The 123,817-nt window shown below is 40.8% G+C and overlaps 1 protein-coding gene across 2 annotated transcripts; it reads right to left on the bottom strand.

Moving 5' to 3' along the window:
- Nucleotides 1–17,558: 17,558 nt before the first annotated feature.
- Nucleotides 17,559–84,583, bottom strand: B4GALT6 (beta-1,4-galactosyltransferase 6). Of its 2 annotated transcripts, none has more exons than XM_082699602.1 (9): nt 83,908–84,583; nt 61,334–61,450; nt 55,221–55,334; nt 37,578–37,702; nt 32,165–32,281; nt 24,952–25,139; nt 21,928–22,050; nt 21,547–21,648; nt 17,559–21,057 (listed from the first exon to the last, which is right to left on the bottom strand). In XM_082699602.1, exons 1-9 carry the CDS (start codon nt 84,020–84,022, stop codon nt 20,910–20,912), a joined length of 1,149 nt encoding a protein of 382 aa, XP_082555728.1. In that variant the 5' UTR covers nt 84,023–84,583; the 3' UTR covers nt 17,559–20,909. The 2 variants fall into 2 exon arrangements, with proteins under 2 accessions (XP_082555728.1, XP_082555729.1); XM_082699603.1 differs by lacking the exon at nt 83,908–84,583 and adding an exon at nt 67,860–68,042.
- Nucleotides 84,584–123,817: the final 39,234 nt, after the last annotated feature.

The raw sequence follows: 123,817 nt of genomic DNA, 5'->3' as shown, positions 1-123,817 counted from the left end.
ATGTAGACTTCCTGTTATTTGAATCAATCATTTATCTCCATATACAAAAACATAAAATCAATAAAGCAAGCATGCGTGTATGTGTGTTTGACGGTAAATGTTTCACAACAGGCCCTTCAGAGGAAAAAAGCCCAGATTTGTAGTATTTGCTAATTTCTCTCATGTAAATAATCTGACCACGGCCAGTTTCAAGCCTCCAGCACGGTGTCCCTGAATGCAGAACTGGGAGGAGAAGCCCAAGGGTGTGGGATAGTATCTCGAGCATGCAGAAGCAGCGGACACAAGTAACATAAACAGCTCAGATAGAATGATTAGAAAGGAAGGAGACTGAAGTATTTATTACCTTTATCTTAATATAATTTAACACAGTGTTTGATAATCAGCTATAAAATTCCTAGAAGTTTAACAGAAGGCATTACATGCTGGTTCTGGGACACGAGTGAGGAAATCCTGAGTTACAACCCTTTCAAATGTGACCTGACTGTGAGCCTCAGTGCGTGTGAATGGCTGGAGGGTAAGTATGAACAGCAGTGTCATTTAAAGGCAAGGTATTCATTCTCATAAAATGGCCCCGCCCTTCCTAAAAATAAGAAGAAAAAAAAATACGGCTATGTTTGCCACTTAAAGCATATCCAAATGAACATAATTTGAGACATTTATATGCTACAATCTATTTCAAGATTACCTCTGTTTAAAGACGGACTTGACTTTACTTAGATTTGTGTTCTATCTTTAGGGATCCAGAGACCACCATTAAAATCAATGGGAAGTCCTGAGCCTTTGAAGCCAGACTTCACAGGTAAAAATCACATCGAGATTTTTACATAGAGATGAATTGATCACATAGAGATGAATTGATTAGTACATTTCCACACCCCATTTAATTTTTCTGATGTTTCAGGACATTACACTGCAGAAGCCAGGAGACTCATACCTGGGGTAAGACTCAGGGGTAAGACTCATCCCTGTGGTTAAGACTCTGAGGGCCATAGGAGAAAAGGAATGTTTTTCTCATGGTTCTGATATAAACAGAGAAAAGAAACAGAATATTCAGTGCACAGGGTTGGGGACTGATGCAGCCAGAGGGCGAGAAGGGAAGGATCAGAGAGGAGACAATGAATGAATGGAGTCATATCAATTCCCACAGTGGGGAGGCGAGAGCCATGGAGATGAGCCTAGTGAGGTCAGTGTCGCTGGAGAGCAAAGACCAAAGCAGGGAAGGGCAGCCTGATGGACAGAGGCTGGCTTCTGAGATTCCTTCTGTGCCTCCCCGACCACGTCATCTTTGGTGCAAACAAGCAGGGCGGACTTGTTTCCTCTCATCCCGATACAGGGTTTTAAGCAGAGAAGTGGCAGGATTAAATTAGAATGCCAGATTATTGTTTCCTTCTTTTTTTTTTTTTAAGATTTTATTTATTTATTTGACAGAGAGAGATCACAAGTAGGCAGAGAGGCAGGCAGAGAGAGAGAAGAGGAAACAGGCTCCCCGCTGAGCAGAGAGCCTGATGCGGGGCTCAATCCCAGGACCCTGAGATCATGACCTGAGCCGAAGGCAGAGGCTTTAACCCACTGAGCCACCCAGGCGCCCCCAGATTATTGTTTCTTATTTAAAAAAAAGTCTGTTCCATGGTGTGTGTGTGTGTGTGTGTGTGTTTTAATTCCAGTATCGTTAACAAAAGGGTTACATGAGTTTCAGGTGCACAGTGATTCAACACTTCCGTAGCTGAGCTCAGTCCTCCTCACAGTAAATGCACTTTCAATCCCTGTCGCCCATCTCATCCCTCCCCCACCCACCTCCCCTCTGGTAACCATCTGCTTGTTCTCTATAGTTAAGAGTCTGTTGGGGATTTTTTTTAAGATTTTATTTATTTATGAGAGAGAGAGAGCACAAGTGTGGGGGAGAGGGGCAGAGGGAGTGGGAGAAACAGCTTCCCTGCTGAGCAGGGAGCCTGATGCTGGGGCTCAATTCCAGGACCCCAGGATTGTGACCTGAACTGAAGGCAGACGCTTAACCAACTGAGCCACCCAGGTGCCCAAGAGTCTGCGTTTTTTGTTTTTGTTTTTTTTAATTTGTCTCTTTTTTTGTTTGATTTTGCTTCTTAAAATCCGTATATGATTAAAATTATATGGCATTTGTCTCTCACTCACTTATTTCACTTAACATTATAGTCTCTAGGTTCATCTACGTCGTTGCAAATGGCAAGACTTCATTCTTCTTTATGGCTGAGTACTATTCCACTTGTGGAGTGTGTGTGTGTGTGTGTGTGCACGTACCTCTACTTCTTTATCTATTCATCTATCAGTGGGCACTTGGGCTGCTTCCTTAATTTGACTACTGTAAATAATGTTGCAATAAACCTCAGTATGTATATATCTTTTTTTTTTAAAAGATTTTATTTATTTATTTGACAGAGAGAGATCACAAGTAGGCAGAGAGTTAGGCAGAGAGTCCGATGCGGGGCTCGATCCCAGGACACTGAGATCATGACCTGAGCCGAAGGCAGTGGCTTAATCCACTGAGCCACCCAGGCACCCCTGTATATATCTTTTCAAATTAGTGCTTTCGTATTCTTTGGGTAAATACCCAGTAAATGAATTACTGAATCATGTGGTAGTTCTATTTATAATTTTTTGAGGAACCTCCATATTGTTTTCTACAGTGGCTGCACCAATTTGCATTCCCATCTACAGTGAGGGTTCCTTTTTCTCTACATCCTTACAAACACTTGTTTCTTGTGCTTTTGATTTCAGCCAGTGTGACAAGTGTGTGGTGATATCTCATTGTGATTTTCATGAGGATGAGTGATGTTGAGCATCTTTTCATGGGTCTCTTGGCCATCTGGATGTCTTCTTTGGAGAATACCTGTTCATGTCTTCCGCCCATTTTTAAATTACATTATTTGTTTTTTGAGTTGTGTAAGTTCTCTATATATTTTAGATGATAACCCTTTATGGGATATGTCATTTGTAAATATCTTCTCCCATTCTGTGGGTTGTCTTTCAGTTTTGTTGATTGTTTCCTCTGCTGTGCAGAAGCTATTTATTTTGATGGAGTCCCAATAGCTTGTTTTCGCTTTTGTTCCCCTTGCCTCAGGAGACATACCTAGAAAAACATTGCTACATATGCCCTATTGTTTTAACTTCTCATTTTGAATTAGTTTTCGCCTCAGAGAAAGAAAAGTTGGAAAAATAGTACATAGAGCTCCTTACCCAAATTCTAATGCTAACGTCTTAGGAACATAGGACACTTATCAAAACTGGTTGGTTAGTGGCATCCAACCCATAACAGTTTCTTGGTCTTTCCTTGCTGTATTAGATTCCAGGGGCTGCTGTAAAAAATGTACCATAAACCAGGTGGCTTAAAACAACAGAAATGTACTGTCTCACAGTTCTGCGGGTAAGAAAGTCCAAAATCGAGACATTGACGGGGCCCCGTCCTTTCTGAAATCTGAGAGACAGGATCCTTCCTTGCCTCCCTCCCCTGGCTTCCGGTGACTTGCTGGTAACCTTTGGGGTCTTTGGCTTGCAGCTGTGTGTCCAGTCTCTGCCTCCTGTCCAAATCCACCAGGAGCACTATGATGTAGCTGAACCGCTTGGGTTTATTACTCTTGCCAGTCAGAGAGAACATGCACCATATACACGCGAACTATAGAGTGTTTCACTGAGTGTTGGAAAGGAACTATTATAGGATTTGGGCTTTAATTGGACGAGTTGAGAAAGAGTCTAAGGACGTGGGACTTCCTCAAGATTGGATGCTGTCTGAAAGTGGGGGCCATTCTATGAGTGTCGCAGAGGTTATCTGCAGGGAGGACAGACCAGAGAAGAGAGAACTGTAATTGGTAACAAAGCAGGGGATTTATTCCTTTCAGTAGAGGGGAGGTTTGGTGATTGGTGGGTTTCACGGTGATTTTGGTTTCTGTCTTTATCATGGTCTCAGAGCAAGCTTGGTGATGTTCATGCTCTGTGGTACTGTCATATCCAACGGACCAAACTAGCTTATGGTAACACTGAGGCCAGGTCCTCCACATGTGAGCTACTTGCCCACCCTCCCGCCTTGGCCTCCATGTCTATAGAGGGCTCTAGAATAGAAAATCAGCAGGTAGCCATGCTGGCTTCATTGTGGGGATGAGGAGAATTAGAGGAGGCCGTGAAGTCTCGGGCACCCATCATGGCTAGCAGACTGAGTGGGATGAGCCAGCAACTGAGCTCAGGAATAGGGGCAGCAGAGTAGATTCGTAGGCAGAGATGGTGAGTTCAATTTCGACTATGCTGAACTTGAAGTCATCAAGCCACTTTTTAATCTCATACCCTGGGAGTTGGCATCGCGGGCACCCAGATAGCCAGGAAACAAAAATCCCCAATATCACTGTAGCTCCTGAAAGACCTGGATAGCACCTGTCTGACAGGGACGTTTAGAGAATTTATGCCTTAAGCTACATTTTGTCCACAGAAAGAGTGTTTCCTAGGAATTCTGTACCTCATCCGACCCTCAGCTTTACAGTCATTCCTCCCTTCTACTGCCCAGTCCGCAGAACACACCCCTCCCTTAGCCCCATTCCTTCTTACTGCCTCTCAATATGGAAATAAGCTCCCAATCAATTCCATTTTCCAGCTCCTCATTCACTGTGGATTAGAACGGCCCCAGTTAATTTAAAGCCAACGCAGATGGCAATTCATCTTTGGCGGTCAATGCAAATCCTGAAGGTTGCTTCTACAACCGTGGCAGTGGCCGCTGCTAGCAGGGAGGGAGGGGCTCCACGGAGTCCACTTCCATAAACCCCAAGGGGTGGCGCTTCCCTCCAGGCAGGGCAGGCACCCACCTGCTCACCCTGCCACTAAGGTCACCTAGATGACCCACGCTGAACTGAATGAACACTGTTCCACCACCTTCCCCAGGAGAGTGTTTTTGGAAAAGACACCGGAGTGTCTCCAGCTCCTGAAAGGCAGAAAACAAAGCTTGGTGACATTTTGGCCCAGGTGAAATATTTAATATTTCTTGAATTTTCCCTGGAATTAACTAATAGTTTATTTTTTAAGCGGGTTTGATTCAAGGGGTTTTTAAAATCAATTTTTCTTTATTATAAAAATGGCTTTTTAAAAATTATATATACTTTTAAAAAACATTTTTAAAATAAACTTTGAATTTTAGAACAATTTTGGATTTACGGATTTATTTATTTTGCTACTGATGACCAAGAATGTCTCAAGAGGTGCCTGGGTGACTCAGTCTGTTAAGTGTTTGCTTTTGGCTCAGGTCATGATCTCAGGGTCCTGAGATTGAGCCCCATTTCTGCTCAGTGGGGAGTCTGCTTCTCCCTCTCCCTCTGTCCCTTCTCCCTTCCCCCATGTTCTCTCTCTCTCTCTTTCAAATATTTTTTTTTTTTTAAAAGAATGTTTCTCCCTCTCTGGTTTCATCTTGTTTCATCTCAGGAAACAAACTGAGGGTTGCTGGAGGGAAGGGGGGTGTGAGGGATGGGGTGGTGGGATTATGGACTGTGGGGGGTGTATGTGCTATAATGAGTGCTGTGAATTGTGTAAGACTGATGAATCACATACCTGTACTCCTGGAACAAATAATAAATTATATGTTAATTTTAAAAATTTAAAAAAAAAAAGAATGTCTCAAATGATACAGCTGTAGAAATACCCATTTGTCTTGGTAAGAGAAAAGCATATACCAAAAAAAAAAATCAGTTATGGTTCCAAATGGGCTTTCTTTTTGAAACACTCAATCCCATGATTTATTGAGAAAAAAGTTAGCAGAATGTTTTTAAGGATAATTATTTTATTATACTTTTCTTGAAAGGAATTTCATAATGTCCAAAAAATGAAAATTATAACAACACATAGTCATACCACAACAAAATATTCTTATTGATAGAATGCTATAAACATATTTATATAAAGTTACAATCATAATGCAAAATTATTTTCATGCTTTAATTATGTTATCATGGACAATTTCTCATATTGCTATATAATCTTTATAATTATAATATTTATTTTTTGAAAAATTTATACTGCTTTCACAATGTGATATACTTAGTCTCAATTTTGGGGACTTATAGTTAGTGCTACAATGAATATCTTCATGAAGCATACAGCTTTTTCCTTCCATTGAATTAAGTGAATGACCTAACATTTTCTAAAAGCATCTAATTCTTGTTAGATAACGTGGAGCCTTGGGCATCAAATTGCCTGGGAAGTAGTCCTGGCTTCTCCATTATAAGCTGTTTAATCGTAAACAGATTACATCAGCTTTCTACACCTTGGTTTTTTTCATTTGTAAAATGGGAATAATCATAGCACCACTTCCAAAGCGTTCTTTTAAAGACCAATTGTCACATAGTGATCCGAAGGGGCACGTGCACCCTAATGTTTAATAGCAGCAATGTCCACAATAACCAAACTATGGAAAGAACCTAGATGTCCACCAACAGATGAATGGATAAAGATGTGGTGTTTGTGTGCACACACACACACACACACACACACACACAATAGAATACTATGCTGCCATCAAAAGAAATGAAATCTTGCCATTTGCAACAAGATGGATGAAACTAGAAGGTATTATGCTTAGCGAAATAAGTCAATCAGAGAAAGATAACATCATATGATCTCCCTGATATGAGGAAGTGGAGATGCAACATGGGGGGCTTAGGGGGTAGGAAAAGAATAAATGAAACAAGATGGGATCAGGAGGGAGACAAACCATAAGTAACTCTTAATCTCACAAAACAAACTGAGTGTTGCTGGGGAGAGGTGGGACGGAAGAGGGAGGTTGGGTTATGGACATTGGGGAGGTATGTGCTATGGTGAGTGCTGTGAAGTGTGTAAACCTGGCGATTCACAGACCTGTACCCCTGGGGCTAATAATAGATTATATATTTATAAAAAAATTTAAAAAGTTTTTAAAAAGCTAAAAAAAATAAAAAAATAAAGACCAATTGCCATAAAACACGTAAAAAAGTTTAAAACAATCCACAACACATATTAAGTTCTCAAGAACTATGATATATTATTTGGAGTAATACTGGAGTATGAACATATTAATGTAAAAATTTCTGTAGCACTGAAGCTTTACCAGTTCTGTTTTTTAGAAATGTTTTACCACTTTAGCAGACATATCATTACATCTCATGATTGCTTGAATTTTTTACTCTTTGACTACAAAGGATGAACATTTCTCCTGTATTTATTTATTTTTAAAATATTTGGTTGTTTATTTTAAAGAGAGAGAGAGAGAACACAAGCACGAGGGGCAGAGGGAGAAGGAGACGGAATCTCAAACAGACACCACGCTGGGTGCCGAGCCCGACATAGGGCTTTATCTCATGACCCTGAGATCGTGACCTGAGCAGAAATCGAGAGTCAGATGCTTAACCGACTGCACCACCAAGGTGCCCTGTACTTATTTTATTTTTAATGTGTATTATCTATTCTCTCTAATAAGCCATTTTTTAAAAATATGTCTAATAGCCTGAACATTCTGACTCTTTGATTCATTTAGGCATGTGTATTAGTGTATTAATGTACTGTCACTGGAACAAATTACCACAAATTCAGTGGCTTAAAACAACCTACATTTATTCTCTTACACTTTCAGAAGCTAGAAGTCTAAAATCAAGGTGTTGGCAGGGCCGTGTTTTTTTCTGGATGCTTGGCCTCAAAGTGTGGTTCTCCTTATCTTTTTGAGCTTCTAGAGGCCACTTGCATTTTTGGCTCATGGCCCTGTCTTACAAGGACCCTTGTGATTATATTGGGTCACTCAAATAATCCAGGATAATCTCTCTGTCTCAAGATCCTTCATTTAATCACATCTGCAAAGTTCCTCGCACAGTTCTGGGAATTAGCATGTGGATATCTTTGGCGGTGGGGCGGGGGTTGTTGCTACACTATTCAGTCTATGACAGCACACAGGTATTAGTTCTTCCGCACACACGTGTTGAGCAGCTCTGCTGGGTGCTGGAGCCAGAGGGGTGATTAAGACACTAAGTCTGTTTTCAGGGAAAAAGAGAGGGTGGGAAGAAAGGAAGGGTTGAAAGGAGGGTAGGAGGAAGGAAAGAAGAGAGAGGGAAAGAAAGTCAGCAGGCCATAAAAGAGATTCAAATGCTACGGCAACGGAACAGGAAAACTTGCCCCCATTGCTGGGGCCTGGAGGTGTCCCAGAAGAAAGGACATCTGCGCTCATCCTTGGAAGTTAAGTAGGAGGCACCAGGCAAATAAGTAGGAGAAGCCATTCCTGGGGAGAAGACTGAACTGCGGAGGGACAGAGATGTGCAAGAACATTAAACATTTGGGGAAAAGCAAGCAACTTGGTTTAATTCGAGGCAGGCTATTTCGTATCGAATTGCAGAGGACAGAAGGCCTATGCTAAGAAGTTAAAAAAAAAAAACCTACGGGTAAAGGGGAAGCTGGAGTCAAGGTAAAAACAGGCAATGAACTGATCTGATCAGTGCTTTAAACCCCTCTCGTGGCTCGGATAGACCAAATGAGGGGAACATTACTGTTAGCCGCTGGAGGAGTGGCAAATTCCATTTATATTTCTTTTTGTTTTAATGGGGACTTAATACAATAAATAGAAAGGAACAGAAATGAACTGGATGATTTTAAAGTTCCGTCCTGACCTAAAGTTCTGTGGTTTCACGGTCCCTATTCAAGTTGTTCTCCCCGTGGCACTGGTTGTTACAGCACTTTAGCTACTAGGCCTAGAGTAAAAAACTATATTTACTCCCAGAAAATGACCTACAAAAGAAGCTTTTACATAACTAGCTACTAAAAAGTGTTATTAAAAAATTACTCAATTATTTCCCCTAATGTATACTCTGAAGCCTTTGGATAGATTTTTATTTCCTTACAAAAGCACACTATAAAAGCAATGCCATAGTCCTTACTGAAAGCAGCAAAACCCTTCACACTGCAGACTCAGAAAAACAATGTCTGTTTTTCTTTTTCTCCCCCCTTAATGTTCCCCCCTTAATTAAAAGTTGTTGGACTTTAAGGCTGAAGTCTAGAGTTACGAATTAATTTCTAGAAAGGCCTTCCTAACACCTGTAAATTTCTGGGGTTTATAAAATCCCTCATCCACTGCTTCTTATTCGACTTCCTTAGACCCATCAATATCCTTTAACCACTTCCACGTTCTGATTTATCTTGAAGGGGCGGCATTTAACTTTTGTTCTTTTCCCATTGAATTTCTTTCCTGTGGCTTCTCAACAGATCCCTACTTTTACTGCTTCAGGGTGGTTGTGAGGACCAGTAAAGAGGTAGGACCTGAAACAGGCTTAGAAAGTACCTGGCCCAGGGGCACCGGGGTGGCTCAGTCAGTCAAGCATTTGCCTTTGGCTCAGGTCATGATCCCAAAGTCCTGGGACTGAGCCCTGCACTGGGTTCCTTGCTCGTTGGGGAGCCTGCTTCTCCCTCTTCCCCTGCCTGCTGCTCCTCCTGCTTGTGATCTCTCTCTCTCTCTCTCTCTCTCTGTCAAATAAAAAAATAAAATCATAAAAAAAAAGAAAGTAAGTACCCGGCCCATCATAAACATGTGTGTGAACTATTATCTATGTGAACTTCGTGGAAACTGAGCATATTATCCTATGAAATAGTCAAAAACTTTTCAAGATAATGGTCTTATTAAATAGTCTGTCATAATGAGCAACTGAGTGGGTCAGCTGGCTGAGCATATGACTCTTGGTTTTGGCTCAGGTCAGGATCCCAGGGTCGTGGGGATGAGCCCTGCGCCGTCGGGCTCCACGCTCAGTGCGGTCTGCTCTGGATTCTCCCTCTCCCTCTCCTTTGCCCCTCCTCCCACCCTGGCGCACATACTTTTCCTCTCTCTCTCTCTCTCACTCTCTCTCTCTAAAATAAATAAATAAAAATCTTGAAAATAAATAGTCTGTCTTAAGTCTCCAGCATCTTTCTCTGGAAATAATAACTTACGACTCAAAAGGAGAGAGGGAGGGGCATAGACCAAGACAAACACCACAGGTTCGACCCGCACCTGTTTTAGCATCAAGCCGTGGTTCCCAGACTTCAGCGCCCATCAGCCTGGACCGAGGTCTCCACTGTGTGGAAGCGCCCATGAGTACCTCAACTGCAAGGCCACAGTAATGACTTAGGGTTTACTGCCCTGGGTTTCCATCCCAGCTGCATTTTTGAGTCACGTGGGAATATCTTGAAGAATTCCCATACCCAGGCCCCAAATGAGACCAGTGAAATCAATTCCCTGGAGGTGGTCCCCCCAAAAGTCCCCAATTGATTCTAATGTCAGTCAGCTTTGAGACCCACCAGCCAAGAGTGTCGTCCATGTAAACAGTCCCCAAACCACAGGAAACCCCTGCCTCAGCTTCTCAGGACTTCCAAGACAAGGACTGAGGCAGGCCAGAGACCTGGGAGATTGTTCCAGAATCTCTACAGCTCCTGAAATGCAACTCAAACTGAAGCGGTACTTGAGAGATTCTCATTCTGTTGTCTCGGGAAACATTGTTTGGGAAAAAACAAACCAACCGAATCCACGCTCTAAGGGCCATCACTGAACAAAGTGTCACTCAGCACATATTTACTGAACTCCTATTAGGAGTGCCAGGTAAAGATGAAAAAGGAATGGTTCTTGTCTTCAAAGACATCTCACTCCAGTGGGGCTATTTATATGTAGCTTTGAATACCCTTGATTATGAATAGCTTGTCACTCTGATCAAGGTAATCAAACTTGATTTTAATGAGGTCAAAATCCTTTCTAAAAGAGAAATGAAGTATCTCAACGAGGGGTTCGTTTAAGAAACCCAAAATCAGCCAGGCTGACTTGAATGATGAGGGATTTATTTAAGGATTCACATGTATCGCACAGAACGCAAACGGAATGGACACAGCTGGGCCTCCCCAGGGACTGGATCTGGAAAGCCATCAGGAACTAAGGTAACTACTACCTTTTTATATCTCTATTTCTGGGTTGCATGATTCCCAATATAAGTCTTCCTTCTCACTGCAGACCAGCCTCTCTGTTCACCTAATCACATGGAAGGAAATTTGGACTCAGTCCCCACCCCCAAATTAACTGCCTCACTCCCTCTGTCCCTTCAAATTTCTGAGAACCTGGTTGGTCTGGTTTGTGTATTGTTGTGCTTTTTCTGGGCAAGTCTCCACCTACCCTTCGGCCAGTGAGCAGTGACCAGGAAAGCTAGGGGGCTGTGCAACTCACCCCCAGGTGATTAAGATGGGTTTTCTGGGCAAGAACCAGGAGCGGGGCTGTTAAACCCACTGATATGGCCACAACAACTGTCGCATTAACAGTACAAAGTAAACTGTCTACAAGAAAAAAAAATGCACAGTAACGATGGAAAGAATAAAAGGCCTATAAAACATGCAGGCACAGTATTAGCGACACTTACCTAATGCAGCCATGATCAAACAAGAATTGTTTTCATTATACTTGCTGAGGTTAATCATTAGCTGATGAAGAACGACCTCACTAGACAACATTTGTTCTGCTTTGTCCCAACACATTTTTGAACTTGTTTCTGTTGAAAATCGATTTTAGAGTTTGCTGTAAGTTCAATTTTTTTTTTTTTTTTTTTGTAAAATGACACAGTGCTAGTTCCTAATTGTATAAAATTACATTGGCAGAATCCGTCTCACTGCCAACCCTGTGGCCCTCACCCCACCGCGCCCCTCCCCTACACAGACCGCCATTTTTATTATCCTCCCAGTGACTCCTTTGTAAAAGAGAACTAAGCACACACATGTAATTTTAGCTCCCCTTCTTTCATTCACAAAAGGCAGCATTTTATACAGTTTGTGAACCTTATTTTTTTTTTTCCTACAGGACACTATTGGTCTGGAAACCAGTACAATCAGAGCATAGAATTTAGGCCCCCTCTTTTATGGCTGCAAAGTGCTTCAGTGTGTGGGTGACCGTTCACCCAGTTCCCTCTGCTCAGCGTCCACCTTTGCTATTCTAAATAGCACCTCCATAAATCAAATTGTACACGTTATTTCTTATCTGTAGAGATGTATCTTTAGAATCGATGCCTAAAAAAAGCTTTCTGGGACAAAGGGTGAATGCTTTAGTGATTTTGTTGGATCTTGCCGAATTCCCCTCCACAGGAGTTGGGACATTTTGCATTCCATGTATGAGAGCACTTGGCTTGCCACAGCTTCGCCAATTGTGTTGGTGAAACTTCTGGATTTTTGCCAGTTGGAGAGGTCAGAATTGGTACTTCCATGCAATTTTCATTTGTGTCTCTCTTACTGTGAGTGGAGGCGATCATCTTTCCATATAGGGCACTTTACCTCTGTGGTAATAAAAAATTCTCAACTTTGAGGTCCTTGGAGACTCCCATGCAGTGGTAAGAAATGGTGCAGAGAAATCCCTATACCCTCTCCCTAGTCCTGCAAGCAGTTACAAGGCCAGGTCTCAACTACTGTACTGACCCACAGTCAAGATACAGAATAGTTCCTGATCTTTCTTTGTCGGGGGATTTCTGGGAATTGAACAAGATGGGGTAAACGCATTCCATTAGCTTCTTCCCACCAGAAGACTGAAAGGTGAAGTAAAGAAGGCAAACTCCCAGGGGACATGGGGACTTGATGAGAAACAACCCAGGCGTGAGTTCTGGGAGGTTTTATTCTTGTGACCTCGGTATCAGCTAGAGATGTCTGCAGCCCAGAAATGCTGATGGCAGACCCCAGCCCCCTCCCCCCAAACAAAGCAGATTCTCTGCAGCTCAAGAGCCTAGAAGAGCACAGGTCATCACCTTTCCAACATACCTGTCTACTCTCCAGAAGGCACTCCAGAAAAGCCAGGGCCCTCTCCACCCACGACTGGCAACCTTGTCCCCTCCTCTCCCCACCCCCACCTTCTGCATGGTAGAGGTGATGCGCTCCCTCACAGAGCCTGTGGATGCAACTCTGTGAACTCCTTGCTTCTATATGACCTGTCCAAGAATTTGTCCATTTTTCTATGGAGTTTCCAAGCACGTTATAAAATACTTAGAGACAAAGGGGTGGCCCCTGTGAGAAACTCTTCGCAAGCATTTCCCTTGCTTGGCTGTGGCCTACTTGAGGGAAGTAACTGCCTTATTCACTCTCAAGTCCTCAGCACAGCACAGTGCCTGACACAGCAGGTGCTTAATAAATGTGTGGATATAGTGGGGTTGGAGAGACCACAAACAAGGCTGCCAGAAGTTGTCAGACAGGTTAAAAGACTGGTTAATTACCCTATGCCAAATGACATTTATACAAGGTCAGGGATAAGAGAATAATAAAGGGGAAATTTGGTTATCATGGTGACCCTGTTCTGCCCAAACAAAAGCACTCACAAGATTTCATAAAGACTCCAGGAAAACAAATCGCCGCCATGATTTTCTCCTGATTCTAACAACAGTGGTGGTGGAAGAGAAAAAGGAAAAACAGGTGAAGGAAGGGAGGAGGGGGAGAGATAATCGTGTAAAATAAAGTCCTTGAAAATCAACTAAATACATTTTAAAAAGTGCCTCAGATGGAAATTATGTTCCACAGGTAAATTAACACCTTCTCTCTGGTATTAAGTCAAACCGGTGTTTCCAGCATCTGCTCTCATTTTTCTTCAACACAGTAATGACTTGTGACATTTATTTTACAGGAAGGATGACTTCCACTTTCCAGGTTTTTTTTTTTAATTTAATAAAAATTTTAGCAGTGAATTTTCACTATTCTATTTCTTTTTACAATAATACATAATAATTTATAAAAGTATTTATTGTCTACCTCTGAAACTAATAATATACTATGTTCATTAACAAGTAAAATTTGAAAAATAAATATTATTTGAGAGAGAAAGTGGGGGGAGGGGCAGAATCTCAAGCAGACTCCCCGCTGAGCATGGAGTCCAACAATGTGGGACTCAATCTTATGACCACGAGATCAGGACCTGAGCCAAAATCGAGTCGGACGCTTATCCAACTGAGCTACCCAAATGCCCCTATGTTAATTTTCTAAGCTTAGTAAATACTTTAAAATTCTAAAAATATGTTGAGTAAAAAGATGGGCCTGGCTCCCTATTCAGATAGATTTATAGGTGGGTTGAAACACATCCTGACAATGGCACTTGACAGTCCTAATTAAGGCACTGATCCTGCTGGACGTAGCTCTGAGTATGTATGACACATGGAGTCATAGCACAGTAATGTAGAATGCGATGGAGTGTTCTGCCCTAACAGATGGCAAATAGTGTTGCCCTGACAGGATGGTTCATTCACTGAGTGGTCTGCAGGAGCCTGGTATACAAAACCAAATGGCATCGACCACTGCCCTCAAAGAGCTAATAGTCTGTGAGAGAAGAAGAAAACATATAAACAAATTAAAAGCCTAAGACATCCTTTTAATGGTGTAGTACTGAAGGGACAAGAGCACAAGGGAGGGAGTGGCCAATTTTACTTGGGTTGGCCAGAGACGGCTTCCAGAAGAGCTTGAGTTTTTCTTCTCTCTCTCTCTCTCTTTTTTTAAAGCAGGCTCCAAATCTAGCGTGGAGCCCATCTTGGGGCTTGGACTCACAGCCCCGAGACCAAGATCAAGCCAAAATCATGAGTGGGACACCCAACCGAGCCACTCACCCAAGAGATTGAGTCTTAAGAGATAGGTTGGAGACCCTCTGGTGGATGAGGGTAGAAAAAGCAGAGGCAAGCGGAAGCCAGATCATTAAAGCCCTGGTCTGAAAAGCAGAAATATTTGGACCTTTCTTTGTGGGCAATGGAGAGCCACTGAAAGATTTAAAGCAAGGTAGTATTTCAAAAGACACAATTTTGTATGTCAATATGGAAGATAGATTCAAGGTACCTTTTTTTTTTTTTTTTAAGATTTTACTTATTTGACATGAGAGAGGGAACACAAGCAGGGGGAGTGGACAGCGAAGCAGGCTTCCCGTTGAACAGGGAGCCCAAAGTAGGGTTCAATCTCAGGACCCTGGGGTCATGACCTGAGCTAAAGGCAGATGCTTAAGGAGTGAGCCATCCAGGCGCCCCTGGAAGACAAATTCAAAACAAAAGGCATACCTTTGTATTAAGACAAGACTGGGAGGATCCAACAGTTGTTGAAGAAACAAAAGACCCTACAGATTGTAGAGGGACTTCAGAGGTGGAGCTAATTAATGCTGATTGTACGGGAGATAAAGGGAGATTGACTCACAGATTTGGCCTTGAGTTACTAAGTGGATGGTAAAACAAGAGGAAGACTACATTTTGAAGGTGAATATGATAAATTCAGCCTAGGACATGCTGAGTTTTAAGTTTCTATGAACAAGCAGGTTGACATGACCCATAACTTGATAACGTGGGTCAGGAGCTAAGAATTCTAAGCTGGACATTTGGCTTGAGAGCCTTTTGCCTGTATTTGGGGACACCATGAGGTTAAAGTTCTGCAAGTATAAGAGATCATCTGCTGTATGTGGCTATTTACATTTACCTAACATTTGACAAAATTAAAAATCTAATTCCTGGCTCACACCAGCCACATTGCAAGTGCTCAACAGCCACATATGGCTATAGCCTACCACACTGGACCGCACAGTCCCAGAACATTTCCAGCACAGGACAGTGTTAGCCAGTGGTCCCAGAAATTGAGCTACTGATCAGAGGAGAATGGAGAAAGAATGGCAAGCAGAGGAAGAAGGGTCTTCTGTGGAAACTGGGAAAAAAGCAGGTGAAAAAGCTAAGCCCAAAAGCCAAGGTAAAGAGTAAAAGCAGTAAAAGCCCCCATGGCATTTAATTTTCTTAGTCATAATACTGAGAGAAGCTATAAGTTACTGGACCCCTTCCATAAGCAAAGTATTGGAATAGGTGCTTGCTTCCCCACGCTGTCTACCTAAAATCACACAAGCCTCTGAGCAAACGGAGCCGGATTGCCACTTGCTGCATTTTTCCTCACGACTATTACTAAAAGTTAGTTTTGCATCTTTGCCAGTTTTACTAATTGTTTACATGCATTATCATGTATAGATAGGGTAATCACTAACTTCGTTTCCAAAAAGAATCAAAGAATGCAGTATAATTTTAAAAATATGATCTAAGATAATTTGCATGCAAGAAAAGCTTATCACCCTCAAGTCGAAAATTGACTTAATTATAAGCCAAGTTTTTGCTCAGCGTGTCAGGTGCTGCTGCGTTCATTTCTGTTAGGATCAGCTTATTTAAGTTCTTCAGCAATCCTTGGGTAGTTCCTATCATCCTCAAACATAAGATCAGGAAACTAAAACCACAGGGGTTTAAAATTTTGCTAAAATGTCACAGTGTGGCCTCTAAATTCAAACTCAGGTCAGTCTGATTCCGGAGTTGTTGCTTATAACCACTGCCTTCCACACAGTCCTATTCCACACTGTAAATCCTCAAGATTTATTGTAGACAATGACCTCCATCCTTCTGATGCATAGGGTTTAAAGAAACATTCTGTGAGAAACAAGTTTCTCCCACAAAGATACTCAAATGGCCTAATACTGTTTTAGTAAAATATAAAACCAACGTTTGCAGAGGACACAATTGAGCACTTCATTTCATAGTGTATAGGTTTTTACGTTGTTTCCATGTCTGTTTTATCCACAAAAGACAGTAAATTCCATGAGTGTAGGTAATGTCTGAGATCAAAGACCTCACTGATGGAGTTAGGAGAATGAAATTAGCAACAAAATTCAGATCCACCAAAATGTGTTATAGAAATGTGTTGAGAAAGATACAAGTTTTATTTTTACAACCTATATATTTTTCTTTTAATTATAGTATAATTTTCAGTGATATAGCACTATGTTCTCTGAAGTCATTTAAATTAAGAGCAATATAGTAATATGCTCCTCAAGAAGAATGTTCTCTAAATAAAACAATCTGGATCCAGAATATCTCCACAACCTTAAATCCATGTGTTTAATATAGGACAAAAAATACAGATATAAGATCATTCAACTGAGTTGGCATGTTTCATCAGAGGACACATTAGTACCATAGGTAGGAACCTGGTCCAGACTAAGCCAACTCAATTTTATGGCTCTGTATGATTTAAATGACTAAATGATTATGATTTTACCATTGGCTTTGTGACGTACAGTGTCAATATCTCTATAGCTCATACTATGCATAAAAATTAATAGTAATTCATTACATAAATAATTTAAGTTGACAAAAGTCATGATTTCACATTGCAGGCTCAGATACAAATCTAGTCCCTAGGTATTATCTGCCTTAAAGATCTTCAACACTACTTGATACCTGGAAAACAAGAAGGGCACTGAGGACAACAGACCAGCTTAGTTTACTGAAGTTGTGTAGGCAGAAGAAATGTTAAAAATGACTCCTTAAATATTCTTCTTGGTAAAGTAGTATACTAATTGTACTGATGAAAATATTTAAATTTTGAGATCATTAAATGTATTTAAACTGCTGCAAAGGCAAACACAATGGCCGCTTTATGCTTCTACTGCCATCTTGTGCAACCAAGGTATTCATGAGCAGTTCTCCTCAAAATTAGGAAAACAAACACAATAAAAAAACCAGGTAAGCCCCCAAAAGTTCCTGAGCGAAAATAATTAACAGTGTCACATGGAGTCTTTAGAACATTATATTTCATAAAAGACAATGATAAAAAAGTACAAACATTTCCATGAGAAGCAAAAAAATAAAAATAAAAATAAAAATGAGAGTACAAGAAATTACTAGCATTTATTTCAGTGCATTTATGTAGAAGCCTTTCAGATCTAATAAATAAAATTATTTTTAAGTATACTTTCTCCTTCTGATAAACAATACTATGGCCATTTTAGATCTCTCAGTTGGCATACTTGCAAATACAAGGCAACAAATCTAGAGTACTAATATTCATCTGAAAAGTACAAAGAGAAATATAGCAGATACAAGCAGAGGCCAAACAAAATGACACAAAACCTGCATTCACTTGTAGGAAGCCTCCAAAAGAAGGACGGTACTGTTGTATTGGTCGTTTTCCCATTTTGTTTTAAAATTGATATCAATAGTTTGGCTGGAAAAGAGGTCTAGGCAAGTTTTTAACACGTAATTATGTATTTGGATAATAATGTAAATAAGTTTTCTGGTTGAATACCTTTTCACAAAATACAAACAAATTTAAATGTAGATTTAAAAAAATACTCATGTCTACACTTTTCCCTCTCTTTTCTACAAACAGGCCATTAATCATTACTTCTCTCTCGAGCTGACAGGTACTACATAACTTTCCCAGTTAGTGCCATAGGGACCTCATGATAGCCCCATGTCCACATATATGTTTCTTGACTTTGAACCTAAGAAATACAACAGGTAAGTTATCAGAGGATGTCTTCATAATTTTAGAAAGGTTTCAACTTGCTTGATTTGATTTGTTCAGAAATACAATACTTTTTCTGTTGGCGTACCTCACACTGCACTTCATATAGAGTCGGCAATCAATACACATTCCCAAAGAAATCCACCAAACATGACAATAAAAGAAATTTCCATTTGCAATGCATTTGTTAAATTTTATGCAATAGATTTATTTTCATAAAATGAAGATAACTGAGCAAAACTCTCTATCACCCTTCCAGAAACATATAAAAGTCATTCTTTATAGGCAAAAATCAATTTTAGGTGTGCACGTGAAACCAAAACAAAACAAAGAGGGTAAAAGTGAAAAACAAACTAATGAGATGATTTTCACAGGATGACATACTGTATTCAAAACTGAAGAGAGCAAAATAACATAGCTCACGCATAAAACAAAAATGGCTGTTAGACTTAATCCAAGAAAATAAGGCAGATACTAGTAGAACTGAGTTCTCCTAAAACTGTAAAATGTGTATCAAAATGAGAATTCCAAAATGTGGGCCACTCCACATTAAAAAGCAAAAAATATGTTTTACAAGTAAGACTCAGAAACAGCCCTAATTTTCCCCACAGTTAAAATATGTAAGTATTAAAAAAATATTTAATTATTATTGGGTTAACTAGGCCCCTACTATCCTGTTAGTGATCACAAACGTTAACATTCCCAACCGACTTTCATTTCACAATTAAAAAAACTGCATTGGCTATGAGACCAAAATGAACAGATATGCAAATTCAGAACAAATTTTTTTTACTTTTCAGAGTTTGATTTTTTGTGATTTTGAGGACCACTAAAAAAGTGGGAGATAAATATTTTGGACATATTGCTAGAGAAATAAATACAGAAAATTCTGTTTGTATCTTAAGGGAGAGTGATCAGTTTTTTCAAAGTATAAGAATTTCAATTATGTTATGATTTGGTTTGTGGTCATTTGTATTATTACTACTGCCATAAAAGATGGTATTTCAAAATTAAACTCAAACCTGAGATAAATAACCATATTTCTGTTTTAGGTGAACAATCTACGAGGCAAATATTATCCCAACATCCCTCATAGATAGATTTCTATTGTTCTTCATTGTTTTTGAAGATTCACTTTATGGATACATAATTTTTTTGTTTTAAATTTGTGAAAATATCAAGATATTTTCTAGAATCTTTGGTTACCTATAGTTGATAATTTTCAAAATAAGGATGCTATTTGGTTTTGTCATGAAAACTTCATCCAAATTTAAGATCAAGTAATATACTGGATGTCAGGTAGTGTTCTCAGAGAAGTACCCTAGAACATCAATTCATTTAAATAACTGATTATATATTTTAATATAATTCTATTAAATCATTTCAGTGAGGCAATTTTAAGAATACCAGGAATGTAATTTCTTAAAAGTGAAAAAAATATATAGTTCTAATAAAACTGGTTGACATTAAAGGTTCCCTTCAAAAACTTGAAATTCTATGAGTCTGAGAACTAAACTTAAAATTTGTTTTTATCTACTAAGCATTTATCTTCATAAAAATAGAACATTTAATTTCTTATCTAATATTATAATTCATTTGTATAAGTACTACTGGGTTTTCCATAGCTCATTCTTTTAAAAAAATTGTTTTGATTTTTTTTAAATGAAAATTGTTTTTTGGCTCTTCTGAACTAGAAATAATAAAAGTGCTGTTCACTATGAAGTAAAAAAAAAATACAGTGTACAAACACACACTACCTCAGGAAGATTTTTTGAGGCACAAAATCCCTGACAATTACACCAAAGATACATGAAAGACAGTTAACATAAAGAGGTCCTTTATATCATGTTAACATCACAACGTTTAAGATTTTCTTGGTAATACTCATGCAATATGCATAAACAATATGGTTGTGATTTAGCAAAATCTGATGGGATTGCAAGCAAGGAAAAAAACAGGTAATTTTGGTAGGAAGAAAAGTGGTCTAAGTACTTTCTTCTTACCCTTTAAAACCCTAGGGAAGTTGTGACTTCTTCCACACAAAAGGCTGAAGGTCTAAAGCTCAAAACTAGTATAACAGTTTACTGTAGTAGTTGGCTGTCAATTATTGACAGTTCCTTCATTTCACACAAGGGTTAACCTTTGTTTAGTGACATAAATTTGCATTGTTTTCTTCCATGCAAATAAAAAATGTCTATAAAAGTCCGATAAAGGCATAACCAATTACATGCAAAACTGCAACACATCTTTTTTTTCAACAATTTGAACACGTAAATTTACATCACATATATACAAAACATGTTTAAACAGAAATAAAGCATTCTCTTGAATTAAATTATATATTTTAGTATAAAAATTTTCTCTTTGTAGGGAGCTCTCTTAACTTCCAGATTTCAGCAAGGGCCTTGGGTATCTGCAGTGCTCGCTGTGGGGGTGTGTCTCAGAGAAGAGGGTGGGTGATGGTCTCTAATCTCACGCTGTCAACACTGGGGGCTGCTGGCTCTCCTCATCACAGCAGGGCACCAGGACACACCCACTCACTGACCTCCAGTAAGAGCAGGCTCCTAGTTGATGATCCAGCATTGCAGTCTGTCTTGCCTTGAGAGCTGTTTCCTTTAGTAGTCCTCAATGGGAGCTAACTCTGGCATGAGGTTTACAGATATATTTGTATACAACCTGTCAACCAGTATTTTTGGCGTATATATTAAATTGTTCAATCCATCGATGTACTGACGCTCTTTTGAATATCTTAGCAATTTATACCTATGGTGTTAGAGAAAAAAATGAAAAAAGCAGGAACACGTTCAAAAAGAAAAACTGATGACAAATATGGTCAGGGTCATTCTACAATTAAAGCATTTAAGCTTTTTCAATTTTTACTTTTCATATATAATTAAAGATCTTTTAAACCATTATCTAAATTAGCATTTTTACTAGTTTTAAAAAGCCTCCTGAAAAAATTATTTTGCACACTTACAACTCAGACATCCTTAAGAAATAAAATGTTTTATGAAATAATACATCTTATGTTAAGGGAACACTTTTTATATAGTTAACTGGGCTCTTTAATATAAATATATACATATCTCTCCTCAAAATAAGCACAAAAATATTTTACTTCTATAAGAGAAAATAAGATCAACAGAAAATTCCCTGCCAAAGATTTTTTTGAGGCTGCAATGTTTTTTAACAAATTTTTCATACATCAAAATATTCTGAAACCTTTTTATCTGAAGGTGATATTAAACTTACCGTCCTAAAAATTGGACTTCACCTCGATGGTGATGAGGAATAGACTTGTATTTTCCCAAGTCTCCCTCTGGCCTTGTTACATTGTATCCAGCATAGTGAACTCTACAAAACATGGAAATAAAAATATAAAGGAATAAACTGTGACATAAAAATTGACTACCTGAATTTAACTTGAAATGCAGAAGAAGGCTCTCATTAGAGTGGTCAATAATTTCAGAAGGCACTCTTAATGAAGAAAGGTAGAAACACAAAGCAGGATTTAAAAATCTCAAAAATTTTCCATCCCCAAAAATCTTTTCTTGGAATAGCAAAGTGCAATGAAACTAACAGAAAGGAAATTTATACAAATTCTATTACTAAGCAGTTTGTACCTCAACATACCTATTCCAAAGGTCATCATCTTCTCCTCCCCATCCCCAGAAGGCATTAGGAAAACCATTGATCTTTCTAAATTGTTCCACTGTCAGTCCACTTACACCACCAAAAAACTCTTTATATGGAAGACTAAAAAGAAAGCAGAATACAGCATTCTAAAAATGAAATCAAAATAGTTTGCCAACTGAAATCAAGTTTTCAGTCTTATATGTGCCTTGCAAAATATATTCTTATTTTCCATATAAACAATTGTGCAGATTAAATCATATTCTGGGAAATATAAAGTACACCAAGAAAGAAAACATTTTCACAGTCTAGCAAAATATCTATGTTAGGTAAAACACTTGTGATAAATGAAATTTAATACTCAATATTGTTATTTTGTAAGACTCACAATGCAGTGTTCAAAAATTGATAAGACTTCCACACCAAAGCAAACTTGATTAAATACATCAATAGTTGTCAATGCAATGTTAGATGCTGTTAAGTTAATAAAGTATTCTAAATCAATTGAACTTAATTATAAATGCATCACTTATTATGTAGATAGACCAGGATAAAAATAAATTAGTAATTACAACTCTAGCATTTAATTTTGAAATGACTAGCTGCCTGTTCCAATAATAATCATACCTGTTTGGTATAATACCATAATATGCACAGATATTTACAAATATATTATCTTTAATGTACTAATATTTAGATAAATCACTTTTTGATTGAGATATAATAGACATATAACACTGTATTCATTTTAGGTATACAACATAATGATTTCACATACATATATACTATAAAATGATTACCACAATAAATCTAGCTAATATCCATCACCATACACAGTTACAGAATTCTTTGTTTTCTTGTGATGAGAGCTTTTAAGAACTATTCTCTTAGCAACTTTCAAATATATAGTAGAGTATCATTAACTCTAATCACCATGCTGGACATTACACCTCCAGGACAAATATAACTTACAACTGAACTTTGTACCTTTTAACCCCCTTCAGTCACCACCCCCTCCACCAGCCCACCACTTCTGGCAACCACCAATCTGTCCTCTGTATCTATGAGTTTGTCATTTGTTTTAGATTCTACATATAGGTGAGGTCATGCAGTATTTGTCTCTTGGAGAAATGACTACTACATTTTCAAGTTTGGATTTAGTTTCCTTACCTTTCCTTAACTCATACACCAAGGAATTTGGCAAATCAAGTTGTTTGTTTTGATATAGATTGGTTTTCTGATCTCAAGGGAGCACCCCCAGACTTAGTTCTGAGTAAATTCCTGTGGGCCCAACCGTACTAATGGGAAGTGGTACAGCAGGGCCCCTGCAGAAGTTAGGTCAATGTGGGGGGGCCAGCAGGGAAAATCTGACCATGCGCAGCATCTAGAAACCAAGCTGAGGGAAATCCGGCTGGGACTATAGCAAAGCTGCCTCAGAGAAGGGGGAGAGCAGATCTCATTGTTTTTGTGGGAGGACTGTCATCTCGTCTCATTCCCTGTGGGAAGAAGTGCTGGGTGCCCACGGAGATCCGGTGTGGGAGAAGCAGCTCCTGCATGGACTCAACGGGTGAGGAAGAAAGCAGTCTTGGCCCCAATGGCTAGAGGCGCCCAAGGACAACCACAGTGTCCCAGGAGACGGCGCGAGGTTTACATCTGGGAGGTAACGGTCCTGCTTATATCCCGAGCTGGGGGTCAGCAGCGCTGACAAGTACTCATGGCACTTGTCATGGCATGGGCTTCCCACGCCAGCTAGATTATTCTTCCGCAGGCTACTGGTTTGGGAGAAACCCCAGATCAATAGATAGGTAGATATGGATAAGGGCGTGTGTGTTTTCATTAACATGTATAAACTGGTAAGCACATTAATTCCATTTATTGTTCTGTTTAGGTGTAAACAATCGATTGTACTATATCCAAAATGAAGAAAAATTGGGTAAAAGGAAGACATAATAAATAAAGAAGAAAGAGAGAGGGAAAGAAAAGTATTCTTTTCCTGTTCTAGTGCTGATTCACCTGGTCATGTCCTTAGCATTTTTTGTCTCCCCCTACCCTGTAGGTCAGGCAGCAGGCACAGCTGTGAAGTAGGGAACATCGCTTTTGCTCCAGGCTTACAACTGAACCTTCTGTTCTGCTCTGTCTTCTCTCCACTTCCATCAACCAATGAAAACTGTGATGACTGCATGCTTCAATGTCAACTTAAGTTACTGTCACAGCTCTACTAACTGTTTACATTTCAAGGAATGTGCAGTCAGAGAGCAAGAAAGGTCTGCCTCTTATTAATAAAGGCAAGACAAGAACCTATAACTTAGAAAGAAGACACACTACAGAGAAAGGGCCTTCTCCGCACCATAATAAGTCACTGGAGAAGGGGAAGCAGAAAGGAGCCGCCACGGGGGTTGCGTGGGTGGCTCAGTTGGTTAAGCGTCTGCCTTTGGCTCAGGTCATGATCCCAGGGTCCTGGGATCAAGGTGCTCATTGCGCTCCTTGCTCGTTCGGGAGCCTGCTCCTCCATCTCTTCCCCACTCGTGTTCCCTGTTTGCGCTCTCTGTCACTATCTCTGTCTCTCCCAAAGGAATAAATAAAATCTGGAAAAAAAAAAAAAAAGAAAAAAGAAGGGAGCCACCGTGTGCTCCATGCACCTATTCAGGGCAGGCCCAGGGTGTGTGGTCTCCTACAGTCCTAAGGTCAGACTCTACGACTCCAACAATCAAGAAAGCCATCATGCAGGGATAGAAGGAACGAACAAAGTCCTATCACTGATACGTGAGGAACCCTAAGTTAAACCTACTTTTGCCTCACATAAAGCCCAGGTTCTCTTTCCCATCTACCCAAATGCACATCTCTTGAGGAAGCGCCTAGATGGCGGGTGAGTGACTATCCCCAGCTCCCTGTGAAGACCAAGTGAAGTGCAAGATCTCTCAGGCTTTTGAGCCCTCAGATCGAGGCACACTGAGAGAGCTACCCCTTCAATGACACGATTTTTAAGTATATGATCTGCTCTCAAGAGGAAGGCTTATTACTCACATATACATGTATTTATCCAGCTTCGCTGCAAAATGACGTGGCATTTCTCCACAGCCGTAATAGTTTCGGTCATTCTCGGGTAGATGATCCACATCATGGAAGATGACGCAGTCCCAGACACTGTCTTTCATGGCCTCTTTGAAGCCCACATTGAAGAGCATCGCACGGTTAAAAGGCTGTGTGCCAGTCTTCACAAAGGAAAACAGAAACGTAGTCAGGCTTTGTCATCTGACTTTGCTCTATGGTTTTCTAACTTGTTGAATCATGGTCAAATAATAAGAGTAAATACATCCAAATAAACTAGATAAAACAAGAAAACATGTCAGGCTCTCCAAATATGCTGTTTAGATTTAGTTACTACGTCCTTTTGTACTTTGGTCACATATAAGAAAACGCTGTCATGTAGTGCATTTACGGGATGTTTCCATTTTACTTCAAATACATCAGAATACAGATCACTTATGACAGGGAGAAAAAATTAAAACCATTAAAAATAATATAGGTTGTGGGGTGCCTGGGTGCCTCAGTCGTTAAGCATCTGCCTTCAGCTCAGGTCATGATCCCGGGGTCTTGGGATCGAGCCCCACATCAGGCTCCCTGCTCATCAGGGAACCTGCTTCTCCCTCTTCCACTCCCCCTGCTTCTGTTCCCTTTCTTGCTGAGTGTCTCTCTGTCAAATAAATAAATAAAATCTTTAAAAAAATAATAATAATATATGTTGTATTTTTCAGTGAAGCTTTCCATATGTGTCAAGGCTAAGAGAAGCATGAAGTTAACTGGGACAGGACAAACAGTAGGCCTCTGCTTACAGAACAAGGCCAGTGAGAGCTAATTCTGTACTGTTAATTCTTATAATAAAGACACCAACATTTTGAGAGACATAAAGAAGTGAAACTTACTACACAAAACCCAACTTCCTTTATTACAATCATTTACCTTTATTATTAAGAAAAGTCTATTAATGTGCATGGGCAACAAACACTTCCTCTTTTTCTTATTCTTGCTTATGATACAGACCAAGAACACTTTAAGGAACAAGAAGATGGGAACTTATTACACAGAACCCAACTTCCTACAGAATATTCACTTCCCTTTATTCATGAGGGAAATTATATAAAGGTGCACCGGCAATTAAATTGCTTCATTCTGTATCTGAAGGAAATTAAACAGCAATTATCCACGCCTTCGCAATATTTCTCAAAATCATTTCCAAACTAGAAAATAAAATAAGATGATGACAGAAGCAAATGAGATACACAGCACAGTCATCACCAGAGGGCTGCCGCCGGAGGGAGAAAGAATTTCCTGTCCCAAGTCCTGCATGAACTTTACTTTTACTTTTACTTTTCACTTTCCTTTTTACAGCTTCTTTCTTCACCATTGAAAAGGAGAATAAAAAGGAAAGGGAGGTAAGTTAAATTATAGTGTCACTACTGGCACATCAACGTCAGTGTGAACAAATTCCTTTCAGGTTTTCAAAAATTGGTTTTATTAAGTGTGGACATAATGCTTTATGGCTTATAATCAAAATAAGAAGTCTAACCCATCTAACCCATCTTCACCTTCCAAAAGTAGAGCATTTCACCTCCTGTAGTAGTTTATCCGGCACTTCTCTCCATATTGCAAGGTGATGAGAGTTCTGACTCTCATTAATGTTGAGATAATAATGGCTTCATTAATGTTAGACATTGTCTACTGACTTCCTACCCTGGCCACTGAGGATTCACACCACCATACTCACTGCCCCTCCATCCATTTTCCCAATACAGTTATAACATAATTTACATCATTAGGACTGCATAAATATTTCTTGAGTACAGGAGCACCTGAGTGGCTTGACTGGTTGGGTATCTGCCTTTGGCTCAGGTCATGATCTCAGGGTCCTGAGACTGAACCCCACATTGGGCTCTCCACTCAACGGGGAGTCTGCTTCTCCTCCCTCTGCCTTTGTGTTCTCGCTCTATCTCAAATAAATTTTACACACACACACACACACACACACACACACACACACACACATTCTTGAGTGCCAAGTGAATTATGATGCTGGTTTTTAAACTGGGATTAATAACCAGCTTCTGTTTTCTTAGTTTTCTATTATTACTTTGTACAAAAGCCCCAACAGATAAACATTTTACTTGTTAATAATTGATGTAATTCGAGCACATCAAGTCATCTATCAACTCCTTTTCCACCTCCTCAAGCCCAAAGGCATTTCCCACTGCCCTGGATTCTTGCTCCAATCTGGAGAGGTCTAACCATGGGCACCTCTCATCCCAGGCCTTCTTCATTCCCTGGCATCACCCCTGTCCCTGACTTGGCTTTCTCTATTTGTTAAGGCACATCCCTCAACAGCTTCCTAAGTAAGGGTCCATGAAAAAAAAAAAAAAAATCTAGCTAGCTAGCTAGCTATCATCAGTCTACCTTACAACTGATTGACATTTTGGCTGGGTAAAAATTTCTAGGTTAAAAATCACAATCTCTACAATTAGTTTTTTTTAAATTTTATTTATTTATTTGTCAGAGAGAGAGAGAGAGAGAGTGTGTGTGTGTGTGTGTGTGTGTGTGTGTGTACAAAGCCGGGGAACAGCAGGCAGAGGCAGAGAGAGAAGCAGGCTCCCTGCTGAGCAAGGACCCAGAGCCAGGACTCAACCCCAGGAACCCGGGATCGTAACCTGAGCTGAAGGCAGGCACTTAACCCAAACTGAGCCACCCAGGTGCTCCTCCGCTAGAATTATAAAGGCCTGGATCCACAATCTTCTAGCTGTCAGCATTACTGAGAAGTTTCCTATGATCCTGATATATAATCACTGGAAATCCTACAGAATTTCTTCTTGATACCTTTTCTTTTTAATTCGTATTCTAAAATTTCAAAATAACACGCTTCACAGTGGATCTAGATTTTATTCACATGTACCTGTGAGTTCCTTCAATCTGAAGACATGCCTTTCCTCCTGGGAAAGTTTGTTACATTATTTCTTTGGACTTTTTCCCCCTACTCCCCCCAGTTTCTGTGTGCTCTGCTTTTCCAGAACTTGGATTAGTGAATCTACGGCTAATTGTGAGCAGGGAACTGGGACAACAACCACACAGATGTCTTCTCTCTGCTCCATGACATCTCGGCCTGGCCTGGAAGATCCGCTTCCGGGGTGGGGGGCGAGGGGGTGGGAGCTCGCCCACACAGCCAGCAAGATGATGCTGCCAAGTTGGTTTCCCCTCCCCAGGGCTGCCCGAGTGTCCTCGTGACCTGGCAGCTGGCTTCCCTGACAGTGAGGGATCCAAGAGACCAAGGCAGAAGCAGCCATGTCTTTCTGACCCGCCCTCAGAAGTCACACACTGCCATTCCTGCAGTCTGGCTGCCCAGGCAAGTCAGCTCATATTCGCTGTGGGAAGAGACGACTCGAGGCCTGGCTGCACAGAGGCAAAAATCCTTGCGGGCCGTCTGGGAGGTGGTTACCCCGTGACATACTGGTACTGACTGATGGTCTTAATTTCTTACGTCTTGTTCTACTTTAGGAGTTATTTTCTTAAGTTTATATTCCAGCCATTGTACTCAGTTTTGTTTAGTTCGGACATTTTCGTTTACAGTAACATCCTTATTCTGACTACTCTTCCTTTATGATGCCCTATTTTTGCAGATTCATGATCTTTTCGCTCTGTGGATATTGATTATGAGCTTTTGTTGTTCTTTTAAGATTTTCTCTGTTTCCTTCATTGTCTCTATTCTCTACACTCCTTCTCTTGGATTGGTTTTATCCCCTCTTGTGCAAGCTTTCTTCAAGATCGGAGTAGCCTTGGCATTCGTGTTTGAGAGTGAGGCTCTAAAAAGCTGGGGAGAGTCTCCACGAAGCTATGAGAGCTCTGTGGCATCCCGCTTTTGACTCAAACACATACACCACACATGCACATACATCACACCGGTGCATAAGCAAATCCTTAAACCAAACTAAAATATAAAACCAAAAGCCCCATTCCCCCCCATGCCCTGCATGTTGACAGCCCGGAACATGGCAACACCCTTGTTCAAGACACACATGCCAGCACTGTGGATGGTTCTCCGTCACTCACAACACACATCTGATTCGTCAGCAGGAATGTTACTTTTCAAGCTGACGGAGTCAGCCAAACCCCACCGCAGCTTACCTCCCCGTCAGCGACCACGGCAGCGCAAGCCCATGTCTCCTCCTGCCGGACTTCTGCAAAGCGCCACAGCTGCCCTTGTCTCCGCTCCTGCCCCACTCTGCCTGCTCTCACCACAGTCATCTTTTCAAAGCCTCAGTTAGATTATGTCACTGATTTACTGAAAACCCTCCAGTGTCTTCCAGCCTCACTGGTGATAATCCATGTCCCCACCCTGGCTTGTCCGCCCTCCATTTTTGCTTCTCATGCCCTCTTGGACTTCTTCCCTAACACCATCCCCCACCCGGCGCTCCAGTACAGGACAGACACATTGGCCTGGAATCCACATCCCATCACATGACTCCAGGCTGTCCCAATGTCGTCTCCCCCAGGAGGCCTTCCCAGAGCAGTCTGTATAAAAGGGCACATCTCCCTACCTTTACTGCTCTCTGTGCCCTTTTACCCCTGAGCTCCTCCTGACATATCACAAGTTATGTACTGTCCATCTCTCCTCATCAGAACAAGGGCCTTGCCTTGCTGAGCTCCCTGCTGTAACCCCATTGTTGCTTGAAGGAAAGGGCTTCATGGAGCTTTGGAAATTTCCTTTGGAAATTTCTAAATATTAGATGAGGCATCTTTTCCCTGGGGCTAATCTGTTTCTCTAACAAAGATACTAGTCATGCCGTGCCTCAGTTGGAGGGGTTGGGGGGGATTCGTGCCTAACTGCTGGCTTCAAAAAACTAGACAGAGAAAAGGCCTGAGGGATCCCTAGAGCTGGCATGCAAACTTACTTAGCCCCTCTGTTCCAAAGCCCCCCAAGCTGAGCTGGGCTAGCAGACTCAGGACTTTCTGTGGTGTGGTTTCTCCAGAGGACAAACTTAAACTTTGATTTTTTACAAGACACAATGGAGTAATCCCTTGGCAGCATAAGCATAGATGGGGAAGTGGGAATTTGACTGTTTTGCAATCAAACTTTTAAACAACCCTGTTACTTTAGCCCTGTAATTCAGTCTACCTGTGACATCTTTCAACTGCCGGGATCCGCAGGACTTTGTCCAGCAAACTGACTCAACACTTGTCACCATCACCCTCCACAAGCATGTGGGTTTGAACATCCTCTGCTCTATTACAGGAGCTGTGAGTGCCCCATCTGCTTCCTGACGTCCAGAAATGAGTTGCAATCTCTCAACGACCGACTCTTTTGTCCTTCTGGTTTAAAACTTTTTTTTTTTTTTAAGTTTTTTTCTTTCACTCTCGTTTTAGGAATTTGAAAAAGAGAAGTGGTAAATGTATGTTCACTGTTCCCTATTTCACTGGGACTTCTAAACTGTTCTTCAATTGCTTGGCTCTTCTGGGCACCAGTCCAGCAGAAGAATCATTCTTTTTTTTCATATGTGGTAAAAATGTTACTACCTCAAAACCACCCACCATCAGATACATGGGCTGAATTAATACTGATCAAGGCTGAGATTTAGACTTAAGTGGTTGATAAAATATGGATCTTAGCTGGTTTGTAAAGGTTGCTTCATCACCTACACAAAATAATTCAGCGGTGCTGGACTCTCAGAAGAATATACCTTTAAAAGCACAAACACAGTGCCCTCTTCCATAGCTCAGCTGGTAGAGAGGAGGACTGCAAAAACACAGACACACACATCTCACCTCCCTACACATTAGGAGACTGAAGTTTCAAAAAAGGAAACTAGCAGTTGGTAAAACTGACCTAGAGGTTTTTTAACTATGGCTATCATAAAAGAAGTTAAAAGTTTTGATTTGTTATCAGATTAAAAAAAAATCCATTTTCATAGTATAGGTTTTCACATTAAAAAGTACACATACACTATATGCATCACTGCATGGGAACAAATCACCTTAAAAAGGTGATTTATATACAGAGAAGTGTAAGTTAGCATAAACACCAAGTATTTCTAGGGGGGGAAATACAGGCAAAAAGCTAAGAGGAGATCTAGAATAAGCCACAAAGGAGCTGGGAAAACATACTACATATAATAATCTTAGAAACATAATTTGAATATGTTTCACGAAAAAAAAAAAAAACACAACAAAGGAGCATTTAATAATATAAGCTAGGTCACTTTCTGTCTACTGATAAGTAAGGAAATCCGTTTTTAGTCAGGTTTAGCGTGAGGAAAAAGAAGGAATATCAGGATAAAATGAGGTTATCAAGGTCAAAACCAAAAGTACCCAAATTGCAATATATTTGAAACATAAATGGAGTGCACCTTCTAGAAATGCTACCTAGAAATCACTGATAAAATTCAGCAAGTGCCTCGTGCTTGGGAGGTGGGGATGGGGAAAGTGAGGGAAGAAATCGAAGACAATACTTTAAGTATAAAACTAGGTAATGACAGAGGTGGAAAAAACTAAAAGTATGGTAAATATCCTCAAAGGGTGCAAATAAGACTGAAAGAAATTCTAACGTATGGAATACTGAGATATGAAAAAGATTTATAGAAAAAAAAATTAGCTGATAATATGAAGACTAATTTAAAAAATGTTTCTGGTGAGTGTTGTGAAGTGTGTAAACCTGGAGAATCACAGACCTGTACCCCTGGGACTAAAAATACATTATATGTTTATAAAAAATTTTTTTTTAAATTTTTAAAAAGTCTCATTTTAATAGGTAAGACATGATTAAAAACAACAGGAGCACATCAACTGATAAATGGATTAATAAATGTGACATATGTAACATACTCAATCCCAAATAAGAATTTACCCAAATATGAAACTAAAGATTCACTCTAAGCTAAACATTTTTAAATCCCACCATATCTAAGAATTTATTAAGGTCCAGTACACTTAGGTACCATTTTGAAAAATATTCTCACCTGGGACACTGTGTGGCTCAGTCGGTTAAGTGTCCAGTTCTTGATTTCAGCTCAGGTCATGATCTCAGGGTTGTGAGATCAAGCCCCACATCGGGCTCTGCACTGAGCATGGAGCCCACTTCAGAGTCTTTCTCTCCCTCTCTCTCTCCCCCTCCCCTACCACTTACACACACGCTCTAAAAAAAATAATAAAATTTTTAAAATTTTTTTAAAAATTGAAAGATAAAGAGTAACATTCTCACCTGTTCAATGACATAAAAGGCAAATTCCAGCCTCTGCTTCTGGAGCATTGGAATCAGATGCAAGAAAAAAATCGGAAGATGTTCATGGCGATTACGGAAAGGAATGAGAACTGCCACCTTTAAAAACAAAATAGTCACATATATAAATAAATAGAACAGCAAGCCCTGGAGGTAAAGATAAAAACTGATCCTTAAAAAATTTCTGAAGGTTTTAAAGTCATACCTTTATGGATTTTCTCACCAGAGATCCAACAGTGAGAAAACACAGACATGGCCCTTGCCTTTGTGCCACTTAGGGTCTTGTGAACCTGGGGAGGTATAAGTGGGCTCTGAAGGCCACTTCTTAGATTGCGTCTTTATTCTAACAACACCATGGGAAATCTTGGAAAGATTCATTAAAAGTGATAAAATCCCATTTGGGGATGGCAAACACTCCCATGGAGAGTAGACTGGAAAAAGCCCAAAATAGATTCAGGTTGCTGGTGAGGACATTAACACAATTACAATACAAGTCAATACAAGAGGCAATGGTAGCCATAACTGAGGGGAGAGTGGAGGAGAGGAGAGGTACATGAATTTTGAACCATTTAAGAAGTAAATTAACAGGACTGGCTTATGGATGGGATAGAAGGAGTTGGGGAAGGAATTGTCAAGAGTAACTTCTAGATTTTAAAGTAGATCATAAATAATAAATTCATGGTTTTTAAACTGAAATTAAGAGATCCCAATTGAATATCTACTATCCTACAAGTTACCTACCTGGCCTACAGTTATTTTGAGAAATATAAAGGATATATCATAGAATTATCATAATTATATTAATATCTTTCATTTAATCAAAATGCACAACTGAATTTTTGATACATGTTGTATTTATTTCAGTGATAGGATAATACTGGGTTTAAAGTGAAGCTTAACAAAAAAAGTAATGTAAACAGCAGAAAAGAGAGAAATTTATCTTTTTTAAGCAGCCAAAAAAATGTGTTTCTTACATAATCTAAAGGACAAAAGAAAAAAATGTATATATGGAATTTAAATGGTTTCTCAGTAAATCAATGTATCTTCTAATAGAAAAAAAATGTATTGGGACTCTGAAAATCAAGACTAAAAAACAACATCTACATAAAATTTGTTCATATAAAATAAGAATAAATGAATATTATCAATCATCACTTATTCAAACCCCCTATTTCCTGGATCCAAACTTTGTCATATAAGCTAAGTTGCCCTACAATTTAGATTTTGCTCTTGAAAAACTCAAATGTTTTCTAAACATTAGTTTTCTTTTAAAAAGCCCAAAAAGACAGTTTAGCAAAACTAAGAACATCTAAACTAGAAACACCACCACTAATTTTCCCTTAATGCAGGAAGGCACGATGACTGCTACAATGCTGCTGTCTTCCTGTTCACACTGTCTTACATTCAGTATGTGGTAGGAGCTCAAGAGGCTCTCGTGCCTCTGCCAGGCCCAATTTGGATCCCATTCCCATTTGGCTTTCTCATAAGGCACCTCTTGAACTGAGGACCACAAGGCTGCTGGAGCAAACCTACCCCACATCCAAGAGTCCCTTCAATCCACCCCCCCGCCCCGTGACTGGGAACCTGCTGGTGGGAGTCACTGTCCATTGCTGGTGCAGCCACACTATTCCCAAATCAGTACAACTCCCAAACCTAGTAGGGACCCCTAGGTTCACTCTTAGGAGAGTGAACTGCTACGAAAAGTCAAAGGAGAGGAAGGAGTCAGATGGCAAGAAAGACTCCTACCACTAGCCTTATCTGAAGTGAACAGCGTGATAACTTCTGCAGAAATAAGCATCAAGCTTGCCCTTCCTCATCCTGAATTTGGCCACAAGTTAGCTGCCTAGGACATAATATAAATGGGCTATAAAAGCAGTTAAGGAGAATTATGAATATTTAAGGAAAGAAGCTATTAAATGGCTGCTGAGTCCATGTTAATTAAATGCAATTACACTGAGTGATGAGTTTAACATCTAAGAATAAACAAAGTCATAGGCCATAATACAGTCCTTTGTTCAATGAAGGATTTAAAATATCAAGAGCTGTTTTTCTTTCTTAATCTTATAAAGAAACTGAGAATATGGGAAATGAAATTACCAGTGTCTTGGCAAATTCAAAATAAGCTAAACTGTTCTCTTAATAGCAAATAAATGTCCATTTTTTAATGAGATAGCTATCAAATATTTTGAATATTTTGCCTAAAGTAAAGTTTTTATTAAAACAAAGCTAAATCATATCTTAGAAATTCATTTGGCATGTCCCTTCTTCTGGCTGTGGAATGACATTCTTAAAAAGTTTACAATTTATCGCCTAAAAATGAAGATCTCAGTGTTCTGCAATAATCTATTTCAAGATTTAATAACCTCTGTTTCAGGGCATTTTTGGCGGGTACCCTAAGTTGCTGTTTGAGCTACTCTCCTGTTGATGTATTTCCAGTGGAAACACACAACATCTGGTTATTATCTTCTGCAAAATAACACTTCACCTTCATGAATCTATCCGCACCACCTCTTATTCAAGCAAAATTATCCCATTCAGTTTGCGCTCACTTTAGACTCCTAATCTTACTGAATTTATGCACCTATTTTTCTCGTTTATTTTCTCTTATTCTGACCATGAGAAGATCAGCAAGAAAAGTGTTTACTACATGCTATTTCCCACCAAGTATGTGTCCTACTTTCAAACTTCGAGCACACCAGCAGCTACGGTGTCCCTGAGTGACCCGGCTCCACGCCTGCCCCCAGCGAGGGCTCCCTAGTCTCCCACTGCCTAGGATGGAGCACAGCGGAAGCCGCTGAGCTCTCATTCTCCACAGTGTTCCAGCTCCCTCTTTCTCAACCTTCCCACTTCTAGTGTTCACAGGAGCTTCTCAACAGGAGGCACTTGATAAAAAAGGTTCTTGTCCCTTCCCACCAAGAGCATCAGAATGTCTGAGCACTATGTTCAAGAATCATCATTTTTACCTGGGTGGTTCTTCTGCACAGGAGGTGTCTAAGACTCATCTCTGAGCCATCAGAGACGAGAAACAGAACCCTGTGCCTCTGAACAGACACATGCAACGAGCACTGCCTGGTCCTTTAGGTTTTAGACAGAAGTGGCTCAGATCTCCCACTGACCCCCAAATGGAAAGGCAAAGCCACAGGTGAAAACTTTACTTTGAATGTTCAGAAAAGCATTGCCATCTTTGCCTTCTACGCACCCCCTTCAAAATAAGCTTGCCTTCCTCCATAAGGCCTCCAACACGTGCTGAATTTTCCACTTGAACCTCCAGTGTTCAGCAACACCTGAGAACTGCTGAGATCATTAGATTTGGAAGATCTCAGTTCCAATTAATAGGCCATCAATGAACTTAGTTGTTTTTTTTTTTTTTTTAAGAAAAAAAAAAAAACCCTCAAATATTAAGAATCATGTTGGTAGCCCATGTGTAACATAAATCTAGTAATTCTTTTTCTCCCTCTCAGCTCTGTTCTAAGATTGGAATGGGACGTTAGGAAAGTGTAAACAAGTCGGGGGCAGAGAGCGAACAAGGATAGTCCTTACTAAATTAGTTAAATATGGCAAATTCAAGTCACCTCTGAATGACGTCCAAATTTCATCTCCTACCTTTAGCTGCATAGCTCAGAACTAGAAACTCTTCTGAGAAGGGTTTGTGTCAAGTTGAAATGAAATAAGAGCAGCCATTACCGTACAGTTCCTTAATAAAATAAGCTTATTTTTAGATCCTTGAGTTAGCTTACTCCTAGGAATTCCACTTCCAATATTGTTACCTGGTCACTCACATGGAGTTTACCATCTACTAAAATCTTTAAAACAGGAACTACTTCTGTGCGTGATATACCTTTCTCCCAGAAAATGAGAAGAAAACAAACCATAAAATTTAAAATCCAGTGTCTGATACAGACCAATGAAGAAAGAACAAGAATACTTAATTTTTCAATCCCAAATTATTTTACCGTATCATACCATGCACACCAGTGCAGCATGCTGTACCCCACACTGATACGTCTGAGGACCAACTCCACACTACCCCACAGCCGTTGTGATTAATTGTGCTTTTTTCTCTCATTTGCATTCAATATACACACTCATCACCCAAGTAAGAAAAATAATTTATTTGCCTGGGACATTTTTTAAAAGTAGAATTGTGTAAATTAGACCCTATTTTACCTACAAGTGTGAAAAAAGTCAGTCGTGAAATATGAAGATTCATTTATTAATGGAATCTGACCAGAAAACTGTAAAATAAATGATCTGCCAAAATTTGAGCTGGAATCCATGTAAGCAGCTTTACAACTTGTTTGAGGCAAAAAAACAAACAAACAAACAAACAAAAAAAACCAACAACCAAACCTGTATTTAATAATTTGTCTCAAGACATTTATTTATCTCATAACCTCAATTCAACAAAACCAGGTTTAGGGCTTACCTTAGACAAGACAACATACTCTGCGTTAAGGATGCAGGTATAAATAACACACTTCCCCAAACACAAAGAGTTCAAGGCCAAGTAAGTCAGAGGGCTTTTATCTAAATTCTCCTTCTCAGCAGTGATTTTGTGTACAAAAAGACATCTATTTTAGTAAAATACTAGTGCCGAAAAGAGGAATTGAAAACTCTTTCCAAATTAAGGCTATATCACAATCCTTGAGGATAGGACGTATGATTTAATCATATGTAGTTTTAACTTGAATTATGTGAATGCTACTTCCTACTCAAACATAATCACCTTACCAGAATATGCACCCAACTAGCCAATTTCACAGTACTGTGAGCAACTCTGATTTAAATCACGGTTTTCAATTTATTTTAAGCAGCAGAGGCAGACCTACTCCCTTACAGTTTTTCAAACAAAACATTAATTAAAACTCTGACATGTCAAAAAGATAAAAAAGCTTGTGCTCTGCCTTCTGAAATACCAAAGTTTTCCTTATTGCGTCCCACAGGGACCTCTGAGCCGCCCCGTCAAGGTTCCGGGACTCTAAGGAACCCTGACGTGAGACCCACCTGGAAATCCCGGTTCAGGACTTGGTGGGGCTATGCCTGCAGGTGACAGGAATCATTAGGGATAGCAGCAGGAGGCAGAGAAGGAAACAGGAAAATGGGGGAAAAAAGCGGTTTTCCAAGCCAATCTCAAGTGAGGCATTTATTAGCAGGATCTCCACGAGATGCACACGAGCACGTATTTTGTTAACACGCAGGTCTGGTCAGAGTCTTCACAAAGAACACTGCTAGATCGTACCTGAACTGTGAACACCTATACATTAAATGCAAAACTTCTGAGGTCTTAAATTTTCAAGAGACAAATGTATTTCACTATATATCCTGAATCAAATGCACTTTTCCTCACTCAGACGCATAGGAACAATGACATTACTTAGGAAAAAATTTACCTCACCTTCCATCTGGGTTTACAGTCTTTAGGCCTCCAGTGACCTCCTGGCTCAATATCTAAATCCTTGGAGAAGAGTTGATGAATTTCATCAAAACTGATTTCACTTACATTGACATTGAGGAATCCCCCTAGAAGGTCAAACACGTGAAGAACTGTTTTAATATGGAGCAAGACAGACAACAGTCAGTAGGGTGACGGCGTGACTTGGCTGCCAGGACAGTCCAGCACACTCCTGTTATCACCACGTAACTGTTAGTCCCACCCCCTTTCGGTTCTCATCCGGATGATACCTGATACGACCACTCCACCGTCTTTGGTAAATAAGCTGAAGATAAATCAAATTGTTCAATTTTTTTGCTCTGAGTACTACAGTGAATATTTTACTATTCTTTCGGAAATGTTTACATGTCATTACAAATTAGCTTATTATTGTAATGTTAAAATGTGTTCAAGTCTCTTAAAAGGACTTTTAGTTTCAACATAACCAACACAGGCAGCATGAGAGCACAGTGCATAAGGGGGTTAATAAAGAAGTTAGATTGGCAGGGAGCTGCCGAATCCTACCTTCTGTGCACTAGGGACACTATGGAACTTCTCTGTGCCTCGGCTGCCCTCTCTGTAAAAGTAGATGGTGACACCTGCCTCTTCATGTGGCAGCATCCACTAGACAAAATAGTGCACGTGAAGGATCAAGCGGCATGTCGGCCACAAAGCACGCACTCAATATACACCAGCTGCTGTCACTCTCCTCTACTTCACTCACACTTCTTGAGAGAATTTGCAAACACAACTCAATGAATTTATATTCTTAGTACCTACGCAGTATCCCCTTGATAGGCAAAGTGGAAAACTACAGGCTTTTACGATGTTCCTGGCCTATTAGGCATTCGCTCTCTGAATTAACAAACATATTCCCAGAGTTGTTTTTACTAGTAGCTTCTCCACTGTATACCACTGATATAGGAATGACTCTTGGATGGAAAGCCATTCCATCCATCCACCTGTGAACCCAATCAAAAAGACGAAGAACTTACAGACCTAGACTAAGACTAAGACCTTACAGAACTAAGTTCTGACTCACTCTTCATCTCATGAAATACATACCAACAAATGAGGTTTCCCACTTCAAGTCCTCTGAGCCTGCGTGGCCCTGATTCCACATATACAACCCTCAGCTCCTCCTGGAGCGAGCCCTGCCCTTCCCATCCCTCCCTCCTCCTAAGTAGGAAGGAAGACCAGCAGCTTCCACGGAGCACCGAGGCAGGCCAAAGGGACAAGTATTCTAAAATATAATGTCTACAGTTCAGAGGGTAAGCTGGGAAAAAAATGTACCATCTTCTCACGTCTGCCAGTTCTCCTGACAATGTCTGTGGTCTTTTACAACCAATCACCCAGCCTTTCATGTGACAAGAGTCACCTGAAGGAAAGAGCAACCTATGAACTTGCAGAGAAAGAGCAGGTCATGACGTGGGACTGATGAGCCCACGTACAGACTCCGCGGACAAACACGGGATCCACCACCATAACCGAATAAAACTCACACAGATAAATCAGATGCACTTAGTGGTGTGCGTGACGGCTAAAATGATAGTCATTAAGCTAAATTACAGACAGTTCACAGAAGTCCCCGAAGCTTGGGGGATTCTTGATGGGGGTGACACTGATTTCTTTGTCGGTGCTCCAGCTTGACAGGGCCTGACCCAGCGGCCATCATCAGCATGGTCAGCAGCTCTCTCCAGTCTCATTCCGTGTAGTTCTCATCTCAAACACGCATGTGCTGGCAAATTAGGAAGCGAGCTGTCTATCTCTCTTCTCCATGGGCAGGGCCTGCGGGGGCCGCTGTTTTCCTCTCTAATGCTCCAGGCACCCCGAGTTCACCTCCCCTCCAACTACCCCACCATGCACATTCCTCAGAGTCCCTCGGCAGCCTTCCCGTGTGCTTACTGCTCTCGGCTCTGAAATCCTGATCTCTTACTGGCTGATGGCCAAAGATGACCCAGTGGCACGACGCTGATGCCAGCGGTCACAGTGTTACTATTTGTGGGGGAGGGGGGTGGCGGGTAGAGGACAGGCCTCCAAGACAGGACTGCCACCACGGGGAACACTGAAAATGGGACCAGAGAGAGAGGGGGAAGAAGAAACGCACACTTAATGCGATGGGGTGACGTGTGATGAGACCAACAAACTCTGTTTTGCGGAGTTGCTGCTAAGGCATTTCAAGGTATGATAACCCTTCTCACACCCACCCAGAGGCCCAGCATTTAGATAAGGACAGGACTTTAGGATTCCTGCCATCAACTCCTCCTTTGCTTTTCCCACCGCACCTTTTTTAATAATCCTGTAGAATGAAGCCCACAAAGAAGTTAAGCGACCTCTGCCCCAAGCACCCTGAAAGTGACAGGTGCTGGCTCCCTGCCCCGTCTCCTGCTCACTCCACCTGACAGAGGCCTGTCCTTCTCCCAGCTCACTGCACTCCCTGGCGTTTGGAAGCTGTAAGCGATTAAATCTTGTGACTCTACTTCCTTTATGGGGTTATATGAAACTGTAAGTTCAGTCGAAAGGACCCCATGGGTTTGAGTTTCAATTCCCCCAAGTGGGAGCGTGATGCTGAGGGAGCTACCTGCCAATCCCAGGTGGCAGCAAGTCACCCTGGGTGTCCTTAATTCAGCACACCAGTCCTGTTTCTCAGTACAACTGGCAATGAGGAGACGACAGTGCGTGCGGCTTGCAGCCCCGCACAACGCCCCAGAGCTGCCAACAGCTTCCTAACGCCCTCTGGCAGGCTCAGTCTCCCAGGGAGGGAGCCCGGCCTGCTGGCAGTCTGCGGCATGGCCGGGCACCGCTGTCCACTGCGGCGGTCAGACATGGCCACAGATCCCCACCCCAAACTGTGGCTGCTGTCAAAGTCAGACTGCCTGCAAAGATGACTGCCAGCAGGCCCCAGCTGAGGTACGAGTGCCAGCGAGGAGCAGGTCTGGAGGAAGCTGGCAATACTCGCCTGCCGAAGTCCCAGCACCCGGCCAAGGTGAGCTGATAACCACGAACACCAGGGCTCGGCTTCCTTTCCCCAGGCAGGGAGAGGGGACGCGGGTGAGGTCCCAGGAGCAAGGAGAGTGCCCTTAGAGGGGGGCCCAGGGGGAGGCTGGCTGCTGTGCCTACCATGTTGCTGGTTGGGACTGGGGTGCCGAGCTTGGCAAGCTGGCCAGGACCCATGGCAGAGGTGGTTCTAGGGGGGCGGCATGGCGCTCTGGGTGGCCAAGACTGCCACATTCCTTGCTGTTGTCACAAATGATCCCCCAGCTACACGGGATATCAGGCGCCCCGGCCCTGGCCTGGTACAGCAAAATGAATTCTCACTGAAAGGAGGGGCCCTGAAAACATGGTAGCAGCAACTCCCATGTGCCCAGAGGAGGCTGAAAAACCAAGAGACGCTTGCAGGACCCCTGCTCACATGGCCCAAGCCAGAAGTGTGGCGTTATCGACATGCCTCCGTAAAGCTGCTACTACGCTCTTGAGGCCTGGGACACATCAGTTCTTGTTGTGCTGGTGGGGGTAAGCCTCGACCACCTAGGGGGTTGGCTGGGATAACCCAGAACGGGAGGTTGCAGCACATGGGTCAGGGAAGAGGCCGCCTCCATCCCAGGTGTTCCCCGTTACTGTCTGTCCGACCAGAACACCCAACCACCAGTGTGAAACGGAAGAGGCAAGTAACTAAACAAGACAGAAATGCTAAGGTTTTCTAGAAAAATCTGCCCATGGGGAGGGGGAGAAGGGTGCCAGTTGGCTCTCACAGGTCTTTTGAACCAGCTCCGAGCTGTTGCTTATAGCACTTAAGATGCCTGCCCTCGCCATTTGGCCAAAGACCCCAAAATTCACAATTTATACAAAAAACAGCAAACAAAAAAACCACCCAAGGTAGTGAAGCCCTTTTTTACTAGAGACATCCTAGGGGACACTGGACTTGTCAGCACAGCGACAGCACTCCCAAAGGAACTGAACTACCCACACAGGAGATGAAGACAAACAAGGGAAGAGACTCCCAGAAGAGACCACTGCCACTGGCCTCCGGGGTCCAACAGGGATAAGGGGAAAGCAGCTCCGCCTCTCCTCACTTGGGTCTCCTCGGCTTGGCTCCAGGTCCATCCACCCATCACAGCTACTACAGCTCAGGTTCACTGGGAGCGGACAAGCCCAGATGAAGCTCCCCTCCTCCTGGGGAAAACTGGGATGGATCACTGGGCATGAGGTGCTGACCATCCTGCTTCCATAGACAATCCCCCACCCCTCACCACTTCCAACCCAGAAGGTGCCCTCGGGGACAGAATCTAAGGAGTTCTTTTTTTTTTTTTTTTCTTTAAAGATCTATTTATTTCTTTTTGAGAGTCAGAGAGAATAGAAGCAGAGGGAGGGGCAGAGGGAGAGAAAGAAGGGAAGCCAACGCCCCACTGAGCAGGGAGCCCAACTCACTGGGTCCCAAGACCCTGAGATCACGATCTGAGCCAAATCCAAGAGTTGGAGGCTTAACCGACTGAGCCACCCAGGCGCCCCTAAGGAGTTCTTCTTAAAGCTCCCCCTACCCCCCCCCCCCGTTATAAGGCCATATTGTTACAACTCACTACAGTGTCAGATACAGCGTAACAGGCATTAAACCAGATCAGTGCTATAGCTAAACACGAACAAGATAATTTTCCTGAAGGCCAAATCTTGTTTGCCAGTGTGAGGAGAGCAAACAGCCCCTCTGCCCCTTCACCTAGGAACCCAACAGAGGCTCCTAGGAGACATAAGGGCTTCCAGGCCCCTTATCAGTCTCCCTTGACTCAGTTCCCTCCCACATACGATGGCCAACAGGCCCCTCTGTATGGGCAGCTCCGGAGATCAGGGCTCTCTACTCCGAGACAGCTAAAATACAAGTCAGAAGCCCTTGCTCAGACGCTGCAGGCTCTTTGAAAGACTGCCAACCCACTGTGAGAGCCAACGCCATCACCTCTTAGAATGCCCCAGCCCTGGCAGCAGGATCTGGGGTCCCGTACTTTGACCTCCAGGAGTGGAAGCTGCTAAGGCCACTGCCCTAGGGACCCAGCAGTTCCCCAGAGTCTCTCTCTCCCCCGGGGGACAATCACCCATAGAGTTCTCTAATTATCCACTAAGACACACATAACAGACAGTCCTCCCATTCAAGCCCTCCAATAATCAACTATTTTTATACAATAGGCAGAAATCAGAGCTCATATGGGGGCCACTGTAATTGCTAGGCATGTTACCAGGCTCAGGAAAGGCTGCTTCCCGAGTTGGGGGCCTACCAAGCTGATTTACTGACCCCGTCCCCACTGGACCGGCAGAAGGACCCCCATGCCTCCCTGGGGCTTGCCGGGCTTCTCTCTACACTGCTCAAATGCTCTCAGGTGGGACACTTTGCAGACACGATGTGATACTTGGCAGGAGTGCCCCAGTGCCCTGTATAATCTTCCACACCTGCCCAAGCACCAACAGCACATGGATGAGAATGATCTCTGCCTCATCCCCAGGAGAACAACCCCCAGGGCCCAGCCATCCAGCAGGAACCTCCAACTTATCTTGGCTTCCATGATGAAGCAGCTCGAGTCCACCGCAGGGGCAGTGCATCGGGGCCATCACACACACGTGGCTCTCCGTACGTGCACTTCTTCACTCGACCTCCAATGCATCTGCCTCTGTGCCAGCCCCCTAGAGTCCTTCTAGTCATGGCAGTGTACTTTCGTCTCCCTGGAGCTCCCCTTACAAATCACTGAACACAACACCCCGCATCCATCTCTCTGCCTCCTCACGTCAAAACCAGGCAGAATCTAGCCACATTATATGGAGCCGAGGTCTGCTGCTCTCCCTCGCTGGAACTGGGCTAGGGACCACCGCATGGGGCACACAACGATTTATGAAAACAAATAGCAACCTGTCAACCGCCCTGCCGAACACACGAGGCTGTGACACCAAAGATCAGCCCTCACACAACAACAGGATTCTCTAGCACAGACAGTTCTGGAAAACCATTCCGTTTTAGATGACCTACTGGCCAGGGAAGTGGCTGTGTGTGCTGGCAAGGCCCCCATCTGCTGCGTGTATATTAAATAATTCTGGAAAGCGTCAGACAAATTTACAAATGATGGCCCATAGGTACAAAGTATTCCATAATCTCACCCAAGTGTTTCATCAAATACTTATTTTAACCTTATCCAGGGGTGTGGGTTTATTTTCTTGGCTAGATCCCAACGAATGGGGAGGGCGGTTATGGACAGCATTTCAAATTATTTGTCTACTAGGACTGTTGACTGGCATTTTTGCTTTGCTCAAGTGTTTCATGAACTAAGTGACCAAAACCCTGACAGTGGTTAATCTCTACTGTCCAGATACTGCCTATGATTTTTCCTAAAGATTAATGCCTGGGCATCACCGGGTCAACTGTGATGAAAAAAAACAACTACTGTTCTTCTGAAAAGCAGCTCTGTTTTTCTGAATTGTTGCCTAGGCATTTCAAAGAATGATAACCCTAGTCATACCCAGAAATTGGACACTTAGATAAGGACTTGAGTTTAGGATTTCCACCAAAAATTTCTGCTTTGCTTTTGCCAGGGCACCTTTTAAAATTACTACTTAGAATGATGCCCACAAAAAATTTAAGTGACCTCTGCCCCAAGCACCCTGAAAGTGATGGGTGCTGGCTCCCTGCTCTGTCTCCTTCTCACTCTACCTGAAACAGAGGACTGCCCTTCCCCCAGCTCACTGCACCCCCTTGCTTCTGGGATCTGTAAGTAATTCAATCTTGTGACTCTGCTTCCTTTGTGGGGTTATACTGAAACTATAAGTTCAGTCAAAAGGACCCCATGGGATTGGATTTCACTCCCAAAGTGGGAGTGTGGATGCTGAGGGAGCTTCCTGCCAATCCCAGGTAGGTAGCTTGTGCCCCTCACTCAGCAGCTCATAATCTGTATATTTTTACACCAGCTCCAGCATCTCAATACATGATATTGAGGAAAAGACCCCAAAGCACAGAAAGTGAAGGGAAAGGGGCATATTATAGAGAATGGTCAGGAAGAGACACTGTGCAGACGAACTACTCGTGATGTGGTTTCCAAGCAAACCTCAGGAGAAAAAAAACTCTCAAAATGAGCCTGACTTGTGGTCCTCCCTGACCACTACACCCACTGAAGCTACTTTCATCTCCTTTACATATTGGATGTCCCCTTCAGGTGCCACTCAAAGAAGCACTTCAGTGCACTGATACCAGGAGAGGACACATCTCTCTTTACTTGTGAAGAATTAAGCAATCAGCCAGGCTAGCCCCCTTTATTTCATTTGTTGAGATTTCAAGGGCAACTGGAGAGGAAGGACCCACTGAGCTCCACAGAGAACCCCCAATCTTCATGCCGCACCTGTGCTAATCTGAGCTCTTCCAATGAGAATGTGTGCTCATTCCCCACTTAGAAATTAAAAGGTCGAAAAATAAATATATTTGCTGAAATCAATGTATCTAGTAGTTTCATCAGCACATAAATAACATAATTTATCAAATCTTATTTTCACCATTCTGAAGGTAGAACTGGGGTTAGAAAGGAAAGATCTGGGCCCCAGCTAGGATCAAGTGGAAGAATGAAATGGAGTGTAAGCTACCCATTTGTCCTGCCAACTAAACCTGCACACCAAATTATTTTATGTGTGAGAAAAACATGGTTGCATCATTGGTTATATATGTCATTTACTATAACTTCTTAATACTGAATTAGCAAGACATGCAATAATGCCACACAGTTTGGAAACCTAAATGGGTCTGGGGTCCATTAGGTATGTGCAGGCCCAAACCATAGGCTCATGGTAGTGTGCACCATATGGTATCTCATGACATGACTTAGGATACTACTTTTTCTATTAAAATGTAATTCTTGGATGCCTGGGTGGCTCAGTTGATTAAGTGACTGCCTTCGGCTCAGGTCAGGACCCTGGAGTCCCAGGATCAAGTCCTGCGTCGGGCTCCTTGCTCTGAGGGGAGTCTGCTTCTCCCTCTGAACCTCCCTGATCTCATGCTCTCTCTCCCTCTCAAAAAAATAAATAAATAAAAAATAAAATAAAATATAATTCTTAAAAGAATAATCAATACATACGAATTACCTACATTTACATTTCTTTTACATTTCAAGTAAAATTTAAGGCATATATTATCTCTAGCGAGGGAGTTGTTTTCCCTATAAATCAACATCTTTCAATGACTCCTTCACTCGGCTTAGGGCCTATTATCTATTTCTTGGTATCTAAAGCCTAATTCTGGATACTCTGGCTTTTTATCACCACTTCACCCTCAGGGCGTCAAATGCACATAGCCCAATGATCTGATGACAAGTGTTGAGAAAGACCTGAATTTTCTGAAGAAATATCCCATCGGGTGAATTCCACCCCAAAGTCAAAATATGATTTTTATGGTAAGAGAGCCCATTGTCTCCTCTACCCTCTGGACGGCTGCCTAAACACAGCTCAAGGCCATTTGAGTCATCTTGTCCCCAGTCACCCACTGTCCCCTTTGGAACCAACACCAGAAACTGCCAATTCCCAATGGGGAATTACTTAGGCTTCTCAACTTCTGGAATTTTTTAAAAAAGATTTTATTTATTTACTTGAGAGAGAAAGAGAGAACAAGCAATGGAGAGGGGTGGGGGGGGGCGGAGAGAGAGAAGCAGACTACCCACCAAGCAGGAAGGCCGATGTGGGGCTTGAACCCGGGACCCATAGATCATGACCTGAACTGAAGGCAGATGCTTAACTGACTGGGCCACCCAGGCGCCCAAAACTCTGGAATTTTATGTCTGTTTACACAAGTAATTTCTTACTCAACTACTCCTAAAGTAACCAAATTTAAGAATTCTTCTTTTTTTAAAAAAAGATTTTATTTATTTATTCATTTGGAAAGCATGCAAGCAGGGAGAGGTGCAGAGAGGGAGGGAGAGAGAGAATCTCAAGGAGACCCCTCACTGAACATGGAGTCCGATGCAGGGCTCGATCTCACACCCTGAGATCATGACCTGAAACCAAGTGTCGGACACTTAACACCACTCATGAACCCCCCAAATCTAAGTATTCTAAACACAGAGTGGTTTTTAGCCCCACATGACCAATGCCTGGACACTAGATGGATGAATGAGCAAACGAATGAATGAATGGGTAAGAAGGGTAAAGCTGGCCGTGTCCAAATCCTGTCTCACCTCTCTTTCTTCAGCTTCCTTTCAACCTGTGCTTCTACCCACTGGCTCCATCAAGTGCTAAAATATGCCTATAAGACATTCGTGCAAAAGGTGCCCCCCAAGTAGATGACTCCAAATAACAGCTCCAAGCCAGCCCAAGTTCTCACCCCCTGATCCTGCCCACAACACACAGTTCTTAACACCTGACTTCTTCCCTTGCTATAGTTTTCTCCTGCTTTACTCTGGATGACTAACTGAAACCTGATTTTTGTCCCCACCCAGGCCTTCTAACCACCCAATAGGCCCTTGTTTCAGTCCAGAAGTTCTCACAGCCTTTATCACATTCTTCCAAATGATTTTCCTAGTCCTTGACTGTTAAGAGATGTCAACCTCCTCTATTGTCAGAGTGTACAACTATTTATTTCCTCAACTCTGAAACACGCATTCATTTATGTTTTAGCATCCTGATATAAGGATATACCCCATAATGTGTGCATTTAATGCATTGCTTCTTCCTTGTTCCCAAAAAGCCATTATAAAATTAATGGTGTGCCTTGTCAGGAAAATATGAGATATCAAAAAAAAAAAAAAAAAAGAAAGAAAGAAAAAAAGAAAGAGAAGAAAAGGAAAGAAAATATAGTATGTTGCATATTCCTCCTATGATTTCCAATGTATTTTCTAGAACCATTTCACTGCCAAGAAATTTTCATGTGTAGCACCTCGCTGTTTTTTCTAGAATATCTCCCCACTCCTCATCTTAAATGAACAATTATTCTTCCTTTCAAACTGTGCTAAGTGCTCACTTCCCTAGGTCTACCATCCTGGAGTCAGGGATAAAAGAACGTATTCCACAGACTTATAGCTACAATTTAAAAAAAATGTTTACTTTGTTCTTTCATGTATTCACCTCCTTTCACGTTTATGACTGTTAATCATACCACCTTTTAAAATCCAGCCTTGTTTACAGAGTCTCCCCTCCCTGTCCATCAACCCAGATCTGTAACCCTAAGCATCACGGTCACCTAGAACGATGGGCACCATCAGAGCTGAAAGCCAGTCAGCTCTGGCTTCAAATTCTCTCTGCTACATCCTCATTTTCCCCATCTATCCGGCTTCTAATACGCTCACTAAATTTGGTGGTATGGCTAAGAATCACCAGGCATGGCTGTTTAAAATGAGGGTCACTGGCCCCGTTCTCAAAGCTCCTATGTCAGTAGACACCCCTGTGAACAAATTTCAAGTGTCTGAACGGCCCACCACTGAGTCCTGCCTTCCAGAGGAAGAAGCTAGAACCTACTTGCCCATCCTCTTTAGCAGAAAGGAGCAGTCATGTGACCAACCGCACCAGCAGGAGCATTTAAGCAGAAGACAACACCATGAGGACAGGGGCACTTTACAAAACTACCTTCTGGTAAAAGGAGTGACAGAAGCTTCCAGTTTTGGGTGGGGGGTACTCTGATCTCCAGACCTGAGCACCCTGGGGGAAACTGCGACCTCTGCCAAGTGAAAGCGAGAGATGCTTCAGCAAGAGTCTAGGTCTCATCACAGCTATTCAACCTCTAACCCTAACTCTATGCCACCCAGGTTTTCTGAGGACTGCCTGGGGTCTCTCCACAGATTCCCTTTCTCCTCAAACCAAGCTAGACTGTATTCTGGGATGTGCAGCCAAAAAACCTGACCTTCCCTGTGGATCAGGGGTTTGACTTAGAGGCTTACATTTCTAACCAGTATCCCAAGCTGATTCTAGTGCAGATGATCCCTGGACCACACTCAGAGAAACACAGCTCTATGAGCTCTACCCGATCACAGCCCTTTATAAGGAGCTAAATGTTTGTGCCTCTAAAATTCGTATGTCAAAATCCTAACCCTCAACATGATAGTACTAGGAAGGCGATTAGGTCATGAAGACAAAGCCTTCATAAACAGGGTCAGGAGTCTTATAAAAGAGATCCCAAAGACATCCCTCGCCCTTTCCACCACGTGGGGACACAGTAAGAAGATGGCCATCTGTGAACCAAGAATCAGGTCCTCACCAGACACTGAACCTGCTATAGCACTTTAATTTCAACACTTCTGGGATCCAAGGCTGTGAAATAAACACTTACTGTTCAAGCCATCCAGTCTATGGTATTTTTGTTTTAGCAGCCCAAATAGACTAAGCCACACCTATTCACTCACAAATACTCTTACTTGCCCCCCCTTCCTGACCTGACACACCTGATCAATAACTGTCCATGCTTGAATCCTCTACCCAATAAATACCACTAAAGAAAATCACATCAGCACACTAATCTCATCCTTAGTGATAGTACCTAATACACTGCCTTGAACATAGGAAGCTTTCAACAAAAATAAGTGTAACAATATTTGTGCATTTTGACCCCTCAGGGAAAGTGAGGGGCTCTTTTGGCTAACCCGTTAGTCACCTTTAACTTGTGGTTAGCTGGCTCCACTTCTCATTCCCTACAACTTTTTAAATATTTACTTCTCCCTTTCACACTGCTCAGTCCTAGATCAACCTCTTAGATATATGTGGCCTCCCACTTTATTAGGAACACAGAAGCAACTGGCACGAACCCCCTTAACTTTCTCCACCTCATCTCCAAATGACCTTTCCTCTTGCCTCAGGGGAGAAGTGGTCCTATTTTCCAAGGCTAATTCCTGGGCCTGAGCATATTTCTGTTTCCTATACATTTCTCCAGAATCTGGCTCTGTGGATACCTCCCTTCTGCTCCCTTCTACTTCCCATCTCCTGTCTTTCTGTAATGCCTAAAACTCGTTCATGTCCACATCTTCCCCAAGAGTTCTTCCCTTGCCACCATCCCCTCCTGATACCTTACCTTCTCTTTCCCTTTCCCACCAAACTTTTTTTTTTTTAAACTGACTGGTTTGTACACACCTCTGCATCACTTCTCCGGACCGTATATGTTGCCTCTTACCTGACCCAGAGGGGTCTGACTCTGCGCTGGCAGTGGTCCCCACTTTCTTCTTGCTCAATTCTACGGCTCCTCACAGGTCTTCCTCCCACCTGCTCTGAGGTGCGTCACAAGACAGAACACTCTCTCCTTGAAACTCTCTTCTCGTCAGCCTCTGGGACACTGCTCTGTGACCAACTGTTTCCCCTTCATCTGTAGATGCCCCCTTACCCCCACAAGTGCTGGTGTTCTCCAGAGACCCACTCTTAGCATCGGTCTCACTTCCTCTATTTCCAACCTGGATCTCTCTGATGAAATTCAGACCCCAGATCAACTCTTCCGAACTTTAAACAGAACGGGCCCAACACTAACTTCCTCATTAACTGCCTCAGAAACGTCAAATGTATTGTTTATCCTGTATTACCTGTTTCCGTGAACAGTCGCCAGGTCAGAAACAGCTCATGAACCCCGATCCCCTAGTTGGTCACTCCATCTGGCCAGTGGTGCCCTGGAGTTCTCTCTGGTGCCCCAACCTCTCTCCGATGCCACGGTTTCAGCACAGGCTCTTGTCATTCCTCTTGGCCCCCTCAGAAAGCTTTCAGATTCTAGTGTTTCCCCGTTCTCATCCATTTTTCAACTTCTCGTCAGAATAATCTTTCTGAATACCATCTTAGTCATATTATTCATCTGCTTAAAGCAATGGTTTTTGTTTGTTTGTGTTTTCTCCTTTTTTGCCCCAATCCTTTGAAAACTGTACACACTCACCCTCTGTACACAGAGGGCATTAACTCAAACCTTGGCATACAGGCTCAGGGGCTCTGCTCCATCGAGGCCTATCTCATGGATGCCCAGGGATTCATGGAACCCACACGGCCCTCAGGCCCCTCACCTCCTTGTCCAGCCTCACTTCCCACACACCCCACCACACACCTACCCTGGTCACAGCAGACCACCCTCTGTTTTTTAAAACACAGAACCCTTGGTGCTCTGACCCTGTTACCTCAGCTGCCTACTGCACAATCTTGCAAGACCCAATTACAACATCCCCTCTCACTGACGTCTCCCTCCTTCTAGAATGAACCACTGAATCCTTCCATCACACAATAAACCATTCATAGCAATGAGCACACTGCCTTTCTCTGAGCACATTACCTGCTCTAGCTGGTTGGACACGGGATCATATTCAGCTTTGTTTCTCCTCTGCCTGTCCCTGTGAACAGCCCAGGAACACAACATGTGTTTTACTCTAAAATGGCTCCCATCTCCCTTTTTAAAAAAACACATGCATGATGGTTTGTCACCCTAAGCAATCTTTTAGCTTCTTTTAGGTGTATTTGTTTACCTTGTCCTTCTTTGCTGATTTTCAATTGAATTATTTAAATTCATCTCAAAAATTATTACATCTCAAAACTATTGCAATCATCAGGTTTAAACCCTAAAGGGAACTATTCCACAAACAGTAAGGACAAAATACATGGAAGTTGCTACAAATGTATTCTATTTGAATTAAGGATTAAAAGACAGGAAAACTCCAGATAAGTCTACCTTAACACTGCAAAGTATACAAATGACATTTTCTAGCTCTCCTTTACTCAGAAAAATCAAAACATTCACATTAAGCACTTACTATTTTTAACCTCTAGATAAAGTGAAATTTCTACTTTACTTCGTTAGCATGGAAGTCTCACATAAATTTTAAAAAGCTAAGTGGATTAAGCCCTCTGAAGAATCTATAAATACTAACACTGACAAAGAAGTCATTCATATTATATAAATAACACACATTAAAATAGATTTTAGAGTGTAACTGATTGAAGGTAAAATATTGCTGAAATCTGTGAAATCAATTTTATCTGAATTCCAATTGGAAAAGTTCCAACTTTATCTTTATGGCAATCCAGTGCTCTAGTCCCATTGTTACACTAGAGAAAAATTAAAAAAAAAAAAAAAAAAAACTCTAGCCAGATAATCAAATACCAATTTTAAGCCCTCACTTCGCTTTTGGTGAATATAAGAGAATTAAGTATCTTTCATACATGGACAGGTTTCATCAAAGGAGATCTTCTTCCTACACAGACTTCCTTTAACTATTATTTAGGGAGGTATTGTATTCAATTATTTTGTACCACATTTTAATAAGATTTTACACTTAGTTATTTTAGTATACTGTTCTCTATTATGGATGGGAAATAATCCTGTTAATTAAAAGTAAATTAGGGATGCAGCTAAGTATAGAAGCCCTTAACTCTACCCATTTCTCCTAGGCTTCTCATTCCCTTGGTCATTACAAATTCTGGCTCCCTCAAAGCTGTGAGAAAGAAAGGGAATATCAAACTAATGTCAATCAAGCTTCAAGCACTGCACCTCTTTGTATCCTTGCAACACTGTGAAATTGATATTATAGTCCCATATTTTCCAGACAGGTAAAGCGAGGCTCCACTCTGCAGAGGTTACATGACTAAATGAAGGGATTCCACTGCATGGCCCATGCAAGGCCCTCGTGGAAAAAATCTCATTACATTGGCTGTACCCACAGCCCCTTTCTAAGTAGTTTCTGGTATGTGGCCTATTTTCTACTTGGACATGGGGTTGGTGCCGGACCCAAAGCCAGAAGCCCACGAAGCGGCCTTCTGTGAAAAGGTGGCTAGCTAAAAGAGCGTGATCCTCTTCTGTGACGAACACAAGACTGACGGAAGCAGTGAACAGTAGCACCAGCACATTTGGAGAACAGGCAGTGCCTAGCAGCCTTGACACAATCTCTCAAGCACCAGGACAGGAGCAATTACGAGTTATGGGCCTGGAGGAGGACAGGGCTAGTAGGAAGGCCTGGCAGGCAGATGCTTTTAAACAGAGTTTAATTAGTACCCATAAAGCAGTAATTAAGAAAATGGCAAGTACACCAAGAACAGAAAGATTTCCTAAAACTATAAATCCTTGAATATGCAAATTATGAAAATGAAATTATTGTAATCAATATTTCAACAGAACATTACTTAGTGGTTTCAGCACTGCACAGACAAAAACATTCATTTTTAGAAAACCAAGGCTACAATAACAAATGACAAATACACAGCCACAAAAATCACAGCTTCCTCTTCTACTATAAGACAGCAAAGAGAGAGCAAGATTAGAAACCACTGAGAATTTTTTTTTTTTTTTAAATACCCATGCTCCCTGTCAGGTTAATAAAATCACTTATGGGGTGGGACCAATAATGATAAAAGTTCCCTAGGCTCAGTAGAGCCAGGATCTAGTCTAGATTAGTGGGTCTAAGGTATGGCCGAAGGATGACTAGCATCTAGGAACTTGTTAAAAATGAAAATTCTCAGACCCTCCTTGAGATCTACAAAGTCTGAAATTCTGACAGTGGAACACAACAATCTATATTTTAAAAGACTATCCAGCTGATTCTGATGTACTCCAAAATTTGAGAACCATGGCCTTAGATATTGAAAGGTGACTCTTTTATTACAGATATATAACATCAACAATTTACCAACAATAAACTGAAAAAAATCCTACAACTATGACAGGCAAAGGTTAATTTCCTCAATAAAGAATACTCATGAGGGGGTGCCTGGGTGGTTCAGTGGGTTAAAGCCTCTGCCTTTGGCTCAGGTCATGGTCCTGGGGTCCTGGGATCAAACCCTGCATTGGGCTCTCTGCACCGCAGGGAGCCTGCTTCCCCCACCCCCAACTCTCTCTCTGCCTGCCTCTCTGCCTATTTGTGATCTCTGTCAAGTAAATAAATAAAATCTTAAAAGAAAAAAAAAAGAATACTCATATAAAGACATAAAAAACACATTCAGATACCACTTTAGAACCCAAGGGTAAACAAGCAATTCACAAAGATGTTCATTTAAATTTTAGTTATATAAAAATCAACATACAGGCTTATATATAAAGAGTATGCTTAAAATTGGGAGCACCTCGGTGGCTCAGTCAGTTAAGCAGCTGCCTTCTGTCCAGATCATGATCCCAGGGTCCTAGGATTGAGTCATGCATCGGACTCCCTGCTCAGCATGGAGTCTGCTTTTTCCTTTCCCTGTGCCCCCCACTTGTGCTTACTCTCTCTCTCTCTAGCTCTTTCTCTCTCAAATAAATAAAAAAATATTTAAAAGAAAGAAAGCTAAATGCAAAATGGTAAAACTGCTAGAAGGAAATAAGAGTATTTGTATGGCCTTCAAGTAATAAGGAAAGCTTTCTTAAGACCAAAAAGCAATAACTTTAAAAAAAATCACTGATACACTTAGAAACATTATAAATTTAAATTTCTATAAAAGTTCCCATAAACAAAATGGAAAGACAAGCCAGGGACTTTGAAAAGCTGTTACACCACATACAGCAGATAATAGGTCACTGTTGGAATATATGTAAAGAACTTACATCAATTAATATGAAAACCCAATTAGTCAATATGGAATTGATAAAGCACACGACTGAGTCACAGGAGAGAAAATGTAAAACCACTCATCAACACAACTAAAATTACTGAGGGCGCCTGGGTGGCTCACTCTGTTAAGTGTCTGACTCTTGATTTCAGCTCAGGTTATGATCTCAGGGTCATGACTCTGACCCCTGTGCACCCCGGCTCCGTGCCCAGTGGGGAATCTGCTGGAGATTCCTTCCCTCTGCCTTTGCCCCTCCCCCTGCTTGTGCTCTACTTACTCACTCTCCCTCTCTCTCAAATAAACAAATCTTCTTAAAAATGTTACTTGAACCTACTAATAATAAGAAACACTGTTTGAACATTCAAACAGGGAGATATCAGTTCTTGTCTACCATATGAGAAAAAATATTTTCCTCAGATTAGCAAAAATTTTCAAGTCCATCCATATCAACATGGTACACTCATGCTCTGCTGCTGGGGATATAAACTGGTCCAGCTGCTTTGGTACAAATAGAAGCCAGCCTATAGAGCAACTGCAGTTCTAGGTCTGAACCCCCAAACACATGCACACCACGTGCAGAGAACTCTGTACTATGCTGCACCCTATGCTACTACTTTGTGATAGCAAAAGAGCGGAAATAACCTAAATTTCCATCAGAGAAAAAGGTAACTGAAATGTGGTACATTTATTCAAAGATGTGCTATACAGTAGCTACGGAAAATAAATAGATCTATATGTATCAACATGGACAGTTCTTTAAAAAAGCAAGCAAATTACAGACTTTATATAACTTTAAGACCATTTATACAAATTTTTAAAACCTTTGCAACATTACAACTTTCTATCTAACCATCTATTTATGTAAAAAAAAAAATTTTTAAATAACCTGTAAGAATACAAATCAAACTCATGATAGAGGTTACTTGTGGGTAAAGGATGAGCTTTTTCCACAGTTTTTCAATCCCCCTCCCCTTCCAAAAAAAAACTTCATCAAAAAAAGAAAAATCACGTAATATGCTATGTAACATAAACATTAGCACCCACAGTGATGATCTGAGCATGGAGTGCTCAAACTACGTGGTTTTTATTATTTTATTATAACACAAGCAAACAGTTAAGTCAAAATTAGATGACACTTACGCATATAAGGCAGTTTTTCTGGGCAGGGTAGATATGGTGAATATGTGAAGTTTTCCGGAAGATATGTTGTTGTTTGAACAAGATAATCACTTGAATTATTGCCTTCAGGATAATCTTGGAGAGAGAGGAAAAAAGTTACAACCGAAAAACTGCCTTTTTCTTTCCTCCTAGCATGAAATCCGTCACTATCACTGCAAGAAGACTTGCAACATGCAACCTACGGAAGTACTTAAAAGCAGTTATCTATAAAGAACAAAGGAAAAGCAAACATGGCTGCCGTGGCTACTCTCCCATTCACCCTTCACTGCTACTAGAAAGGACCTCTCAGCATGATTTCCCAGCGGAGCTCGGGGACAAGGTTAGAGAGCAGCCTGGCCTCATCTGTACACACATACCGAGCAGGCTCATCTGTGGCCATATGAACACACCTGTTCCCATCCCTCCCGAGCTGAGCAAGATCAAAAGAGACTGGAAAAGTACACCAGGGGATCCCCACCAGCATGGATGGCCAAGGGTATCCTAGAGACCACAGAGCCACAGCACAATGCTTCTAGTAAGCACCAGGCTGAGGGTTGGGAGTCATGTTTTCTCACCACCCCACACTTAAGAAACTGAGACTGAGACTGACCCACTCAACTTACTTCTGTAACGCAGTCCATTTTAAATCTTTAAGTTCCCAACTCGTAGGCTGCCATGCCTGGGGAGCCCTGGGCTTTGCATTACATTAGGTCCATTATCGCTCGCTACTACAAGTTCGACAGCATGGAGGGCACTGGTTAGAACGCCACAGTCAAATGTGGAGTTCAAATCCTTGCTCCGACATGCACGAGCTTTGGGGTACAGGGCCAGACAATGTAGTTTCTCTTCTCTACCTACCGCATGTAGCCGTTTCCAGATTTCAATAAGAGAAATGCACAAACTGCTTACAACAATCCCTATCCAATGGCTGGAGCTCTAAGTGACTGGCTCAGAGCCGTGCATAGGACTTAACCCAGGACATTCAGAATCTTAGAAATTTTGAACTTGGAGCCAAAGAGATCGTATTTTGGCCCTTTCTGGAACAAGGTTCTGAGATGCAAGTTTGAGAACCATGAACTGACAGGTTCCTCTATGTCAGAGGAAGCCAGTCTAAGAGGACAAGACCAACAGGTGGTAAGAGACAAAACATGGAAACAGCTGATTCAACGAGTGTCTGTCTCCTGGATCATAAACCATGTACCCACAAGAAATGAAGCTCTAGCAGACACTTGAGGAAAATACAAAGAGGTCCTTTCAATCTCCAGGAATCTGCTCTGATGACAGAGTTATTCCTATCTGAACTGGTCTGCAGGCAGAGAGGTAAGAAAGAGGAGAACGGGCATACGACTTGAAAGAGAGGCCTGTCTGCCAGTGACCAGCAAGCAAAAGGCGAAAGGTAAAAATCACACACCTTACTAACCTATAAAAGCTAAACCCTCTCCCTAGGGAAAAATGGTAGAATCCTGGCAAATGAATATGAAGTATATGAGAAGAGTCAAAGAACACTAAACACCACCCTGCACACCTTTTGCCTACCACAGTTATCCACCCATCAACAAAACGGACTTGACAGGGGTGCAGCCTGGGCTCCAGGATGACACTTCCAAGCACAGGCACGCCTGCTGAAAGGAACCCCGTAGAGCCTCCTCAGTGGAGGGTAAGGGCTTCCAGTAAGAATGAGGGGACAGAAATTGAAGAAGAAGGTCCAATTCCAAAGCACCACATGGAAATCCCAGTTGTGATTTGGCAGGGCATGGGGGAGGTTTTAAGTGTACTTATTGACAGGAAACACCAAGATGATAAGTAGGGCTGAACCATGTACAACCGCTAAGGCCAATGCCAGGAAGCGGGAAAGTAGGAAAGCCCCAGTGACAGAATCCCCCCAGGAGCGCTCTCCAGAGCAGCCCTGGAAAGCACTTCACAGGAAAATGCTCCAAGCCAAAGGGGAGGGGCGTTCAGTGCACAGCAATTGTTTTGTAAGCCCAGGGACACACCAAGAGCAGAGACCCCTCTAGTAATCCATACTCCATGTGTCCCCCATATACATCTGAAACGTTTAAAGATACTGAACATAAAATAAGCTTAAGACCATTGAAGTTCTGTTTCTTTAAGATGTTTTTAAAAAATATATCTAGATACAGATCAAACTTCAAGTTATATTCAAAAAATTTTTCTGCATTTATGGGGATTCCTACTACACTAGGCAGCCACTACAGTCTATGCATTTGTGGGAGCCAAAACCAGAAGATAATTAAGGTTGTCCCTGGCCTTTATGTGTTCCAAAGATTGATTTTCTTATAATCCTGAGGATAAGTATTAACATTCTCAAAATTCTTAAGTATTTCTTAATGTTATGTAGTTAACTTTAGATGAGAGTATTTTCTTTTTTTGCACAACTTATTCTTTCTCGTGATTAATGTGCGGGTCCCTTCTCTTAGCTACATGTTATGATTCTATAAATCTGCATCCAACTCACAGAAATCGTAAGCTCTTTAGATGTTTCTGCAAAACAAACTGTTAACGGAAGCTCCCCCTGGGGAGTCTGGTGGCAGCGGAAGGCCTAAAGGACTGTTTCACTTTTTATTTTAGTGCTAGAATGACTGAGTCTTTCACAAAAAAAAAAAAAAAAAAGTATCACTTTGATCAGTTTTTAAAGGACTAGGTTAAAAATAAACTCAAAGACACAGAGAATAGCAGTATATTCATTTCCTTTAAATACAAAGTTTTGGAGCTAAATGTGTTATTCTTGGCTATATCATTACAAATGATCATAAGGATCAACTCACTGCCAGACTTACAGAAAAGTCTCTGCACTCCTTGGATACTGTGTCCAGTGGTGCTTATGTCATCCCAATGTATTATGTATAAGTCTATCCACACACCCCCTGCCACTAGTCTGAATACTTTTTTTTTTTTAATCAAACTGCCTTTGATTTCCAGTATCAAACAAAGTATCTACAACATGGTAAAAACTTACTGTAAGTGAACGCTTCACAACTGATCATTCAGCCAACAATAATTTAAGCTTTTGGAGACTATACTGTAATAAACCCACAAAATCATTATTCCCACAAAGTGCTTGGGTCCATCAAGTATAACCACTGCTTTCAAAATCAGGAGCATTACGCATGATAGATGCATTTGAGGCGGATCTACCACAACTGCTTTAAAATGTAGACATTATTTCATCTAATGAATGGATGAGTGAAAACACAATGAGTTCTGGGCCCGAGCCTTTTTTCTCTTTTCTAGAGCCACACCTAAAGAGAAGAGAGACACAGAATGAAAACTGCTGGACAGGTCCCTTCCTCAGCTCTCACTGGAACTTACCACTTATAGGAAAAGGAGAAGAGCACCAAACTAGATTCGCAAGGGCTTTGTTCTTCCTGCAAAGGGCAGCTTCAAGTGAGAACAGAAACTCAGTGAGAATTCTAGTCCCCTGGCTTGCTCTGTTAGCCCTGCAGTGTCTGAGGGTTCAGACCACACAGCCATCAAGCAGGAGGTACACTCGGCTATTTCTAACAAATCTACCAGCTCTCACATTGCATGACCCTTATCATCTGCTTCAGTAATTATTCACTGATTACATCTTGTTTCCTTAATTTGACTAACTCCATAGCTACAAGGCAAAGCATCATTTGATGATGGGAGTATGTGATGTCTTTGCAAAAATATTATATGTAGTACTTCTTTACATTTGGTGTTTCAGAAAGTCAAGTACAAGGTTAAAAACCCCTTTTTGAAATCAAATGTTCTTAGAAATATCGCAACCTATTTGCCATCAAGTGTTAAATTTTAAATGCGCTAGCATATATTAATCAATTCTCCCCCAGACTTCAATTAGCTCTCAATACACCTTACTGGCCATTATCTCCTTACTAGCAGATTATATCTATATAGGTTTGTGCAGAAATAAACAACTTCATTATAAGTAACTATGTATGCTTCCATCTCTCTCAAAAGAGATCCTCATACAAAGGGAACTTAGTGCTGTGTCTCCAAGTATCGATGTAAGAATACTGACAACATGAACTGTTCAATATACATGAACACAGCAGAGTCTCATGGTTGCCTCCTCAAACTCCATTTTCACTTACTCATTATGTAGCAGAACCCCAATTTCATTCAAAGCACCAGTGTGCCCAGCTCGTAATTTACAGTCCCTACAACCAAGTTCTGGCCAATGTGACGGAAGCAGAAATACCATGTGAAACTTCTGGAAAGTCTCCTTAAAAGGGTCCCTCTGTTCTTCTTCCTTCTTCCTTTCCTTCTTCCTACTAACCCAAGTACAAATAGAAAGACTGGAGCACCACAACAACCTTCGAAGACTATAAAACTCCATGACAGAGCAGAAGATGGAAGGTGTGTGGAGAATTTCTCTACCACAGCCCCAGACATCCAACTTCTGTGTCTCTTTTACATAAGAACGTGGAGTCTCATGGGCTTAAGCCACTGCAGCCAGGTCCCTCTTACAGCCAAACCCACTTTCTAGCTGACACAATGACAGAACAGTTTACCACCAGTAACTGAACCATGAGAAAAATTTTCAAAGGTTCATCAAAGTAAGCCAAATCTAATCCAAGTAGGCAGTGGTTGTTTGGTCAGTATTGAAACTGAGTTGGTAAGGGGAAAAGAGGATTTCCCTTCTTCTTGTCTCTACTTGTGGGGTGGGGGGTTGAGGGGAAGAGTTTGTCTTAACCCAGTAATCAATTCTCCTAATTAAGCTCAACTGAGTTCCCACATGAAACTTCTTCATGCCCCAGGAAAGGAACTCGATTATGCACCGATGTCCAGCACTCCCTTATACAAACACAGTAGTCTGAGGATGCTGAGTACTTCTGTCCAGTTGAGTCAAGTTTTAATGAACACTTGACAATCAGCTTATTCAACCAGGACAAGTCCTAAAGAATCTTTTATAATGTTTAAAATGCTCCTAACATTGACCTACTATTCAGAAGACCAATTAAAGCAGAAGACCAGTTAATGAGATTTTTATGATACTATTAAAATATCAGGTACAATGACGGTCTTTCTAAAAGAAATGTCCTTCGACTTAAAAGGGAGAAACAAGAGTGTTTTGACTTGCGGCATCATAAAACAAATCAGACAAATGACTAGACTGAATTTTGCAAAAGCACGTGTGAAATTAAGAATGAATCTGATACGGTCTTGAATTTTTAGAAGGGTAAAAACTATTACCCACCGTAACATACATTTTAAGAAAGAACATCTATGGTTAGCAGATAGTATGTGCGTGTGTGTGTGTGTATCTGTCATTTACGGTGGCACATGGAGAACTGTTGACAGGAATGAAATCTTAAATTTTAACTGTTTAAAATGAGAATATAAAGGATGCAACAAGTGATAACCAGTTACTGAAACTTTTAAGTAGCTTCTAATAACACTCAGAAGTCACCGCAGAAACACTGCCCCGTGGGAGGCTAAGCATTCTTCCATGATAGCTCAATGTATTTGCATCAATTCTGCCTTCATTCAATCACTAATATTGGCCCATTACTTGGTTTTAACCTCAGGTGATTCTGACGGACATTCCGCTTCCAGATAATATTTTTAAAGGAAAATAGCAGCTATGGATTTCCACTTTTATATAATTTCTCCTTAAGCCCCGTAAAAAGGCCATAAAATTATTAAGAATCTTCTATAATTAAAAACGCAAGTATTTACTAAACAGAGTTAGAAAAACATTTTAGGAGTTAGAATAGACATAAAGAGAGATGGCGGAATGACTAATACGGATAAATTATTCTTTCTGCGGTTGATTTTAACTACGATAGGTGAACTGAAAAAGCACACGCTGCTTTTTGTACTTTATGTTTGCAAGAATTAAGTTTAATAAAAAAGAATTAAGTCCCGTATCTTTGTACAAAACCCCCAACCCCTCTGTGAGAAGACCTTTATAGATCCTAAAACATGGACAGTCTGGCTCAAGCAGCGAATGAATCTCCCAGTACACGTGGTAGGAGATACCTTCATCTTTAACAGGAGTCTCAGAGCTTGAGGGATCTGGTTTACTTCTTTCGACTACAAAGGTAAGAAGCAGAAACAAAGCATGATGAAGAAGCAAGCAATCTTACCTGTACCATTGAGGGTAGTGTTTTTATTTGTGTACAGCCTGATCATGTGTCCTATTGTTTTCACATTTTCTCTCAACATTATTCCTCGAGCTTGTACCATAAAGAGATATGTGTTGGCTATAAAAAGGAAAGAGAGGAAACATCATGACTCAGTAAGCTTTTTTTTTTCCTAATTTAATAAAATAATATTCGGACTGGGGAACAGCCCAATAAACCCAAACTGACTCAGTTAACATGTCCAAAGGGAACAAAGAAATACAAAATGACTATTTCCTATTATCAGAAACTTATAAAAACAGGGGTGCCTGGTGAGCCCAATCAGAAGAGCATGCGATTCTTGATCTTGGGGTTGTAAGTTTGAACCCCACACTGGGTATTAGAGATTTCCTTAAAAAAAAAAAAGAAAGAAAGAAAAGAAAAGAAACAAACTTTAAAAAAGTTTTTAAAACAATAAAAATGAAAAATTCAAGTAGTGATATCCCATCCAATAGAAGGAGACTAAATGAATATCATAATGAATTCCTTTATCCATAAATGATTTTCTACCATAAAACATACTTACACATTTCAAAAAAGGCATTTTACTACCAACATACAATCATAGTATACTTTCTCTAATTCTACATTAACTTCCTCAAACCCCAAACTCCACAAGAGCAAGTATTCCTTACCTAATAGTAAATATATCATAAATCACCATAACAGCTAGTATGAATATGACTCTTGAAATGGATCTCCTAAATTCTCCTAAATTCTCACTGTGTTTGGGGAAGGAGAGTTAGGGGGCAGAATGACCTAGAATCAATACCTATTTTGGTAATTTCTCTCTACTGAGTTAATTACTTAAGAACTTTTATACTCCCTTTCAATCACAAATTTATCTACCAGGATGGTAAAAGCAGACACAATTAAAATCAATGTGCATTTTCAAGTTGGTACATTTAATTCTTTGTGTTAAGTGCTTCAAAACTAGGCCCCTAATTTCTTGCTTTGGGAGAAACTGGTCAACTGACAAAGATGACAAAAATCTCTGCGTTCTGAGATGCCAGCACTCCTCAGAGAAGCACAGGGGTAATCAAAAGATCCTTTCTTTCTCAGTCCTGATTCTGTAAGCACAATGCACAACTCTAGACAACTCATTGAATCTCAGTTTCCTCACCTAATACAGTCGGTGTATTGCCTTAGATGTTCTCTAAAGCCCTTTCTACTCTCCATTCTCCAAGCATACAGCCAAAAAAATCATACACTCCATTCAATCAAGAGGAAGAGGATCATTTTCATGGCAAAAACAAAAAACTGCAAGTCTCAGTTAATGACTCTTCCAATTTTAAAATAAGTCAGCCCTGAACACTGATGATGCTCTCAAAAAATGAATGCCAAAATAAAAAATGTTAAATTCAACTCATTTTCTGGGCCCTGCTCTACTTCCCTCAGTTGCTACAGAGAGATGAGCAAAATGTGATGTTTACTACCACCTTTAAAGATTTTATTTCCTTATTTGAGAGACAGTATATGAGAGAGAAAAAACACATGTGCGTGAGTTGGGAGAGGGAGGAGGAGACTCCTCGCTGGGCAGGAAGCCTGATGAGGGGCTCCATCCCTAGGACCCCAAGATCATAACCTGAGCTGAAGGCTGAAGCTTAACTGCTTAACCCCTTAACTGACTGAGCCTCTCAGGCACCCCCTCCTTTCCCATTTTTTTTAAGATTTTATTTATTTATTTGACAGAGAGAGACACCAGGAGAGAAGGAACATAAGCAGGGGGAGAGAGAGAGAAGCAGGCTTCCTGCTGAGGAAAGAGCCTGATGTGGGGCTTGATCCCAGGAGCCTGGGATCATGACCTGAGCTAAAGGCAGATGGTTAATAAAGACTGAGCCATCCAGATGTCCCTCCTTTTCCATTTTTTATGTAAATTTTAACATGCTCAAAGTACAAAAGACAATAAATAAACTAGAGAAGCAGAATACAATAATACTTCTCCTTTTACCTTCAATCCATAACAGAGAAAACAACAGAAATCCAACTTCACATAAGTTTACCTCAATCATTTTTAAGAGCGTGTCTACATCCTCTCTAGAAAGCAATCCTATAATTAGATATAACTTGTTTAGGCTTGAATTTATTACACCCCTCAGGTTACAAATACAAGTTTTTATTGAAGTTTTACTCTTGAGTAGACTCTAAAAGAAAAAAGAGATAAAGTGAAAAATGAAAACAAAAAGAGCCAACCAAAAATGCAGAAAAACATTCAATAAAAGCCAACTAACACTAGCAAAAGCCAAGATCTAAAATTCAACCGAAATGATGCAGAGGAAAACCATCAAATAGAAAACTAATTCTAACTTACAACACCTTGGAGCACTGAATCCTAAAGTTACACATGAAATTTGTTATCAGTGATCTAATATCTTGTAACATCTGTTCTGCGCCAAACCACAGAGAGGACCTATCATATGGCAGCAGAACTGAGTGGCTCAAAACAATACTGGCCCAAGCCAGGATGCGATAGGTGAGACCATCCATGTGCCCTGGGAACTGAATCTTTAACACACCTATTCACATAAAGAATATTGTCTGACATCGGGAAGCCAAGTCAGACTTGAACAGCAAAGAAAAGATCTGGTAGAGAAAAGAAGAATCCTCAAGGTAAATTATCCTAAAAACTTCCAAAACATCAGGTAACAAACTTATACAGGGGAAAAAAAAAAAAAAGACTGATGACAACTGTGACAAAAGAATACATTTACTATTCATTAGATGGATAGAGAAAAAATTAAGGAAGGCAAGATACCAAGCTCTCCAAATGGAGAATCTATTAGTTTATTTTAAATCATTTACAGCTAATTGAGTTATAGTCCTTAGGTTAATAGTCCTCACGGGTTTAATCCCTAAAGATCAAAACCCATTAGGGAATGAAGGTGTTTTGTTTAAATAGTCATTGCTAACAGGAAGAATGCGGTGTGTCAAAGTATTGCAAGGCACACTAACCGAGCATGAGAGTAGTTCCAACTGTCGGATTTCCAGACACCTTAAGCTGTTAATCCACACTCAAATAACTATATGACCACTAATTACTATTAGGTACATCTTCCTGGTAAACCAGCAAGTTAGAGGAAATCTTTGTCAAAAATTTCTATTCCAAGTAAGAGAAATTGCATTTCAGAAAACAGGGAAATCTTTATCAGCTTTGCCCTTTGGTATTTAGAAAACTCAGAAATACACTAAAAAAAACTACCACTGCTTAATTAAAATCATGCCCTGTTCTCTACTCTAGTTAATTTGCTATTTGCCTCTGCTTTGTGAGACATACATTTAACCTATTTACCTAGGTCTGCTTTGTGGGAGGTGGTGGGGGTAGTGGAATACCTACAACTTTGAAAAAAAAAAAAAACACTCAAAAATCAAGTTTACAGGGCGCCTGGGTGGCTCAGTGGATTAAGCTGCTGCCTTCGGCTCAGGTCATGATCTCAGGGTCCTGGGATCGAGTCCCGCATCGGGCTCTCTGCTCAGCAGGGAGCTTGCTTCCCTCTCTCTCTCTCTCTGGCTGCCTCTCTGTCTACTTGTGATTTCTCTCTGTCAAATAAATAAATCTTTAAAAAAAAAAATCAAGTTTACAACAGCTAGACATCCTACCCTCGGTTTGTGAAGCAAGAGATGGAATTCTCGGCTTAAGGAAACTAAGGAATGCACTTGCTAGTAATGTGTCTCCCCAAGCCTTTCCACATCCAGCTCTGTTCACTGAAAACAGTATTCCGGACAAGGAGAATGTGCCAGTCTGCACTGATCTGGAAAGCTTTCCTGAGCTTCAGAGGCTTCAGACACAGCGTCCCCCTGGTCCCATACTATGATACATGCCACAGGTCTGTTACCAAAAAGTAATCCAGCCAGGAGCTGATTTTAAGAGGGAGATTATGTTGGTTAGGTACATTGTAAGTGCAGGACTGGAGCTAAGAAAGGGAAAAAAAAAAAAATGGGGGGTGACATTCCTATAAGGGTAGGAACTATGGTGGTCAATCACCGTAAGGAAAAATTATCCAGAAAAGGGATAAGAAAGTACAGTTCAGACACATGGAAAGAGACCACAAAGAGGGTCACAAAGATAAAAGGCCCCAGATGAATTAGTCTGAGCTTGAACACAGTGAAGAGGAAATGGTCAACCATATCAAATACCACAGAGGCTAAAAAAAAAAAAAAAAAGACTAAAAAATAATAGTTTAAAAAAAATAAAACACTAATGTTTGGTACATACCCTTTTCAAGCATCCTTCGAAGAGCTTTACATATACTAACCTAATTAATCCTTACAAGCAATCCTATAATGGTAGGTACTAATATTATTCCCATTTTGCAGATCAAGAAATTGAACAATGGAGTTATCTAACTTGCTCAAGGTCGCACAGTTATTAGCTGGGGGTGGAGCCAGAATTCAAACCCCAGCAGGCTGACTCCAGTGGTCTAGCTCCTTTCCACCATACAATGCAGCCTCTTAAAAATGCTGGTAGGGGGGACGCCTGGGTGGCTCAGTTGGTTAAGCTGCTGCCTTCAGCTCGGGTCATGATCCCAGGGTCCTGGGATCGAGTCCCACATCAGGCTCCTTGCTCAGTGGGGAGCCTGCTTCTCTCTCTGCCCCTGCCTGCCGCTCTGCCTGCTTGTGTTCTCCCTCTCTCTCTCTGGCAAATAAATAAATAAAATCTTTAAAAAAAAAAATGCTGGTAGGGGATCACTGTCAATCTTTAAAAGAAGTTTCTGGAAAGTAATGGAAACAAAAGGCAAGGAGCAAAGAATAAAGAGGATAGTGACAAAGTAAAAGCAATTTTAAGAAGAGAGAAGTGAGAGCAAGGTCAAGGAAGTTTTTTTTTTTTTAGACAGGAGAAAACTGAGCATGACTGTGGCCTAAGCAGAGGGAAGAAAGAGTAAATTTAACTTTAAGGTACTGAAGGAAATAGGAGGAAGGATGGAAAGGAACAGTTCCACTGAGGGGACCACAGAAGCAGAGGTTCTGGGGTGCACGGGCACACAGCACATCCAGCAGTCAACAATCCAACTTGAGTAGAGTTTGGCAGCAATGAAAAATAATTTGTCAAGGTCTAAGTAGATGGACGGTGAGAAAAAAAATAGGAGGAAAGAGGGGAGGGACTCGAGGTCATTGTGAAGATAAGATGGGGTGCCTGGGCGGCTCAGTGGGTTAAAGCCTCTGCCTTCGGCCTGGGTCGTGATCTCAGGGTCCTGGGATCAAGCCCTGCATCAGGCTCTCTGCTCAGCAGGGAGCCTGCTTCCTTTCCTCTCTCTCTGCCTGCCTCTCTGCCTGTTTGTGATTTGTCTGTCAAATAAATAAATAAAAAAAAAAAAAAGGAAGTCATGTTAACAATAAGTGAGAAAGTCCCAGAAGTGTAAGGGTTAGGAAGACTATGGTCTGGGGAGGTTCAAGAGAGAGCAGGTCACAACTACAAGGACCTGATGTGGCCAGACAAGAGGAAGGAAGACAAGCCCCAGACTGTCTGATGGCTACCAACAGGGGCATCAGTAGGGGATGAAGCAGAGAGGGAATGTTCTGAGCTGAGCACAGGCATACCTCAGAGACATGGCAGTTCTGCCGCAGACCACCACAATAAAACAAATATTGCAATTAATTGAGTCAAATAAATGTTTTCCTTTCACAGTGCATATAAAAGTTTATACTATAGTATAGCATTATGTCTTAAAAATCAATGTACATACCTTAATTTAAAAATACTTTATTGCAAAAAAAAAACTTAATCATCACCTGAGCTTTCAGCAAGTAATACCCTTTTCGCTGATGGAGAGTTGCTTCAGTGTTGATGGCTGCTGATCAATCAGAGTGGTGATTGCTGAAGGTTGGCACGGCTGTGGCAACTTCTTCAAATAAGATAATAATGAAGTTTGCCACATCAAATGATTCTTCCTTTCATCAGTGATTTCTCAGTAGCACACTAACGCTGTTTGATAGCATTTTACCCACACTAGAACTTCTTTCAAAACTGGAGTCAATCCTCTCCAACACTGCACTGCTTTCTCAACTAAATTTATATCATATTCTAATCTCTTATTGTCATTTCAACAATCTTCACAGCATCTTTACCAGGAGTAGAAGCATCTCAAGCAACTCTTCATCCTCATGAGACTGCAGGAGTTCAGTCCCATCTTCAGGCTCCACTTCTCATTCTAGTGCTTTTGCTCTTTCCACCACATCTCCAGTGACTGCCTCCAAGAAGTCTTGAATCCCTCAAAGTTCTCCATCAGGGAGGAAAACAACTTTTTCCAAACTCTTGGTAATGCTGATATTTGAACCCCTTCCCATCATAAATGTTCTTATTGGGATCTAAAAAGGGGAATCCTTTCCAGAAAGTTTTCAATTTACCTTGCCCAGATCCATCAGAAGAATCACTGTGTATGACAGGTAAAGCTTTATGAAATTTATTTCTTAAATAAGACTTGAGAGTCAAAATGATTCCTTGACCCATGAGCTCCAGAATTGATGTTATGTTAGCAGGCAAGAAAATACTTACCTCATTGCATACTTCCATCAGAGCTCTTGAGTGACAAGGTACATTGTCAACGAGCAGCAATATTTTATAAGAAACCTTTTTTTTCTAAGCAGGAGGTCTCAACAGTAGTCTTAAAATATTCAGTAAACCACGTTGTAAGAAAATTTGCTCTCATCAAGGCTTTGTTTTTCCATTTCTAGAGCACAGGCAGAGTAGATTTAGCATAATTCTTCAGGATCCTAGGACTTAGAGAATGGAAAATGAGCAATGGCTTCAACTTGAAGTCACCAGCTCCATTAGCCCCCACCTAAGAAGAAAGTCCACTTGTTCTTTGAAGCTTTGAAACCAGGCACTAACTCCCCTTCTCTACCTATAAAAAGTCGTAGGAGGCATCTTCTTCCAATAGAAAACTGTTTTGTCTACACTGGAAATCTGTTGTTTGGTGTAGCCACCTTCATTAATTAACTAGACCTTCCGGATCACTTGTTACAGTTTCTACATCCACACTTGCTGCTTCCACCTTACTCTGTCAGCTTCCTTCTTTAAACCTCGTGAACCACTCTCTGCCAGCTTCAGACTTTTCTCTCGCAGCTTCCTCACCTCTCTCCGCCTTCATGGAACTGAAGAGAGGCAGGGCCTGGCTCTGAATTAGGCTCTGGTTTCAGGGACTGTTGTCGCTGGTTGGATCTTCTAACCAAACCACTAAAACTTTTCCCACTTCAGCAACAAGATTGTTTCACATTTTTTTATCACTCATGTGTTCACTGGAGTAACACTTTTCATTTACTTCCAGAACCATTCCTCTAGGAGTGCCTGGGTGGCTCAGTTGGTTAAGCATCTGCCTTCATCTCAGGTCATGATCACAAGGTCCTGGGATTAAGCCCTGTGTGGAGCCCCGTGTCGGGGTGGGGGGGGGGGTCCCAGCTCAGTGGGGAGTCTGCTTGTCCCTCTCTCTTAGCGTGCTCATGCCCTCTGTCTCTCTCAAATAAGTAAAATCTTAAAGAAAGAAAGGAAGGAAGGAAAGAAAGGAAAGGAAAAGAAAAGAACAGAACACTTGGGTGGCTCAGTTGGTTAAGCCTCTGCCTTCAGCTCAGGTCATGATCCCAGGATTCTGTAATCGAGTCCCACATCCGGTTCCTTGCTCAGCAAGGAGCCTACTTCTCTCTCTGCCTCTGCCTGCTACTCTGCCTGCTTGTGCTCTCTCTCTCTCTCTCTCTCTGATAAATAAAGAAATAAAACCTTTAAAAGGAGGGATAAAAAAGAGAGAAAAGGAAAGGAAAGAAAAGAAAAAGAATCATTTCTCTGCATTCACTGGGCTATTTGGTGCAAGAGGTCCATCCTTCTGCCTATTGGCTTTCGACATTCCTTTCTCATTAAGCATATCATTTCTAGCTTTCTTTTTTTTTTTTTAAATATCTTATTTATTTGACAGAGAGAAAGAGTGATCACGAATAGGCAGAGAAGCAGGCAGAGCGGTGGGGGGAGCAGGCCCCCTGCAGAGCAGAGAGCCTGATGTAGGACTTGATCCCAGGACCCTGAGATCATGACCTAATCCCAAGGCAGAATCTTAACCTACTGAACCACCCAGGCACCCCTCATTTCTAGCTTTTAATTTCAAGTGAGAGATGTGGGACTCTTCCTTTGAGGTGAACACTTAGAGGCCACTGTAGGATTATTAATTAGCCTAATTTCAATACTGTTATGTTTCAGGAAATACAGGGAGGATCAAGGAGAGGGAGACTGATGGGGAATGGCCCATCAGTAAAGCAGTCAGAACACATGCTTTTATCAATTAAGTGTACTTGCTGTCTTATATGGGCAAAGATCATGATACCCAAAACAATTACAGTAGTATTAGCAAAGAACACAGATGACCATAACAAATATCATAATAATGAAAAGTTTTGAAATATTACAGTTATCAAATGTGACACAGAGACACGAAGTAAGCAGAGATTGTTGGGAAAATGGCAGTAACAGGCTTGCTTAATATAAGATTGCAACAAACCGTCAATTTATAAAAACCCATTATCTACAAAGCACAATAAAGTGAAGCATAATAAAATGAGATATGTCGGTACTAACTGCCAAAATCATGCCGGCATGGAGAATGCTGGTGGGCAGAGGCTTCTAAAGAGAAGGGAAGGATGCCTGGATGGCTCAGGCAGTTAAGCATCTGACTCTTGGTTTCAGCTCAGGTCATGATCTCAGAGTCATGAGATGGAGCCCCTGTATCAGGCAGGTGCCTGCTGGCATTTCTTGCCTTCCTGGGCTCATGGTCACATCACTCCAGTCTCTGCCTCTATCTGTACATTTCTCTGTGCACAGCACACACGGTCCCCGTGAGATTCTTTCCCTTTCCTTCCCCATCTGCCCCTCCCTGAGAGTGTGCACACATGTGTACATGTATGTAGCAGGTGGTATGGGGTCCCCCCAAAAGTATGTGCATCCTAATTCCCAGAAGCCGTGAAAATGTTATTTGGAAAAGGAGTCTTTGCAGATGTAACTAAGGATCTTGAGATGAGGAGATCATCCTGGATTATCTGGGTGGGCTCTAAATCCAATGACAAATGCTCAGATAAGAAAAGGGAAAGGGATATTTTACATACACACACACACACACACACACACACACACACACAGAAGTGAGCAAGGTAAAGATGGAGGCAGAGACTGGAGTGAAGAGACCACAAGCCCAGGAAGGCAAGAAATGCCAACAGGCACCTGAAGCTGGAAATAGCAAGGAAGGATCCCCCTCGAGAGACTCCAGAGAGAGCGCAGTCCTGACAACAACTGATTTCAGACTCCTGACCTCCAGAACTGGGAGAGAATAAATTCCTGTTGTTTTAAGCCACTCAGTGGGTGATAATTCATATGGCAGTCCTAGGAAACTAATACATCAGCACATGGTGCAGGTATAACTTTTCCCCATTTAAAATATCAAAAAACAAACTCAAAGGCAAGTTGCATAGATAGAATTTAAGAACTGGGATTCAAGGACAGGTCTGAATGGCAGAAGAAGCCATGGCTGAAAGTCATAGAGGAGAGGGAGGGGCCAAAAAAAAAAAAAAAAAAAAAAAGCGCGCGCACAAGAGAGAGAGAGAAATCCTTAGTGTAAAAAGTAATGAGCGAGTAAGAAAGGAGGGATAAGCCAAATCTCAACCAGTGAAAAGAGAAGGAGGAAATCCGAAGGGGCACTAAAGGCTACAGGAGAGAAAACCATTTCCCATATTAGCTACAGAACATATACAGAAATAAATGAGGTGGAAAAAAAGCAAAATACCACTTATATATGCCCCTGGATATTACTACAGACATCTGAATCTGGTATCTCTGAATCTATCAGATCTCACAATGATCTTCTAAGTATCGGCTGCAGATGCCTTAAAGGTTTTCTTCTACCCACATTTAGCCCTTGTTCAACTAATTCTCAGAAATGACTCACCCAAGATGGTAAAGCTAAACATATTATCTCTGGTAATAATGTTGTAAACCCCAGGATCAGGCCAGACTATATATGAAATATTGCTCATGTTTTGCCTAGGACCAAAGTACTGCTTGGGTTGAAAACAACATACTTTCACTTTATGTCAAAGTACTATTTAAGCAGAGTATCTTATCACACTGACAGTAATTCAAAGCCAGGTATGGGCTCAAGGAAATCTGTAGTGCAAATAATTACCAGCCTAGAATAACAACCTCCCCATCTTTCAAGTGAGTCATGGGCTGACTAATGAATTAAGAGAATGAAAGAACTCTGCATTCAGAATCCCATTTTATCAAGGAATAATGAATTCCGTGACTATATACAGTATAGCTCTATTTTAGATCTTAGCCAACAGCTACAGCTTTGCTGACGTAGACACTAAAAATTAACAAGAAATTCTTTACAATTGGTGCTTTCACCATTTCCACTCTGCAGTTAAGCAGTTTTGTTATTTTGAGAGATTATTTGTGCTTGAATAATAATCACAATTAAATATTTTTAAATAAAATTGGACTTCCAACAGTCTTATTAAAGATGTTTAGGGTGGAGACATGTGTTTGTTGGACAGTTATTTACTGAATGCCTACAGTCTGCCAAACAGCAGAAACTAACGTCTCCAAGGGGTTCCTCAGTAAAAATCAAAATCCTGAAAAAGCATAAACTGCTAAAACCACAGAAGTACCTTCAAAACAATCAGATCATCAGTTCAGGCTAGTTTACACTTAGCTAATAATTCTAAAAATAGACTCCGAACCTGAAAATATGATAACACTATCTAACACAAGATATTGATCTGCACTGTCATGTATTAGTTCACTATTATTCACTTAAAACAAACACATGCTTCTTTAAAGCAGGACAGAGGCTTCAAGAGTTAAGCATTACACCCCACCTTGTAGAAAAGCAAAATTTGGAGAAAATGAGGGAATTGAGGAAGAAGAATGTAGGCAATTAAACAGACTTTTTTAAAAGCCAATCAGTAAGGAAATTTACTTAATGAAATTACATACTAAAGATCAAACCATAAGTAATCACACCCAGAAAACATTACAGAATTGTTGAAATTTAATGATTTCAGAGTACATACAGTAAATGTGAAATGAATCTCTATCCTCTTAAGAATTCTATCATGAGAAAAAAAAAAGTGGAAGTGGTATTTGAACTACATGTTTTACGATCATCCCCGATTTCCTTGTGTTTTCACAATTAAAATATCTTTTGAAATTTCAAATTTATTTTATGAAAGGAAAATGACTCTAAAAGAAGCAGGAGAGATGAATGCACTGTGGGAAATGAGTGTCAAAGATTTCTTAAGCTGGGGAGCCTGGGTGGCCCAGTCAGTTGAGCCTCGGACTCTTGATTTTGGGTGCAGTCATGATCTCAGGGTCATGAGATCCATGGGCTGGTGCAGAGTGTCCTTGAGACTTTCTTTCCCTTTCCCTCCCTCTGCCCCTCCCCCACTGTGCACACGTGCACGTGCATGCACACACACATGCGTGCGCGCGCGCTCTCTCAAACAAATAAAATTTTTAAAAAAGATTTCCAAAGCCAGAGCACATTTTTAAATCAATATACAAAGCACCTTATAATTCCCTGCCTTAAGTCCCTCGATTCAAATAAAAATAAAGTCCAATTTCTCTTCCCCTAAGTCAAACTGGAAATTGCATAAGTCATAATTTCTGAGCTATTAACTTAATTATTAGGAAGGTAATATATGTAAAATGGTTTCGGTAAAGGCACATTAACACTAGCAAGCCTCAAAATCTAAAAAGGAAACAAGATATATTTCAATCTAGATGACAGGTTACAGTAACAAATCTCATATACCTACTCACCTGTAACAATATTACAAAGGGACTTTCATAGCCAGATGCTATATGAATTTTTTATGCTTATTTTTTTTAAGATTTCATTTATTTATTTGTCAGAGAATACGCACAAGCAGGGGAAGCTACAGGCAGAGGGAGAAGCAGACTCCCCACTTAGCAGGGAGCCCAGTGTGGGACTCTATCCCAGGACCCTGAGAGCCTGACCTGAGCCAAAGGCAGATGCTTAACCAACTGAGCCACCCAGGTGCCCCATGAAATGTTTTTAAATCATTGGCTAACATGCAGGGCTATATGCTTAATCACTTTTTAATCTTATCAAGTAAATCACAATGTAACTTTCTAATAATTAGAAACAGTAACAAATTTCTGATCAACTTATAACTCAATCATATAGTCACTGCAGACCCACAAAGAAACACAGGATCTTGGTTATCTTAAAGGATGTGCTTGTCCATCCTGTCCATTTCTGTTCTGGAGGAAAAAAATTTTTCACCATGATTGCCATCTCTAGCTCCAGTAAAACATGATGACGTTAATCTGGTTTTTTAAAAATTTTTCACCATGATTGCCATCTCTAGCTCTGGGTGAGCAGTAAAACATGATGACGTTAATCTGGTTTTTTAAAAAGTAAGTTTACTTCTGTGAAAGAGCAAATGATATAAGATGATTAATTTCAAAAAATAAACCTATCTACCACTTGACTTTTTTTAACCTATCAGTTGGGGTATTTGTCAGAAATAAAGTTCCCAGGGTCCAGAATTACCTAGGATGTGTATTAAAAATGAACCAAAATCAGAATTAGCACATCTGGTAATAAAAACCTAAGAAATAAACTTATGTATGCAAACCACCTTAAGTAAGGCTTAAGCACATTCATGTTCGAAAAACACTGCTTGTAGTAATTCTTTAAACACAACAAGCAAAAAAGTAGAATCTTCTTTTTATAGTAGTTTAACTTATATTAAATAAATCCTCTATACAGCTTTCTAATTTATGCACAGTTTATTCAGACACAGCAGAATCTATGTTTACCTCCTATTATAATGGTATCACACAATGATTTGGTGGAGCCAAAGACTTTTACTAACTCGAGTAATTAATCCTGAAAACAAAGATGAAAGCAAAAAGCCATATTTATTATGCCTCTGGAGAAAAAAAAAGTTAATTATAAATTTCAGATTTAAAATTACTAAGTATGTTTTCCTAAACATTTTGCTGTGCCACGTAGCCAAAAATATAACTGCTGATGAACATCCTTTAAGCTAGCTTTCCTATTTTAACTGAGGAGGGTTCTTGCTGTCGCTTTAAACCAAACTTTGCCAAGTTGTGGTATGACCAAAAACAAGTACACCCACGAACCATAACAAATCAGGTTGGCCCAATGCATGATTCACGTACTAGAGAAAAATAAAATTGAGGTGTTCCCTGAAATTCTCCAGTGAATCCAAGACACGAAGTAAAAATATCTAGTACTAACTGGAGTAAACTCTTAATTTTGCAAAGGAATGTTAATGGCATTGTAGGTGCCTACTTTCAACCTTGAATCGGCCTGATCTTCAACTCAAACCACATTACCTGTGTAATAGTATACTCTTTGCTGTTCTGACAAAAGGCAGAAATGGGAAGAAACGGTCCTTAAAATACTGAATTACCATGTCCTCCAGAAATTAAAAAGAAGAAAAACAGATTCAGAGGGAAAAGGGATGACAGAGATGCCAGGGGCAGGCAGCTCTGATTAAACGGGAACACTGTGGTCTGAGGCAGTGGTAACAACAGCCAGTTTGGTCTCAGGCAGCCAGGAAAGTTGATCAGAAGGGGACCACTGCAAACGTAGACATCAATGCTCTTCGGAACTCCCAAACACAAATCCCCGCCATGCACCTCTTTCCACTGTCACTGCAGCCTCCCCCCACCACCTTCACACTTACTGAGGTTAGGACAAACATGAAACGCAGGCTTGAAAGGGAAAGGGAGTCACAAAAGGCAGTGTGGGTGGGGGTGTGGGAGACAGGTGGAGGAGCAGGTCTGCCCTGAGGCTGGGTGAGCAAGGGTGCTGCAGAGTTTAACACAGCAGCACTGCGTTTAAGAGGCTATTAGAAGTCTATCCAGTCTCCCAAGTAGAGCACCTTCACCAGCTTTAACAGGTGGTCATCTACCCCTGGCTTGATGAGGCACCTAGGAAGCCTTATTTTATTATTTGTATCTCAGTCAGGATGATTTGATTTCTTAAAATCTGACTCTTTGTAACTACCCTCACTGTTACCTGATGCTATTCAAAAAAAAAAAAAAAAAGTTCACCTCTCTTCGATATGGTGTTCCTTTAACCTAAAGAACACAGAGCTCATATTTCCCCCAAATCATTTCCCAGGGCAACAATCAATGACCAGACCCTTCACCTCCTGCACAGTGGAAGAGTCAGCTATCCCAAGGTGTACATTTCAGCTCTTCCAAAAAAGTATATACCTCAGGTCTTCCAACAATGACATGTGAGACTCTGGGCACATGACAATCTTTGAGAGGCTGTCTTGCCTTCTCTTTCTTTAAAACAAGGCTTTTATTCCATAAGCATGGGGTTTGGGGTGTGGCAGGGACAGCTCTATGAAGCTCCATCTCGAATCTTTCTCCTGGTTCTTCTTTTGCACCAAGCTTTGGCTCCAGACACCATGGCCTCTGTGTCCAAGGTTCCCATGGCGTGGGGCCCTTGAACACAGGCTCAAACCTAGAGCACTGGTGGGGAGACTGGCAGCCACTGCTCTGACTACCAGAGCCTAAGGCTTACAAAGTCAAGTGCCCTGATAAGCTCTGCAGTACACTCTTTAATAAAAGCCCGACAGCACGGTGGGTTAGGAAATTATCCACCTTGTAGAACATTGCCTCAAGAGAAAAACCCATTCCATTCCCAACTAAATTCCAACTGGTATTTGGAATACCTACCACACGTACCATATGGAGACTACAAACCTAGATTAGGAGTTTCTCCTTTAGAAGTATCCACAGACCTGGCTATTCTTACTTCTCACAGACATTAAAAGGAAGTCCGATAAGCACTGCTTCAGAATACATGTGTCATTTATCTCCTACCACCATGCTGTTCAATAGACCTCAAATTTATTCACGAAAGAAAAACACGAAGAATAGTATTTAGCATTGTCAGATTTCAGTGAATCAATCTTCCCTCCAAAAATACTGCATTTCCCACAAGTCCAAAGGATTTAGATTCATTTATACTGAAACAATATAGCTTAAGTTACAAATGCTGCTCAAGAATAGCAATCCGACTGGGGTGGGAAGTCTCTAAGAACACTTCCCATTCCCTGAACGTAGACTGAGTGACTCTCTTCTAAAAAAAATATGGCAGGGGCACCTGGGTGACGCAGTAAGTAAAGTGTCTGCCTTCAGCTCAGGTCATGATCTCCCGTTCCTGGGACCAAGTCCCACATTGGGCTCCCTGCTCAGCACAGTCTGCGGTTCCCTCTTCCTCTGCCCCTCACCCCTGCTCATGCTCTCTCTCGCTCGCTCGCTCTACTACTTTCTCTCTAAAATAAAGAAATATAATCTTTAAAAAAAAAAAAAGAAAAGAAAATATGATGAAAGTGATGGGGTCATGAGCTGCCCTATGGAGAGGCCCATGTGGCAAGAAGTGAAGAAGGCCTCCAACAAACAGCCTGCAAAGAACTGAGGTCGTTGGTCCAACAGCCCTCAGGAACTGAGTTCTGCCCAAATCCACATGGGTAGACCACAAGGCTGATCAACACTCAACACTCGGCAGCCTCATGAGAGACCTTGAACCACAGGCATGCAGCCAAACCAGGTCCAGATTCTCAGCCCACTGCATCTATGAGATAATCATACATTTGTTCTTTTAAAGCCCTACATTTGGGGGTAATTCACAAAGTTATAGATAATTAACATACAGACCAATCCAATTTTCTCTACGGATTCCTAATTCCAGCCCGTCCCTCCATATTCTCCCAAGGTATCTAATATGTAACAACCCAATGGTATTGATGAGTAAGCCAGTAAGAGGACAAAGGAGCTGCCATACCAAGAGAAGTGATTTAATCAGAAACATTCAGCCACTCAGCAACTCTTCACTAAGCCTCTAGTGTGGTCTGAGGCAGAAACCAAATCTCTTTAACTTGGGTTAGAAAACAGTTCACTCTATACTAAGATTTGGTCAAATAAACTGAGTGCCTCACTCTCAACAAATAACTCAGATACCTACCCAACCAAGAATGAACCTTCTTCTCCATATTCATCTCATTTTTGCTAATACAAACATCTTTATGTCCTCTTCTTCCATCTGCAAAATTAATGTAACTATACACTTGATCCTACTCTCTCTACCTGCTCTCCCTGATTGCAATCTTGTTCCCTTTAATCCATTCATACCAGTAATGCCTAAATATTTCTGAAATGAAAATCTGATCGTGTCACTGTCCTAGTCAAAATTTAAGTTCAATGGTTTGAAACTGTCCTTGGGCTAACATCAAGTTCTCACACCCAGTTTATAAGGATCACGATTAGACCCATATTTATCTCTCTAGCTTCAGCCCACACTCTCCTCTGCACTCTATGCTTTAGTCCCTATGTTTCTTTGTTGTTGTTGTTGTTGTTGTTGTTGTTTTAACTTTCCACTTCTTCACCTCTTAGCCTTCGAATCTTCCATTCCTGCATGAAATATTTTTCTCCTAAGCCCATCTTTTAACTACCTAACTTAAGCTTCTGGCCTCAGCTGCACCTTCATCTTCTCCATAATGCCTAAACCAGCTCAGGGCCATCCCATAACCCGCGCCTCCCTAGCAAACGGTATTTCACTTTACTCTAGAATAGTATTCTTCAGTTGTGAGGATTTCTCACTGGCTATAGGATCTATGAAGACAGGGACCATGTAGATCCTATTCAATGCTGAACCATAGCACTTTCTGCAAACATTCGCTGTATGAAAAACTAAAGGAATGAGTCTTCCTAGATCACATGTCATAATCTGTTCCCTTTCTCAAATCTTCAAACCCTGTCCTCAGTCCTTAAACCTTTCTATAAAGTTTTTAGAATCTCAGGTCTTCCCATCTTGTAAGACTCCTTAGATCCTGCTTCCCCCTACTTTACCCTAACTAAGGCACTTTCCTGGGACCTCTGATTTACTACCCAACTCAAGGCTATCTGACAAATCAAAATAAAAATTGTTCCTGAAGCAGCTGTCATGGACCTCCTACTTATCAAATTGGTAATTCTTCTTACAAGCATTAAGCACCATTTATTTTCTTATTTTTGTTTTAAGATTTTATTTCTTTATTTTTTTGACAGAGAGAGAGAGAGACAGACAGCAAGAGAGGGAACAGAAGCTGGGAAGAAAGAGGGAGAAGGAGAAGCAAGGTTTCCCACTGAGCAGGAAGCCTGATGCAGGGCTCAATCCCAGGACCCTGGGATCATGACCTGAGCTGAAGGCAGTCTTTCAACCAACTGAGCCACCCAGTCACCTTGCATTAACCCATTTCAACTCTTGTCTTGCTAATGATCATTTTTCATTCATTCATTTATTCATTCATTCATTAACAAAACCTCACTTTGCTCATATGATCTCTCTTTCCCTTCATTTTCCTGTTCCTATTTCTCCACTTACCCTAAGCTGTTAGACTGCATCCACGGCTGCCTTCTTTCAGCTTCCGTAAGTTCTCCTTGAGTGACCACCCAAAACTTTCCATGTATCAACCACAATGACTGCCTATTTGGGACTGGGAAATGAAAAGGGGAACAGAGTCTCACGGGAAACTTTTCAAAGTACACTTGGGCCTCCTCTATATTTTGATTTAACCTCTATCATCCCACGTTTAAGAGTAACTGACTCAGTGAGTCACTTCTGCTTGTAGGAGTGGAAAATAAATAAAAAATAAAACTCAGATATGTTGGGAGAGAAGTAAGTACCATTCATCTACCTGCTGAAGACAGCCAAATCTCTCTCCTGTCAAACATCTCTCCTGGGCTCCAAGTCCTTATGTCCATCTTCTTACTACTGAGAAGTTCCTCCTGGGCATCCCACTGGTGTCCTAACTCAGTTTCTCTAAAACCAAAACAGCTCCCTCCAAGGACATGCCTTTCTCTATTCCCTATGATCAGCTACCAGGTTGTTGAAGCTAGAATACAAACAATGTCTTAAAGCTTCTCCCTTTCATTCAATGTCACTACTCCCATCCTCTCAACTCTGCCCAGACCCAACTATGACCTTGATCATGTTCTAATCTTCTGAGCTACCAAAAAAAAAAAAAAATTCCTACCTGGTCTCCCTGCCACTAGTTGTGCCCTCTATCACTGGGCTCCATGCTAAGAGAAATGCTGTAGAACAAAGGATTGCATCATTCCCCTTTTCAAAACTTCTGATCTTTCCTGCTACTCCCAGGGCAAAAATTTGAGCATTGGATAAGTGGACCAGCAAAGGAAGGCCCAGAGGAAAGAAACCGCTGACACCAGAGCCCAAATCAAAAGAACCCTTGAAAGGAGCCATGTAGGTCAGAGAACTTGGGTGAGGAAAAAACCAAGGGACCTTTGATACACAAAGCAAACTGTAACAGCTCACAACACAACCAGGTTTACCCAGCCAGGGCCAGGAGGCCAAAGGGCTAAGAAAGCTGCAGGGCAACTTGCCACCTTCTGAGCTAGCCAAGAGAGAGCCAGGGAAAATGTGAGGGGTCTCTCAGCAAGGACCTAACAAAGTTACCCTCTCCCCTAACACCTACTCGTACACACACCCCCACAGGTCCTGACTGCCCATGAACTACACTAGTACCAGCAGAGTGCAATCCGCCTAGAGGCCCAAATTGCCAGGTAATTCCTTAAAGGGCCCACAGGAATCCAGACCAAAGTGCCCCAACCAGATTCCACCTCTATTCAAAGAATAAAACCGCCTGTCAGCACATCTAGGAAAGGTCAAAACCTCTGGTGAGTCACATAGACAGTGAAACCCCACTCCCAATGGAGTCGTGCAACCTTCTCCACAATACTACCCCATTGATTATAGGCACATCAACTTTTTTCTTAATCACAGACAGCTTTGATAAACCTATATGAGTCAAAACCAGCTTCTCTCTGCCCAAATTTTAGGTACCTCAACATCAAAACACTAGGCGGGGCAGGGGAGTCCCAAGAATTATTCTCAATGTGGCTGATCTGCCAGCCCATACCCTAAGTGGTAGCCAGATGGAAATACTCCTATTTTCTGTAAGTATCTTTGGCCATCCTGCCCCATTGCTTAGTCCAGTTAAATCTTATCCATCCTCAATAGCTTGTTCCAACCACCAGCTCCCTCTGGAAATCCTTAACCTTAAAGTCCACAATGCAGGCTTTCCAATGACTGGCAGCTCTTTCCTGGTGCTGGTCCCATTGTAGCATGAAGGAAGTAACTGTGTCTTAGTCATCTATCTTCTGTGCCTCAGACAATGTCTAGCCTATCTGAGATACTCCACTTGTGTTGGATGAATGAACTCCAAAGTCATAAGTTCATCTTCTCCTATGATGCAACAGCAGGAAAATACAAGTATGCTGTGTTGGAAGCTGCACTGGAAACTAAACACTAAATGGGATTCTACTCTCAATCCAGCCAGGTCAAGAACTTGGGGGGAAAATGCACTCATCTCTTTGCAATCGCATACAGAGGCGAAAGAGAAGGAGAAATAACTAATGGCTCCTGACTCTACCAGATGGGCTAGGGAAAAGATGTCTTCCTGTGGGGGATGGTGTCTACAGACCAGTTTCCCTTGTTACTAAAGTTCATAACATACAGGTTATCCGTGCGTTTCCTGCATGAATCAGAAATTTCAAGAAAAATGTTTCCAATTATTCTTAAAATAATGAGCTTGGAGTCTGATGGGACTCTCAGAGTAACACCTAAATAGCCAATGAATTGTTCAACATGAGAAAACACTGGAAACTAAACAGACTATGCTGTCTACAACTGTGTGGTACTATCTGCTCAGAGGGAAGAGAGAGAGGGAGGGAGGAACACAGGTGAAGAAGGCTGAGAAAAAAGAACTAAAAATAAGAAAAGGACTGCCTGGGGAAGGTGTAAGACAAAAACAGGTCTCTGGACAGAAAATGTAGGAAAATAAAATTAATGTCTACACAACAGGTTGATGTGGACAGGAATAATACGGACTTTTTAACAGAAGACTTTAGAAACATTTACTTAGAATCAATAAAAAGTGCTCTCTTACACCACATATGTTTTCATCACAAGAAAGTTTCGCCCTAAGATGTAATTCAGACTAAAATATGAATTATTTCAAGAAGCTTCTCTGTACATCTTCTCTGTACATCTTCTCTCTTCTGTACAGCTTCTCTGTAAATTAGTTATAAGAACCTAGTTTGGGGGTATATCTCATTAAGAAGAAGTCTGGAATGAAACAGGAAGTGTACATGAAGCATTTCTGTAGCACACCAACGTACTATGGTTATCCTGAAAATCAACTTGTGCACTGATTTTGCATTGTGAGCTGAACTAGCCACATTTTTCATGAACTATCACTTTTACTTTAAAGAACTGACAAGCTTGGTTATTTAAACTCCTGTATTTGACCTACATTTTCCCAAAAATGAACAAAGTGAGCCTGGCACTTAAAAAAAAAAAACCCTGACAGTATTTGTTGCCAATGATAAAATTTGAGCTTTCAAGCAAACATGATTTTTGGAAAACTGCTTCCCAATAAAAGAGAAATAAGGAGACTTTTTTTTCCTGCTAAGTAATACTGGGTTTGGGAAATAGATATAGCTTAACAAATTGATAGCACTTTATAAGTTTTGGGTTTCATTCTCCTTACTGGCTTCAGTCAATTTTTTTAAGTTCTAAATTTAAGACCCACAAAAACAGAAGCTTAAACTGTGTCAACCTAATTGTCTATAAGAAAACTGCCAAATTTTATGATATATAAGTGATTACTCCATGGCAAACGTTAAACTCACACATAACTGAGAAAAAAGTATTAGTATTACATATTAATTGAATTTTAAGATTCTACAGATAATATATCAATGAACCAAGAAAAAAAAAGGATGACTATCAAGTAACAGAATTCTGATCTCCTTTGGTTAACATTTTGAGTATCATAACTTCAACAAGTTATTCAAAATACCAAGAAAGTAAAAACATTGTTGTCTAAGTGCAAAAAACCTTTTTCTGCAAAACCTCTCAAAGTTAATGTCTGAGTATCCAACATCATTCAAAGATTTCCAGCCTTTAAAAAGCTACATGACAAAGTAAAAATGGCTGTAAAAGGAAGAGTTAATTTCTAAGACTGTCAAAATGGCAGAGGACTTTAAGAAAAGCCACCAAATAATTTGGCTATCTACTCTCAAGTCCACTGAACACCACTGTCATTTCTACTACAGGCTTCCAGGGGTTTTTATTTAGCCTAAAGAAAAAAATGCTTTAAAAGAAAATAATATCTTAAAATATTCACACTTGTTAAAACTTTAACCTCAAATTTCTATTTTGGAATACATCAAGGTTTCAACAATTTATGTCTTCTCAAGCATCATTATCTTAATTTACACATCTTACTTGAATTCAAAAATTTAATCAAGAAAAAGTCACATAGTAATTCTGTTCTAGGAAATGCAACAGTCTTCATGAGGTCTGCATCTTCCTTCTCCCCTGCAATTCATTACAATACTCTATAATAATCACACAAGTCAATGCTCTGATACAAATGCCTTCTCAAAATTCTGCAGGTGTTTTCACTGTCTAAGAGGCCATACATTTTTGACTTACCCAGGGAGAAAAGGCCCTGGGTCAAAAGACTACTAGTGTCTAAAAAGAAATAACAGGAGATGCGCACTATTACTGAGTGAACAATAAACTTATATTTTACACTAAATACATTAACATTAAATACATACTATAAATATTTAACATTAAACACATAATGGCCAGGAAAAACTCAAAGTTTTGGAGATACAATGTGTTTTAATACCCATACGAAGTTCTTATTTTTTACTCATTAGAATGCCACACTGGCACCTTTCAACCAAAGGAGACTGAGTACTTAGAATATTAAATGACCCAAACCAAATAGATTCTTCAAAAAGGTATTTGACCCAAAATATGATAAACAGGTTAAAATGTTAAACTACAAAGGAACCTGTATAACTGTCACTTTAATCACTGTATTATCTCAGAAATCATCCTAACAGGTAGCAGAATCTACCTACCCTTGAAAAGCAGACTAAAGAATGGAGCATTGTTTTCACAAGAAAACTCATTGCCTAAAAATTCCTGAAGTGTGGCACAAATGTTCACTGACCCCATTCTTAAAAAGTGACCTAGAACACTAGAATACATACATTCTTGAACTCAATCACATCCCCTGGTGTTGGTTTCTCCTTCGTATTTTTAAACCAGTTATTACATCCAAGGGTGTTTGAATAAAACTAGGATTAAGCACCGAGTTTAAGCTTCAGGAGCTGGTATCACATGAATAAAGCTGTCACGAATACTCGAGAAAGCGACCAAGGCATCCGGCAAAATTACACCTATTTTGCTACGTCCATTTAATGCAGTCTTTTAAGTTAGTTAAACCGGCACAAACGAAACTCACATACTAAAGCCATGCCCCGAGCAGTTTATCTGACACGTCTGAAATAACATTTCAAACACAATGCTTTCTGCCAGTCCCCTGTTTATACACCTTCCAAACACGGTAAGTAACATCCTGCATTTCCTTCGGTGTGACCGTGGGAAGGGAGGGTGTGTCTCGGTGCTTACCGATGCCCGGAGCCACATAGACGAAGTAGAGGCAGGAGGAGGAGAGGGAGAAGAAGAAGATGAAGGCGAGGAGGGAGCGATTGGAGACCCGCATCATCCTCTTGAGCACAGACATCTTCCTCTTCCCGGCCAGCAGCTCAGGCTGCGCTCTCACGCCGGACTTGGGGGCACCATCCAGGCCCTAAACTTCCATGAATGTACCAAGAACCCCAAGACTGCAACGGGGTCCGCGCGGGGAGGACCAAGGGGAGAAGGGCCGGAGCGGGAAGGAGGGAAGGGGAGGGAGCGGACGGAATGAATGGGAGGCCGGAGAGTCGGGGGAGGGGAGGCGCGCGAGGAGAGGAGGAAGGGGTGGAGGAGGGAAAAGGGAGGCAAGGCGTGGGGCGGGGGGGCCAGGGACGGCTGGACCTGCGGAGGCCCAGGAAGGGCAAGGACGCGCCTTTTATCCGCCCCGCGGTGGCGGGAGGAGGGGCTGCAGGTGGGGAGAGGCGCGGGCTGCGCGCCGCGGCGCCCCTGCGGAGAGGGGCAGCGAACTGCAGCACGCCCGGGCTCCCCGCGTCCGCTGGGGTCCGGGGCGCTCAGCCCCCGAGCACGGGAAGCGGCCCGCGCGGGCTCGGCAGGCCTGCGCCGCCGCCTCGTCCGGGCCGCGGCGTCTCGTGCCTGCGCGGGGCTAGCGTGGGCGCCGGGGCCGCAGTCGGCGCGCGCGACGCGCGGGGGCCCGCGGGGGCCCTGGGGGCCGAGGAGCTGAGCGCTCGCGGGCGCGCAGCCTCCTCCTCATGCCGCGCCGGGCCCCGGCGCCCCGCGGCGGCCGCGGGAGCGGAGCGCAGACGAGGGCGGCGTCCGGGCTAGCGGCGAGCGCGCTCCGACTCTGGCTCCTGCCACCGCCGGCTGCCCGCCCGGCCGCAAGGGCGGCAACCGCAGCAACATTACCGCCGCCGGCCTGGGGTGAGGCGACCCCGCCGGCGCCGCCCCCACTCCGCCCCCGGACACCAGACGTAGAGCGGCCAGGCGACTCGCGCTGCGGGCAGACCCGGGGAGCCCGAAGAGGAGGCCGGGCGCCGTCGGAGCCGCGTCTGGGTCGCTGAAGGGGGACGGGCCTGAAAGGGCCGGGGGAGCCGCGGAAAACCGAGGACCGGCGCGTGCGCCCGGAGACCCCGCGGGGCTCCGCGCCTGTGCTCGAAACTGCAGGCGGCGCCGCCCGGGCACCCGAGAAAACCTGGAGGCCCCCACCCACCCGCTCCCCTCCCTTCGCCCCAAACACCGCGCCTCCTGATTGGCCAGCGCCGCACCGCGCCGAGCAACCTGCCCCCTCCCCTCGCGCGGCGACCTGGGCCGCTGCCGCCTCCTGCGTCACCGCCGCCCCCGCCAGCCCCGGGACCCCAGCGCCAGCAGCGCTGCACGGAGCTGAGGGATAGGTCTTGAGCCTCAGTACGCATCCTACCCCCCCCCCCCCCGGGATCGTTAAAGAAGGATGATGTACCATGAGGGAAATGGGTATCTCGAGGAGGAGACTTCAATGGTGTAATTTCCTCCCAAAATACACGCTCCGGGAACAAGATTTTTTTTTTTTTTTTTCCGGTCCCGGATTAATGAAACCTTCCATCCCGCACTTCTTACAGAAACATACTGCTAGGATGTGTTCTGGATCTATGTATATCCCTTATAATGGGACTTGCCTTCTCATCTGGAGGTGAGCGCCGGTAGACTCTACAGTAGCTCTGTCCATTCAGGCGGGGCGGAAAAGACTTCTGTGCCGCCAATTGGCCGTTCAGTACTGCAGCACCAACCAGCTTCAATTGGCAAATTGTTTTAATTCCCTTCCTAGGCCGTGGTGTCCCCTTTGTTCAGAAAGGAGAGACCTTTGGTAATTAAATAAATTAGCCTGGAGCCTTAGTTCAGCTATCTCAGTTTACCAACCTGTGTGTGAAGGGGTTTCCGCTCATCATGTAAGAAGTGGCTGGTTGCGCCGCCCCCCCTCCCCGCCATTATTTGTTCAGCATTTCCAGAGGCAGTGTGTTGACCCATCACTTGATTGCCAGCGAATCTGGTACATTCTTAGCAAGCCTTGGATCGTCTCTTAAATAATACTGTGTTACTTGGAGCCTGAAACACCCGGATTTATACTTCACTAAGTATTAACTGTGAAATTCATGGCAAGCTAGACAAGCTACTACCCTCTGCAAGCCTCTCTCCGTGGCCCTCAAATGAGGAGTGTGAGACCCCCTTGCAAGGCTCTGGGGTTGAACGGGGTAACTGTAAAATGCCAAGTGCTATGGCTGGGACCTAAAGAGGTTCCCTCATAGACCATTTGACAGTTGATTGATTGGAATCGCCAAGTTCAAATTCATTTTTTAATATTTTGGGTTTTTTGGATTTCTCTGGCTGATGGGATATTTAATGTGGAAGGAAATGACACTCTTCTGTAACATTTTTAGATGCTTAAGGGGAATGTGAAATACAAACAGAGCAATATTAAATGAAACTCACTTAAAAAAATACCTATGCAAAAGAAAGAGATCTATGAATGGTACAGAAGCAAAGACGTTCCCTCTCAGACCCTACGGACTTTTCATCTCACTGTTCCCACAATTCAACCACCATGATGGCTTAGCAATGGCCAGGTCTCAGGCAAGGTTGACTTTTTATAAGGAAAGTTTATTATGTAACCAAGAGGGAAGTATTAACCTTGCAGAAATTGATTATGAATCTTACTGTAAGAAATCCAACTACTAGGTATAGATGTGCTTTGCTGGCATAGACGACTGCCATGGCTGTTCTCTCAAGTTCACCACAGTACTTGTTAAAACTAATTGGCTGCTAAGAGAGTAAAATTGTAACTATGCACGGTGACAGATGGTAACCAGACTTATTGTGGTCATCATTTTGGAGAGTATATAAATATTGAATCTTGCTGTATACCTGAAACTAATGTAAGATTATATGTCAACTCTATCTCAATAAAAAAATCAATTATAGAAAAAAAATTTTCAAAAAAAAAAAAAAAAGCCTGGGGCGCCTGGGTGGCTCAGTGGGCTGAGCCGCTGCCTTTGGCTCAGGTCATGATCTCAGGGTCCTGGGATCGAGTCCCCCATCGGGCTCTCTCTGCTTGGCAGGGAGCCTGCTTCCTCTCTCTCTCTCTCTGCCTGCCTCTCCATCTACTTGTGATTTCTCTCTGTCAAATAAACAAATAAAATCTTAAAAAAAAAAAAAAAAAAAAAAAAAAGCCTGGTTTGTTCTAAAAAGGAAAAGACTGGTTGGCTCTTCCCTGGAGTAAAGCAGAGTACCAGAAAACCAGCTCGGTTGGTACTTTTATCACCAGTCACAAAGAGAGGCAGCCAAGCTTCTGGAGCCAGGGAACCTGTGGTCGAATCTCAATCACTCTCTGATCAAGTGACCTCAAAGATACTCACACTACCTATTAATGTCATTGTAAGGATTAAATTAAATGAGCTAATGCCTCCAAAGAACTTGGGGGAGCCTGTTACCTAGTAAGCACAGCTCAAATATTGTTAATTTTTTAAAATCTCTCTTTTAGATCACACTCTGCCAACAGTAAAGGTGATGCTGGTCTCTTTCTGTTTAAAAACCAAATTTTCTACTGCGTCACCTATGAAGTCTCTATCTGTCTGAAGGATGCCACAGGGTCTCAGCTCATTTGTAAAGCCAAAGTCCATGAAAAACTCAGAGCTCAAGGAACACTAACCAAACCTTTCCAAGCCTAGATTATCAACTAATACTTCCTCAGGAGCCAGGTAAAGTCCACAGCAGAAAGTTTCATTTTATAACATCAAAATTTAGTTTTATAATATCCATAAGACTTTAAGCTTATAATAATTAGATGAAACATACACTATTAAGACACAAGTGAATTTCATTGAACTGCTTTGTTCTATATTTATTACCACCAAGTATTCTTTTTATTATTTTCTATGAGAGCCCCCATGCTCTTAAATATTTGGGTATCAAACTGAATAAGTTAAGTTTTAACTAATGGTTTTCTATTTATATTAATCAGAAATATATTACTGAGATTGTGCTTACAATAAAAAAAAATACTTATTGGATGAGGTGGATGACATTTTCCTTGGTCCATGCTGAGTGAGGATAAACAATGATTACGAAGTGTTTTGGATTTGCTCACAACCTTGGTGGTATAAAAATCAGTAAGTTATTTTTCCCCTATAAATTGGGGGAAAAGGATTGAAACAAAGCACACCGATTAAATATTACAATCACCGATTAAATATAATAATTTTATATATTTAAACACAGGGCTTGAGCGCCTGAGATTCAGGTAAGGAAAATTGTTTGGTTGATGAATTATGCTTAGTCAGTTGAATTTTTTTTTGCATATGTAATTGGAATGTAGATTGTATGAGAGTTAGACACTGACATGGTCTATAAAATGGAATATGTATTCAAAAATATTGTTGTAGCACAGAAATTTTTTTTTTACTTTGAGCCCAACATGGGGCTTAAACTCACCCCCTTGATTTAAGACCTGAGCTAATATCAAGAGTCAGATGCCTGAGTGACTGAGCGGCCCAGGTGCCCCCAGAAATTTCTCTTAAAGAAAGCCCATTTCCTACTGATTTCTATGATAAATATAGTCAGAATTTTGACTCTAAGTCCTTATAACTTATTTAGGTTATAATAAACTTTAAAATAAATGTCTTACATTTGAGAGTAAACATAATCACTTTAAGGCCAGACTTACTAATAATCATATATATATGAAATAATATAAACTTTATGATAATACGGTATTGCGGTTAAAATTTAAAAAGAAAACCACTGGAGTGATGAGAATCCCTACTGCAACAGTTGACCCAAATTTCATACTCTTCCCAGATTGCTTAACGCTGGCATCTGAAATCCAAAATCATTCTTTCCCATCAGAAGAATGCCTTCTAGCATTTCCAAATATTCAAACCACTACCTCTCATTTTCACAAAATCCCTTTGGCATACATTTAGCAAGTAGTATTATGTCACTCGCGATGAGGAAACTACAGCTCCATCAGGTACAATGTGTGGCCCGAGTTCACATGATAATGAGGTAGCAGCAGAACTGGGGAAAGACCTAATACGTTAGCAGGCTTCCTGTGTCCCTTCCACAAACCACACCAGCTCCCGTCTTCACAGGGATTACTTTGTCTATCAGGGCAAATGTATTATTTAGTGTACTTTTCAAAGTTTTCTACAAATAAATAGGTGCTCTCCATCTTTCAGACTATCTTTACTGATTTTGTCTCCGACACCCGTGCCACGGAATATATCGATTGAACTACATGGTACATAAAGTGAAGGCCCATCTTTCTGGCTCAAGCAGTTGATAAGTCATAATGAAAAATTAATAGGTTGTGTTTGCTTTACACCTTCTTTTTCTTAGCATCATATTAGTTTATTCAACAGAGAGCTAGTTTTGCCTTAAAGAGACTCTGAACTGCCAAAGCCATGTCCCTGACGTAGCCCCCAGGCTGGCTGGGAAAAAGAAGTCTGCCCATGGAAGATGGAATTAGACTTTGTTGGGGAAACCAGACATTGGAGTTTGGGGAAACGGACAACAAAAAGCCAAAACAGGAGATTAAAAGAGCAGCTGAATCCTATACAAGATAGCGCCTGGTCCCTTCCGTGGAAAGGATGTGATTTCAGCACCCACTGAGGTGGACATAGGAGGCTTCCTCTTCCTGCTTGAGGCTTCCATCTCCCACATCCTGTGCAGCCTCCCGAAAGCTGAGGGAAATCCAAGTATCAGCACACATCCAAACCAGATGCATAGGACCTGTGCGTCTTGCACATACCAGCTGAGCAACCCAGCCCTCCAGAGAGCCCTTAAACCTGGCTGCTAAAGAGACAAAACAATAGCCACATCCCCAGAGCTCCCTTGAATTCTCAACAGCAGTTAGTCCTGAATAACTCTGAAGATACTTTTCTCACTGATAGGCACATACATGTTAAAAAGAAGGAAAAAAGAAAAACATTCCTATTACTTGACACAGTTCAAAAGATTCTGCTTATTATAGTCAAAATAGCCCTCATTTTGTTTTTAAAAAATCATTTCCGGATCACCTGGGTGGCTCAGTGTGTTAAGGCCTCAGGTCATGATCTCAGGGTCCTGGAATTGAGCCCCGAATCGGGCTCTCTGCTCAGTGGGGAGCCTGCTTCCCCCTCCCTCTCTGCCTCTCTGCCTATTTGTGATCTCTCTCTCTCTCTGTGTCAAATAAATAAATAAAATCTTTAAAAAATAAAAAATCATTTCCTCAACATGATTCTATTTTGATGATATACAGTAGTAGTCCAGAACTTCATATAAAACAAGGCAACAAATAACTATTGAATGAATAAGCCAACACACTCTTAACCTTTTACATAATTACATATATTCCTCTGGGTAGTGTAACAAGGAATACAAGTTAGTTCACCTTAACTTACCCAGAGCATTTTATCAAAAGAGCCATCTTCATAGGTGAATGAATCATAAAAGTAGAAGATAAAATGCATAGATAAAAGCTAGTATACTATTAAAGTGTTCTTCTATCGTATCAAGAATCTTATACCTGTGGCAGCCAAAAGCAATAAAAAAAAATAGAATTTAAAATACAGAATAACCTTTAATGAAGGACATTAGAAGGCAATTTTCTATCCATTTTTTTTTATCCTGTTTAACATCATAAGGCTCAGAGTAGTATAGATAGATATTCTCTATCTACACTTTTAGTGACTAAATCACCCTGGGAGCAGCAGGGGGAACTAGTTTTAGAGTTTAAATGGCTAAAAATTGAAGTGAGAAAGGAGATTCAGGTAAATTTGATAAAGGATTTTGGTGCTTCTGTGTCTGAAAAGGGAATTTTGGAATACTGAGGTCCTGACTTAAACTAAAATTCACAAGTTCATAGTCACCACAAGTATTTAAGTCACTGTAATAAGGGACGTAAAAACATAAGTTTAAATATGTCAGAGTTAACCAAAAGAAAGATAGAAGCCAGTCTTTTAAGCCTAAAAAATACAAATAATACCAATTCACCATGACCAATAAGGAATACCCCAGAAATGCAAGAACCTAGCAACATTAGGCAAATTATTAACATGATCCAATGTATTAGACCAAAGAAAAAAATTTGGTATCTTATTTTTAAATAGGTGACTGTATAAATATACTACAATTTAATTACCTATTCTGTTATTTGTTAATGAACATTGCTTTTCAGTATGATCCAGTTACAAATAAAACTAGTTTAACGTACATATTATAAACTATTATAATACATGCAGATTTGTGCATTTCTGTTGGCTATATGCCTGCTAGTCAAAATTCTTGGCTTCATAATATGGACATGCTCCGATTTCAGAAATAATATAATGGTAACCAATTCCCCAAAATGTTTTTACCAACTTACACTCCTACCAGTTGTGTTTGAAGGTTCAAGTTCCATATGTTTTCAACAACACTTGGTATAATCAACCCTATTAATATTAGCATTTTAGGTAAAATATAGTGGTATCTCATTTTGGTTTTAATTTTCTCTTTCATAAGGACTAACAATAAGAATGAGCAATTTTTCAAAATGTATTGGCATACATTATCTCCTATAAAGACTATAAAAGCATTTGATACAATCAAGCAATTTCTGACGTTAAAACTTTTCATAAAATAGGGATAAGAGGATTTTTTTTAAGTAAGCACCATGTCCAGTGTGGAGCCTAATGTGGGGCTTAAAACTCAGGACCCCAAGATTAAGGCCTGAGCTGAGATCAAGAGTTGGACACTTAACCAACTGAGTCATCCAAGTGCCCCGATGTTAAAAAGAGTAGAAGGCATTCTTATGATTAAGGTAGAATCATCCTTTTGCAAATCATGAAAAAGACATGGGCAGGCAAGAATCAGGCAATGCGGTTGGATGAGAATGTGAAGAGTTAAAAACAGTGAAAAGAAAGTGAGAAAAATTATTGCTATTTATAGGTTTGTGACTACCAAACAAAGCGTTAACTGGAAACCTGTTAGATCTAATAGAGGAGATCAATAAAGAGCCAGTGAAAAGAGTATATGCACACTTACCCCAGTTCAGCATGGAGATACATTCCTAGGAATCAGAGTTCTCAGTATGAGGTCCTACAGTTCCCATGGGGAAGTATTTTCAGTATCATACTGAAGCAATTTCTCAATCGTCTCAGCTTTTAGCAATGTTTAAGATATCCTTCAAAGTGTCAAAAAAGACTTCTACCAATCTTCTAATTTTCTTTATTCTCTGCTTCCTCGAGCATTTCCTTGAAAGCACTGCAAGTGAACAGAAAATTTGTCTTCTAACTCAGCTTCTGATCCTCCTTGTACCTTTGTAGTAGGTAAAGCACTGTGGCACCCGTAACTTTGGAAGGCGATTTTTTTGCCAAAATTATTTACCAGAACCCAAAGTGCAGGGGAAGCTAGAGCAGAGAAAACAATGCACATCATAGAACCATATATCTCAGGAAAACCAGTACATCACTCACTGGTTATGTTGGTAGCACAGTGTAGTCCCCTAGTACCTCATGGATTGAACATATTATGGCACTCAGAGCATAGAGAAAAAACCCTATTAACAGGGCACTATGATAGATTATTAAATATATAAATGTATTGTTACACATACAGCATATTCTGTCTTTGAAGATATCATAAAGACAAATAGCAAGTGGGAAATGTAATGTACCTGGTTATATTACAAAATTGAAAAATTCAATCAACTTATTCCACACAAATATTAACCTGTGAGTTAACCACAGCCCAACTTGCTGGGGCATTATCAGAGCCTAACTGACCTAGGGGAAATGAAATTCCGAACTCCAGTCAGCTCTAGCCTTCCATGTGGGGGAAGAGAAAGACTCAAATCCAGCCTAAGACATCGTTGATCTATCAAGTTCCTAACTTCATCTCTAGTTTCAGTGCAATCCCAGTCAAAATCCCAACAGATTATTTTATGGATATTGACAAACCAATTCTAGACTTCATATGAAGAGGTAAAAGACCCAGAATAGCCAACATAATATTAAAGAAGAAGAAGAAATGTGGAAAGCCCACACTACCCAACTTCAAGACTTACAATAGGTTATCAAGACAGTTTGATATTGACAAAAGAATAGACAACGGGGTCAGTGGAACAGAAGAAAGAGCTCAGAAATAGACTCACATAGATATGGTCAACTAATATTTGGCAAAGAAGAAAAGGCAGCAAAATAGAGCAAAGATAGTCTTTAACAAATGGTGCTGGAACAAGTGGACATACACATGCAAAAAAAAAAAATTTAGACACAGACCTTCTACTCTTCACAAAAATTAACTCAAATGGATCAGAAACCTAAGTGTAAAATACAAAACTATAAAACTCCTACAAAATAACATAGGAGAAAACATAGTTGTGCTGGGTATGGTGATGACTTTTTAGATAGAACACTAAGGGCATGATCCATGAAAGAAATAATGGATAAGCTGTACTTCATTAAAATTTAAAAACTTTTTCACTGCAAAAGTCAATGTCAAGAGACTGAAAAGATAAGCCACAGACTGGGAGAAAATATTTGCAAAAGATACATCTGACAAAGGACTATTATCCAAAATATACAAAGAAGTTCTTAAACTCAAAAATATGGAAACAGAAAACTCAATTAAAAATTGTGCTGAAGACCTTAACAGACACTTCTCCACTGAAGATATACAGATAGCAAATAAGGATGTGCAAATATGCTCCATAGCACATATTAGGGAAATGTGAATTAAAACAAGATACCACACACCTATCAGAATGGCCAAAATCCAGGGACACCTGGATGGCTCAGTTGGTTGACTATCCAGCTCTTGATTTCAACTCAGGTCATGATTTCTGGGTCATGAGATTGAGCTCCATGTCTGACTCTGCACTGAGAGTGGAGCCTGCTTTAAATTCTCTTTCTCCCTCTCCCTCAACCCCTCCCTCTCCCCCTCTCTCTCCCTCTCTAAAAAATAAAAACTAAAACTAAATATACTGTTATCATTCAATCCAGCAATCATGCTCCTTGGCATTTATCCAAGGGGCTTGAAAATTTAGGACCACACAGAAACCAACACACAAACACTGGAATATGTTATCCCAGACTGAAAAGAAATGAGCAGTCAAACCATGAAAAGACCTAGAGAAAACTTAATGCATTACCAAATGAATATTACTAAGTGAAAGAAGCCAATCTGGAAAGGCAACAGACTGTAAGATTCCAATTATATGACTTTCTGGAAAAGGCCAAACTATGAAGATAGTAAAAAGACCAGTAGGTGCCAGGAGTTGGGAGGGGGCGAAGGATGAATAGGCAGAGCACAGAGGTTTTTTAGGGCAGTGAAAATACTCTATATGGTGCTATAATGATGGCTACATGTCATTATATATTTTTCCAAACTCATAGAATGTGCAACATCAAGAGCAGACCCTAATGTAAAAACTATGGACTTTGGGTGATAATGATGTGTCAATTGTAGGTGCATCAGTTGTAACAAATATACAACTGAGGTGGGGGATGTTGACTATGGGAGTGGTTATGCAGGTGGGGGCAGGAGAATATGCGGAAATCTCTGTACCTTCCTTTCCATTTTTCTGTGAACCTGAAACTTTACGTCCACTTGTTCCAGCACTGTTTGTTACCCCTTCACTTACCCAGAACACAGATGTGTCCAGGAAAGACTAGACACCTTTGAACACACCGTCCTCCTCAGCACTATGGTATACTAGATGGGGAGTGATGGCTCAGAGTCTGCAGGCTTGACAACGGGTTGAGAGAGCCTAGGTACTAAGGAGAGGATATGAGGTGACTTCAGCTAGAGCCCTTGGCTATAGGATCCTCACCCTTGGTCAAATGAAAGGCATATATAGGATTTTTCTTCCCACAGATCATTTGCAGCAACTGGCAACTATTACCGAGTTAGTTTTGCCTCTGGTCCTGTTGTAAGTTTTCTTAGAATAACGTCAGTAAGAAATTTCCCTATCTTTGCCATACGATAAAAATAACTTAAAATCCCACTTTATCAAAACAATATGATTCAATGTGAAACTGATAATACAAAATAACAAATTTTACCCCTCCCCATATGACATACCAGTCATCTCCAGACCCCATATGTCTTTAAACTGTTATCAGTAGCATAGTTTTGCCAATATAAATTGCACTGGGATTAATAAAGATGTTTAATTTTAAATATTCTTTTTTAAACATACATTATTTTATTTTTTATTTCTTTTTTTTTAAGATTATATTTATTTATTTGAGAGACAGAGATCACAAGTAGGCAGAGAGGCAGGCAGAGAGAGGGGAAGCAGGCTCCCCGCCGAGCAGAGAGCCCGATGCAGGGCTCGATCCCAGGACACTGGGATCATGATCTGAGCCGAAGGCAGAGGCTTTAACCCACTGAGCCACCCAGGTGCCCCAATTTTAAATATTCTTGATTGAGTTCTGGGTCTGCTTGTAAAATAACATTAAAATCTCTTGGGAGACTTCCTCATCTCATGAGCCCTCTCAGTGGAGAGGGAATACTGATCTGATGAAATAGAAGTCTCATTGGGGCGCCTGGGTGGCTCAGTGGGTTAAAGCCTCTGCCTTCGGCTCAGGTCATGATCCCAGGGTCCTGGGATCAAGCCCCACATCGGGCTCTCTGCTCAGTGGGGAGCCTGCTTCCTCCTCTCTCTGACTGCCTCTCTGCTTACCTGCAATCTCTGTCTGTCAAATAAATAAATAAATAAGAAATAGAAGTCTCATTAAAATAAGGTGGGAGTGACTTTTTTCCTATCTAGAGGAAAAATCTTTCTGGTAAACCCTTCCCCACTCCCACAGAGAAAGGGGCTAAAACATTAAAAGTATACATGTAGCAGGAGGAGACTTGTTATTAAAGGTGCAGCTGGCAAAAGGTGGTTTCCAGTTTAAAGCAATAAAGTAAAAATAGCTCTGCAACCTCTTCTCCCTGAAATCAACTGAAAATAACAAGGAGTACAAGAAAAAGCCTAAATGATGCAAGAAAATACTTAAAATTCTGAACAATGGTATAAGAAGAAAGCCTGGGAATGTTGTCCTTCAGTCAAGGAGAATGCTGTAAGTGAATCCCTACTCAGTCCACTGGGACAGCTACCAGAGCAGCCAGTTTCCTTGGTGGTGGGGCCCCTGAGCAGCAAAACAGTTACTGCCTCCTCTGGAAGGAGAGGTGGTGTCTAGGCAGCCTAAAGACCTTCTTTCACTGTTTTTGACAGTGGGGGCAGGGGAAATATTCAACCAGCAAAGCATAGGCACACCATTTCTCTAAGAAGCAAGCTATCATGAATCCCATGGAAGAAAACTCTGGGTGAACTACAGCCCTGAGATGCCAATCTGTATAAGCAGAAGGCTGTGAAAGCTAAGTCAAAGGTAAGCATCCTGGCAAATTGTATCACGTGGAGACTCATGAAAAACCAGTGCAACTTCTACTAACTTGCATTAGAATTATGCTACGGAGCAAAGTAAAACCGCTTTCATAGGCACCGTCTTGTAATGCAGCTGACCCTCAGGGGCACTCCCTAGCCTTTAGCCCCTACCAGACTGGGAGCAACTTCATTCCAAACAGAAGTGGCCAAAGAGGGGCCACGGCAAAACATAAGAAAACCAAGAGGAAAAAGATCATGACGTAAGAAAGGTAGATAACAACCATATACCAGAAAGATTATACCACAAATGAGGTTAATATAGTTTTTTTTAAATTCCAAAGAATTTTTATACACACACACTTATCTGGAATATATATATATATATATATATATATATATATATATATATAGAGAGAGAGAGAGAGAGAGAGAGAGAAAGAGGAGATACAAGAACTCAAGAAACAGATGCAAAATAATCTCACAGAGCTCAGGAGAAAAATGAAAAAGAATAATACCATCACAAAATCATATCCATATGGAGTGCAGAAATAAGAGAACAACAGATATTGCTGAAAACACAGACATGTGAGATAACAGCCTTGAAAAAACTGAGCAAAGTGAAATAATAAAGGAAAAAGTAGATACGAAAGATGGGCAACAGAATTCATCACATGCACATTTGGTATTGCTGAAGAAGAAAACAGAATAAATGCAACAGAAAAAAATTGAAAACTATAACCGAACAAATTGAAAAGAAAGAATATCTCTATTCATTATAGATTTTTTTTGGCTTTCTTTATTCCTATGAAGTCTTGCATTTTAATTAATCAAGTTTTAGTTTATTGCTTTTCCCCCTTTGCTATTTTCTGCATTCTATTTCTATAATTTTATTGAATATCCTCAAATTTTCAACACACATATTAAATTTTTTTTATATTTTTAAGTTATTCTAAAATTATCAGTGTCTCCTTCTCAAAGATCTAGAAAAATTTAACTTCCCTCCAAAAAACCTACTTTCCGTAGAACATGCCATGTCTACTATTTTGTTTTCATTGTTTTAAACCCCATCAAATGTCTTTTTAAAGAAGTTATTGTTGCTGCTGTTTTTAGGATTAATACTTATATTTTTTTCTGAGCTATTTCACCCATTTCTCTTTTTACCATGGCTTCTTGCCTTAGGTGTTTCATCTACGTCCATGTTCCTTCTTGCCTAAGTATATTCTTTAGAGTCCTTACAGTAAGGTCTGTGGTATTAAACTGTTGACCATTGTGTGTACAAATGTGACTTTATTTTGCCCTCAGTACTAAATGGTTGCTAGCTTGGCACAGAATTATCGGTTGACAGTGATTCTTCCTTCAGCCTTTGAAGGTGTTGTGTTATTATCTTATGGTATCTGTAGTTGCTAATTCAGTTATTACATTGCCTTTCTATTCTTTTTTTTTTTAAGATTTTATTTATTTATTTGACAGAGATCACAAGTAAGCAGAGAGGCAGGCAGAGAGAGAGGGGGGAAGCAGGCTCCCTGCTGAGCAGAGAGCCTGATGCTGCGGCTCGATACCAGGACCCTGAGATCATGACCTGAGCTAAAGGCAGAGGCTTAATCCACTGAGCCACCCAGGCGCCCCTGCCTTTCTATTCTTGATCTTTTCAATGCATTTACAATGCAAGGGATACCTCTGTCTTGTGAACTTAGTCTACCATCTTAGAGGAGGCTGAAAACTTAAGTCAGCATGTTCAAAGTGATACCATGTCCCAGAAGAAAAATAATATGAGCTAATCAACATTGATAAGTATACTCAGTAAACAGAAAAAAGAGTCTTCTGAACATTTAAGCAAAAAAGATCAAATCATGACAACAAGGAAAAAATTAACTGGTTCCAGACTTCTCTACAGGTTTGTTGAATTCTATAATAATTTTCAGAAGTAGCCAGGGGGAAAAATGTCATGCAATAATTTTATACCCATAGAAATTGTTACACCCATAACATAAAGGCAACAGATACTTTCAAATGTGAAAGAAGACAAAAAGTACACTTCCCATGAAACTCTTCTTAAAAAATCTGCTGTACAGAGAACTTCAGCTAGCAAAGAACTGAATGAAGAAATGATGGTGGAGGAATGATGTGACCATTGAATCAATACAGACGACTACTACTAAAAAACTCAGCTTCCAAAACAATATAGCAGAGTAGAAATTCAGAATTAAACTCAAATGATTATGGAAATTCAATATATATATATGTCATTTTTGTGCCCGGTTGGCTCAGTCAGTAGAGGATGCAACTCTTGACCTTGGGATTGTGAGTTCAATCCCTACAATGGGTGTGGAGATTACTTAAAAACAAAATCTTTTTTAAAAAGTGGCATTTTCAAAGTCATGAGAAGTGGGCAAGAGTAGTCATTAAATGGAGAAGGAACAATACCAACTTCTGGAAGAAATTAGATCTACTGAATTTTTTATGCTGAAAATGTCCAGAGTTCAGAGTTTTAAACATAAAAGTATAGAAAGTAAAAACTGTAAAAATACTAGAAGAAAACAAGGCAAATCTTTCAATTGCTCAGAATGGGGAAGGTCTTTCTAACAAAGACATTTTTAAAAAATGATTGAGAAGTGTCACTAAACAAATAGAACTTCCTTCATTGAAAATGTTCCATAAGCAAAGTTAAAAATCAATGACAATCTAAAAACAAGTATTTGAAATGTGTGAAAGAGACAAAGAATGAATTTCCTTAATATATAATAAAAGCACTTCACATCAATAAGAGGTGGGAAAAGAAGCTTTCTGGAAAAAAATAATTTTTTTAAAGATTTTATTTATTAGACAGAATCACAAGTAGTCAGAGAGGCAGGCAGAGAGAGAGGAGGAAGCACGATCCCCGAGGAGCAGAGAGCCCAATGTGGGGCTGGATCCCAGGACCCTGGGATCATGACCTGAGCCAAAGACAGAGGCTTTAGCCCACTGAGCCACCCAGGTGCCCCTGGAAAAAAATAATTTTAAATAAATATAAAGTTGCTAAACTTTTACTCAGAATTCTTAAGATGCAAATTAAAATGACAATGAGATACCATCTTTCACTCATGGTTTGATAAAGAATTAACTGTATTGGCAAGATACTATCAGAGGCAGTACAAACTAATAAAAATCTCTAAAGGGGGCAATTGTTGGCATTTATTAATATTATAAGTGCCTATAGGCTTTGGTGCAGCAGTTACTATTTTTTTAAAAAATTATTCCGCCGTTCTATTTGCACATATGTGCAAAGATATTAACACAAGGATATATGTTTGCATCAGTGTCATAAGCAGGAAGTAACCTAACTGCCAACATTAAGGGGCAGGTAAATAAATTACAGCAATGTGACTGAATATTATGTTTATAAAGACCTAAGGTAGATTTCATGTGAGTTGATACATCCTGATATCTAAGCTCCAGAAAACGCATAAATGGTGGTCCCATTCAAACTGGATAATCTGAGGAGTTCTCAAAGGAGACTGTTTATAAATTTGGGAGGGTGTGGTGGAGAAACCTCTAGAGATAATGCAAGGCATTATAACCACAAATAGACCTGAAGAGAAGGAAGAAAGTCACAGTTATCAGAACTGGAATGAGAGAGCCACCAAGGGACCCTAGGAAGCAAGGCCAAGGCCCCACCTCTTTCTTCCCCTTAGAGCTTCCATCATGAAGCCAGAGGTGAGCAAGTCTGAGGATTAATCCGTAATGGAACTCTGAGCAGGAAAAGAAAGGGAGAGGGTTGCAGCATTCTATGTTTCTGAAAAGTGGGACTATACTTGCACTTATGTACTCCAGAATCTAGCATGAGGAGTCCTTGAGAAAGAGAACCATAGGAATGGGGGTCTCTGCAGTTTGAGGTGGAAAGAAATCGTATTTTCTCTGCATTCTTTATTTTACTGTTGACAATTTTGTAACCTTATGCATGTATTATTCTTTCAATTTAAAAACTAGCTGGTGGCAGAATTTCTTTTAGGGAGAATACTCTTGTTTAGCAAGCATCTTGGTAGGTCATCTTGGCTGAAGGAAGAGAGGAGAGAGAGAAACTGTTAAGAATAATTGGAAGAGGGTAAGGGAACCCAGGAAGGAGTAGAAAGTGAGAAGCTTTTTTTTAAAGTAAGCTCTATCCCCATCGTAGGTCTCGAATTCACAACAGAGATCGAGAGTGCATGCTCCGGGATGCCTGGGTGGTTCAGGGGGTTAAAGCCTCTGCCTTCGGCTCAGGTCATAATCCCAGAGTTCTGGGATCGAGCCCCACATCGGGCTCTCTGCTCAGCGGGGAGCCTGCTTCCCCCTCTGTCTCTGCCTGCCTCCCTGCCTACTTGTGATCTCTGTCTCTGTCAAATAAATAAATAGAATATTAAAAAAAAAAAAAGTGCATGCTCTACTGACTGAGTCAGCCAGGCACCCCAAAGAAGTGAAGTTTTGAGGAGAGATACAAGGGGCACAAAATGCTGGATGGCTAAGACCTAAGGAGAATAAAAGGACCAGGATGACACAGAAGTCTAAGAACAAGCTAATACCCAGTTTTGTATTACCCCAATCCTTCAGAAAAACCAGCTATATTCACAGCTTGTACTTATGGTATGTGGTTAGGACAGGTGGGAGAGATTAAAAGGATAGGACTCTGTTTCCTGTTTGGGCTATTTTAGGACTGAGAATAAAGAAGAATTACAGTTAGCTGGGCGCGCGCGCACACACACACACACACACACACACACACACACACACACACACGCATTTCATCCTAAACCAGAAATTGGGACAGACTTTGACTTGGGAAGACATAAGCCCCTAGAAAGTCTTCAGCAATGTAAGAGGGATGCTAATTTTCACCATGTTTGAGGTCAGAGACCCAGGCAGCTTTAAGAAACGAGTGAGCCTAAGCAGCTAGAGCTCTAAGGATGCCTGGGGAGCTGTGTGATATATATAGAATGTAGGAGAAGCAAATAAATGTATTCAAGGACAGGTCTGACTCAGGTATTCTGCAGATGTCGAAGAATTCACATGGAGAAATATGCAGAGCTCTGAGCTCACCTGCTTCACGTTGGCTCTTTTTCTTATCAGCAAGGTTAAGAGGCTTGAATATTATTCTGGGAATTGATAGCCAGTGTGTTATGATTCCAAAGAAACTATCAGATTTTTTCTATCATAATAAATTATCTATCCAGGTCCAAAATTTTAATCCTTTTTTGTTATCTCTATTTCCAGCAAAAACAACATTAATGACAGCAACAAAACCTGAATATAGAAAACTGGTCGTAGAAAAGTTTTGTGGTAAATGATATGTCAGACTGTCAGATACACGTAATAATTCATAATAATTCTACAATTAATTACTAATCTGAAGAACCTAGATGGCTTCAAGGTATGTAAGAATAATAGAATTCATTAAGCAAAACCAAGATCTTTCATAAAAGAGCTTAGGACATCTTTTTCATTTCAAAAAAGTCCTGTATCTATTCTTAGTATAGTTTTTGGTATGTCTTTCCCAACTATATGATAGGCACTTGGATTTGCTTTTCTTCCTTTTCTTTTTAAAAAATAAATTGCATTTATTGACATATATAGACCACAGAAATGCAAAAATTAACATATTTTCAAGTGGATTTAGGATATCTATAAAAACTGACAAAATGCATGAAAACACACTGGATTTGTTTTTCTGAGACTGATGATGTGCTCTCTCCTAACCAATAATATATATTTGTGAATTAACCGATTGGTTTTAGGGATGCAGGCCATGGCCACTCAACAGTTTTTTTCATATTACAGTTACACAACCTCTAATGACCTCATTTGTACACTCACACAATAATCAACCAGCTGAGTGGCCCAGCATTTTGGGGACATGGAAAGAGTCATATGTTTAGTAATTAATTTATAATTTGAGAGAAATATAAGAGATGTATAGAGAAATGTATATAGGCATACAAAGTTAAATCTTTATAGCTATAACTGTCATAATATTCTGTTCACTGACCTCAAGATTTGAGCATAGACTGTCATTTAAAAATTGCAGATAAAACACAATGCCAAATCAGTCAAATAAGATAAAGAAGACAAAAGTCAAGTAATAAATATGGTGCTAATGAATATACCTATTCTCAATTTATAGATGGGAATATAGAGTAGAGCTGACCTCATGCTCAGATCTTTTTATTGCCTTATAAAATATATGTGACTTAGCATATTTGAACTTGATATTTTTTCTTGACTCTAACAAATAAATGAGAATAATAAAAGTACTTACACAATAGTGTACATTAGAAGATGGTATCTAACACTTGGTCATAGGCAGAGAGAATGCAGAGCATACTTTAAATGTTATACTGGGGCACTGTTTAACAAACCTATTCATGGATTATTTCATTATCTGGGGTAACATTCCTTTGTTTGATTTTCATACAGAACTTTGTGTATGATTTGTACATAAATAAAGATCTCAGACTCTGTGTTAACTTGAAGGTAAATACAGTGGAGCAGCAAGTAATTTCTGTCAGGTAGAAAAAATAACTCCAAAGGTGATTTTTTTTTTTAACTGCCCTCAAGATCAGTCTTATTCTAATATTCTTCTTAGGTATCTCTAAGCACCTAGTTTCTCCAAAATACTTTTTGAACCACTTTATTATGTTGCTGGTTTGCTCATTAATGAGCTAATAAATCTTTAGCATATGTTCATTCTATATTGGAATAAGAATTGTGTTTTTAGTTTCTTGAAAATTATACTTTTTTTATTGTAAGACTTATTTATTCGGGAAAGAGAGAGTGAGCCGAGGGGAGGGCCAGAGAGTGTTAAGCAGACGCTGGGCAGAGCACTGAGGCCAGTAGGGGGCTCTATCTCATGATCTTGAGATAACTACATGAGCTGAAACCAAGAGTCGATCACTCAACCAACTGCTCCACCCAGGTACCCTGAAAATTATATTTTGACAGGTAGTTATGATGGTTAAATGAGACAAGTCTAGAACATAGTAAATGCTTTATAAATATCAGATTTCATTAAGTTTCATATCCTAATTCCTCCAACTTTATAAAAGAATGTAACACTGTTCACAGAGGAAATACACACATATGTACGTATAAATGTATTAGATGTGTATATGTACACATCTGTACATGTATTATATGTATAAAATTGATGTGTATATCTTATACACAACACATTTGCTATCAAGAACCATATGTAACTTCAAAAGAATCTCTGTATATTTCCTTATTCTTATCACTGACATTAATGTCTTCTAGAAGTGTTAATATTAATAACGAATGACAATATGCTTGGGGCGCCTGGGTGGCTCAGTCGGTGAAGCGTCTGCCTTTGGTTCAGGTCATGATCCCAACGTCCTGGGATTGAGCCCCGCTTTGGGGTCCCTGCTCCGCGGGAGGCTGCTTCTCCCTCTCCAGCTTATGTTCCCTCTCTTGCTCACTCTCTCTGTGTCAAATAAATAAAAATAAAATCTTAAAAAAGAAAAAAAAAAAACCAATATGCTCAATCAAGCCTGTTTTAGGCCTAAGTATCCTAAGCCGGAAGTTCATAAACAGACCAAATGAGAAACAACAGCAGAATCATAAAGATAACTAAGAATATACTAATTTGGAAAGAGAAGGTTACAGAGTGCCCGTGAGAACTCTAAAACATTAGCCCTGTTGACATACCTCAATTGCAAGAACTGCTTACTAACGCACATCTGTCCTGAGTCGACCTTTCTTCATGTGCCCTGGTATATACAGGGGAGGTGGCTACAGCAAAGAAGGACCCTGCAAAGAAACATAAACAGGCCCTGCTTCTCTATATTATTTCTGTCTTCAGAAGAATGGCTGCACAGTATAGTGTCTGGGAAACTTTTCCTTTGCAAATAAAAATATGAAAGTCCACTCTTTCTAAACTTTTTACTAAAGGACCCAAATCAATTAACCACATATTTGTGAGAAATAGTTAATTTATTTTTATATTTCCTTTTTTTTTTTTGACATTTAATGCTACCTAGGAAACCAGAACCTATTTTTCCCTCTTTAATAAAATATTTACTCATGTTCCAAGACACTACAGTATTAGAGCATAGTAACACATTTCACTAGTACCTACAATAGAAATAAGGTATCTGGCTTGAAAGACAATCATTTTCTTTCTTTCTCATTCATAGATGTTGATCAACTGACCTCACTAAGAGTTACATCTTTTACCGCAATGAAAAAGTTACAGTTTTTACTGCAAAGAATTTCGTATTCTTCCCTGTTCTAGATGAAGAGGTTAATTTACGAGCTAAGTTAAACATGTTCTGCCTGTAATTTAGAATGTTTGAAAAGAGTAAGCTCGGAAAGAAATGAATAAAACATTTTTCACAGCGATAAATTATTTAAATGGTAGTAATTAAGTTAAGCCTCCTCAGAAGTTTCCCTGACATTGTCATTTAAGGACAGGAGCTCCTTGGCAGTTTCTTATTTGAATATTTCCCCCCAATTATGCATGGTTCATAATAGACTCATTATAAAAATTGGAAAACAGAAAGATATTGAGTGGAAATGGAAGTCTCTAAACACAACTTAGAATTCTGGCTCGTTATTCTTTCAGATATTAGATTTATGTGCCTACATAGTATGCTACATATTACATATGCTATATTTTACATTGCATAATGATATATACTAAAAAATAAATGAGATCATCTTAAACCTGATCATGCTTTAACCTGACCTTTCACTCAACAGATTATGGCCATTTATCAATGTCAATATGTTGAGAAATATGTTGCTATACCTTACCTTTTTGATAGCTATATAGTATTCCTTCACATGGGTTTATCATGAGGTAGTTTAGTGCACTAATTAGCCAATTTCAATTTACATTACTAAGACTCCTGTGAAATTTAGTAATTATCCTGCTGCCAGTGTCCAGTTTATATATATTTAGATTCAGAAGGTCCAGCATGGGCCATATTTTTAAGAGTGTTCAAAAGAGATTCTGATTCAGACTGAATTTTGAGAACCACTTAGTTAACAATTTTCTTACCAATGTACATTTAGTTCTATACTTTTGGGTGTGTGCAAACCATTGTAAAAGTTTTGACTCATGGAAATAAAAAAACATAGAAGGGCACTTGGGTGGCTCAGTCAGTTAAGTGCCTGCCTTTGGCTCAGGCCATGAGCCCAGAGTCCTGAGATGCAGCCTTGTGTTGGACTCTCTCCTCATCGGAGACTCTGCTTCTCCCTCTGCTCCTCCCCCCAGCCCATGCTCTCTCTCTTTTTCTCTCTCTCTCTCTCTCTTTCAAATAATATCTTTAAGAAAAATTTTTTTAAATAAATAAAAAAATAATTAGGAAGAAAGAAATAATATTTCTCTCTCTCTCCCTTTATTCTTCCCACCCTTCCTTCTTCATTTCACCTCAGCCTCTGACTTTCCCACTTATTCCATCGAAGGAAAAATAGTAAAATATTGGAGTTTAAAAAAAAATAAAGGAAACTATGACAAGAAAGGAGATCAGTAGAAGATATTGGGAAACACTGGCAGAAAGAAAAACAAAATAATGTCAGGAACAAAGAGTACATTTACTCAATTAATATATTTAATTAGAAAGATGAAAAATGGTGACAGTAATGTGGAAGAGAGGCCATCCTCTGGTTTAGGAAAAGCAACTGAAGAAAGATGAGCCTAGATTTATCAGTTTCTCCTGAATCACATTGCTAGCCTATAAAATGTGTGTGCTAGATTAGATTAATCTACAGAAACCTTCACCTCTAATATTATTTAATTCCACGAGAAAGCAATTTATTTCACTTTGTAATTAACCCCATTTCAGAGAAAGAGCCTTTTCTTCATTCTAATTTAAAAACCCGTGGGTGCTGGGATATGTGACAATGAGCATTTACAGTCAGTAAATATAAATCCCACTGGAACCTTTCTTACTGAAGGTGCACTACATACAATATGTTATTCTGAAACAGAAGGGGTCAAAGAGAATTCATTAATTATAGATAGGTTTTAATACTTCAGTGTGGGGTGTCTGGGTGGCTCAGTGAGTTAAAGCCTCTGCCTTCAGCTGATCATGATCCCAGGGTCCTGGGATCAAGTCCCGCATCGGGCTCTCTGCTCAGCAGGGAGCCTGCTTCTCTGTCTCTCTCCGCCTGCCTTTCTGCCTACTTGTAAGCTCTGTCTGTCAAATAAATAAATAAAATCTTTATAAAAAATACTTCAATGTGAGTCAATCCACAAAGACATTAGTTGGAAAATAATGTCTCTAGGTTATCAATAATTTAAAACAAGTTCTAGGCAAAGAGAAAAATTTAGGTTCAAACTCAGACTACCAACAGCAATTCAGGGACTTTTCATCCTTTTCACATTTTTTTAAAAGATTTTATTTATTTATTTATTTATTTATTTGAGAGAGAAAGTGAGTGAGAGAGAGAGCACAAGCAGGGGGAGTGGCAGAGGGAGGGAGAGAGAAGCAGACTCCCTGCTGAGCAGGGAGCCCAATGCGGGACTCCATCCCAGGATCCTGGAATCATGACCTGAGCCTAAGGAAGACGCTTAACAGACTGAGCCACCCCGGTGCCCAGGGACTTTTTATCTTTAAAAAATAAGAAATGCATAAATGGAAAGTGTGTTTTTCTGATTAAAAGAGTTGCCTTGTCAGGATAAAACCAAACCACACAAGTATAAAATGAAGACTGCATAGCCTGAAATAAACAGCAAGTGAGTAACAAATATTTGAATATCAGTGAACCATAAACTGATATAAAGAAATAATGCAATGTCTCAAAATATCAGATGGGAAGTTCCTGCCTACTCACCAGCTTAGTGTCTTACCACAACTCACCTTGTAGTGGGTTGAATCATGGTTCCCAAAAGATATGTCTACCCAGACCCTGTGAATGTGACCGTATTTGCAAAAAAGGTTTTTGGAAATGTAATCTGTCTTGCTCTAAATCCAATGACAAGTATGCTTATCACTGAGGAAAAGGTGGTGTGAAGGCAGAGGCAGAGACTGAACGCGTCTATAATCCAAGTATGACCAGCAGTCGCCGGCAGGGAAATGAGTCTCCATAATCCCTCCAAGCCACTGAGGCACAAACCTAGATGACACCTTGATTTCAGACCTGTGGATTTGTGGCCTCCAGAACAATGAGAGAATAAGTTTTTGTTGTTTGAAACCATCTAGCGTATGACAATGTGTGACTGCAGCCTTAGGAAACAAATAAACTCCTTTAAAAATATACATTTATGGGGGCATCTGGGCGGTGCAGTCAGTTAAGCATTCAACTCTCAATTTCAGCTCAGGTCATTATCTCCAGATCGTGAGATCATCAAGCGCTATGTCAGGTTCCATGCTCAGCAAGGAGTCTGCTTGAGATTCTCTCCCTCCCTCTCCTGCTGCCCCTCCCCCATTCACCACCACTCAGGGTCTCTAAATAAGTAAATACAATCTTTAAAAAATAAAATAAAATAAAAATATACAGTGTCCCTTGAACAACACAGGGGTGAGGGTTAATGACCCCCATGCAGTCAAAAATCAGCATGCAACCTTTGACTCCCCCAAAACTTAACAACTAATAGCCTATTATTGATTGAAAGCCTTACTAATAACAATTAATACATCTTGTGAGGGTGCCTGGGTGACTCAGTCATTAAGTATCTGCCTTCAGTTCAGATCATGATCCCGGGGTCCTGGGATTGAGCCCCACATCAGGCTCTACTCAGCAGGCAGCCTTCTTCTCCCTCTCCCTCTGCCCCGCCACCTGCTTGCACTTGCTCTCTCATTCTTGCTCTTTCTGTCTTTCTCCAATAAATAAAATCTTTAAAAAAAATTAGTAGGAAGAGAAAATATTTTTTCGGTACTATATTTCTCAAAAGAGATCCATATGTAAGTTGATCTATGCAGTCCAAACTCCCATTGTTCAAGGGTCAATTGTAGCTTCTGAAAATACTGATCTGCTCAGAGTTCTCCAAGGACACTGTACACATGCACACATAATATAGTCCCCAAATCCTTTTCAGATTAGGTGATGTTGGCCTAAACCCACTTTTATGACTTTTAATAGTCAAAACCCACCCCACATATCTTGTGAATTCCTATCCCATACAGAGTTCCTCATGGTTGGGGCTGCCATACCGAGTTGCATAGGCCATGTATTGCAGGCCACCCAACCAGGGAGGTGAGCGAGGGTTGCAATCCAGCAGAGCTCTGCCCTCAAAGCTGTGCACCCTGCTGTGGGAGGACCAAAAGGGAGATCCCCCATTGCCTTGATGATGCAAGGCCTCTTTTTTTCCCCCACAAATCGACTACCTAGTCCCAAAGAGATATCTTTTTTAAAATCACGCAAAAATGATATAACATCAACAGTGGTCTTGGTAATTCTTTTTGTCTGTCTTCTTGATGCTAGTCCCATGGTCTCAGTCCTTCTCCAAGACTAGTATCCACAAATTCCCAAATGCCAACCATCTCTTAAGCATGACACACAATTTCACTGTCATGTTCAATTTTCCCCTCATGTTACCCTCTCCTTTCCAAAATACAAGGAAGTTTAATAAACAACTCTGCTACTGATGTAAGTCATCCCACAAACCCTCTCTGTATACCATATTCTGGAAAATAAAATTTTTTCTATCATTTTTACTATTTTGTCTCTGAGCCTTTGAACATGCAGGACCTTATACTCAGAATCACTTTCTCCTCTAGTCCAGCAGGTAAACTTTTATTCACCTAGTCATCTTTCAAAACCCATTTCATACATTTTTTTAGAGATTTTATTTATTTATTTGACACAGAGAGAGAGAGAGACAACAAGAGAAGGAATACAAGCACGCTTCCTGCCAAGCAGGGAGCACAACGCAGGGCTCAATCCCAGGACCCTGAAATCACGACGATCGAAGGCAGATGCTTTATGACTGAGCCACCCAGGCTCCCCTCAAAACCCATTTCAAAATGAAAGAATTGTGATTATCAAAAAGTAAAAACTATACAAGTTACTTCCAAATTTACCAGTCATCATCCGTCTCCTACATTAACCTCTGTTCTCTCCTACATCTCCCCAACTGCATGATAATTCTTTGAGAGCAGAGCTCTGATTAGTTTTTCCCCTTGTATTTAGTTCATGCTGAAATGTCTGTTTCCTAAGCATTTTTCTCATAACTAAATACCCTAAGAGGATTATAGTCACTTAACTTTAAACTCCTGCCATTTTCCAGTATCAGTAACATTGAAAAGTTATACACCGTCTGTTGGCCATCACTTCGACTAATGATATAGACGTAAGCTATGTCATAGTCTTTTTCTTATTTACCATTGGATTTCTGCAATAGTTTGTGGTTGCCATTGCTTTTCTTTTTTTTTTTTTCTTTATCTCTATGGTACATCCTTTTTCCTTTTGCTTTCCTGACATAGTATCTTCCAGAAAAATCACTTTCACTTTTTCCTTCTTAATTCCCTTTGTTATGCTCAAATTTGCATTCATTGCCCAATTTTTAAGGGATTTTGGCGATGTTATGTTTCATCTGAATTTGATTGCTTTGTCTATTTTAGGCTCCTTCCCAATTCCAAATCAACAATGGCACTAAGCAGGGAAAGTATGTTAATGAGTCAATTTCATCTTGACAGGCTCAAAATGCAGTTATTTTCTTGTAGGGTGTATTAGATTATGATCAATGAATTTAAGCCCAAAAACATATGAAAAGAAACTTTTATTTTATTTTCTCTATGTAGGCTGCAGCATCATATTTTTTATTTACTAACAAAAAAGTGCACTATTTACAAGCACTATTTAATTCTCCCCAGATTCTTTAAAAATCGATATTCTTATCTAAATATAAAATTGTAACTCAGATGAAAGTCCTATTTTTAAAATTTTTAATTTATTACTGAGCATTGATCTTGTGCTTTATACACTTCATTATAGTAAAGCCACATAATGATACTATAAGTACTATAATCAACTTTTGTTACAGAGGGAGAAACAGAATTTCTCAGAGACAAAAGGATGAGACCAAAGTTGTCTGCTTAGAACATGATAATTCCAGAATGTAGTCCTATTCTAACAGAGTTTGAAGCCTCCACTTTCCTGTTTATGAGCCTAATTTTTCATCAGAGGCACCTTCTAATTAATATTTCTTAAAAGCATCTCAGAGTTAGGAATTTAATTAATTTATTTTCATAAAAATGAAACCTCATTGTTTTTCAAACAGGGATCCCAAAATCAAATGCCTGTGGCAACTAGGCAGATAAAATAAATGATGAAAGCAGGTGGGGTATAAAATAAAACAAAAGCAAAATAACCACTGATAAGCTCAAGCTAATTAGTGCCTTGAGAACTGTTGGCTTGTTTGCCAGATATCTTGTTATCGTCCAAAAGAAGCCAGAAATTCAGGTTTTCACTTAATATCTGCCACTTATCTGTTGGGGAAAGTATGTGCTATGGTGAGTGCTGTGACATTAAACCTGGCAATTCACAGACCTATACCCCTGGGGCTAATAATACATTATATGTTAATTATAATTAATTAATTAATTAATTTTTTTAAAAGATCTGCCACTTATCAAATGTTAACAACTAAATCAGGTCTTTTTGTTTTTCTAACTATGCAAACTAAATATGTCTATGTGGCCCACAAGCTGCTAACTGGTGAATGACTCCAGGATAGACTAATGTTGACCTGTAAACCACATGAACAATATGATAGCCAATAGCCACATGCAGCTATTTTAATTTTAATTTAGTTAAAATTAAATAAAACTTAAATGTCAGCTCTGTAATTGAATTAGCAACATTTCCAGTGTTCGGTAGCAACATGTAGTTTGTGGGCACTCTAAAGGACAGTGCACAGCATTTCCATTATTCTAGAAAGTTCTATCGGACAGCACTGAACTAGAACAAGAAAATCAGGCTGTTTTTCTGTCCTCCGTCATGATTCACCAACTCGTACTCCAGTGCTAAAGTTAACTGCTTCCCCAGGCCCATTCCTACCATTTCTAGTCTACCTGAACAGAGTAGTTCTCTCTGAAAGTCCTCTCGTTCAGCTGGGCATCACTGTAACTGAGAACAAGTCAGATCCAGGACAGGTCTGGGGAGTAAGCAAAGTGTGTCCTTAGCTCCTCTCACATCCCTGCTCTGGAACTAGAAGTCAGGCCACTGTCCTCCCCTTTCCACAGAGATCAGAGCTTCATATCCTCTTTATTCACTCTTAAAAGCTTATTTTTAGATGGTTCAACTACAATAATGTTTAAATAATGGATACCTAACTGAAGTTTCTACCCTTCCCTAGGATATTTACATTTATAATGTATAAAATCCTAAGAGTGGGGGACACCTAGCTGGCTCGGTTGGTTAAATATCTCAGGTCATAATTCCAGGGTCTTAGGATCAAGTCCTGCATCGGGCTCCTTCCTCAGCGACGAGCCTGCTTCTCCCTCTGCCTGCTAATCCCCACTTGTGCTCACTCTCCTTGTCTTTGACAAATAAATTAATATTTTAAAAAATGATAAAATAAAATAAAATAAAATGCTAAGAGTGAAATGTCAAGCCTAGAAGAGATGGTGAGGCAGGATTTCTTATTCTCCTAAGAAAAGACTATGATCATCCCCCTGGAGCATTTAAAATCCTGCCTTTTAGGCAGGCAGCTCATTTCCCTCATTTAATGATAGGCCCCACTCAGGATCTGAGTCAGTAGTTCCTAAAGGAGTTGCTCATGAGAATTACCTGTGTAGGACTGCCAGTGTTAGCAAGTAAAAATACAAAATTCTCAGTAAAATTTCAGTTTCAGGTAAACAGTGAATAATTTTTTTAGTATAAGTATGTCCCATACGCCATGCAACATGGATTATATCTGAAAATCCTATGCCTGTGGCTTTATTGTAAAAATAGTGGTGGGACACCTGGGTGGTTCAGTCGGTTGAGTGTCCAAATGTTGATTTCAGCTCAGGTCATGAACTCAGGGTGGTGAGATTGAGCCCTGCGTTGGCCTCCACACTCATCTGGGAGTCTGTTTGAGATGCTTTTTCTCCCTCTCCCTCTGCTCCTCACCCCTGCCTCTCTCTCTAAGAAATAAATAAATAAATATTTTTTAAAAATACTGTTTTTCTGGCTCCAATACATCTTTTGTTTTTAATATTTATTTATGTATTTGAGAGAGAGAGAAAATGCAAGTGTGGAGCTTGACGCAGGGCTTGCTCTCCTGATCCTGAGATCATGACTAGAGCCGAAATCAAAGGTCTGGCACTTAACTGACTGAGCCACCCAGGCATCCTCTAGCTCCAATAATTCTCATATTTATTAAGACTTAGGAACCATCATAGTTAATTCACCTACCTCTTAGTAGTGTATCAGTTCTTAGCCAAATCTCTGTCACTTTTAAAAGAGTCTTTTTAAATGGAATCACAGTCTCCTAAAGCAAATATCAAGCTGCACATGACTGTCGCCTTGATAATGCTCTTTGATCCTTACAATAACCCTGTAAAGTAAGACAGGTAGAGTCTCCCCATTTTATCAATTAAGAAAACTGAGGCTCAGAGACTTAAACTTCCCAGGCTGACCAGGCAAACTAAGAATCCAAACTCGGGGCTCATCCAGTTATAATGCCATTCAGTTGTTCAGTGCTATAAGTGGAAGACGTAGGAACAACAGAGACAGAGACAGAGACAGAAAGAAAGAAATTGAGACAGAGACCTTCTGAGAATTTTTAATCCAAAGTACAGCTAACTAACCAATTACAACTCTATTGACACACAGCGTTCTTGCCACCAAGTAACAAGAAAAGGGCAGACCTGGGACCTAGAGGTCAAAAGACCCCAAGTCTCCAGGTACTTAGGGGTCCTAGAGAGACTTCAGCCGTGGACGATAGAAAAAATAGTCCAGAAATTGGTTTTGGGACTGGTAATGACAGTGATGACAGAGAATGCCTGAAAGAATGTTTTATGTTCAAAACGGTTGTTAAACTGAGTAATGAGATACTCTACCTGTAATTTACCTCAAGCACTGAGTTCATACTCTGGAATTTCTTCACGGTAACGTAAATGAGGACTCTGCACCTAGTCTGACCCCAAGGACTGCAGTGCAGTGAACAGGGTCAGAGCCGGGGTACTGTTAGAGAGGGAGAGGATGTGGGGAGAAACCACATGAGTAGGCTCTTCGGCTGCCGAGGAGAGATGACTACCCTGCCCCAACTGAATGCCAGGAGGTGATGGCAGAAGCTGAGCAGCCTCCTTAAACCCATCTCCTTAAGTTCTTTGCTACTGAGAGAATTCCTTGAAGGTGCCCCAAGTCATCACACAGCCACAATTCCATAGAACACTGGTGTGCTAGCGGAAGAAATTCATTCAGTTCTAAGCAATACAACTAGTAAAGTGAGTTTCCAAAACAAGTAGAGGAGTTATGGCACCATCTGTCCATTTTAGTGCATGTCTCATGTTTAATCCTTTCTATGAGCTATTAATACACTGAATGTTATAATATTCCTGAATCCTGACGGTTGATTGAAAAGTACCCACCTCAGACACTTAAGGCTTGATATCTTGTTCAGTCAACATATGATGAATGGGACGAGAGCATATGCTCAGTATCATGTTCCAGCTCAATGAATATTCTTATAACCAAACAATTCATCCTTATTAAGTTGTAGCTGGGTGTATGAATTATTACTATAAACATTTGGCCCTCATTAGAGACACTCAGATTTAAAATCATTTTGGAAGTAACTTTCTCTATTAATCTCTAAAACACTTGAACAGTACTCTTGAATAATATATAATACTATTATATTGCATGGAAAAATACATCAAATACTTAGATTTGGTATCATCCTTCCTCTTTTACTTTCATGGTAATGAAATTGAGAATCTGTAAGCATACCAGTAATTTGAAACACAATAAGCCTAAAGCATTATTTTCCATATTTGATCAGGGAAGCAACCTCAAAAGTCATTTTCTCAAGGAATTTTTTTTTGAATAATTTATTTTTTCAGTAATCTCTACACCCAACATGGGACTCAAACTCACAACCCCAAGATCATGAGTTGCATACTCTTCTGACTGAGCCAGCCAGATGCTCCAAGGAACCTTTTGAGGCTTAAAACACCAAGCTCTTGCATTTAAGAAGACGGAGTTAATAAAAATAGAGTCCAGGGTGCCTGGGTGGCTCAGTGGGTTAAGCCGCTGCCTTCGGCTCAGGTCATGATCTCAGGGTCCTAGGATCGAGTCCCGCATCGGGCTCCCTGCTGAGCGGGGAGCCTGCTTCCTCCTCTCTCTCTCTCTGCCTGCCTCTCTGCCTACTTGTGATCTCTGTCTGTCAAATAAATAAATAAAATCTTAAAAAAAAAAAAAATAGAGTCCAGGAGCTTATGTGTTGGCTGATTTGGCATAGAAACAGAAGTGTTACATGGAAACAAAAGGGTTAAAGGTCAGATGGCCTCACAAGTTATTTTCAGACTCTTCCAGATCCCTATAGTAGCAAACATACACTTAGCAAAATAAAATATTTAAACAACAAATATGTGCTCTTACCCCCAAATCAGCATACACTGAAGTTGAAACAAAATAGCAAGTGTGTTTTCTCTTTTGAGGAAAATTTCTCACTGGATTTATTCTGGTATTCTACCAAGAATAATAATAATGTTTCTGACTGGTCATCAGCAAGTCTAGGTCTTGACAGTCAAAGTTGCAAGGTAACAGAAAATGTGTACTCGGGCTGTGAGGGATCAGACCTCCAGGACTGCAGAAGTCATAGCCTGCGGCGTGAAATAGGACATTCAGGAATGGGGACAGAAGGAGAAAGAGGGAGAGATTTTAGAAATTCTAAGCATTGAGGCCTCCAAATCTGCTGGAGATAAATCCTGGCCTTTTTGTTGGTACAACTCTTGGTAATTCGGGTGGGAATATCAGAGCTGATAGCACTGTAAAAGATCTCCACTTCACGTTCTGCTGATCAGTCAAAGATCCAGGAAAGTCCCTATAGCTAGAGAATAGGTATTAAGAATGGCTGTCTTTCTCCTTGGCTCAAACAATTTGCAACATTTGGGAGTCTCCTGTTTTGACAGTGTCTCCTCTTTTTTGTCACACTGCTTCTTTTGCAACAGTGCTTTAAATTTTTTCTTAATGTGAGCTAGAGTATTATCCTGGAGCCAGTGCACCCACATTCACCCTCCCACAGACACACACACACACGCACACACACACACACACTCACTCACACAAATGAAACAAACATTTTACTCTATATGATGAAGTTAAAAAGCAACAAAGCTAATCTAAATGTGATTTTATTATTTTATTGCAACATTCTACTCTACCTCTTCTTCACTTAATTTTTATAGCCACCTACTAAAATGTTCTTTCAAATGTGCTTTGCAAATGGGAGTTTGAAATACAAAGGATTTTGCTCAAAGCATTAGTCTTACTGCAAGGTAATAGAAACAAAGGTAACCATACTAGCACTCATTAATATTTAGTATATGCGAGGCACTGCTTTAAGTGTACTTTGGATGATAACCTTGTGGCAAAGCTACAATTTTTATTCTCATTTTAAAATTTTATATGAATAAAAGGGCTATAGAGAGTCAGTGGCTGCTCAGGATCACACAACCAACAAGAAACAAGCCTCATATTCACACCCAGGCTTTCCAGATCCAAAACTACACACTTACACACTATATTATATTTTTCAACCCCTATCTTCTGATAAATTCAAATGAAATTCTCCCCAAGCCCTACTCAGTTTAAAGAAGAGGACCCACAGAGCTACTTTACTTCTACCTACCTAACTTCTTTGGGGTCCCCTGGAAATTCTTCACCAGGGATCATAACTCTAGCGCAGGAGACAGAGGTGACGATGCCAACCAGGGAGTGTTTTCTCGTTCTCCCAAATCCAGGACGTGGCACAATGAACAAATAAACAAAGAAATAATAGGACACCAAGAGATACAGTTTTTTTAGCCTGGTAGAATCTCTGGCAACAGTTTCCTCCCATCTACCTTCTACATGACAGTCAGAGTTGTCTTTATAAACACATTTTGGCTTGTTACTCCTACCCTTAGAACCTTTGATGACTTTCATCATCTACTCAGTGTCAAATAAATTATGATCATTATGTTCAGTCACAATCTTGCCCCTACTTACCTAGAATCTCACTCGGTCATTCCCTCTGCACAAACCTGAATTTCACTTTCTTGCTTCTATATAAGCTCCTTTATCAAGCTACGATGACCTTTCCCTCCTTGTTTGCCTGGATCTTTACCCCTAAAAATCCAATTCAACTAGAGCAGAATGTGAAAGCTTGACCTATGTAGAACACAAAAACATAGGTCTATAGACAGAAATAGTGTTGACTAGGACAGAAGAGACAAACGGTGGTCCAGGAACTAAAAAGCACAGAGAAATGAGGGAATGTGATTGGGGCAGGGTGAGGAGTTGGTAACAAACATGGAAGAGAAGGCTTGAAAAGCCTGGTGACCAGAGATTCAAGAGTGGGTATTTAGGGAGGAGGGAAAATGAACTGGAAGAGGAAAAAAAGAGCAAAGAAGATACTTCGCACTCTCCTTGAGAAGCCTGCAGAGGAAGCAGTGTCCTAGAAGGAAAGAGGTCTTTGGGAAAGACATTGTTTTCAGAGAGAATTTAAAGTTTATAGGGAACCAAAAAGAAGAAAATCCAGTTCAATATCATTTAGGTATTGCTGTTACTAGCATAATAGCACAAGGTGGTTAAAGTAGCAGACCAGAACCTCTTTCAAAATGCTCTGATAATCATCCTCTATCGCTACCTTGGGTATGCCGCTCTTGAATATTCTAGGTAAGAGAGTAAATCTGTCCAGCCTCCATGGAAAGTAATTTGATAAGATGTTTACATCTTAAGTGTTAACTTGGCTGGACTATAGCGCCCAGTTATCTGGTCAAACATTCATCTAGATGTTGTAGCGAAGGTATTTTGTAGACACGATTAACACCTCCTATCAGTTGACTTCAAGTGGAAGAGATTGCCCTCAATAATGGGGGTGGGATTCATCTAATTTAAGTTGAGACATTAAGGACAAAAACTGAGGTTTCCCAGAGTAGAAGGAATTCTGCTTCAAGACTGTAACATAGAAATCCTTCCTGGAGAGTAATATCATCAAGATGGCAATATAGGTCATTCTTGATTTTAGGCCCCCTCGTGAAAAAACCCAGCTAGCAACTTAGGCCAGACACCATTGTGAAAATCCCAGCACCCAAGTATAAGTGAGGCTGAAACACTACCATGGACCACAGAGACTTAGAAGGACCATTATAGAAGGACAAGAGGTGTAGTTTCACTTAGACCATATGGCCCCTCCCCTAGACCAGCACAGAGCCACACCAAGAGGGCCCCCTCAGGGTATGGCTCGCCAGAAGGAAAAAGGGAGCCCAGGGTGAGCCCAGGGTGGGCATCCAAATTCCCCAACACTGCAGGACCTTTTCCAGGAGGCCCACTTGGGTCTCACCTCCCAGGATCGCTGGGGGAAAGCTGCAGGGCTGGACCACTGGGAGTGAGACAGAGACAGAGAAGGAGGCAGACCTTATGGACTGAGTACTCAGATCTTGGAAGACTGCATTCCTATTTGCAGAGGCCTCTGAGTGGAGAACCCATCCAGCAGCCCTGTCCGTCTATGAAAGCTGGGGACATAGACTAAGGGGTGTGGGGAAGGGGACACACATTAACTATTCTGAACAGAATCGCAGGCAGGAATAGAGAAGTGGGAAAAACTTGGGGGTCAGTAAGGGTGGAGGAGGATGAGGAGATGGGAAACAAGTGTCTCTTTGGTTCAGGAAGGGCAAATACAGCAGCTACCAGAAATGTGACAGATTAAAGTATATGGAAGCTCCTCAAGAATGGGGCCCAAGTCTGTACCCCGTGCCTAGCACAGAGCCTGGAACATATTAACCATTTGTTGGCTGAATTAATAGTGAATGTATGAATAAATTAGCCATATGATTTTCAAAAAATTCTTCCGGAGTTCCCAGCCTGCCAGCTTGCTCTACAAACTTCAAACTCAAAACTACATCAGCCACTACCTGAGTTCCCAGCCTGCCTGCCTTACAGACTTCACACTTGCCAGCCTCAATGATTGCATGAGACAATCCCTGTTTTTAACGTACAGATGTAATCAGTGCATAAGTGAAGTTATGCAAGTACAAGATCCTTTCGTAGTGCAGAAACAACTAAATGCTCTTTACCAAAGTACTGCCTGAAAAATTACGGCACACCCATAGCTAGAATAATTTGCAGCCTGAACAAGAAAGCTCTCTATATTCTTACATTGGATTTTCAACAAGATAATATTCATTATCTTGTTCAGATGCTAGGAGGGAGGGAGTCGGGTAATACACAGGCTCTCAAGCACACCAACGATCTCCGGAAGGATAGAGGAGGAATTGGTAATGCTGGGTTCTATTGGCTATTTCTGGGGAATACACGACCCTTTTCTGAGTCTGAAATTTGGTACCATAGAGCATGAAGACAAACCAACTTGAAATGAAATAAAAGGGCACACACACTTAGAAAGAAAGGCTACAGAATCCTGGGGAGCTCTTTGCCCAGACTTGCCGCAGGAAGGTGGGCTTGTGACTTCTCTGCCCTCTAGAGGCCACGTAGAGAACTTGACGAGACGGTTGTGGACCCCTCCCCAGCCGACCTCCTTCATCAGCACAGACCTGAAAAGGTTGTTTGCAAGCTGGTCGCCCCCTGGCCACGAACTTTCGTTTCAGCTGGGAGCAGTGGTTCCCGCATGGCCGGCAGTTAGCGCCAATTTCAGTGGGAAGAGTCGAAACTAATGAACCACAGCTCTGCTGAGATCTCTTAGAAACAATTCACCCATATTCAAACACATATTCAAATATTCAATTGAATATTCATACATATTCAAACAAAGAGCATAGATCTTCAATGAAACATTGATCCTTTATTACTCAATTTTGGCCAAAGATTGATCACTAGAAAATAAAATGGTAGAATCACTATTCATTTATCTTTGTAAGTGTAGCCTATGACAGATAAATGAATATATAATAATTATGGTGTTGGGTTTTAAATTCAGGTACACACAACATGTACCCAAACAGGACTTTTAAACCCCACATTCTCACTGCAGGCTATATTTGCTGAATCAAGAAAAATGGAAAATAAACTATTTTTTAAACTTCTACTTTTTCAAAATTTAAATGTTATTTAATATGTAATTTAACAATAAACACATATTTCCACCACCATACAATTATTGTTAATATTTTTCATATTTGCTTCCAACTAATTTCTTTTTTGAAAAACTAAGATGTATTTTTTTCTGATTAGAAAATGATGGCATTTGCATTACTGAGTGTTTAAAAAATAAAAAGTTTAATGATATTACTAAGGTTAACTAAAACAATGAAATTAGCTAAAATAAGCTTTCTGTGCAATAAAAAAAGTTTTAAATCAATGCAAATATCCGTAATCTGTAGAAGTGTTCTCTAAAAAGTCACCAAAAACTATTCATTTAACCATTTTGATTGATGTTAAATTCTTCACAAATTATCACATAAGGACATATTGCAGTGAGGGTTTAAAAGAAGAAGAAGCAATTTATTTTATGTTCCTTATACAATCATCATGGAACAGTATTAAGTGACCAGGAGCAGATGGGCTTAGGTACTTTGTAAACCCAGTGAAAGACACACCCTTTGATTTTCCAGTCATAAAATGTCGCTGGATCTTCTCTCTCTGACCATTAAAGGCTCTTGATCTTCAAGGTTCTTTCCTAGACAGTGTGTCCTCTATAAACTCTTAGCACCGGTGTCTTGCACTCTCCTGGTGTAGTCTCACCTGTATGCCAGTGACACCTGGGTCACTATCTCCAACTAGAACATGCCTGGCTGCCTCAGATTCAAATGTCTAACGGTGAACTCCTTACCATTCCTCTAAAACTCTTCCTTCATCAGCGTTCCCTATCAGCTGCTTAGTCTGTCCAATTTTACCACCTAAATATTGTCAAATCATCCTGCCCTACATCAAACATTGTTGTTTCAGCCCCTTCCTAATTATCCTTCCTGTCCCCAGACTTGCCTTTCTCTGTATTTGTCCACAATGAAACCAGAATGATGGGTCCAGTATGTACTTCTGGAGAGAGACTATCACTTGACCTAACTCAGCTTGCTCAGCTTGCTCTATGAAAACACATAAAGCCAAATAATCCTACTCTATCTCCTAGTATATGTGTGTGTTTGTGTGTGTGTGTGTTTGTGTGTGTGTGTATGTACACACATATAAATTGTAATATGTGGAGAAATTTGTAATGTGTACATAAAAGTAAGGCAGTTTTTGACTTATAAACACCTGACTTATAAGGATATCTTACCTAGACATGGGTGTCTCATTCAGGAGTTCGCCTTCTCCAGTTTCCTTCTGAAAACATCCCTCTCTTCCCACCACTCCTGCCCACCTCACCCCCACCCTGCCCCCCAGTGTATTAAGTTCTATGTGGGGAGCACCTCTCCCACGCCAGTGCTGCCCCCTTTGGGTCAGCAAGAGGGCAGTGCTGACTGGTTATCTCCTCCCCTCCCGGTGGGACTTGGGTCATTCCAGATTTTTGCTGCTTGCATTCCGGTCCCCTTTCCTTCCCGTTTCCTCCCACTGCAGAAGACAATTGGAGTCTCTGCCCCCTCCTGATCATTCTGGAGACTCTTGTGTGATTCCCTGCTTCCACCTGGATCACCAGAGCCCTCTTTTAACTGCTCAGGGTTCCCTCTGATGCCACAAGAACCCTAGAAATGTCACTGCTACTGCTGCTGAGACACTTTAAAGTGGCAGCACCAGAGGGGACCTCTTCCCATACAAGACACACTCAGGGGAACCACGAAATAACTTCCTTGCAGAAATAATGCTGTCATCTTGGTTATGTACTATTATTAATATTGCAGTTCAGTACAGAAGTGGTAGATAGGACTTGGGGGTCATTCTGGAAAACATAAACTACCACTATGGCTGTGGGAAAAATGTGATCTGAACTGATTTAGAAAGGAACACTTGGAGTGTCATCAACTGATATATGAGACAGATAAATAAATCTTAGAATCATGTTAAGGTTTAAAAGTCCATTTGAGGCACTACACCCATGAACTAGAAAACCATCTCCACTAATCTTCATATGTATTTTCGATGTATTCTCTAGCACCCCAGAGCAATTAGCATGGGTTGTTTTCAAGAGTGGCCACATTCCTGTATAGGATGCCACTGAGGTCAGATGTCAAATATTCTTTTAGGAGTAGTACAGACAATGCTACCTATCCGGGGTCATTTTCTAATGTTATTCCTTTTTCCCCTTTGCTCCAGTCTGATTGTATTTCTTGAAAACACCAAAGTCATGCTGTTGTCTAGTGTATACCTCCCAAAACCTTTGCTTGGCTCTCCCCATAATTGCATTTGTCTGCTCCTCCAAGACACCGTAACTGAGCACCCAAATTAAAATAGCCTCCCATCCAACCCCCTTACTCTATTTTTCTCTAAAACACATATTTACCTGAAATGTATACTTATTCATTCATTTGATTCTTTTTTTTTCTTTTGAAGATTTTATTTATTTATTTGAGAGAGAGAGAGAGCAGATACAGGGGACTGGGCAGAGGAGGAGGGAGAGGAAGAGAGAAAGAATTTCAAGTGAACTCCACACTGAGTTATAGAGCCCCCGCTGGGGCTGGAACCCTGGACCCTGAGGTCAGGACCTCGAGATCACAACCTGAGCTGAAACCAAGAACTGGGCAGCCAACTGACTGAGCCACCCAGGCACCCCCATTTGCTTATTTTCTGCTTCTCCAACTAGAATATGAGACTCACGAATGGGAGGAATTTGTCCCTTGTTTTCACTGCGGAAACCCCAAGTGCTCAGCCTGGCACATAGTAGACACACAATAAATATATGAATATTTATTCTTAATATTGTGTCTTCTCTCTTCTTGGTCAGGTTTGTTAGACCCTAATTGATATTTTCCAAGTACAATACGGTGCAAATAATATTGCAGTGGCTAGAACAGCTTCCTGGATCTGGCTGGAATTCTGGCCCCAGTACTTACTAGCATTATGAACTTGAACAAATTATCCCACCTCTCAAGTCTCCATTTCCTGTCTTTCAAAACATACATTTGGGGTTGTTCATTTTCTAGATTCCAAAAATGGTTCTTTGGTGGCCATTGGCTCTAATTGTCTATCTTCACCTGCTCTGATGAATAGTTCTACTCAAATATCTCATTATTTTTCATGTATTGCCCATTTTAATAAACAGCCAAGTGTATCCCAAGTATGACTGGTAGAACATCAGGCATTCAGTTAAAAAAAGAAAAATCATGTTTGTAGGACTTCACTAGTGATCAAGATCCTCTTGATATGAGGGCCAGCAACATGTATTTTAAACAATTTCTCCAGACGATTCCCATATGACACAGAGTATGAGAAGCACCAAGTGTTCCAAGGGTGCTGGTAATTCATGGGGGTTTTCCCAGATGTCATATAGATCGGTTTTCCCTGTTCCCTTCTCTCCTCACACTACCTGTCCCAATCATTCTCTGGGGGCTGTTGACTTTGATTGATGTTCCTCAAGTCTTTGGGCATTTCTTTCTGACTATTCCCTTGGTTTAAAGGAAAAGAAAAGATTGACCTAGCTTGGCTGGGGAGCCCTTTTTACTTCCAACACTGTCTGATGGACGGATTTACTCTCTAAATCCTTTTACAGTGTATACATATATCACATCACATTGTATACATTAAATCTATTATAATTTTACTTGTCAATTATCCCTCAATAAACTAGAAAAAATGTTTATCTTCCAACTCTGTTATTCTTGGTAATCTGTCATGAAGAAAACTCCAGGGGAAAATTTGTTTTTTAAATATGAGGAGCAACATGGGTAAGCCCCAGTGCTTGTACTAAGGCACAGCTTAATAAACCTTTGTGCCATGGAAAGAAAGGAAGGAAGGAAGAAAGAAAGGAGGAGGTAAGGAGGGAGGGAGGAAGGAAGGAAGAAAAGAAAGAAGGAAGGGAGAGGGAGGGAGAAAGGAAAAAAGAAAAGAAGCAAGAAGGAAGAAAGGGAGAGATAGAAAGGGGGTGCTGGGTGGCTCAGTCAACCATCTGATTTTTGGTTTCAGCTCGGGTCACAGTCTCAAGGTTGTGAGATCAAGCCCCACATCAGGCTCCACGCTCAGTGTGGAGCCTGCTTGAGATTCTCTCTCTCTCCCTCTGAATCCCCTCCCCCCCCCCGACCTCTCTCTCTCTCTGAAAAATTAAGAAAGAAAGAAAGAAAGAAAGAAAGAAAGAAAGAAAGAAAGAAAGAGAGGAAAAGGGAATAAACTTCAAGAGAGTTCCTGTCTATCTTTGCCAAAACCTATCCAGCATCCAGCCTTTGCCCCGTAAGCTTCACTGTCTAGAGTCTTCTTTCATTTTAGTTCATATTGTGCTTCCTCTGGAAGATCTTTCTTGTGGATTATTTTCTGCAGTTGAGGACTTGGTTAGTTTCAGCGGTGCTATAATTTTCCGCTCTGCTATTGCTTCTT

This window comes from Mustela nivalis (genome assembly GCF_964662115.1).
Source record: "Mustela nivalis genome assembly, chromosome: 14".
Lineage (NCBI taxonomy): Eukaryota > Metazoa > Chordata > Mammalia > Carnivora > Mustelidae > Mustela > Mustela nivalis.
This window is presented reverse-complemented; position numbering and strand designations above follow the sequence as displayed.

Coding starts and splice junctions, on each gene's coding strand:
- B4GALT6 (XM_082699602.1), bottom strand. CDS start 84,022: ATGTCTGTGCTCAAGAGGATGATGCGGGTCTCCAATCGCTCCCTCCTC. Junction 55,335..61,333: donor CACTACCCTCAATGGTACAG/GTAAGATTGCTT, acceptor TCTCTCTCCAAG/ATTATCCTGAAGGCAATAAT. Junction 37,703..55,220: donor AGAAAAACTGCCTTATATGC/GTAAGTGTCATC, acceptor TTGACCTTCTAG/GGGGATTCCTCAATGTCAAT.